At 37.2% G+C, this 126699-nt stretch overlaps 6 protein-coding genes and 1 long non-coding RNA gene across 11 annotated transcripts in view; 3 read left to right on the top strand and 4 right to left on the bottom strand.

The window, feature by feature from the left end:
• LOC129755710 (E3 ubiquitin-protein ligase MYLIP) overlaps positions 1-4159 on the bottom strand; it is a 16369-nt gene extending 12210 nt beyond the window's left edge. Inside the window, exon 1 of the mRNA XM_055752327.1 lies at positions 3468-4159. Coding sequence (XP_055608302.1) covers positions 3468-3554 — 87 coding nt within the window. The 5' untranslated portion in view covers positions 3555-4159. The remainder of the gene's footprint in view (positions 1-3467) is intronic.
• Positions 4160-20003: 15844 nt separating this feature from the next.
• LOC129754991 (uncharacterized) lies at positions 20004-25207 on the bottom strand. The gene is made up of 3 exons (XM_055751276.1): positions 24977-25207; positions 21347-21670; positions 20004-21253 (listed from the first exon to the last, which is right to left on the bottom strand). The coding sequence occupies exons 1-3, from the start codon at positions 24986-24988 to the stop codon at positions 21119-21121; spliced, it is 471 nt and encodes a 156-aa protein (XP_055607251.1). The 5' UTR covers positions 24989-25207; the 3' UTR covers positions 20004-21118.
• On the top strand, positions 20905-33119 carry LOC129754992 (uncharacterized). 2 transcript variants are annotated; one of them, XR_008739139.1, is made up of 5 exons: positions 20905-21720; positions 21791-23200; positions 31390-31527; positions 31580-32603; positions 32699-33119. It is a non-coding gene; the product is annotated as an uncharacterized LOC129754992 (long non-coding RNA). The 2 variants fall into 2 exon arrangements; XR_008739138.1 differs by having other exon boundaries at positions 31390-32603.
• Positions 33120-44995: 11876 nt separating this feature from the next.
• Positions 44996-64432, top strand: LOC129751616 (uncharacterized). Of its 4 annotated transcripts, none has more exons than XM_055747217.1 (5): positions 44996-45357; positions 45411-47151; positions 47217-47521; positions 47580-47750; positions 64417-64432. In XM_055747217.1, exons 1-4 carry the CDS (start codon positions 45039-45041, stop codon positions 47723-47725), a joined length of 2511 nt encoding a protein of 836 aa, XP_055603192.1. In that variant the 5' UTR covers positions 44996-45038; the 3' UTR covers positions 47726-47750; positions 64417-64432. The 4 variants fall into 4 exon arrangements, with proteins under 4 accessions (XP_055603192.1, XP_055603191.1, XP_055603194.1 ...); XM_055747216.1 differs by lacking the exon at positions 64417-64432 and adding an exon at positions 55746-55804; XM_055747219.1 differs by lacking the exon at positions 64417-64432 and having other exon boundaries at positions 44996-45351; positions 47580-47795.
• LOC129751615 (zinc finger protein 99-like) lies at positions 48190-51371 on the bottom strand. Its single transcript, XM_055747214.1, has 2 exons — positions 51163-51371; positions 48190-51100 (listed from the first exon to the last, which is right to left on the bottom strand). Exons 1-2 carry the CDS (start codon positions 51259-51261, stop codon positions 48251-48253), a joined length of 2949 nt encoding a protein of 982 aa, XP_055603189.1. The 5' UTR covers positions 51262-51371; the 3' UTR covers positions 48190-48250.
• LOC129751617 (thioredoxin-related transmembrane protein 1-like) lies at positions 52002-58304 on the bottom strand. The gene is made up of 3 exons (XM_055747220.1): positions 57803-58304; positions 57368-57704; positions 52002-53541 (listed from the first exon to the last, which is right to left on the bottom strand). Exons 1-3 carry the CDS (start codon positions 57967-57969, stop codon positions 53062-53064), a joined length of 984 nt encoding a protein of 327 aa, XP_055603195.1. The 5' UTR covers positions 57970-58304; the 3' UTR covers positions 52002-53061.
• Positions 64433-68758: 4326 nt separating the features above from the next.
• On the top strand, positions 68759-125546 carry LOC129754055 (long-chain fatty acid transport protein 4-like). Its single transcript, XM_055749915.1, has 7 exons — positions 68759-69428; positions 115961-116346; positions 122968-123118; positions 123186-123854; positions 123914-124106; positions 124172-124338; positions 125415-125546. The coding sequence occupies exons 1-7, from the start codon at positions 69405-69407 to the stop codon at positions 125544-125546; spliced, it is 1722 nt and encodes a 573-aa protein (XP_055605890.1). The 5' UTR covers positions 68759-69404.
• The last annotated feature ends 1153 nt before the right edge of the window (positions 125547-126699 follow it).

Below are 126699 nucleotides of genomic sequence, written 5' to 3'. Positions count from 1 at the left end.
ACCTGATAAAATTTATCAATTCAAAACTTGGTGCAATTCTTTCCTAACACCTATTCCCAGATAAAAAATAGAGTTTCGACGTGTTCTGTTGAAATATTAAAAAGATGCGTTGAAAATTTTATATCATGAAAATGCATACAGTATGCAGCATACTACAAGAGGTAAATAAATATAAAAAAATCTAAACGAGGGTTTGTCACTATTTTTTTTTCTTCAAATTCTACAAATAAGCCTAAATTTTTATTGGTTTTGAATATCCGTTAAAAGCCATTGAGGTTCATTTGCTTGTTATGCGCATAAAACTATCATTTCAAATAGATAAATATTTACCGGGCCTTCGAATAAATAATCCAAAAAATTTTAATTCAGAAGTGCTCATTTAATGGATTGAAAAAATAAGTCAAAATTTGACAAAATTTAACGATCGGTCACGAGATGTGGTGTTATAATACGGTTATAAAATTTCTTCAAATTTTTTTACAAGCATTCCAATTCAGTTTTATAGTTCTCATTTTTATTTCTGGTAAAATAAAAAAAAAGAATCAAAAATAAAAATTTTCGATAACGAAAATTTAAGTTTGAATTCTCAATACTGTTCAAAATCGTAACCTTTCCAAGTTGTTTCTTCTCCAGACTAATCAAATTTAAAAAATAATGTCTAAACCTCTGAGTCTCAAATAAATCATGTTCTGTGAATTTTGATTACAAATGTACATTTTAAATTTTTATACAATTGGTGATTTGGAATTTACTCTATTTGATTTTTTCGAACAAATATGTAAATTTGTTGAATAAATTTTCAGTTTTCGCTTGCAAACTTGTAATGTCAATGATTATAGTAGTTTGTTGGCGGATTCCTGGCCGAAAATGTTAACCGATTTTAATGATATAAGAGTCGTTGTGTGAATAATTTATTTAACTTTTTCAATATTCAAAACAAAACAATTTCAAATATTTCAACAGTCAAAAAAAATATTTTTAAAATACTTTCAATTCTTGACAGATTTGATGTATTTCAGTGTATCTTGGATTTTTGGAATCGTCAAGAATAGATTCATCCGATGCTGCAGAAATATGCTGGGGTCCAATGAAAGTTTTGATAACTATCTCGGATCTTGCGGTACAATAATAAATCTTACATAATAATAGACATCTAACTTTGGCTTTGCTTCGCTGTATTTCATTTTTTCAATGAACCAAATTTTTAAACTCAAATTCTAGTTTTTTGACGTTATTTTGATCATCACTTCATAGAATAAACCAAAACCAAAATACTTATAAAGACTCAGAAATCAAAATCAAATTTTAAAACAGACATAACGTTTTGAAAATAATTTCAGAAACACGATTTAAGTTTAGCATAAATAAAGGATGTAAAAGTTGTTTAAGATATATTAAAGTTTATGGAAGAAAATGCTTCTTTACCAAATAAAGTAGCTCCTTCGAATAAATATCTAAAAATATTCTTATAATATATGAGGTTCTTGGAGCCAAAGGGGTATAAGTGCATAAAAGTTTATTTCGAGAAAACACGCTTTTAAATTTTTGTGTTTGGTCATTTTCCATATTTTTTTGGTAAATTGGTATTTTTCTTTCGGACGTTAAAGTATGTAAATAAAATTCTAAAAACATGAAAAAAACATCAAATATAGTTTGAATTATGAAGAATCGTTTGGCATCATTAACTCAAAATCGACCATTTTGTCACTTATACCCTTTTGGTTTTAAGGCCTCATGTATGAAATTCTAAAATTAGATCCAGCACTCAGCTCTCGGTTTACAAAAATATTTTTTAACAAACTTGAAAATTTTCTGCTCTTGAACTCATGTTCAAAGTAAAAACAAAGAACTTGAATTTGCAAAAATTTATGAAATGCTTTCATTGATTTGAAATGCAACATTGAGAGATGGAATTCAATATTCGAAAAATTTATAAACAAAAAGTTTTAAGAATGAAATTTTAATGCGCATTACAATTTTTATCAGTATTTAAAGCATTATGAAATCATCATCTGATGTTCATATTTGAACTTAACGATGGTAAAGCAGATTTATTTTTAGAATATTCAATTCAAGAAAAACAAATTCAATTTCATGATCTTAACAGTGGAGGACTTTATTTGAAGATTAAAAAATGCTCGGTTTTTATCCGATTAAATCAGAACAACAAAGAAAACAAATTCAACGGAAAACTTCTCGTACCACCGAAAAAAAAATTCTCCAGGCTTCCAAATGTTATTCAGACTTTTATGAAGAACGTTAACTGATTTCTAAATCTCAACTTGGTTGCAAATAGTCAAGATGCTGTTAATTTGTAATATAGTTGTTTTTTTGGTTTCTTTTTTAATCCTGGGAAATATTATCTGAACTGAAGGAAAACTTATGTTGCGTCCGTTTACTCTAGAAAATTTTGAGGATTTTCAAAATTGCCACACATTGAGCTTAAGAGCCGCAGTTATACATCCAAAGAGCCGCATGCGGCTCGCGAGCCGCAGGTTGCCGACCTATGGCCTAGAGCGATAATTTCGAGTGTGTATGATATGGCTGTTTGAATTGATCGGTCTTTGGACTCTCTAATGAGGTAATTAGCTCTAGTGGTCGTCGTCGTGACGGATTGCGCAAGGCCTTATTCAAGAACCGTACAATTGGCGATCCGTGACCATTTTGTGCCTGCAGCTGATTCCTCAGTTTCTAAGAAGAACAATTTGAGAATGCGATGTGAATGATGCAAACAAACTAAAGCTAGGTCTCTTCGAAGACAATGTGCGATCGGTCACATCGAGAGTTTCACCAAGGATAAAAATATCCACGATCGTGTTGGTCGTCGAGTGGCACCAATATTCTGGGTTACAGTTTGTTTTTTTTTCGGTAACAGCACGCCCTTAGCTCGTGAAAGTTGTTTTTATTTTGGTTAAAGATGTCAGCGTACTCTATTGAGATCCGCATCCATTCATCACTCAGTTAGGTCAGTATCCGGCGGCCACAAAACGAATCGAGGAGCTAGAAAAAGTAAACCTCGAAAGTGACAGGTCGTGATACCAATCTCGGTTACCGTCCATCTATTAAAAGATTCCTCGAATCGATCGAAGTGCCACCGTAAACAAATATGATACAACCCTACGCCTTGTCGTGGATATAGAAAGCAGCAATTGTTGCACATAGAAATAAAAGCAAAAAATACACGACATAGCCAGCCTCAATTTGTTTACATCATATCGACATCTGCCTTTGCTTTCGGTGTGCGCTTCACCTCTGACTGACTAGGTAGCAGCAAAAGCAGTAGGCGACTGCAATTTTCTATTGGCACAGACTGACAGGCGCCAGACTATAAATTGCATCGCTGCGTCTTGTTTTGATTGCCATGGATTGAAAAATCTCTCCTCCGAAACTTTTCAACGCTTACTAGGACATTTGTTTCCCACCCCCCCATTCATTGGGTATTGATTTTTCGTTTCGAAGAAGCTTACCTTTTCCAGACATTCCTGGCTGTTACGCTTGGGGTCACACTGAACCCCGGAGGTCGTCCCGTTGGGTAGATTTACGAGGCACCACATCTTTCCAGGGCTGAATAAATGTACCCTTCTTATCTACACAATATGTATGTATGTAGCTCGTTATCAAATCACACTAAATTGACTCCAAATAGCGCTCTCGTTCCGACACAAAGAGCTTGTCGAGTGAAATGCGCCTAATATGGTCTCTATCACTTATCAGCTCGGTACACAGCAATTTAGACTGTGTACATACCACATCAAGACGACGACGTCTGTAGAATCTGTTTAAACTCCTTATCTGGATCCTCGAAGACCCCCTTCTTCTTTATTCTCGAGATCGAAAAGTAAATATTTTTTACTTTTCACGGGGTAGAAAACTTTTTCTGCCTCGTTCCCCTTTGTCACAGAAATAAAATTACCGTCTGCGGGACGCACTTTTGTTTGGTTTGGTATTTTTAACTTCACTTATTATTGTTTCAATTCACTTTGCACTCTTTAAAGTTCACAAACTTTTCACGCTGTCCTCAGCAAATGACTGCCGATATAATTCTGCTTCTGATATCGTTGAACAACAAGATACAAGCTGGTGCTGCTTTTGACATGGTTTGTCGTGTGTCGCGACGCCGATACCGATACGTCCATACTCGACCGTGTCTAGTTGGGCATTGAACGTTCAGCTGTGCCGAACAGCGGTTGAAATCCTCCCCCATGCGAGAGACGTCGTGACGCTGCCGCCGTCGCTGTCGGAGAGCTGAGCAAGGCAAGGGAGAGCGATAAGCCCCCTGTTAATGGGGTTTATGGCTGCTAGGTGGATGGGTGTTTGTGAAGTTAATTTTAGAGAGCAGTGACATCTGGTGGTCAGTAGGCGAAATCATCCTAGCGGACGATAGGTAAATCTCAAACTGATTTTTTTTATCGGATCTTGATTCAACATAGATTATTAATCTTATTTCTGATTTAAAATATGTTCATAGGATTTCAAAAAGGACTAGAAAGTGTCGTTTTTTTGTTTGGTTTTATTCGGCTCTCGATACTATAAAAGGACACTTGGAAACCATGATGGAGATTCAATTTAAGAAGATCGAAACGTTGGAGAAGTGAAAATTTCTAAATTTGAATTTTGAATTTGAAATCTAAACAATCTGAAATCTGAATCTGAAATCTGAATCTGAAATCCGAATCTGAAATCAGAATCTGGAATCTGAATCTGGAATCTGAATCTGAAATCTGAATCTAAAATCTGAATCTGAAATCTGAATCTGAAATCTGAATCTGAAATCTGAATCTGAAATCTGAATCTGAAATCTGAATCTTAAATATGAAATCTGAATCCGTGTTTGGTAATACATACTATGAGCGTCCTACTTTGGAAATTCCCTCATGCAAATTTGTTCGAACTTAAGAAAGGATTGTTAGAATGGAAATGGAAATACAGAAAACGAACACAAGAAATTTTCGGAAAATATTTGAATCTGATATTGTAGCTCTACATAACAGTGTGAACATGTATTTTTTAGTTTTTTAGCTCAATAAAAAAAAAATTTTTTCTGCTTATTTTTTTTTTCATCTTGAGTGTTAAATATTCCAATATTGAATCTGTCATTTGAAATCTTTATCTTTTTGCACGAAAAAACTTGATGATCAAGATTGTTATAAAATAGTCAGACGCAAAGCCAAGTGCGTGATATCCTCTTTATTGGCACTCAATGTGTTAAAAGAACTGGAACATAAAAAAAATATTAGTTACTTTCTATTCGGGTTTACTTCCAACAGACCCTCTGAATGCGCCTTTGGTTAGACTAATCAACATCAACAAGCAGGTCACTTTTAAACAGACAAATAAAAACACGTGGTCGTCAGCAAGCTGTGTGAATAAAATAATCGAATGTGGACAGGCTTCCGAAAAGTACTGGCGAACGACAGCATTGTTGCGAACGTCGCAAATGCACCTCGATGAACGCTTCCCGAATATTTCTTCCCCGACAGTTTTAAAAGGAGCGGTCGTGCGATGTACAGCGATGCCTTGTTTTACCTCATGCGAGTTTTTTTTTTTATTGGCTTAACTTCTATACTACATAATCAGCCAAGTGATTCTCCTAACATTTCACATTTTACATATCAATTCCACTTTCTATTATAAAATTTACAATATTGAGGTAAACGTCAAAATCTTTCTTTTTCAGAATAATTTGAATATCCGGTACGATTCCTTTTTGAATTAATATCCGCCAAACAGGTTCTCGAAGATGATTGAATCTGTTACATGAAAAAATAATATGATCTGGATCAGCTGTTGCCTCACCACAACTACTTATAGCAGTTGGGATGATGGAATTTCTATGAAGATGAGCCGGAAGTCTGGAGTGATTGCTTATAAGCTTGGAGAGGATAACAATTTGTCTACGGCTGAACTCCAGGTTGTAAAACCAAGGTTGCAGAGAAACATTTGAAATAATGCTGTGACAGAAACGACCTTTTGATCCCGAATTCCATATCACCTGCCAATTTAGTAATGCTGTTTTTCGTACAGAATATTTAACATCAAATGATGTCAAAGCGTATTCCTCTGGTGAAACTTCAACGCATGCACGCTTTGCCTCCTGGTCCGCGAGCTCGTTTATAGGAATTCCTCTATGAGATGGAACCCAAATTATAGTAATTTCGTATCCAAGATTGTGGGCTTCATTGACATACTTTTTTATCTCATACCAGGCGAATGGATTTTTTTGATTGAAACTCAATTTTTGGAGACTTGTGAGGCTGCTGAAACTATCTGTTACTATGATGTATTGACCAACAGGGAGTTGAAGAATACTTTTCGCAGCATGTCTGATCGCCAAAAGTTCAGCCATATACACTGATACGAAATTATCAAGCTTAATCAGCTATTAACCACTGAATATCCTGTTCCATCTACATATATCCTTGGAGCCATCTGTTGCCATAACGTATGCATTCTCGTATTTTTCTGCTAGATATGTCGAAACCACCTCAGCTGTCGAAGATTCCTGGATTTGATCACAGAGTTGTTTCACTGATAAATCTATACGTATTTCTGGTTACTGCAGTGGGGAACATATAGCACGGGAAATTACTTAAGGATTGTCTGAATGGATCGAATTCATTAAGTTTTTTAATAGCTCGGTGTATTGCAGTTTCTTCCACACCTTCATTCAAAACGGGACTTGCAAACTGTTGACGCAAATAAGATCGAGATATCCTCCTATTAACGAAACGCATGACGGTCATATTTCTCCTTTGGTCCAAAGGCATAAGACCAGCCATAACTTCCAGTGAGCCAGTATGTGTGGTTCTGGTGGAGCCCAGACAGATCCTGATGCAGGCCCATTGGATCCTGTCTAGTACTATGGAATCCTTCTGCGGTAGGTCTATCAAGAATATGGATCCATAATCGATTATTGATCGTACACATGACTTGTAAATACCCAGCATGGCTACCAGATGTGCTCCCCAGGATTGACCTGAAATACTACGCAGGAAATTGAGGAATGGAGTAGTTCGTTTTTTTATATAGTTGATATGATTCAACCACGATAAATTGCGGGTGAGATGCAAACCTAATAATTTCAAGGATTGCACGTATTCTAGTTCGTATCCATTTATTGCCAATCTAAGGAGTGTATCGTGTTGTTTTTTAGAGATCAAGAGACATTTACATTTGACCGGGGACAGCTCCAACCCAAGATCAGAGATTTTGCGAGCTACAATGTCTAGTGCATTTTGAAGACTTTCGTGACTGCGTTGAATAATTTTCCCTCTAACTACATATAGCAGTTGTATCATCAGCGTAGTTAATCGTGATAACATCTTGCGGGATACTATTAATCAATCCAGCAATCGCTATGTTGAAACATAAAGGGCTAAGTGGAGATCCTTGAGGGAGCCCTCTCCAGGTGGTTCGTTCTGTAATTCGTTGGCCGTTTGAAAAACACAGAATTCTCTCTTCGAACAAATGAAATATGGTTTTTATAAGACACTCAGGAACAACCAAGGATCGGAGTTCACGAACCAGAATGTTAATTTCAACATCGTCGTATGCTGCTTTAATGTCCAGAGACTACACAGCATAACGTGTTCATTTCGTTTAACTGCGCAAGAAGCTTCATTTATTATTGGGAATAAGGCGTCCATCGTCCCACGACGACCTTTCCTGAAACCATTGATGGCCTCCGGAAAAATGTTATTGCTTTCGATGTAATGTTCCAATCGATCCTTAATTAACATTTCGTACACTTTGCGGAAGCAGGATGCAAATGCTATCGGGCGAATAGAATCGACAGAGTTCGGTGCCTGACCCGCTTTTGGGATAGGAACCATTTTAAATGTTTTCCAGCTCCGTGGTATTTTATCCGATTTAAATATTTTACCAAAATTCCCTGTAGATGTCTCAAAGCGCTCATATTGGAAGATGGCTGATGACCGAATATGGAACGGCGTCGATGCCCGGGGCTGAATCTTTTCCTGTTTTTAGAACTGCGAGAATATCGACAATTGAAAATGTATTCTCAACTTGTTCACAACAAGCACAGTTTCCAAATTCCGGTGATGGATTTTTAACTGATTTCGGAGCCAATTTGTCCAGGAGTTGATGAGCTACAGTATCCGGAATCATTCGAGCAGCAGATGGTTCACCTCGGCCTTTGAATCTTCTGGCCATTTTCCATAAAGTTCCGAGCGAAGTGGAGTTGTCACAACTGTCACAGAAATTTGTCCAGCTTTTCTTTTTCTTTTCCCGTACTAGTGTTCTGAATCGACGTTCAGTAGCAGCATAAGATTGGTAGGCTTTAGCACATAGTTCCCGTTTCCATATGCGGAAAGCTCGTCTTGTAGCGTTTTTTGCCTCGGTGAATTCTTCATCCCAGTACGGTTGAGGGATTCGGTTGTCGTTTACCACCGTATTTTGGATGGTGTCGAGTTTTGCAAAGCCTGCCAGATGGTCTCGAAGAAAGCCTCAAAATTGTCCGTTTGTTCCCTTCCGGCGAAGTAATCCTCGAGGTGTTCCGAAAAAAGTTTCCAATCGGTTTTACGAACATTTATTCCAGGATAGAGTTTCATCGTGCGGGTAAGACTCGAATGAAAAACTATTGGGAAATGATCGCTTCCGTTGGGGGAGTCCAATACTTGCCAGTCGAAACACAAACTGAGATTCGAAGAAACCAGCGTGATATAAAGTGCGCCCCACGTCCGGTTTGCATCGAATCTAGTTGGTTGACCGTCGTTGAGAACTACAAGATGTGATTCTTCCATCGCCTGATGAAGACGTTGTCCACGGGCATTTTCAGATTCGTTGTACCACAAACAGTGCTTCATGCGAGAGTTTGTTCGTGGGTATGAAAGTTTTTTAAGCTTCGTGACAGTTTTGGGAATATCTTCGTGACAGTTTTCAGTGCGTTGAATTTCGCATGACAGTACTACTTACTCCGTCCGACTGTAGCCGAGATTCGCTCGGGCCGAGTTAATTTCGAACGAATGTATGAATTTTCCTTTTGCTTGAAGCTGCGCGGGCGGTGATCACCCCAATCAACCTCCCCTTCCCTTTTCGACTAACCTGCACCGGCACCACACATCGCGTTACGCGCCGATCGTATGCTGCTGCTCGGTGTGAATAGGTAGGGGAAAGGTTTCCTAAATGGGCCTATCGGGTTAAATGACCTTACGGCTGTTTGATGAAATGGCTGACTAGACAACTTATCTGACCGATGCATTTTGAAGGTGATACGCTTAGAACATAAGGCAAGAAAGAATTTTATGAATTTACAAACTCAAAAAAATTTAAAAAATCATACAAGGTTTTGATACATTTTGATGTAATATTTCGACTTTTAAAAATTATACGCAAAGAAGCTTAAAACAAAAACTAGGATGGTTTTTGTTTCTTACTCAAATGAACTTAAGAAATTAAACATATTTCAGCTTTTGTGGAGGTTTAATTATGATTATATAGTGGAATAATTGAGTGTTTTTGTATGCCCCCATCATGTTTGTAAAATGCCTCCATCGTAAAATAACAGGTTAAATAGAATAAATAAATGATTTTTATCATTGAACCTTCAAATGTAAGCTCTGAATAACATCTTAAGGGAGAATTGAAGATCTAAAAACAGATTTGATAAAGTTTTTCCCATGGATGAACTGCCTCCATAGTATGGCAACCCTAACTTTTGTTTTATTCCATAAAATTATAATAAACATAGCTTTTTACAAAACTTCAGCTTTGTCGCACGAAAATTATTACTTTCTAGCAGTTTCAATGAAATTATACGGAAATATTGCTCAAAAAACAGAAATTTTGTTCAAAACATAATTAGGCGCATTTAGCCCGCACGGTTTGAGGTTCGGCATTTTAGACAACATTTATAATAAAATCATTTTCTTGGAAACAGAAGAAAATTTTAACATAAAAATTACTCCAATGTATAGAAAACAGATGCCTGCACACGTGTATATAGTTTTTGTACACATATTCGATGTGATATTTGATTAAATCAGTGTTCTGCTTAATAGGCGCATATAGCCCGCTCCTCCCCTATATGACTCGTTCGATCTATTCGAACCGAGCAGCAGCGCATACGATCGGGCATGGGAACGGTATGGGCAGGACAGTCATCCGTGACAGTCCTGCCCAAAACTGTCACGCCCTGCCTGAATATGGAACTGTGAATGTGAAAAATAAAGATGGAATGGATAAGGGCAAAAGTAGAAAATTCTTGAAGATTTTGGCAATTAAATAGGAATTCAACTGTTTACTGTTTTCCTGTCTAGAGTCATGATTACTCGTTGTTCGTAGAAAGTTTATTTCATTTTTCTTAAAAAGATACTTCTTGAAATAAAGCACTTCGTTGAAGAATGATTTGATACAGAATTCAAGTTTGGTCGACGTTCAACAGTGATAAAACATTTAAGCATTCTGGCTCGAATCTTGTGACGGAGTTTGGAATCTTACCAACTTTTTTTTTTAATGGAAGCTCAAACATTTCACGTTTTACGGGTTTTACGGGTACATATCTGTAGAAAAACTGACAAGTAAAGCTTGAAACACTTTCTTCTTAATTTTTTTAAAATATAGTAAAAATTTGGAACCAAAAAATTAAATAGTGTTCAGGAAAGGTTAAATCCCAATTAATTTATTTTGTAGTTTTTAATGTTCTGTATGGTATTCGGAAGTCTGTGATATCTTTTCAAATTACTGATCTTTTTGTGAAATTGTGAAAAAAAATTTATTTTTCAAATCATAACATTATTTGTAAGGTCCCATTTTTATTGGTACTAATGTGTCTGGGGCTTCCTGCGATAGGGGAAATAAAACACACGAGTTATAGTTACTGTTCAGCTCGATAGTCCAGCTTCGACTGACTTGTTTATTCTTTGTATATGACATTCGAAGTCGGGTCACTCGCGAACGATCTTAGATCGACTCTCTCGTTAACGGAAAAGCTCAGACACGACAATCCTTTATTCTTCAAGTATGTTTACTAATCATTATTCATACAAATTCTTGTAATTCGAAAACTATTCATTTAATTCAAACATAATTCATGCAGCTGTAGAACCTATGGCCTGTTGACGCCTCCGCTTTATTCGGTCGGACCTTCTAACGCCTGTAATTAGAGAATCGAAATGCGGTCCTGAATCAGTAGGATTTGATGGACTTTCCGGAAATCCTGCAAAGTCTGGTTCGTAGTCATCTTCTACAAATTTTCGTTTTCGATTAACAATTTTGATCATCGAATTTCCAGGAGGTATTCTGTTCAAGCACAACCTTAACTGATCGCGATGCGCAGATCTAATGTGACCCTTAATAGAAATTTGAAAAGTATTTAGTGAACATCTTTTCACATACTGGGCTTCTAACCATCGCTCAGCACCTTTTTGATGATTGCGATACCATATTTTATCACCTGGGACTAAATGATTGAAATGATCAATTCTATCTCTTGCATCAGGTTGTATTTTCTGTCCTGAATAATCAGCTCTGTCGCTGACATCAGGTTTTAGTATTCTTTTCGATTTCTGGCAGCTAGTATCCAGATTATTCGAGTAGTGATTCTTAGGGTTCATGAGATCAAGCAGCATTTTAGGCTTATAATTAAAGACATTTTCAGAAGGGAAAGAACCCGTTCTTGTTAGACAGCCATTTCGATAGTTAATCAGGAAGTAATTTATTTGCTGTTCAATGTCGAATTTGTTAATTTGTGGATCAAGAAGAAATTTCTTTAAAACCTCTTTAATTGTTCTCACGGACCTTTCTGCTTGCCCATTAGATTCAGGGTGATAAGGAGGACTTTTTAATACCAATATTCCCTGATTCTTCATGAAATTAACAAATTCTGCTGAATTAAATGGTGGTCCTCCATCTGTGACTAGTACGTCAGGTAATCCGAAACGAGCAAAAATATTCATGAATTTCCTTATAACTTTCTTAGCATCTGTTCCAAATCGCATATAATCAATTTCCACCCACTTAGAGAAGCTATCAACGAATAAAAGGAATACTTTCTCACCGAAATAAAAAAAATCAGCGTGTACACGACTGAATGGACGAGTCGTAGGTATCCATGAGGTTTCGAGTTTTTTCTTGGGAGTTATTAAAGTTCGATTACATATTGTACAATTTTTTACAAATTTCTCTATATCCTCATTTATACCAAACCAAAATACAGTTTTACGCGCTAATTGTTTAATCTTAACTATTCCGGCATGATTTGCATGAAGTAGTTTTAAAGTATTTTCCTGTAAGGTTTTTGGCACAACTACTCTGTTTCTGTACAAAAGGCAATCAGAATGCAGTTCAAAGTCATGCGCTTGAGATTTTGCATCTTTAAACTCTTTCTCTACTTTCTCTGGCCAACCTTGTCTAAGATATTTCATAATTTTTGTCAAGATATAATCTTTTTTTGTTTCATCAGCAATATTTAAAAAATTGATTGGTAGTTCGTCAGTGAAGTTCAGACTATTTACATAGTCCTTGTCAATACTTTTTGGAACAGCAGAGGGAAGAGGAAACCGGGAGCAGAAATCTGCATTACCCATTCTGCTGGATGGCCTATAACGAATTTCAAAATCGTAGATGGAGAGTTCCATAACATAGCGTTGCAGACGTGTTACAAAGATGGAATTTTTTCCTTCTTTACCAAATACACCTAGAAGTGGTTTGTGGTCTGTATACACGACAAATTTTTGACCGTATAGATAGCGGTGAAATTTTTTTATACAACTCACTACCGCAAGAGCTTCTAGGTGTAGTATAGGATATTTCTTTTGTGCTTCATTGAGACTAAATGACGTGAAGCAAATAGGTTTTTCTTGATCATTAACCACATGTGCTAGTACTCCTCCTAGACCGTAATTACACGCATCTGTAACAACTATCAGTGGCTTCTTAGGATCAAAATATTCTAAGACATTAGATGCAACCACATAATGTTTGCATTTTTCAAAAGCTTCACTACAATGCTGATCCCAAACATATTTTGAGTCCTTTTTCAACAGATTATAAAAACAGTTTAATTTAACAGAAAGGTTTGGAATGAACTTCCCATAAAAATTTATTAGACCTAGAAATGCTTTTAGTTCAGTAGTGTTTTTAGGTGCAGTTGCTTTCACAATTGTCTCAATTTTGTCTGGACATGGTTTCAGTCCATCAGCACTAATAATGTGTCCAAGAAATGTGAGCTCTTTTACGAAAAATTGGCATCTATTAAGTTTAACTTTAATGTTTGCTGTCTGTAAACGCTTCATAACCATAAATAATCGTACTTTACATTCTTCCTTGTCTTTTCCAGAAATAAGAACGTCATCCAGGTAACATGAAACGCCTTGAATACCGTGTAGCACCTGTTCAATAATTTGTTGGAAAATTGCAGTACTAGATGCTACACCTTGGGGCAGACGATTGTAGGTGTAAAGTCCTTTAATTGTGTTTATCGTCATAATTTCTTTAGACTGTTCAGACAGCTCGAGCTGGGTATATGCTCCTGCAAGGTCGAGCGAGCAAAATATTTTTGACCCTGACAAGGTGGAAAAAATGTCTTGAGCTAAGGGTAGAGGATATGTATTAGGTACAATTACTTTATTGATTGAGACTTTGCAGTCGATAACGAGCCTAATATCGTTATCTTTTTTTACAATTGCTACTACGGGCGAAGCCCATTCGCTTGCTTTTATTGGTGTAATTATTCCATTTTTTTCTAAATAATCCAGATGCTCGACCACCTTGTCTTTGAGTCTTAGAGGAACTGAATAGGCCTTTTTGAAAATGGGTCTTTGATCTTTAATGACTAGATCACCTTTGAAACCCTGAATCGGAACCGTGAAATCTTTATCAAAAACAGACTTGAATTTATTTTTCAAATCATCAATTAATTTTTGGTTGATATCTACAGTTTTAACATTTCTTACCGCCACAGTCTCAACAAAACTAGATCTCCAACCATTGAAAAATAAATCCAGCCAGTCACGGCCAATTAACGGTACGAAATTACCTGCAACTTCGATCACTATAAGCATGACTGTTTTACAAAAACCATTCAATGATACGTCAATGTCAAAAAACCCAAGTATCGAAAGTTTGTTACCATCCACAACGGATAAATTTCTTTTGCATGGTTTCAATTTATAATGTTTAAAATTTTCTCTATAAATTTGTTCGCTTACAACCGAAACAGCAGATCCGCTGTCTACTTCCATTCTAAAAACTTTCCCAGCCATTTTCACAAAAAGAAAAACGGGTTTATTTACCTGTATTCCAGCAGTTATCGTCATACACTCCAGATCGTCATCTGAGTCACTATCCTGCAGCCTCTCGGTACGCTTGAAGTTTGAATTCTCTGAAGTTATTTCCGTGGATTCGTTGACAAATCTTATGGATTGATGTTGTCTTTGCCTTTCAAAACAGTTCCGACGAACATGTCCTCTTTGACGACAAAAGCTACAGACAGGAACACCTTCGTTCCTTCTATCCTGACGGCTATACGAACGGCTCCTGCTTCTGTATTGGTACCTGTCCGAACTGTGTCTCATTCGGTTTGGGTACATTTCTCTTCGACCGTTTCGATTTCCAGAAGGCCTACCAGAATCATACTTCGGACCCAAGCGATCTATAGCACTCACTCTGTTGTCGTAGCTGCCCAAAAGTTCCGAATTCTTCATCATTTGTTCTCTAGCTATCAACACCTTTTCAGTCTCATCAAGACTTGGATCTTCCAATTCATATAAACGCTCTTGGGCCTTGCTGTCATGTGCCCCTAAAACAAGCCTATCTCTGATCAAGGTGTTTTTTTCTTGTTCAGCAAAATTACAATTTTCCGCGAGCAGTTTGACATCCAAGATAAAATCTTCAGCAGACTCTTGCGCTCCCTGCTGACGTTCATAAAACTTTTTTCTTTGATCCATTTTTCCGCTGGTTTTATCAAAACGCGTTTTTAGCTTCATTATTATGTCTTCATAATTAAGGGTATTTAATTCAACACCGGGATAAAGTTTTTTAATTTCAGCAAAAACTACAGCTCCCCCAACCGTAATGAATAACGATTTTCGGTTTGCTTCGGGAACATTATTGTAATCAAATACATATTGTAGGCGTTCTGCGTAATTTGAAAACGATGTACCAGGTACAAACGGCTCAACCGAACCGATGAACGTAGACATCTCGCTTCAAAGCTTGCCGTAAACAGATGCTGAACAGCAATCTTCACTTCACACTACCTGCGTAGAAAAACAAGCAATGATTGCTTTACACGCTAACTTTTGGCTACCCCTTAACGAATACTTTTGACCCGTTATTCGATGAGACTGGGAGAACTCCTTTTAAAGGATACAGCCGCTGTACCCTTTAAGGGGTACTCAGCTTGATAACGCTTGCACCGGATAAAATTTACCCCTTATTTCAAACGCAGCGGATGAAAATTACCCCTTATTCCAAAAGCTTCCGTATGGTGGAAATTAAAGGTTCTATTTATAGAGAATGTGTCCCCTGGAAAATAAATAAAAACAACATGTTTTATTTCATTTAGTTTATTGAGATGCCAATTTTTTTCAAATTTGGATTCACTTAAATAAAATTATAATTATCTTACGATGCATCCTGAAAGAAAAGAAAAGATTAGATTTTAAGCTAAGAAAACATTAACCATCAATCTTACCTTCAATTTTAGATCGCCTCGGTGCGTGTCTTCATGTTAAATTCTATTTGTGTCTGCCTGGCTCGTCCGGAACTTTGCTGTGCTGCTGAAATAAAATGAATGAATATAAATTCGGAAAGAATACAATTCAAATTGTTACAATTAAAACTTACCACAACATCTCTCATCATGCCGAATTCAACGCTTTTAATGTAACGCATCTAAAACTGCCCTTTTTGAAGGGAATCGAGCCTTTTAAAATAAGGGGTAATATTGATCCGATATAATGACCCGTTATTTGACAGATCATGGGGGTTCTCAATAACGGGTCAATTTTACGCCTTTAAGGGGTAGCCAAAAGTTAGCGTGTAGTAAACAATGAGTGAATCTCTCATTAACAGTGTTGCGTGGCACTCAATAATTTTGTCACACCCTTTTGTTGCACACGGCAGCACACGATTTATAGCAACGATATCACAAGAGAGAATAATATTAAACAACTTACTAAGTCTAGTAACTCACCTCTCACTATATACTCTCCCAACTCCGAGGAACCCAACACCAGTTAAACAACTGTTGACTTGGTGCTTGACGACCGCTGATGATGGCGATGGATGACGATGAAGATGACTGATTCTGACGGTGGCGAGTGACGATTACGATGACGATGACGGACGGCGATAAATAGCGATGGCGGATGCTGATGGCAAACGACGCTGATGATGTTACAACAATGCCACAGTGAATAATAGCACTGAAACAATGCTTAGCGAAACCCAAGCGTTTCTTACTGTTTAATACACACTGCACACCGCTGGTAGCTACTTTTGATTGTTCACAAATCCAAAATGCAATGCTAAATCCCGCGTCCGAAACGGTAGCCGATCAGAAACCCACGTTATAAAACAACGTTTTATGGCCTCAAACTTTCTGACGCACTTTACATCAGCTTACCAAATCAGCTTAAACTTCCTGACGCACTTTAAATCAGCTTGCCAATTACACGAACGAATAAATAAGATTTTTAATTTTTTCCACTCGTCGCCACTAATGTGTCTGGGGCTTCCTGCGATAGGGGAAATAAAACACACGAGTTATAGTTACTGTTCAGCTCGATAGTCCAGCTTCGACTGACTTGTTTATTCTTTGTATATGACATTCGAAGTCGGGTCACTCGCGAACAGTGATGCCACATTTCTATCGGTATTTTGAAGCCCAAAAAAATCTTTTATCGGTATGTAAATCCTAAAAATCGGTATGAAAATCGGTATTTGAGGTGGATATTAACTTCCTAGCGTATTTTTCTTTAAATAGAAGCTTGCAATTAACAGCAAGTCTAAGAACTCTTATGTATGTTCATTTTTAGTTCAAAATTAGCTGACTAAATGTGTTTTAGCATATATTATTACATTTTCTCCGTAACTTGTTTCTAGGTAAAACTAGTTTACACAAAATTGCGGTTTTGAAATTTTAACAGAACTTTATGTTTGTTATGACTTGTACATTTTTTTTTTAAATTTTAAAACTATCAGCTTTTGCTGACGAAAGTTAAAATCACAAATGAAAATTAAGAAGAAAATCCGAAATAAGTGTTTCTTTCCAGTACTCATAACTGAATGGAAATTTATTTTAATAGTTACCGTTTGTTAAGGAAAATAGGGGCATGGCGAGCACCTTTAGGTTACACGTTGGTTAGGCATATAAATTAATTAAAAACTTCAGACTTTGATGTTTGGCTAAAGTGGGATGTAAATTTGATAAGGCAATAATATTTAGAACCAGGTCAACCCAAAGGAAATTTTTATTTAGTAAACACTTACAAATCCAATGGCTTTTTGACGTTCGAGGTAAATATGGGCCCAAGTTGATGGTCTTCGTTTTATTTATGGATTTTGAACAATCTGGCCAGTTCAGCTTTTAGTATTAGATATGAGTTCTAGCGATTAGAAAAAGAAATGATTGCAGAAAGTTGAGAGAGTTGTTGCTTTTATTTTTTTATAGCCAATAAAAAATTAGTTTTATTTTATGAAAAACCACGCATAAGTCATATGAAAATCCAAGAATTTTATGCGAAAATAAATGAGAGATGTGCTCTAAAAGAAAGTGTTTTTATTTTATTTACTAGCTGACCCGGTGTGCTTTGCTACACCTTTCAGAATCAAATGATATTTTCAGAAATCATTCAAATTTTTATTGTTTTTGGTATTATTTTAAATCGAATTATGACGAAATTAATATGCAACCACTATTAAATGAAGGCTTCTGCTGGAGTTTCAAATTGCAACACAAACCATAACTTATATTCTCAATCTTGATCTGTAAATTTGTTTTAAAGATCTGATAATTTTCATCTGTTTCCTTAAGTTTCGCCCTAAAAAGAAGGGTCCCAAATTAATCGTTCGCAAATTATCTAACTTATAAAGTATGGTTGTTTTTGCTTGATATGTTCTGGATTTATGCTAAAAAACTGATTAAAGAGCCCTTCCCTGTCCTTACCTTCACACCCAGCTGAATGGAGATTGTAATCTTTAATAAACATTTTTTTCGTTCCCAAAAATCCTCTTATATCAAATATAGTTCCATTTGTTGATAAGTATTAAGTTTAACAACAAAAATTGTATGGAGCCCCTTTCTTTCTTTCCCTCTCTACACTGTAAAGCATAAGAGTCTATATCAATCGTAGAAACATATCTCGTAACCCAGTACCTTTCCATGCCATATTTGTTTCCATTTGTTGGCTTCGTAAGCATAAATTGAGAACATATGCTAACAAAATTGTATTGGGCTCACCTCCCTCCTCCCATGTACCTTCTCACTGAAAGGAGGATGATGTGTCAAATAATCATAGAGTCATACCAAAATGATTTCCCTGTTAAGTTTTATCCATTTCTCGGATTTTGTAAAATAAAAGTTAAATGAAAGCTTCCCTCTTCCCTTCCTATATTCCATGCCATGCCAAATTTGGTTTTATTTAAGTAGTAAATTTTTTTAGTTATGTATAAACTTGAAAGGGAGTACCGTCCCCTTTTCCGTTGTCTTCTTTCAATAGAGGGGTGATAACTTAATATTCATAAACGTATTTTTCGTACTCAAATACTTTTTGATGATTATGATGAAATTTGGTTTCATTTGCTCGATTAATTCTCGAGTTATGCAAAAAAAAAATGGAAACCCCCCCTTCTTCCTTTATATCTTACCGCTTAAAAGGTATGGCTTCAATTTATAATAGAAACATTTCTCGTATCCAAATACACTCACATGTCAAATATGGTTCAATTTGCTTGATCAGCTCTCCAGTTATACTGAAAGTTGTGAGGGAGACCTCGCCTCCCCCTTTTCATCCACCTCTTCGAAAGAGTGAGGGATACCAAATACTCATAGAAGCATTCCTCGTACCCAAATATCGTTCCATGCCAAATTTGGTTCCATTTGCTGTTGTAGTTCTTAAGTTATGCAGTAAAAATTGTATGAAACTCCCCTCCCTCTTTCCTTCCTCCCCGCTTTAAGAAGGAAGGGGTCTCAAACAATCATTAGAACATGTCACGTTCCCAAATACCCGCCCATGCCAAGTTTGGTTCCATTTGCTTAATTACTTTCTTAGTTATGTTGAAAACTATAAAAGAGGCCCCTCTCCCCTTTATATCTCGATACTGGAAAGAGGGAGGGGTCTCAAATAATCATAGAAATATTTTTCGTATCCAAATACCCTCCCATGCCTAATTTGGTCCATTTGCTTTATTAGTTTTTGAACTATATAAAAAAATATGAAAGAGGCCCCTCCTCCTTTCAACTGGAAAGAGGGAGGGGTCTCAAATAATCATTGAAATATTTTGCGTATCCAAATACCTTTCCATGCCAAATTTGGATCCAATATCTTGATTAGTTCTCGAGTTATATGAAAAATTGTAAGGTAGCCCCCCTCTTCCCTTCCTGTCACGCCACTGAAAGGGGGAGGGGTACCAAATATTCATAGAAATATTCCTCGTTCCCAAATACCACCCCATGCCAAATATGATACCATTTGCTTGATGGGTTCTCGAGTTATGCAAAAAATTATCTTTTGTTTGGGAGGCCCCTCCCCCCCTTCATGAGAGAGGGAGGGGTCTCAAACCATAATAGGAACCTTCCCCTGCCTCTAATACCCCCACCTGCCAAGTTTCACGCAAATCGGTTCAGTAGTTTCCGAGTGTATAGGGAACAGACAGACAGACAGACAGACAGACAGACAGACAGACAGACAGAAATTCATTTTTATATATATAGATTTCAATCTTTGCAGATGCTCTAAAAACTAAGTACAAGAAAAATATCTAAACTATCTTATTCTAGAATTCTAGTGTTCTTCCGAAAAAGATTAAAAAACACATAGTTTTACTATAACTGAAACCCATTTTGTCTGGCATGGTTTTTAATTCTGCGATCTCTGCAGTTTAGGTACTTATATGATATAATTTATTTGGCTAATAAGATGCAGAAGGATTGAAGATTATATCGATGATCTGATTGCACTTCAAATCTCGACATACCTCATCCAGCGACGAGTTGAACAAGGATTTTGATTATATTCAATCGGTGTATGTATTTCCTTGAAAAGTTAGCATCTCACGAGACAAGAGCTTCAATGCGATCGTCAATTGAGATTGACCTTAAGAAACAGTCGCAGAAAGTCAAATATCAGCCTTGATCTTAGCCCATTGGCTTTGAGGTTGAGTACCATAATAGTGCATCATTTGACAGAATAAAGGAACAAAACAGCGCGAACAACTGAACGAATTACGAGAGTGAGCGGTGGAGATCTTTGCAGAATACTTTAAAAGTTGTACAGATCAAAGTTACGCCACGCCAGCTACCAAACTTTTTCTTCTTTCTACGGGACCTTTACGAGGATAGCTTGAATGAAGTGAAAATGTTGAAGTGGAATGAATTTTGAGTTAAAATCTTAAAAATCGGTATGAAATCGGTATGTTTTACCAAAAATCGGTAATCGGTATATACCGATTCTTGGTCAAAATGTTGCTCAAAAATCGGTATAAATACCGGAAAATCGGTATGTGTGGCATCGCTGCTCGCGAACGATCTTAGATCGACTCTCTCGTTAACGGAAAAGCTCAGACACGACAGGTACATACCTGGACTGGAAGACTTACTTTGTAATATTTATTTTGATTTCATTAGCTCATTTATGTTCTTCTCTTCTTTTGTCAATTTAAGTTATCGCTATCAATAAATTATGTTTTTAAAGTTTTATGCTACTCATGGCAAATGTTCAATACAGTCTTTTTAATCTCCTACCTAGCTTTTTTTTAAGTAACAATGCACAGTAGTAATAAATACAATGACATGGAGGACACATGCTGTTTGCCTTATCTTATGAATATTTTCCACGCGACTTTTAGTCAGAATGATCGTGTAATACCGAATTAAAACTATGAGATGAAGTAGGCCTCGAGATTCTACATTCTCAGCAAGCTGGAATCAACGATGTCAGTTTTGTATCCCATAGTAAACGTACGCCCTGCACCAGTCCTCGGTTTTGTCGGTATTACTGCAGCACATCGGATACACAATGCCGGACTTGGCCACCTTCGAACAGCGCTGACACAACTCGTTTAGATCTTCCTGCGAGGGGAAGTGGAGGAAAGTATTTTCAAATTAATAATTTTGAACATTTGCTTTTTTAATTCTATGGTTTTTTCGGCAATTGGAACTTACATCCGCGTGACAGCGCTTGACGTTTGTGTAGTCCTCGTCGTAGTACTCTTCATCTTCTTGCTTGGCTGCGACCAGGGCGGCACGCTTCTGCGGCTGGTGATGTTGGACAGAGCCATCTACTTCGAGACCGTCGCCAACCGGATGACTAATCCGGGCGTCTGAAGGTCTAGCGATGACGGGACTGGCCACCAGGATGAGAAGCAAACAGACCACCGACAGTATCGCGAAAGTCCGGCATCGGCGTTGGTGTGCTGATGATAAGTAGTGTCGGCTGGACGGTGCCGCGGCGGCCTGATGCCGACGACCATGGGCGCTTATCATCTTCTGCGAATGGTAAACCAAAAACGAGAGAGATGAGCATGCGGTATTGTGTGGTGGGTCAATGAAGCTATTGAGTGTCGATTGTGATTAATTGCTGATTTGTTTGGTTTTGTTCTTTCACAGGGTGTGAAAATAACGGATTTGATCGGGACTTTTGGCCTTAGGAACGGATGTTCCGGTTGGTTGGATCATTGCGTCACGGTCATGCGCTCGGGCAAAGTTCTAGTACTATCAGATTTTTAGCCATAAACGCTTTCAGGTGTCTATGACTAAACTAAACAGGTGGAATGACTAAACAGTGAGGTTTTCAAACGGAAACAAAGGCGAATATCAGTTATCTTCAGTAATTGGCCATTTGACACCAAAGGAAAAAAAAACGTCCCAGATGATGTGTTGATGGCTGTCATAAAAATCAATCTTGAAAATGATAACCGCCCGTTTTCGGTCTTTACTGCTCCGATGATTTATTCGAAATCACATGACTGGCCCAAGTGAGTTTGAACCGGTAAAAGGCAAATTTTTCACGACCCCAAAGCGTGCCACTGGCAAATTGAGATCACTTTCGAGAGACCATTACGCTCAGAGATTTTGCATTCAAATAGAGAATTATCTTCATATCTGATGGAAAAAACGAGGTCTGCGGAAAGAGTTCATTAGTACAAAACTATGGTGACAATTAGTGCTCGCTGTTCACGCTAAGCGATCATGACCTAGCGCCACGTTGTAACCAATTTATTGTCGGAATAACCGTTTATTCTACAAGATAAGCGGAAAAAACTGAATCCATCTGCTTACGCATGAAGTTAAACTCTCTGGAATAAGAAATCAGCTGTTGCCTACCGACCGATCGGCAGGGGGCGAGGTTACTCGATCATTCAATTACATTTTCTTTATTGCATCACTGATTCTTACTCTGACATCAGCGGTGCCCGGCAATCCCGGAACGATTTGGGATGCTCTGAATGGAAACTTCCACCAAGTTCCATCGACGACCGGCTGATGTGTTGCCATCCTCATCCCATCTGACACAGTAACTTTTCAAGGCTGAAGAATTAAGTGAACGATCGTAAAACAGCGATCGTTTAACGACACCCCTTTTGAGCTGACAACATTAGAGGGAACCGATGCCAATGACCCGGGTCCATGTGTAGTAAATCTTCTGATTTGGATTCGCCCTTATCAGCGAACGATGATCGCCTGCCTGACGCAATTTAGAGCGGAAGTGGAGCGAATGCATTTTCCCGTCACGTCTAAGCGCCGGCCGCCGTGACCTGGAATGTTCGCCTCCTAGGTCACGTGACCACGGTCTGATTATGGGCCATTTAAAGAAGATAGACAAACTGCAACTCACCACCGATCTTGCTCGCTGATAAAAAATCACGGGAATCACAACGTCTGCGCTTCAACGTCACAGTTTATTTTGGATTTCGGTGTGGCGCTTATCAGCAATTGCGTGCCTCTTTTGGTGGAACTTTTGGAAGGCTGGTGATGACAGAATAATCGAACGCATGGCTTGTCACCGATTATCTTAAGGTAAGTTATCTCGTTTATTTTTTTGTTGTGGCTTGGCTAAGGTACAGTTTTGCTACGTTAAAGATACCTGAGGGCGATCGAACCTGGTTCCTTGTTTGGAAAATGCCACCCGATAGCTTACTTCACAAATTTAGCTACAACTTCATTGTTGCTAAAGCATGTCTAATGCTACATCTAGAATAGAATTATTAAAAGGCAGCTTTCATCATTTCAAGGGAACGATTAGATAAGAAACGATCATGGGTTATTCCCATCACATATACTCAAACACCAGCCTAGACCTAGATAGTTATTGTTGAATGAAATAGTTTCGATCGGGTGTAAGAAATCCCCTTTTTTTGTGCTTATAAATCACCCTTATAACAATGATAATTCATAACTGTTTACTATGCCATGTTTTCAGCATCAACCTTCCTCTATTCATAAATAGTAGTTTGTTTTGACTAAGGAAAGTATATACTGATGTCGAAGGCTTCCTTTTCAAAATCTATTAATAAACTTGTACCAGTTTACTCTAAATATTATGGTTTGGAATGAGGAAACATTGTTGGAATTTACTACGATTCTGATGGAACTGCTCTTATCAGCTTGGAAGTTACTTAGAATTATCAAAAGAAGATTAGTTTCAATGCTTTTCATTGTCCTCTGGAGATTACTACGTAGCAAAGAATTTAATTAAAAATGCGCATTTTGCTGATGTGACGAAAAAAAAATCTGTTGTTTCATTGTTAAAAGTTATCGATTTTCGAGAGAATTTTTACCGAAAAATGTTGGTAAAAAATAACAAACTCTATAAAAAACATTTATGAACAGAATTAACTTTATTGAATTGAAATAGAATAGAATAAAATTCTGAATACAGGTAGAAACTTAAGCCTTATTGAGCTAATTTGGTTGAAAAACTGAGCAAAACAATAAACAAAACGATAAAATTTGATGACTAAATTTTATCGAGTTACAAAAATATTAAGGTTTCTAAGCTCAATTTTTTTGTTTTTTCTCAAATTCAAAGGAACACAGAATTGTCAAAAATATCAAAAACTCTGGCAACACTGTAAATGAATTAAATATTTTTATTTTTGAGAGACGTAGAAAAACGTGTAATTCTTGGCCAAAAATTGATTTGCTGGGATTTGGAATATTTCAGAATTACTTAAATTACAAATTACAAAAAAATTAATTCAATAATTAAAAAGTAAACAAACACGACCAAAAATTTTAAAAACTTCCAATTTTTTTTTCTAATATGATCAAAGAGAGAAAATCAACAAAAATGGCAAGATGTCCTCTAAACATGTTAATAAAGCTTATAAATTCTTAAACCTTTAAAACAAATCCTCGGTTACCCAAAAAAAATAAGTAGTTGCGGAAGATTTTCGGCCAAAAAAATTTTGCTTTTACATTTGATTCTGGCATTTTATGCATTTTGTCCAAATGTGACAATAAAAAACAATTTTTGGCCCATGAAAAAAATGTGTATGTTCCGTTTTTTTTAAATTCAGCGGCTGTTCGTCAATTTGCTTGAGAAGAAAATTGCTGATTTAAAAAAAAGTTAAACCGAAAACATGAAACAATTTCATTTCTAACAATCGCATTATCATATGTAAGAAACTCAACGATTGCATCATATCGATTAGTCCTTAAAAATCCCTTTGAATCTTTTAATAATTTTCATTCGCGAATTATGATGTTTTTTTAAATTTTATATATCACATGTGTGCCACTCAACAGTCTTTTCACAAACAAAACTCATTGACAATAAACCATGATATTTACCTCGAATTCCATTGTTTTTTTCAAATAGTTTATAACACTGATAATTCTCACGAAAATACAGTTCAACAATTTTTTTTCTTATAGTCCTTTAAAAAAACCAATCACTTCACTTTAAATTCTCGTCAATCAATCACTTTGGGCACTTTTGGTTAAAAATCTTTTTACTTCCGCACCACAATTATGCTGCACTTGCTTGCTTACTGCTGCTGCTGATCGGTTTCACTTCGCGATTGCTAATGCTGTCTTCGGACCGGCACTCGACTTATTTTATATTTAAACACCCCAATCGCAGGTGGCCCTCCGGCTTCACATGACTTTCTCAAATCGTGTTGCGTCGTGTTCCGGGAAGCGCGGCATGTTTCGTTTACCTACAATATTCCAAAGCAGCCTCCGCGTGTTGTATTCCTCTATCGTAAAAGGTGTTCATTCATTCACTGGAGCTGGGCAAAGCCCCCCGAACGCGATAAGCGGCTGCGCTGCCATTGGTCGAACGCTTCGGCCCCAAATCGTGTACGATCGTGAATCTCTAAGAAGGAGCGTCTGTCTGGGGGGAATCTAGAGGGAGCAACCAAACGATTGCAATTTCTGATACTCGATCATTCATGGTGCTGATCTCGATTTCAACCAATCGCACGTTCTGTGAAAGTGTATTGAAATTGAATTACTCTTCATTGAATTGACGGACCCTTTGACCCTTCCCATACATTTCTTGGGGCTTGAGGCTTAAAGTCAGGGAAATCCTTTTCGTTTTTCCCCAGTTTTGCAAACATTGGACATGAATCATTGGGCTGGCTTAATAGCTTGTACGAAAGAATGGTCATTCCAATTACGATAAGATACTCGTTGTCTAGATAATGTAGATATACTAAGTTGGTCACATATCGTAAAACAGCTGCGCTTATCAACGCCAATGAATCAAAACACAGCGTCAAAGGCTGGTTCTGGTGGGTGTCCCCGAATCGAAATTCTCCCAGCCGATTACATCATGTTACACATATGCTGTACAACCAAATTCCGAAGAAAACGTTCGAATGATTTGTCATCGAACGACAATTGAGATCATGTATTGATAGGTTGTTTCCCGCGGCTGCCCAATTAAACGATTAACTATGAAATATTGTCCTAAGTGACGACGGGAAGTACCTCAGACAGATAAAACCCACCCCTAAGTGTTTGGTCATTTGCTTAATCAATATAGTAAATGAGTTCCGTAGAATTTACTATAAGCAAGGGTGCTAATTGTTGCAAAAACTGCGTTGCGGAAAACGTTTCTTCTCAGAAGAATTGCTAAACAAAGTTGCATCGCAGTATCGATCTCTATTGAATACATGAAATTTTATTTCTTGATTTTCCAATTTTTATTTTCACCGAGTGCCTAATTTGAAAGTGGCTCCATAGAGTAAGACTCAAATAATTTTTCTAAATGTCTTCAACAAATCACAAAAATGACAAAAATGACAAAAATGACAAAAATGACAAAAATGACAAAAATGACAAAAATGACAAAAATGACAAAAATGACAAAAATGACAAAAATGACAAAAATGACAAAAGTGACAAAAGTGACAAAAGTGACAAAAGTGACAAAAATGACAAAAATGACAAAAATGACAAAAATGACAAAAATGACAAAAATGACAAAAATGACAAAAATGACAAAAATGACAAAAATTAAAAAATTAAAACAAGATGACAAAAATGACAAAAATGACAAAAATGACAAAAATGACAAAAATGACAAAAATGACAAAAATGACAAAAATGACAAAAATGACAAAAATGACAAAAATGACAAAAATGACAAAAATGACAAAAATGACAAAAATGACAAAAATGACAAAAATGACAAAAATGACAAAAATGACAAAAATGACAAAAATGACAAAAATGACAAAAATGACAAAAATGACAAAAATGACAAAAATGACAAAAATGACAAAAATGACAAAAATGACAAAAATGACAAAAATGACAAAAATGACAAAAATGACAAAAATGACAAAAATGACAAAAATGACAAAAATGACAAAAATTAAAAAATTAAAACAAGATGACAAAAATTACAAAAATGACATAAAATGACAGAAATGACAAAAATGACAAGAATGACAAAAATTACAAAAATGACAAAAATGACAAAAATGACGAAAATGACAAAAATGACAAAAATGACAAAAATGACAAAAAATGACAAAAATGACAAAAATGACAAAAATGACAAAAATGACAAAAATGACAAAAATGACAAAAGTGACAAAAATGACAAAAATGACAAAAATGACAAAAATGACAAAAATGACAAAAATGACAAAAATGACAAAAATGACAAAAATGACAAAAATGACAAAAATGACAAAAATGACAAAAATGACAAAAATGACAAAAATGACAAAAATGACAAAAATGACAAAAATGACAAAAATGACAAAAATGACAAAAATGACAAAAATGACAAAAATGATAAAAATGATAAAAATGACAAAAATGACAAAAATGACAAAAATGACAAAAATGACAAAAATGACAAAAATGACAAAAATGACAAAAATGACAAAAATGACAAAAATGACAAAAATGACAAAAATGACAAAAATGACAAAAATGACAAAAATGACAAAAATGACAAAAATGACAAAAATGACAAAAATGACAAAAATGACAAAAATGACAAAAATGACAAAAATGACAAAAATGACAAAAATGACAAAAATGACAAAAATGACAAAAATGACAAAAATGACAAAAATGACAAAAATGACAAAAATGACAAAAATGACAAAAATGACAAAAATGACAAAAATGACAAAAATGACAAAAATGACAAAAATGACAAAAATGACAAAAATGACAAAAATGACAAAAATGACAAAAATGACAAAAATGACAAAAATGACAAAAATGACAAAAATGACAAAAATGACAAAAATGACAAAAATGACAAAAATGACAAAAATGACAAAAATGACAAAAATGACAAAAATGACAAAAATGACAAAAATGACAAAAATGACAAAAATGACAAAAATGACAAAAATGACAAAAATGACAAAAATGACAAAAATGACAAAAATGACAAAAATGACAAAAATGACAAAAATGACAAAAATGACAAAAATGACAAAAATGACAAAAATGACAAAAATGACAAAAATGACAAAAATGACAAAAATGACAAAAATGACAAAAATGACAAAAATGACAAAAATGACAAAAATGACAAAAATGACAAAAATGACAAAAATGACAAAAATGACAAAAATGACAAAAATGACAAAAATGACAAAAATGACAAAAATGACAAAAATGACAAAAATGACAAAAATGACAAAAATGACAAAAATGACAAAAATGACAAAAATGACAAAAATGACAAAAATGACAAAAATGACAAAAATGACAAAAATGACAAAAAATGACAAAAATGACAAAAATGACAAAAATGACAAAAATGACAAAAATGACAAAAATGACAAAAATGACAAAAATGACAAAAATGACAAAAATGACAAAAATGACAAAAATGACAAAAATGACAAAAATGACAAAAATGACAAAAATGACAAAAATGACAAAAATGACAAAAATGACAAAAATGACAAAAATGACAAAAATGACAAAAATGACAAAAATGACAAAAATGACAAAAATGACAAAAATGACAAAAATGACAAAAATGACAAAAATGACAAAAATGACAAAAATGACAAAAATGACAAAAATGACAAAAATGACAAAAATGACAAAAATGACAAAAATGACAAAAATGACAAAAATGACAAAAATGACAAAAATGACAAAAATGACAAAAATGACAAAAATGACAAAAATGACAAAAATGACAAAAATGACAAAAATGACAAAAATGACAAAAATGACAAAAATGACAAAAATGACAAAAATGACAAAAATGACAAAAATGACAAAAATGACAAAAATGACAAAAATGACAAAAATGACAAAAATGACAAAAATGACAAAAATGACAAAAATGACAAAAATGACAAAAATGACAAAAATGACAAAAATGACAAAAATGACAAAAATGACAAAAATGACAAAAATGACAAAAATGACAAAAATGACAAAAATGACAAAAATGACAATGACTCCTCTGCGGTGAAGAACAACAGGCCCGGCAGCTGACGAAAGTCCGTTTTGACGTAGGTTTCGTCGTCCATTACCAGGCAATGCGGATTCGTCAGCATTTCGATGTACAGCTTCCGGCACGCGTCTTCCCCACCATGTTTTGCCTTTCGTCGCGGTTAGGAGCCTTCTGAACCTTGTTTGCACGCAGGCCCTCCCGCTGCTTGGTCCGTTGGACGAATGAACTTGACAAATTCAGCACGTCTAAACTGTTTAACTACGCGCTTGTGATCTTTTTCACTGACGGAGCATCCATTTTTGCCGTTCTTCACCTTCCAGTCGATGGTTAGGTTCTCGAAGTATCGATTTAGTACTCTGCTGTCCGTGGATTGGACGATTCCCAGCATCTTACCGATGTCCCGATGTGACAACTCCGGATTCTCGAAATGAGTGCGCAGGATTCATTGACAAAGCTCTTTTTCGTTCGACGACATTTTTCCAAATTTACGAAAAATGGACAGTTAAGCATGGCCAACGTGATCTATACACTCTTATCTGATTGTAAGCGAAAGCTGAAGATATAATAAAGTATTTCCCGACTTGTCAACAGAACAGCTGATTTCTCATGTTTACAATCTTCGGCAGCTGGTGGTAGGGTAAAAATAACAACAACACTACGCATGTTCAATGGTCGGATAGTAACGAAACCAAATTGGCGATGCAAAAGTAATGGTTATTGTTGAAGAAGAAATTATATTTAAGTAAAATCAATCACTCAAAATATTGTAGACACCCTAGCATATAGCGACGGTGTAAGTTTTTACGCTCACTAACTCTCGATATCTACTATCAGTTCGGATAACGATCGGCTTATCATTTGATAACAATAGAGTACACTGTGTACTGAAATCGAATGCCGGCTAGCTAGGTAGATTGCTAGGTAGTGATCATCGATCAGTAGTCAGTAGTCTGAATACAACAATCCATACTGAATACACGCGTTTATTTCACTCCGCACAGTTCGCGTTTTTTATTGTCGGTCGTTGACCTTTATGGTCAAAGTTTCAACGGAACAGAAAACGTGTCCGAAATTCGGGAACCCGGAAAGTGATATTTTGAACAGTTATGCAAAATTCTTATTTTTTTAAACTAAATTATTGTAGACATGAAATACTTTGAAGGTAATGTTGATGTTATGTAATGTTAATTTGAAAAAAATAATTTCTTTTGAAGAAATAATTGAACAGTGATAATCTTCCAAGTTCAAAATGGCGACCAGTAGGTGTTTACCTTTTTCAAAACAAAAACAAACAGCCACCCTACCACCATCTGTCTCGGGAAATGCTCTATTCCTAAAAATTAAATTTCTACAGCGTTTTTTTCCGTGATGCAATTTGATGTAACACATCCTTCTAGCATTCCCAAACTATTTGAATCAATTATAAATGAAAAAAATTATCAACAATTGAAAAAATATTGTAACGAGCGAACAACATGGTTTTTTCAAAGGACGCTCTACAGCATCTTATCTTCTCGAATTCGATACATACGTTATCAATTCCACGAGATAAGGCTTTCATGTTGAGGCTATTTATACCGAATTCAGCAAAGTCTTTGATCACATACTACTTTTAATCTTCAAATTTAAAAAAAGGGTTTCATTCAAATCTTCTCTCATGGTTACTATCATATTTAACCGATCGAACACAAATCGTTCGCTTCCAAAACGAGTTATCAAAACCCATAGTTGTAACCTCTGGTGTGCCTCGAGGGTCTCATTTAGGACCACTTCTTTTCATACTGTTCGTAAATGGCATTTTTCTTTATCCTGAAGCCTTATGTATCATACGATATCATACTATTTCTGAAAAATTCAATCATCCGAGAGTGTTGAAACATTTCAAAATGAAGTCAATGTTTTTTTTTATAAATGGTGCAACAAAAGTCTACTCCAATTGAATGTTTAAAAAAAATGCAACTCTATATCATTTAGTAGAAAACAAATCTACCCAATCATTGAAACAAAACTAGGCAGTGAACCAATTTATAGGTACCAATATATATAACAGGAAGTGTTTGGAAATTTTAAAAGGCATTGCTAATTGTTCATAACTAAAACGATAAGTAACACCTACATGTTTTGTTTGATTTCTACAAATAAGTTTGCGCATTTTCAACGAATTACCATATGTATATATGCAACCTCCAACGGATATTGCACTTCCCATTCACAACTTTTTAAAACGGACCCGATCATGATGACTACGCAAAACAGCTGAAGATTTCGCGGCCATCATCTGTTAACCTATTCACACTTTTTTTTCTTTTAGTGTCCTATCATTCATCCAACAACTTGACCCCGGTTCGGTTCCACACCAGATCAGTCGCGTTGGACCAAAATTCGCCGAAATTCCTTGCGTCTACGTCATGAAGCCCGAATGCACATAATGTGTATGTATAGAATGTAGGTAGGTAGGTAGGTAAATAAGTGCCGACCGCCTTGCTCAAAGTCTGTTTCAGCATGATCGTTCACGTTGGTTCAGATTGTGAAATTGGCGCCCCCAAAAAAAGTTCGGTCTGGAAGCACGTGCTTTTTCGTATCATGCGAATGCGGTCCCCCCATTTGATGTAGTATGGTATGATGCCATAGATGGAAGTAAAATTCTCTTCATCGAAGACTGACGATAAGATTGAAAAAGTCGTATCTGCAACTGGGTGTAGATAAGCTAATTTAGATGAAGCAGTTGCTATGTTGGCCTGAAATCATGGCTGAAGGTTATGATAAGCGTTTTAGGTGATGTTAGTTCCTTCTGAATTCGAATGCTAGAATGGAAAATTCACGAAAAAAAAAATCGCCAAACATTCATTAACTTATGCTTTTTGGACTCTGTCCGATCACGTTGTTGCCAGGTGATGGATGCGAGCGAGCTGAGAAATTCATGACGCAAGAGAACGCCGGCAGTGAATCATATTCTCAAAAAAATTGCTTTCTGCTTCTGCTCGAAAAACCGCACATGGTTCCAGGATGCTCAAACACTTCGAAGGCACGCACTGGAAGAACTGTTGACTGTTTTGAAGAATAACGACGCTGATCACTTGTTCGCATTCGAGTCTGATATGTGGAGTCCCCATTTGTTTTTGACTGTTCTGACTGATTAGAACAGCTGAGATAACAGTTACGAAACGTGACGGAGATTAGAGGACACGACGCCGATATGATAATGATGTCATTTGAATTGGGCAAGCAAAAGTGACTCGGACTTTCGATGGCGCCGGCTCAAAACGTCATTCGTTATGCTAACTTCCGGTTATCAAATCGTATCGATGGTACTGCCCGCCGAGAGACTAGAAATGAACAATTGATTCTTCTAAGATATTTTGTTTCACAACATCGAAGAGTTCATTGCATGTAGGCTATTTTTGAACATGCTCAAATCGTCCTTATCGCCAAATGTACAAAGAACATGCGAGAAGTGCTTAGTGTGTTTGTTTGTGAAACACCTGATGGTAGCATGCAAAAAGGCAAACCAATAGCAGCAAACAGGTGGGTCAGTCAGTTGATGAGGTGATTTCACAATCACCTTACCGATTATCACCGATATGTTAAATGCGATTAATTTTGTTTTTCTCCCCGAACAGATCGATGCATGTTGCTATCTGCCGAAGATAGCAGCCGGTCAGCAAGCGTGGGTGACAATGGGTGTTGTGGGAAAAATATTTTCAAAATTTTCCGTTGAATTCGACCAGAAAAAAAACTCTTTATCTATTGCCCGATTTCTCAATTGATTTTATCTACACGTATGAGTGATTATTAAACTACCAAATCGAAAGACTTCAACGATTCCGTTATAAATCGCAGCTTAGAATTTTTTTTTATATTCACAAATCGATTCCAACGGGCTACGTTGATAAGTTTAATCTGAAGAATTAATTGATGGTCACCTATTTAGACGCAAATTTGACGGAAGGCATCTTCGATCATTTGGGTAATTTATTGGTAATCCTTGAATTCAATCATAATACGAGCTTTGAAAAATCCGGTATAGTTAGTTTTTTTCTTTGAAGTCACTGGCATCTTTTTCATCGGAATTTGGGTCTAAACCTCTAATCCGATCATTAAGAGATAGGTTGAGGTGCTTGGGATCAGAGGAATCAAAACAAGAATATTTTATCTAAGCCTATTAGGCTGTATTCGGCTGTTACTAGTAAGTGATTGGCCTCAGCCTCGAAACTGGTCAAGCTTTGGATAATTAGAATTTTCTTTGCATTGCATAACTTGAAAATTTTCAGAAACATTGGGAAGCATATCTTCTGGATTGTTGAGCATTTGAGTTTATTTTACTCTATCTCTACTCTACTATCTTTACTCTATTGCAAATTGTACACAGTAAACGAAAATTACCGAGTTCGGTAATTATTTTACCGAAATCCTAACATGTGGAGTTCGTTAAACTGTTCGGTAATTTTTTCATGGCCGAGGAGTGACAGCTGTCAAATATTACGGACCTTTTTCGGTAAAAAATAACCAAAACTCGGCAGATCATCTGTCAAAATATTGACAGTTGTTAACATGACAGCTCGTTATATTACCGAAAACCGGTATGGTTGAACCGAAATGTCTTTAATTATTACCGAAAGGTCGGTCATTTTTAACCAAAAAACTATAAAAGCTCGGTTATATGAACCGAGCAACCGGTACAGTTCACCGAAACACCTGTAATTATTACCGAAATACCTAAAATTCTAACCGAAATCCCTAAAAATTTTACCGAAATCCCTAAAATTTTTACCGAAATACCGTAATTATAATCGAAATATGGATCATTTTTACCGAAAAAACTGTAAAATTTCGGTAATATTTACCGAAAAATCTGTAGAGTTTACCGAAATATCTGTAATTACTACCGAATTACCGGTAAATTTTACCAGACAACTTCAAAAAGTTCGGTAATATTTACCAAAAATCCGGTGATTTTTACCGATATGTCTGTAATTACTACCAAAAATCCGGTAACTTTTACCGAAAAATGGGTATTTTTTATTTTTACCTAAATGACGAACTTCGATGTGAGATAACACGAGTCGATTCCAGAAAGTGCTCCATGCAAAAAACGTCGTTTTGACTGAGCTTCTCATGCTCATCAGAATGGATATGTTTCACTTGTAGTGTCGTCTGAAAATGCCAGTTATTTTTACCGAAAACTGCAAACTTCAGGAGTTTTAACCAAACACCGTAAAATATTCGGTAATTTCAGTTTACACAGTAAACGAAAATTACCGAGTTCGGTAATTTTTTACCGAAATCCTGACATGTGTAAATCGTTAAACTGTTCGGTAATTTTTTCGGTAAAAAATAAACGAACATCGGTAAATGAAGAGTCGCTTTACCGATGTTCGTTTATTTTTTACCGAAAAAATTACAGAACAGTTTAACGATTTACACATGTTAGGATTTCGGTAGAAAAATTACCGAATTCGGTAATTTTCGTTTACTGTGTATGATGCACAAACTGAAATTACCGAATGTTTTACGATGTTCGGTGAAAATTTCCGAACATTTCACAGTTTTCAGTAAATTACTGGCATTTTCAGGCGACACTACAAGCGAAACAGATCTGATGAGCATTAGAGGCTCAGTCAAAACGAAGTTTTTTTTGGCATGGAGCACTTTCTGGAATCGACTCGTGTTATCTCACATCGAAGTTTGTGCTGTGCGAAATAAACCACATCATCAATTCAGGATTCCATGCCTTATTTTAAGTAATGCAACCAATAAATTAAAATTGACTGTAGCAAGTTGATATCAAGTTCAAAAAATATAAAATAGGAATTAAATTAAAACGCATATATTGTTAATGTCTCACAACATTTCTTAACAGACATGTTGTTTACTATGAAATTGTTTTGAATTTAAAAAAACATCTGATTTCCAAAATATCTCTCGAGGACTTAAGCATCAGTGCAACTGGGTCGCAGAATCCTAAAAAAGTTATAAAAAAAAATAAAAATCACCAGGAGCAATTAGCATATTTCAAGTTTTACGGTTATTACCTTTTTCGGATTGACTGAATGCTTGAGTCAAAAAATGTTCGGACGGTTTTTGCAAAAATGTTCATCAGTCTGACACTTTACGCCAAGCCCCTTCCATAGCAGCCATCGTCCTTCTGTTGTTGCGTTTTGCAGGAAAAAAAAACATATGTCCTCATATGTGACCATTGTTTTCAAACTGCTTACTTATTTTGCTGTTCTACCTAAAAAACATCCAAAATAAAAGACAAAGTCAAATTCATCTGACACATTTCAAACGAAATAAGAACATAACTCAAATAACCAAATTGCGGTTCCTGTTGGGGAGTTGTCTTCACAGCAACAAGGATTCATCGGAAGGTCTAATCCAGAATCATGCTCTAATGCAGCCAGCTTTCTTAAAAAAAACTTAACAAGAAGAAAACTACTAACCTTTTCCGCTCCCGATTATTACGATTACTCCGGCGTATGCTTGGCGTATGTTTCTGCCCAAAACTCACAGCATCAGCTGCTTCTGCCTTTCTATCGGAGGTATTGCCGATCTGTTCCGGAAACCTGGAATAGGCAGAGATGCTTTTGGGTCAGGGTAACATTGCTTCGAACATCGCTTCCATCTGGGGACCAGTGCTGGGGGCATACAGCGGTGCAATTTTCAGCCGGAAGTTTGCTTTAGCTGCAAGAGCGTTGGATTGTTGATATTGATTTCGTTGATGGTGATGTCGAATCATCTGGTACCTATTTATTTACCAACAATTTAATCTACACGAGCCTAAAATCACACATCTAACCGGCAACTTTCGAAAAAATTACGCTTGCTTAGCATTTTACTCTTGCACATGCACGATTAAAATAGAGCAAGCCGATTTACGGTTACAAGAGTGAAAGAAGAAAAGTCTGAAGAGAAAAAAAGGTAAACGAATTTTGACGATTGTCTTGATAGTGGCTCTATTTGCAGTTCACTTTACAGTTTTCGGTGTTATTTACCGAAAATTTACGGCAAACAGATTTGTTTACGTAAAAATAAACGAACCTCGGTACGATTTACAGAACTCGGTGAAAACAAGACGTCAGATTCATCAATCACCGAAAATTTTCGAATTACAGAACACGTTCTGTAAAATTAATTACCGAACTCGGTGATTTCAGTTTACTGTGTAGAAACAATTTGATTCATACAAATACAAAACCGAATACTTTTCTCTTAGTTTGACAGATTTTCAATCATTAAAAATGTTATCCAAATTGTTAGTAGAAATTCAGAAATATTTTTAAATATTCGAGTACTAAATTCTCTTCTAAATTCATGTTAAATCACGCGATTCATAAACCTCTATCACCCTGTCCTTCATTCAAGAATTATATTCAAATTATTGTAGGAATTCATTTTTAAAGGGACGCATTTCTCAATATCAGTATCAGTATCATCGCATTTCAATCTTTTGAGACCTATAAGCCACAAATTTCCTCTGAAGAGAAAAGTTGGTACTCACAACTGATTTAAAAAGTTAAAAAAAAATGCATATGATATCATAAAAATGACAAAAATGACATAAATGATAAAAATGAAAAAAATTTTTATTTTCCGAGTGCCCAGTGAGTTGAATTTTGACCGAAAAAAAATGACAAAACGACAAAAATGACAAAAATGACAAAAATGACAAAAATGACAAAAATGACAAAAATGACAAAAATGACAAAAATGACAAAAATGACAAAAATGACAAAAATGACAAAAATGACAAAAATGACAAAAATGACAAAAATGACAAAAATGACAAAAACGACAAAAATGACAAAAATGACAAAAATGACAAAAATGACAAAAATGACAAAAATGACAAAAATGACAAAAATGACAAAAATGACAAAAATGACAAAAATGACAAAAATGACAAAAATGACAAAAATGACAAAAATGACAAAAATGACAAAAATGACAAAAATGACAAAAATGACAAAAATGACAAAAATGACAAAAATGACAAAAATGACAAAAATGACAAAAATGACAAAAATGACAAAAATGACAAAAATGACAAAAATGACAAAAATGACAAAAATGACAAAAATGACAAAAATGACAAAAATGACAAAAATGACAAAAATGACAAAAATGACAAAAATGACAAAAATGACAAAAATGACAAAAATGACAAAAATGACAAAAATGACAAAAATGACAAAAATGACAAAAATGACAAAAATGACAGAAATGACAAAAATGACAAAAATGACAAAAATGACAAAAATGACAAAAATGACAAAAATGACAAAAATGACAAAAATGACAAAAATGACAAAAATGACAAAAATGACAAAAATGACAAAAATGACAAAAATGACAAAAATGACAAAAATGACAAAAATGACAAAAATGACAAAAATGACAAAAATGACAAAAATGATAAAAATGACAAAAATGACAAAAATGACAAAAATGACAAAAATGACAAAAATGACAAAAATGACAAAAATGACAAAAAATGACAAAAATGACAAAAATGACAAAAATGACAAAAATGACAAAAATGACAAAAATGACAAAAATGACAAAAATGACAAAAATGACAAAAATGACAAAAATGACAAAAATGACAAAAATGACAAAAATGACAAAAATGACAAAAATGACAAAAATGACAAAAATGACAAAAATGACAAAAATGACAAAAATGACAAAAATGACAAAAATGACAAAAATGACAAAAATGACAAAAATGACAAAAATGACAAAAATGACAAAAATGACAAAAATGACAAAAATGACAAAAATGACAAAAATGACAAAAATGACAAAAATGACAAAAATGACAAAAATGACAAAAATGACAAAAATGACAAAAATGACAAAAATGACAAAAATGACAAAAATGACAAAAATGACAAAAATGACAAAAATGACAAAAATGACAAAAATGACAAAAATGACAAAAATGACAAAAATGACAAAAATGACAAAAATGACAAAAATGACAAAAATGACAAAAATGACAAAAATGACAAAAATGACAAAAATGACAAAAATGACAAAAATGACAAAAATGACAAAAATGACAAAAATGACAAAAATGACAAAAATGACAAAAATGACAAAAATGACAAAAATGACAAAAATGACAAAAATGACAAAAATGACAAAAATGACAAAAATGACAAAAATGACAAAAATGACAAAAATGACAAAAATGACAAAAATGACAAAAATGACAAAAATGACAAAAATGACAAAAATGACAAAAATGACAAAAATGACAAAAATGACAAAAATGACAAAAATGACAAAAATGACAAAAATGACAAAAATGACAAAAATGACAAAAATGACAAAAATGACAAAAATGACAAAAATGACAAAAATGACAAAAATGACAAAAATGACAAAAAATGACAAAAATGACAAAAATGACAAAAATGACAAAAATGACAAAAATGACAAAAATGACAAAAATGACAAAAATGACAAAAATGACAAAAATGACAAAAATGACAAAAATGACAAAAATGACAAAAATGACAAAAATGACAAAAATGACAAAAATGACAAAAATGACAAAAATGACAAAAATGACAAAAATGACAAAAATGACAAAAATGACAAAAATGACAAAAATGACAAAAATGACAAAAATGACAAAAATGACAAAAATGACAAAAATGACAAAAATGACAAAAATGACAAAAATGACAAAAATGACAAAAATGACAAAAATGACAAAAATGACAAAAATGACAAAAATGACAAAAATGACAAAAATGACAAAAATGACAAAAATGACAAAAATGACAAAAATGACAAAAATGACAAAAATGACAAAAATGACAAAAATGACAAAAATGACAAAAATGACAAAATTGACAAAAATGACAAAAATGACAAAAATGACATAAATAGCACAATTTGCCGATATGCCGATATGCCATAAACTTAGATAAGGATAAATTAGAAAGATGACAAAAATAACAATAATAGCAAACATGATAAAAATGGCACATATATTACAAAGATGACAATTACAAAAAATATAAAATTTACATAAATTAAGAATATTTTAGAAATACATGAATTACAAAGGTTACAAAAATCACAAAATTTTGAAAAACTACAACAAATGAAATGAGAAACACTACGAAATATACATAATAAAATTAATAAAAAATTCAAAAATGTCTACAATTTGTAATTTTCCAAAGACCCAGTAAGTTAAAAAAAATAGCTTTTGAGATGGTTCCGATTGCTCTGAAATTTTGCACAGGTCAATTTGTTGGGCCAATTTACTTAATTTTTATGGTCGATTTTCAAAATTCCATCATGAAATTTTTCTCATACATCTATTTTGCTTTCGATTGATTTCAGCGAATATCCTTCAAATCCTTAAATTCTTCCTGAAACTTTCCATCGGAGTTGCGAATCCTTAAATTTCAAGTTGCGATTTACTCGATGCTCAAATTTGCGTTTTTCATTCTCACAGCATCACGAATAGTTGAGTTTCTTGCGTTAAGCGTGAACCAAGCAGCTGTTTTTGTTTTGAATCGTTATCAGCAAGCGCGGTATATTTCCGTTTATGGAATTTTTCATGAAGATTCGTGTATGAAAAGTCGTTGAGGTGACACGTTATTTTTTCAAATCGCGAGTTACAAGTTAAAAGTTATTCAAAAAAGCGTTTTTGAGGATTATCCGAATTCTTTTTTGGGAAAACTAACTAAGGAGTTAAACGAGACAGGACATCAAGTATCGACACCGGATTTAACGTGAAATGAAAACCATCAGAGGTGACGCCGAAACATAACCTCAAAGATGGCGAACAAAGGAGATCCTCCGGATAAAACTGGAGGGAACTCAACCGATGGAGCAATAGGTGGAATTTCTTCAAAAAAAACATTTATCACGTACGAATATGGACCAACGGATGCAGGACCCTACAGAGTGATAGTGCAACCTATCAAGGAAACGGATCAAATAAATAAGCTGACGCTAGGAAGATGGCTATCCAAAATGAAGGAATACAAGGACGAGACCGAAAATCTAAGAATGCTCGGGAGGAACAAAGTTCTAGTGTTTTTGCGTAATTCCAAAACTGCAAACATGCTGCAAAAAGACAAAAATCTAACATCTAATGGCTATAAGGCGTATATAACAAGAGGGTTTATATCGGTCACTGGAGTGATCAATGGCGTACCGACAGATTTCAGCATAGAGGAAATTGCGGACAGTATCCAATGCGACGTACCTATCATGGAGATTAGAAGGCTCCACCGCTACGAAAGCCCAAAAAACAAAATTCCAGTTCATCGCGTCAGTATCACCTTCAGGGCCAATAAGCTACCAACAGAAGTGTATTTCTTTTGTTGTATCAACAAAGTGAGACCGTTTTACAACAAACCCGTACTCTGTATGAGGTGCTTGAGGTACAATCACAAAACGGAAAACTGCCGATCCAAACCCAGGTGTGCAAATTGCACGCAATTCCACGAAGAAAATGAGGAGTGCACACAGGGACAAAGATGCTTGTACTGCCGCAACACCACCGACCACAAAACCACCGACATCGATTGCCCCGAGAGAACCCGACAAAAAAATATCAAGACAATCATGGCCAAAACCACGCTCACATATATTGAAGCGCAGGAACAAAACCCCATACTTACACAAAATAAATACGAGCTGTTGGACAGCTTAGAGGAATTCCCCAAACTCCCTCAGACTTTCGCCAAAATGGTCTCCGGAAACTACACAAAGAGAGCGGAATACAAAACCAAAGAAAAGCCAAAGCGACCATTGGAGGAAGTCATCATCGCGGAACAAGTGGAGGTCTATGCGGACAAAAAAAAACGAACGGAGCAGGATGAAGCAGAAAAAAACGGCGTTGCCCTATTCAACAGATTCAAAACATCCGACTTTGAAAGGTGGGCTCAACACTTGGAAGCTCAACAACGTGAAGCGATCAACAAACAACTGTGTGGATACGAAAAAAATAGCGAAGCAGAAAACAATCAAAAAGGCGACATGCTAGCACCCAGCCCTGGGTTGGCACATAGTCAGGACAGAAGAAGCCGGAGTAGATCCAGATACAGGCAAATAACAAAACCTAATTCGATGAACTCGAATTAGACTGAAGGTAACCAAGAGAACGTAAACAGTAAGTACACTTTATAACATTCAAATGAGTTTGAAGATACTACAGTTAAACATACAGAGCATAGAGAAACATAAAGATGAACTAGCAAGAATATCAATTAAAGAAGACTATGAGGTTGTTCTAGTTTCTGAAACATGGACGAAGCTAGAATATGAGCGGTTGAAGTACAAGATACCAGGGTATAATTCTTATTACAAGTCTAGAAACGACGGTTATGGCGGTGCCGGAATCATGATTAATAAAAAACTTAAATCCAGAGAAATAAATGTACCATCCTCCCTTAAACTTCAAGCTATCGGTAGGCACATCCTACCTCTAGACCTTCTAGTAATCTCAATCTATGCAGCTCCTAGTATTGAGGAAAGGGAATTCAAACAAACAATTGAGCAAATCTTTCAACTGTTGACAACATTTAGGAAAACCGTTATCGGTGGAGATCTGAACGCTCACCATGAGTCGTGGGATCCACTACATTCCGATAGAAAAGGAGAACTACTTTTCGATATGATAAACGATGCGAATTTAATCCTGCTGAATAATGGAGACGCCACCTATATTCCGACAGAGCTAAATAAAACCCCTTCGGTAATAGATTTGGTAATAGTAACCCCGTTGATCATGTTAGAGACCCAAATGACAATTCTTGATTATGGAATAGGCAGCCGACACCTTGCAATTGAAACTAAAGTAGATATCGGATACAAAAAAACAGACGATCACTTCATAAATAGGAGACTAGTTATGGAAGGTATGAAAAAGCTCGATAATGAAATCATACTATCAACCAAAGATCTTCAAACTGAAACTCGGAAAATTCTAAGATCCTCGAAACAAAAGTCTAAGCATAATCCGAAATATTGGTGGTCTGAAGAAATAGAGCAGGCTTGGGAGGAGAAAAGATGCGCAAGAGCAGCCTTCAATAGGACGGGTAGCATAAACGAGCTGATATCTTTTAAAAAGAAGGAAGCCATTTTCAATAAAAAGAAAAAAGAATCAGCACAGCAAAAATTCAAAGACTTTGTTTCTAGTTTCGATCCCCAAACACCCAGTACTGTTATCTGGGAAAAACTTAGAAAGTTGACAGGAAAAAAACGTCAAACGAATAATGTATTGATTCACGTTGAACAGACTCTCGCAATCGAATTCCTAGACAAACATTTTCCCAGAGAAAGGCTTGCAACAGAATCTGTAGACTACACAAACAACTATGACTTGATAGACAGCGATTTTTGGCATAGGTTTTTATCAAAAAAATGCAAAGGGAATGCGAAGAAATCAGCCCCAGGACCAGACGGTCTGACATACCCTATGTTATTACAACTTCAGCCAAAAGTTAGAGATAATGTGATAAGAGATCTAAATAGTATGTGGAAAACCAACCGAATAGACCACTCGTTAAAAACTATCAAAGTAATAGCTATCCCTAAAGCTAACAAAAATGCAGAGACAGTAGAGGGAACAAGACCAATATCCTTGCTAAATTGCCTTTTAAAACTGGCAAATGCGGCTCTCTTAGAAAAATTGCAAATGTATCTGGAAAAAAATTCGAAACTCTCGGATTTGTCCTTTGGATTCAGGAGAAAAAAATCTACCATCAGCTGTTTGGAATATGTTACTAATCGAGTAACAAAAACGAAACAGCAAAAAATGTACTCGGCGATAGTTTTTGTGGACCTCACAAATGCATTTAACGCTGTAAAGATTGACAAACTTGAAGAAACGATGCGGGAAATGAGCATACCTGCTGAATACACTCAGTGGTGTGTGTCAGTTCTGAAAAATAGGAAAATTATGCTCCAAGTAGGCGAGACTACCATGACCCGATATATCACCCAAGGCTTACCACAAGGCGATGTACTATCGCCAACCTTATTCAATGTTTACACCTCGTCCCTACATAAAGTTAAAGTAGATGGAGTCACTATGGTGCAATTCGCGGATGACTTCGCATTCATGATAGAAGCCAGGACTCTAGAGGAAATAAATCAAATAGGCAACATCTTTCTTCAAAGATTCAAGGAAAAGGCCGAACAATTAAACTTCGTTTTGAACCCTCATAAAACAAAAGCCATGCTATTCCTAAACAGCTCTAAAGACTTAGACATAAATATAGATAGAACCAGGATAGAAACAGTTAGAACCCATCGTTATCTGGGAGTAATACTCGATAGGTCTCTAGGCTATGGAGCTCACATTCGAGAGCTCGCAAAAAACTTAACACAAAGGCTTAATATCATTAAAGTAATTAGCGGAATAAAAAACGGTGCACACCCCCAAACTCTAGGAATGGCTTATAATGCATTGTTTAGAAGTAGCATTGAATATGCAAACACCATTTATGGCTCAGCATGCAAGACTAACCTACAAAAGATCAACGTTTTGAATAACCAATGCCTACGTAAAGTCACAGGATGCTCAAAGTCAACTCCCTTAAACACTCTTTATGCTATCGCAGGTCAGATTCCACCACAATTCAGAAGAATAAAGAGTACCGGAAAACAACTAGTCAAGCATTACTACAATAATTCACCAATCAGAAAACAACTAGAGGCCGAACCACAAAACTACGGGATGAAACCCACATTTCTGCAAATTTTCGTTCAGATTCATTCCGATTATCTCAAAAAAATAGCACCAGTAGTAAAACACTTTCAAACGTTCCAAGTAAAAATAGAGACAGAATTAGGAGAAGGTTCGTGGAGGAAAAAAGTAACCTCCCCAAAAGTACTCAAACAAATTACATTGGGACTTATCCACGGAAAGTACAAAAATGATCACATCATATACACTGACGCTTCTATCGCAGACGATACAAGCGGAATAGGGGTATATCACGAAAAATCAAATTTTCGTTTAAGCCTGAAACTGGAGAACCATGTTTGTAGTATGTCAGCGGAATTAGAAGCTATTTCAGTAGCCTTACAATATATTATGCGCGAAGGAATAACAGATGCGGTGATCATGACAGATTCCAAATCCGGATGCCAGTACTTGGCTCTACGCGCGGAAGAAAACGAATGCGACGGAATAACTCACAATATTCTCCGAATGCTCACCGAATCAAATACAACCGTACAATGGATCCCAGGCCATGTAGACATCAGCGGAAACGAAATTGCCGATTCGCTCGCAAAAAGAGCTATACACCAGGACAGAATACATTCAAATAGAATATTCGCACACGATGGTTACAACTTCTTCGAGAATCTTTGTGTAGAAGGAGCACAGAATTGGTACCTCGAATACTCTGCAATAAAAGGAAAGGGCAGTAAATTTTTCCAATTACAAAATACGATTCCTAGCAAACCCTGGTATCACAACCTCAACATCAGCAATTTTGAAACCCGCACACTTAACCGCGTCTTCTCCGGTCATGATTATTCTAGATACTGGCTCTGGAAGATGAAAATAGAAAGTGATTGTCTATGCGACACCTGCGAAGTAATTGAAACCACTGAACATCTCCTTTTCTCCTGCTCAAAACACAACCAAACAAGACTAAAATATGAATTAGACAAATACAGCAATATCGAACAGATATATGCCACAAAAAACTCGGATTTGTTTAAAAATGTAGTAAGCTTTCTGAAAGATTCCAAACTCAACATTTGATGTTATAATTAAATCGTTCTCCGTCCCTGTATGACAAGAAAATTCGACATACGACTATAAACAAAAAAGTTGGCAATATAGCTAAAACAGCTGTGCCATAAAAACGCTGTCAGCCCGTAAAAGGTGTCAGCAAGAACAAGAAGAAGAAGAAGAAGGAATTTTTCATTCATTTTTACAAATTATTACATCAAAGTGTGTGAAAAATGTTGAATGACCGCGAAAAATTGATCCGCACGTTGCTGCACTGTTGTCGGTTACGATTTCGCCGTTTTCCTGGGTTCTATTTCCCGGTGTTTGTGTTTCTTCGGGGACTACAGAAGCTCAACTATGAAATAAAATTACGCACGGCCAGCTTCCGAGTGGTTCCGATACCGAATCTGCTCTTCGAGCAACACCAAAGGCAACAGCTGGTCCACTCGGAACACACGCTGTTCGTGAGCCGGACCGTTTTCAATCAGTATGTGGTCGAGCGGGAAATTAACTGGATCAATTTGATTATTCGAGGATGCGGTGAAGGTGAAGGTTTGAAACAGGTCATCAACCCTTTTCCAACTAATCAATTTTGTTATTAATAGGTGCTCGGAACAAAACGGTCAACGATGGTCCTGGATTGGTTTCGGTGATTCTGAACAAACAGAACGTTTCGGTTCTGTTCCAAATATGCCCACTGGATGGTGTTCCTCCGAATGTGATTTTCGTTAAAGAAAATCTTTTCCATGGACTGGTTGATCGATACAAACTTTCCGAGGGTGGCTTCAGTGGAAAGCTGCAACGGATTCCCGAGCAACAGCATCTTCCTCAGGTGGCCACAAAGGCGAACATTTTCCTCTACAATACCCCCTACGATTTGAGTTCGGATATGGTGGATTTTATTATGGGAAAGTTCTTTGAAAATCCTCAGCTCCTGTATCGGAATCACACTTACCATGTCCCGCTAAACGAACGTTTTTTGGGAAACACGTTTTATACGAAAAATTTCGCCACCTTCGCCCATTTGAGATCGCTATATTTCAAATGTTTAAATTTGGAATCCAGCGAAAACAGTTTTGAGCTGTTTGCTATCGTTTGTAAAAATTTGACCAACCTGCACCAGACGACGACGTACAATAGTTTTGTACCGCCTCAAAAAATTGATGATCTGACGTTCGTTCCGATGTGTCCATTCGGATTGCGAAAATATCATGACGAGTTGGGAAGTTCTTTAACGGCTTATTTGAAACAAGAAAACAATTCGTTGATTGAGAACCAAATTCATCCTATTTTTATGTTGCAAGGCGAGAGAGGAATAGGAAAGTCTTCGGTGTTGAAGGCCGTTGCTAGTCGGCTGGGCATTCAAGTTTTTTGGGGCGATTGCACGGATATAATGACATCGATATCGTCTCAAACGGAAACCAAACTGATATCGGCATTGAACAAGTCGAAAATTTGCGAACCCATCGTTATCGCACTGCAGAACTTCGAAATCTTTGGCATTGATAATGAAGGCCATGAAGAGTTGAGGATACTAACAGCATTTCAAGCCGAACTACATACGCTTTTCAGTAGAAAGTACACTTACCCCGTGATTCTCATCGCTCTGAGCAACGAGAAAGATTCTTCGAAACCACGTCTGACCAGCTTATTTTTGGATATCATTAAGTTTCAATCTCCGAAAGCCAAAGAAAGAGCTCAACTCCTTCGTTGGATAGCTCGCAAAGAGTCCATTCGATTACCGCTGAACTCGATCAACAAACTGTCGGAACAGACTCAAGGGTTTATATTCGGTGATCTGAAACTTTTGTGCGCCAAAGCTAGTCAAAAAATTGCACACCCTCAAAAATTGTCCCACGACCTGTTCGAGCAAGCGCTCGAAGAAATGCAGGCCAGCTTTTCCGACAGTTTGGGAGCTCCCAAGGTACCCAAAGTGTTGTGGTCCGAAATCGGTGGGCTAGCCAAGCTGAAAACCGAAATCCAAAACAGTATTGGCCTTCCTCTGCGGCACAAAAAACTCTTGGGTAAAAATATGCGCCGTTCAGGAATCCTTCTATATGGTCCACCCGGAACCGGTAAGACGTTGATCGCCAAAGCCGTAGCCACCGAGTGCAACCTCAGCTTCCTGTCCGTTCAGGGCCCGGAACTGTTGAACATGTACGTTGGCCAGAGTGAACACAACGTGAGGGAGGTGTTTTCGAGGGCCCGTTCTGCCGCACCCTGTGTATTGTTCCTGGACGAGCTGGACTCGCTGGCCCCCAATCGAGGCGTTTCGGGCGATTCTGGTGGAGTGATGGACCGCGTCGTTTCGCAGATGCTCAGCGAAATGGATGGCATTTCCAAAAGGTGAGCGTAGCTCGATCTTTTCTGTTTATAAAATAAAAAATCATTAAACTTTTCAAAATTTGTAGCTCGGATGCGAGTCAGCAAATATTCATTCTGGCTGCCACCAATCGACCGGATCTTATTGATCCGGCACTGCTGCGGCCTGGTCGATTCGACAAGCTTCTGTACGTGGGACCCAGTACAACCGTCGATGATAAGGAAAGTGTACTGCGAGCTATCACCAGTCGGTTCCATCTGACGGCGGACCTAACGCTGCGAAAGATCGCCGAATGCCTCAAGCAGGATATGACCGGGGCCGATATGTACTCGATCTGCTCAAATGCTTGGTTGAGTGCCGTTAGGAGGGCCATCCGCAGTGCCACCACAAAGGGTAATCGAGGCCCAATTTCCTCTTAAAAAGAGGTTTGACTTTCTCTTTCCATTTTTAGAAGAAAATGTAGACGACACCTTGGGACCGGAGAGTGTCGTTGTTAACGAGTCGGACTTCAAAGCGGCAATGAAGAAGTTTATCCCCTCGATCAGTCCCAGTGATATGGAGTACTTTAATCGGCTGAGGAGCAACTTCAGTGTTTGAATAGAGTTTCATTATGTTTTCAAAGGTAAGGAGTTTTTAAAAAGCTTTATTTTGGGGAAAATTGTTAACTGTTTGAGTATAATCTATTTTTGAAAAACTGCACATCTATCTGCGAACCTAGATGAAGAATCCTGTTGTTACACATATTTTTTTTTGCTTTTTTTAACGTGTTCTGGGTATTTTGTTTGAAGTTTAAATTGTTAAAGAGAAAAAAACTTCCTTGGGCTTGAAGTTTAAATTTAGTTCCAAACACCAAGTTTTACTTGTTCAATTTAGAAATTTGACCAAAATCGAAGGGTTATTACAGGTTCACTGGAGATATTATTTCGATTCAAATCCCTTTACTGGGTGTTAAATGTTGATCTTAAGTTATCCAAATTCAGTCTGTAAAGCGAAGCCGACTTTTTTTTATAATTTAAAACTGACACACGCGCAAGCTTCGATATAAGATTATTTATTTGACCTTATAGTATACATTTACTCTTCATTAATGTGACATATGATTGCACACAGGTATCCGGTTATTTACTGTGAGGGTTCCGATTTCACCTCCTGGCGAATGGCACAATTTGAGCTCCACGTGCTCATTGTATAGTTTTGAAATGCGTGCGGATGAGGTTGCGGTGGTGCTTGTTGATAGGATGCAACATCACTTCCGAAGTGTGATGATTGAAACTGGGATTGGGGGAAAGCTGTTGCAGTTGTACTACTGTAGGGTGATTCCTGACTAGTGGGGTAGTTATTGTTCGGTAGAGGGTATAAGGATGCATAACTGTCGTACGGTTCTTGCTTTATTGGATGTATGGCAGAATGATTACTTGTTGCTTCGGGTTGTGGCATTTGACTAGTAGTAGCGTAATTGTCGCATGGCTCAGGATGCTGATAGTTTGAATAGTTATCGTAGGGTTCGAGCTTTATTTTTGGAACCGTTACAAGAGGAATGGCTGGCTCCGGTTCCGTGACTGGTTCACATGTGACAGAATTTTGCTGTTGTATTTGTGGTTCAGGCTCCTGATTCGTAGGTTCGTTTTGATGTACACTCAACATGTGTGCGCGTAGCTTAAAACGATGAACGGAAATTCCACACAGGTCACAGTGCGTTGTCTGGTGCCAGTAGGAATGATGCCGCAGCAGCAGCTCGGTTGCAAATTTTTTACCACAAATAACGCAACCGAAGCGTTTCTGGTCCTCGCTGGCATGCTTTCGGTTTACGTGTAGCTCCAGGATTTGAGCCGAAGCGAAAGGTGTATGGCAGACGGGGCACACATGCTGTGGTACGGAAGAATGTTTGGAATTCAAATGGTAGATGATGGTATTCTTCTCGTTGAAGGAACGTCCGCAACATTCAAACCGGAAAGGATCTTTCGGGTGTTTGAGTTTGAAATGTTTCCTTAAACCGGCGTAAGTTTTTTCGGGATGATTGCACAGCACGCATTTCAAATCTATTTCGATGTTCTTCACGTCATTAGCGAAGCTTTTCAGTGAAAGTTTGTGCTTCAGGAGATGATTGACGATACGGAAAGGTTGAAGATGCATCTTGCCACAGCATTTAATAAACGGTTCCAGATCCGTATGGTTTTCCGATAGATGAGTGTAGCGTTCGGCCCAGTTTGAGAGTGGAGTTCGACACACTTCACAATCGAAGGACGAACAGTGTTTGTTGATGATGAATGCCTGCATTTTGCGAACATCTTCAATTTGCTGCAAAGTTTGGCTGTTTGGAATGACAGTCGGGAGAACAAAACCTGCTTCCTCTAGATCGCTACGGAAGTCTTCCATCAGCGGCTGATAGACTAGCTGCATTGGAGTTTTACGTTTCCTACGAGATAGCAACATTTCTTGTGAACTCTCCGGTATGTTGGCCATCAAAGGTTTCCAGTGTTGATAGAGGTGTTCCACTTCGCTGGCTGAAGTATGGAATCGTTTACTGCAACAGGATGTAAAATATTTTTCAACAGGATGAATGCGGGAAAAATGCATCTTTCTGTAGGCAATGGTTTCAGTTTTTTGACCACAGAGCTGACAGTCCATTTGAAATAAACGCTGCACTAGAAAGTCCTGTAGGTTGTTTAGTTTGTTTTTCTCAGAAGTGTCTCCGCTTAGTGCTAGATGCATATTTGGCAATGCGTTAGGTTCGTAGTTTGTAAGCATGCTTTTAAAATCCGCCAAGATATTATTACAGTTAACACTAGATCCAGAGATAATCTTGGACGAATGGTGTACGGCATGATTATAAATCTCTTTATCCGTTGTTAGGTTCTGTCCACAGCACAGGATGTAGTACGGAATACTGTGGATCATAACATAGTGGTACTTCAATAGATCAAAACTTGTTTGCTCTTCTTGGCATACATTGCATGTCATTTTTAGATACCTTTCTATCAATCGTTTGTTCGACTCTTGGATATGTTCTGTCTCTGATTCCATGGCACTATCGTCTGGTTCCGCCTTTATAGGCATATTCACCAAAACTGGTTTGATGTCCATTTCTTGGCTTGAGTTAGTCTTGGATGTTCCTTCACCGGCTTCATCATCCATCGTATTCGATTGACAAAAGTTTACCGATGGCATTTCTTCCATATTTCCAAAGGCTTCGTCCGGAACAGAATTATTCGGTGTCATATACTCTGGTTTGGGGACTCCTCCATTGAGAAGTGGAACCCAGTGTACGTTCATGTGCCGCATGATCGCTATCCGAAAAGTGAAATTTGCCCCACAACAAGATACGTAATATTTTACCATCGGATGCGCTTCTTCGAAGTGTTTTCGTCGATCAGCCTGATTGGTCAGATGTGTTCGACAAAGTTCGCAATCCAGCACAAACAGCTTATCGATCAAAAAGTCATGAACAACGTTAAACTTCTTGCGCTCCATTTGATTCCCCCGAAGAGCTGCTCCCACATCCGGCAGAGAACCCGTGTATTCTCCCAAAACTTTTTCAAAATCCGTCAACAACCCTCCGTATACTTCGACCCAGAGGTCCCGTTTGGTCAGATGCTTCTGTAGATGCCGCATAATCGCTGCTTTATTATTCAACCGCGCCTTGCAACAGAAAACGAACCCTTCCCTTCCATGCATGACCTGGTAGTGATGCATCAACTGATCGTAACCACCTAGTTTCATCTGACAAAACCGGCAACGCATATCCAGATGCTTGGAAACAAGGTCCGGACTAAACGCCACATCCGCTTCCGGTTCGTACAGCGCTGGGTCCGGAACTTCTTCCGTCATACTAGGGGGTGGCAAATTTCCATCCAAAACATCGAACAACTTGTTCTGATTTTCTTTAACCCTGATGATGAACTGATAGCACGCGGTCACGGTGCTGGTACAGGCCGAGCATACTCCCTCCGGCAGTCCTGGATGTGATCGAACCTTAAATCAAAGACGTAGGTTTCAAATTCATTTTATGAATATTAATTAGACACAACACTTACCTCATAGAGGAAAAGTGAGTTAAGAAGCGGCCGCATGAGCCGAATGTTACTTTCCACTCGGCCCAGGAAGGGATTCAGACACAACCGACATCGATCCATTTCCGTTTGGTTGTCGGTAGAGACCGGAATCGATGGACACTGGAAAATCTGCGGAATCGCATCCGCATAGAGCGTGATTTTTTTTCTTTCGTTTCGCACGCACGTCAGGCCAAAAGTGATGTTTACAAATAAACACGCTAAACGGGGAAAGCTCAACTTTTGGGTTCACGGTTATTTTGGTGATTTTGGAAAACCAGTGGCGGTCTTTTTAAAAATATAAGGGAGTTTCGATAGTTAAAAAATGTATGTTTCCAATTTAAATTTTGAAATCTCCAACAGGAATAATGATAATTTATTAGGCAGCGGGGGGAATTCCTAAAACTTAATCAAGTTTACACATAATTTTCGGTATAAACGGAAAAATCGAGAAAGATGAACTGAAAAACAATCAGCATTCTTAAAGCTTCATAAAAGGTTTAAAATTCCAACATACGATTTTCTTAAAATTCTGACAATTAGAATATTCGAACGACTAACAAGAGAATTTTCTTTTCAAATCATATCGATTTCCGTGCTCGTGTGTCTCACATCTCTGGTTCAAGGTCTCAAATCTCGGGTCTCAGGTTTTAGATCTCAGATTAAAGGCTTCAGGTTTTATGCCCTTAGTGTCTGAGTTGACCCCAGTCCTAATTTCAAAACTATTTACAGATTTGGGAATTCACACGCATAAAACATCAGTGATTCTCAATAATGCTTATCCAGACTAATCATTTCTTTCACTTCCGATAAAAACCAAAAAGGACGTTTGAAAATCACTTTATTATTTCGATTTCTTTTGCTTTGACACCGTCACTTGAATTACTGCTATTTATTTGCTCTCACACGTGAATGCACAATTCTTCTACATCCGGTTGCGTTTAGTATTCCTTTTGCTGCTCAAATGCATGTGCAGAGACACCGTGTTTTGCGACCGGGCGGGAAGAATCGGTACTTTAGATAACTGGCCACTATTCGGCCGAAATATCATTGTTTAAAGTCCTCGTTAGTTTGGTGCCTCAGGTATATAAGTAAGTCAGTATACAATAAACGATTTCGATCAACCTTATAAAATAAAAGCAAACTATCATACGCGATTTAGATTTGGAATTAGTATTGTTTTTTTGTTACGATAATGGAAAGATTGGAAAATAAAGTTAAATAGTAAAATATTATAGACATCGATTGGAAAGAATTATTTGAGTCGTCGTAAAAGCTTAATGGTTAAAAAAACATAAAATGTACTTCGAAGAGGAAGGAATCGGTTGGTTTGCCTCTCTTTTCGCAATTCTAAAACCGTTTGCGTGCTTGTTTTGCTGTTTTATTTATTTTTCTTTTTGCATTAATGCAATAATTATTACAAGGATGAGTTCCGTTACACGTTAGCTTGAATTAAATGCGATTGTTTAAAAATGTGACTTTTTGTTTAATCCTTTCTGTTTTACTCTCTAATAACTAGCTGTGAAACGTTTCAATTCAACCTCGATCTGCGACGAGGCTTCTCGAGACCTTCAGACATCCCTCGACTCAACTTGACCCTAAATGCTATTGGTTTTTCATCTCTTCCTTGTGTGTTTGTGTGCAATAAAACTTGGTTCACGTCTCAAACTAACCATTATTAATGCGTAAGTGGTTTTGTTGCTCCCTTTCTCTTTTTTAAAGTCTTATTTTAGAGTTTCTCAAACAAGAAACATCAAATTTTTGGGCGTTTTGATTTTATCACTTTTCAGCTTCTAAATCCTTACTCAGAAAATACAATTCTTTGCTTTACAGATCAACATACAATCATTACACACAAAAACAAACGACTTTACCTCAGATGATTTAATCCGCCTTGCGGGACTTACGTTTCCTCACGTCCGGGCTTCCGGCGGATTCCTTCTTCTTGTCGCCTTCTTCTTCCTTGGGGCTTTCCGGAGCTGAATCGGCAGCAGCAGCTTCTTCTTTGCGATCGCTCTCCGGTGTCTCCTCAGATTCCGATCCGGAGTATTTCTCGCCATCAGAGGTTTCGCCTTCGCCCTCTTCATCGCCTTCCTCATCCTCGACGGCTTCGCGGGCCTGCAGTTCATCTTCGTCCTCCAATTCGTCTCCCTTGAGTTCCTCCTGACCCTTTTCGTTCTTTAGGCTTCTCTTGTGCTCCGAGAAACTCTTGCGTTGGGCCAGTTTTGGAGGGAAAATGAAATCGATCACGCAAACCAGAACCAGTCCGAGGATGGCGCCCAGCAAGATAGTTCCGATAGCGAAGATGGCATAGGATCCCCAGGACGGTAGACCGTACTCCTTGGCCATCATGACGTTGACTTCCTGGAAAATTTGAATAATTTATTTGTCAATGGTTGACAATTTGTTAATGTTTAACATCAGTAGGAAAAGGGATATTAGTTTAAAGAGACACAGTCGTACCTACTACTGCAACATTGTTTGAAAAATGCTAACTTAGAGAAGAAGCAGGATTAATTATTTAAATTCGGTTCCAGATCCAGATTCGAGAACTCAGACTCCAGATTCAAGATTTAAATTCAAATTTCAGATAACAAATTCAGATTTCAGCTTCGAATCCTAATTTAAGAATTCGATTTTACAATTCAGATTCAGTTTTCGAATAAAAATTCTAGATTTAACATTTAAAATTTATGGCGTATTTTTTTTTGATTCCGGATTTGGCTCTGGAACCGTCAGAATAAAAAAGCAAGTTTCGGGTTTCGAGTTATTCCATACGTAGGTGATCGTGAGAACGAGCGCAATGTTTACATGCAGCTGTCATTTTTTTCTCCCTTCTGGATTTCTTCATTCGGTTCTTCACATCCGGATTGCCGTTTTTCGTGTCCGGATTGCACTGGACTGCAGATAGTACGATTTTGCTTGGCTGAGAGGTTCAAAATCGCGGCAATAATCATTTGCCCGTTCATTATTTCAACTGTTTTGTTTTCAGCCAAAAACAGCTGTTTAATGTTTTGACAACAACGTTGAGAGTATTGGTGAACTTCTCGCAAAACTGACTTTTTTCTCAGGGCGACTCCGTCCCTTTTTCGAGCGAACCTAGGTTGCCTCTCGAGCAATAAATGAGCACGATGACAGCAGTTAGAGCGAACCTAGGTTGCCTCTAGTTTGCCTCCAGGTGAAAAAAAATACGGTATTAGATTCAGATTCAGATTTAAAAACGAATTCAGATTTCAGATTCAGATTCCAGCTTAAGATTTGATACTTTCAATTTCTTAATTAAGATTTAGATTTCAGATCCAGTTTTTAGATTCAGACTTTTTAATTCAGAATGAGATTTTTAAATTAAGATTCACATTTTGATTTCCACATTTCCAGACAAATTTGAAATGATCGCTAACGAATAACAGTGAGAAAAAATTCATGATTCAAAGCTTGAATTTTAAATGCACAAATTTTGTTAAAATTTTGAATTCAGACTCATTTTTACGCTGATTCATAAGTGACCTTAAAAATTATTAGTTACCGGAGCAGCTTTTAATGAATAAGTTGATACTTTATTTTGCCATCACGCCTTGTTTGTCATATTTATCATTTTGCCCGAAATAAGGGGAAACAATACCATAATTCAGCTTTGAATTTTCATATGCTAATAGCGCATAATTATGCCAATTTTTGGACTCAATGAAAGCTCCATGAAGACCTTGTTAAGCCAGCCTTTTTGCAAAAAATGGCATCGAGGTACTTAATAAAGGCATTGACTTTGACAAATGGAGGCACGATTCTTTCAGTGAAAACTACATTCGGTAAACTCTATCAATATATGCAAATTTTAACCCAAATTTTGGTAGTGGCATGTTTCTCCGGGCAACACGTTATCATGGCAGAAATATGGCTCAGATGGAAATTGGGGATGGATTTAGCTTCTAGGGTTCTTCAAATTGAATAGGTTCCTAGTGTAAAATGGCAGATGAGTGTTAAGGAATCAGATCACGAATCTGGGGGATGATTAGTAAGTTTTCCGAAATTATGCGAAATGTAGATTTGATCAGACATCAGTCTTCACGAAAACGTGCACCAAGTTCAACTTGTGTGCAAAATTTTAGGCGCAAGTTCACCTTGGATTTCTATAAATCCAATACATAGGTTTTTCAAAAACAGCAACCCGAGCATTTAAGTTGTACCCGAGTGTGTGCACCGATGTTCGTACTCAGGTTCGAACATTAATGTTTGTACACATAGAGACGTCACACCAGGCAAAAGATACGATATTTTAAGTGCTTCGACCGCTTAACGAATTTTGTTGTACTTACGTGAAACTTCAGGCTGTCTCAAAGTCTCACGAAAAATAAAAAAAATGAAACAGTGTGACTAGGCATTAGTAGACAAACTACAAAGAAGCATCCTTACTCAGTCTCCGCGCACTGGGCGTAAACTTTCACTGAGGAAATAGGTTCGTTTAATTTGTTGACACTATACACTTGGGGATCCTGGAAAGTTGTCTTGAGTAATCGTACTGAGTATGTGAAACATTGCCACGTGTAGCCGATAATAGTTCTTCCAAACAGGACCTGCTACATCAAGTATCTTGTTACCAGTGCAGCGGTACAAAATACCGGAAACAAGAATGCACGCGGGGGATGAATTGAAATGAAGAAGAAAGCATATTAAGAGGAAGCTGAATGCAACTATCCGCTGATGTTCCGTATCGATCTTCGCGAGATTAGACATATCATAAAGTTTTAAAATCTTAATTGGACATGAAACCATTATGACGAATTATTTTAAAAAATACCGAAGAAAAACAGTAAAGAACTCGTATTAATTTCAATTTATTTCGAAAGGCGCAGTTTAATAAAGGTAATGGCAAATACAAGTTATTGACTTAATTTTATTGACGATTTTTTTTTTTATTATCAATACATTTTTGTCCTAGAAGAAAAATCATTTCAAATTGAGAAAGATTTCTAAATAGCACAACGGAAATTATGTACAAATTCCGTATAAACGTTGCGATAGTCATCGGCCTGTGCAATCTGATCCGGTGCGAGTAGGTTATACACAGATTGACATTGCTTGCAGTCAGCTGAATCAAAACTCTGTGCGTCTAGGATCACAGCAGTACCAAAATGTCCACAGTTGATCACTCCTCGTGTCTAGAATATCCGTTACGTACTATTCAGAGAAAACATGGCCACTTGACAATTGAAGCAGGCATTTGGCTTACTGGCAACTGCGTAAGAAACAGAATTAGTTTGACCTGGAAGCCAGCGGCTTCGGCGTAGTGGTTAGAGTTCAAGTCATCTACGCCAAAGTTCATGAGATCGAATCCCGGTCATGGCATACATAGTACACTTTCTGTGGTCTGGTGGTTTTAGCATTTGTGAGATGCTAGCCATCATTACTTCGAAAGATGTGCGCTTAGAAAGAGACGAACCAGCCCAAGGCTGAAAGTCTCTATAAGAAAAAAAAAAAAAAAAAAAAAAAAAAAAAAAGTTTGACCTGGAAGAGGGTTGGCCAGGCGCAAGTTGTCAGCTTTTTTTCGACAATGAATCGTTCAGAATCGAAAATTCTGCAACAGAAATTCGACATGGCATTAAACTGAATACACCATACACCACTAACACTGATGATTAATATACCTCTGAGTTCTCCAGGACATCAGATGTATCTGACGTATTTTTTCAGGATCAGTTTCAGGACATCACTTTCGTTTACATTGATCTTTTGCCCCGAGAAACAGCAGCAGTCATGAACGATGGCCATTGATGTTTTCAGAAGTAAAGTCTCCTCACGGTAACCGAACCCAAAAATTTTGGCAAAATAAAAGTTAAACACAACACAACATAGTTGACTGCTGTGATTGTTTCCAGAACATTTTAAACATGGAAGCGCACCCAAGTTTAAACTTGAACTTAACACTTGAGTTCGAGTATGTTGACATCAAAGTAAGTTCAACACGCACCTCACTAGTAAGGTACAAGTGTGTTTACTGTTTACAAACTTTTATGCACATCGCACATGGGTTGCTCCGTGAAGGCTGTCAGACATTCAAAGTTGGATATGAGATAGAACAAAAACAGACATGGGTGCTACACAATTTAGGTTGCTGGAAATTTGTCACACGCATTCCGGTTAGTTGGCTCGTGGAGTACTGTGTCCAACTTACCTTCACGTACTCTTTACTTACTTTCAAAAAGTGGGACAACTTGAAGAACAGCGATACGACCGACATCTGGATCGAGTCCGGTTTGCTCCAGGCCGAAACCGGTTCCACCGATTGCCACTTTTTCTCCTCGATGAAGGTCATCAGCGAGTTCAGATCCCGGGGTCCCTTGTACTGGCGGAATTCTCCATTCAGAACGTGGTAGATGGTGGGCAGTGCCGTTACGAAGAATCGTCCACTCAGGCCGGGTGATGTCGTAACATCTACCTTGGCCGTCTTGATATTCAGATCATCGGACCAGGTCGAAAGGTCGTCCCAGATGGGAGCGAGATTCTTGCAAGCTGGACACCAGGGAGCGTAGCTACGACAAAACAGAAAGTGTATTATATTTACCATTCCCAATTTGTAAGGTTAATTTATTCCGGTTCAGTTGCGTCACATCTGCGTGCAGATACTTACAATTCCACAAACCATTCGTCGGTCAGCATTCGGTCCCAGTTGGCCTCGTCCAGTTCGATCACCTGAGACTTGGCCGCCTGGCAGGGGACGATCGATCCGAGTGCGATCAGCAGCAGACCGGTCAACAGCACCGGAACCACCGTTATCCGTCGCGTTTTGTAGAGCATTGTTTTCCTTTCACTCGCTGCTTCGTTCCGCCCAAAAACCCGTTATCAAAAACGTGGAATGCACCTGGACTTTTTCCAACCCCTCTCCAGAGGGCAACGGTTTTTCGACGACGGAGAGACGCAATTTATTCTCGACGCAAGAAACTACAAAATACCTATTTTTACCACAAATTTGCTGGAAAATGTGTTCTCGTTGCTTTTTGATGTTACTCTTGTTGGATTACTATTTCTGATGATGATACGTCAGTCAGTCAGTACACAGAATGAGAAAAAACAAGAAAAATCCATCCGAGCGACTCATCCGCGAGCAAAAAATTATTGCGTCGGATTCTTGTTGGTTCTGTTTGTGCTGTTCTTATTTTTCCCGCACAAAAAACGGTCATCATCATCGACAGACAGCAGGCCATAATCATCGACTGATGACCGTGGCGTCGTTTTCTTCTGTTTGCAAAGATGGTAGAGCGCAGAGATGAGCAGGACGCTATCTTCTAAAACTAATGCATTGCATAAACAAAGGCGTTTGAAATGATCCTTTGTCAATTTTTTTTTATGGATAGTATGACTTCAGGCGTTTATAGTAGTAGCACAGTGTTTGAAATAAAATAAATTTCTTACTGAATGATGAAGCCAACGCATTGCATCGGTTTAAACTTAGAATGAAAGTGACAAAATGCAAAATAGCGCAAATGTAAAAAATCAATCACCGTAACAGCTTAAAATAAAAAAATAACAAAATAGAAGGAAATTTACAAGCCAAGTAACAAAACAAAATTATGAGAGATACAAAAATTTCCAAATTTGTTTTCGTTTATGTAATTTTTGACTCTTTATCATTTTTGTCATCTTTGCCATTTTAGTAATTTTCAGGATCTTAATGTTGAGTTTTCGACTGTATGTTTTGACAAATATACGCTTTTTAATATTTTCGTCATTTTGGGAATTTTTATCATTTTGAGAATTCCCCAATTTCTGTCATTTTTGTCGTATGTATTTCTACAATTTTTGTTTTTTCTTTTTTTTTTTTATAGATTTTTATCATATTTTTGTAATTTTTGCCATATTTGTCATTTTTGCTTTTTTTTTGTATTTTTTTTACATTTTTGTGCTCTTTGTCATTTTTGTAATTTTTATGATTTTGCGTTTTGTGTCAATTTTTTGCTTCATGTAATTTTTTTTTTATTTTCGTAGTTTTTGCTACTTTTCAATATTTCTAGAGTTTTTTTTGATTAAGTCGTATGAGCCACCTGACGTGTTTCGAGAAAATCACTGTTGAAGTTTTGTAACCTCTTTATAAATCTACTATTTAAAATATTGCTCGGAATTGTCTTTAGAAATCGGTATGCGATAAGAAAATAGATGAGAATTAGACTAATGTATTTGAAACAGGCATACATTTAGTTGTTCGAGTGAACATGTACTTACGACTTTTGGCATTGCATGATTGGCTCTAACGTCGTTTTGCATGCTGTTAAATTTTATCTCTAAACTGTATAACATGTGTCTTAAACATCTCTATCACTTACTATTTAGCTTCAAGCACTCAAGTTCTAACATTATGTATGGCTCATCTGAATAATGGTAATTACCGGAATGGGTTTTAAAGGAATTCGTCATGTGCCAATCAGCAAAGTATAGAACAAGAAAAAATGACTTACGTTTGAATCCCTGGAGTTTTGTCTAGGTCCTCGCGGGTGATATGCTCTCTGCGGAATCTCCGGTTTCTACGAAACGCTTTTAATTTTGTTGGAAGCCACTGGAAAAATGATGAAACTGAAAATCAGTCCAGTCATAAAAGATACGCATTGAACTTACCTCACAATAAAAAGAAGAAGTTTGTTTAATCATACTGACTTGAACAACTCTCACAAACAATTTCTTTTTAAATTTTTAAGTTTACATCACTCACAAATTTTGTTTTTTGTAATTTTCGCCAGTTTTGTGCTTTTTATCTTTTCAGCATTTTGATTATTTCTATGCTGTATGTGATTCTTGTTATTTTTAATTTATTTTATGCTCCATGTCATTTTAGTCATTTTTTCATGTTTCTTTTTCATTTTTGTTATATTTGTACTTTTGGGTTATTTTTAATCATTTTTGATATTTAAGTCATTGTTGTAGTTTTTATCAATTTTGTCATTTTTGTTATTTAATTCAGTTAAATTACTTCGATAATTTTGTGATTTTGTATTCATATCTGCTTTCAAATTTGTGTTGCCTAGTTTTTAAATTTTATAATTTTTTTATTGTTGCAAATTTGGTCATTTCAGGTAGTTTTAATTATTTTTTCGATAAATTTAGTGTTTTTTTTTTAAATTTTGTCATTTTTTGTAGTTTTCTGTCATTTCTGGTAACTTTGTGTTTCTTTTAATTTTTATCTTTTGTGATTTTTAGCATTTCGTCAAATTTAGTAATCTTTGTGATTTTGATCGTTTGTATACTTTCTTTTGGATAACCAATTAACGTACATATTTTTGATAACTTCAGTGTTTTTGTACCATTTTTGTATTTCTTGTGTTGCTTGATTTTTTTCCATTCCTGTAATTTTTTCCTTTTTTAAATTTTGGATGATTTTATTATACGATGATTTATGTACAGTCAACTAAACAGCGTGGTTGAGAGAATTCCGAAGGGTGACATTCAAATCCATTTGGGCGATTTCAACGCAAAGATTGGCTCCGACAATCAGGACCTTGAGCGCATCATGGGGCGCCATGGCCTAGGACAGATGAGCGAAAACGGAGAGCTGTTTGTAGAATTTTGTGGCAACAAGAACATGGTGATCGGTGGATCGCTCTTCCCCCATCGACCAGCACATAAGGTCACTTGGGTATCCCGAGATGGCCGAACAGAAAATCAAATTGACCACATCTGCATCAGCCGAAAATGGAGAAGGAGCCTTCTTGATGTCCGCAACAAACGAAGCGCAGACATTGCATCTGACCATCACCTCGTCCTTGGCGAGATACGACTGAGAGTTGCACGTGTCCAACGGCGCGAGGAGAAAGTCGGGTGTCGATACGACGTCCGCCGGTTGGAGAATCCAGAGGTGAAAAGGGCATACGTTGAACAGCTAGAATCCCGAGCCTCGGAGCTGCCGACAGACGGAACAGTCGAAGAACAGTGGTGTGGAATCAAGAATGCCTTTATCACGACGAGCCATGGTACTCTCGGTAAAGTTTGTGGAAGAAGGAGTGAATGGATGTCGGATGAAACTTGGAGGATGGTCGATGATCGGAGAAAGGCGAAAGTCGGAATTGAGCAGGCATGTACCGGGTCAGCCAAAGCAGCCGCCCGCTTACGATATGCGGAGCTGGAAAAGGCAGTTAAACGAGCTTGTAGACGAGACAAGAGAGCCTGGACAAACTCCCTAGCCGAAGAGGGGGAAAGAGCCGCCGCCAATGGAGATATCCGATTACTTTATGACATTTCTCGCCGCATGAGTGGTGCAAGGACTAATGCAAGAATGCCGCTAAAAGACCGAGCAGGTCAGTTATTGACCGATCGAACAGATCAGCTCAAACGATGGACTGAGCACTTCGAACAACTCTTCCGAGTCACGAATAGCGATGGCCAACAGAATCTGCAGCTCGAAGCGCCAACAGTAAGTCGCATAAATGGCGTCAACTCGGAAGCGCCTTCGCTGGCAGAAATAGAAGCGGCAATCAAAAACATGAAATCCAACAAAGCACCTGGGATCGATTGTATCCCTGCTGAAATGCTGAAAGCCGACCCTGCCCTATCAGCACAAATGTTGCACCGTCTTTTCGCTGACATCTGGGATACTGCAACATTCCCGGCCGACTGGATGCAGGGTATCCTCGTAAAGGTCCCGAAGAAAGGAGACCTGACAGAGTGCGGTAACTGGCGAGGCATAACGTTGATCTGTACAACCCTCAAAGTACTCTGCAAAGTGATTCTGAACAGGATCAAGGAGAAAATAGACTCTACACTCCGACGGCAACAAGCTGGATTCCGATCCGGACGATCATGTGTGGACCACATCACAACGCTACGGATCATACTGGAACAAATCAACGAATTCCAGGACTCTCTTCTGCTGGTGTTCGTTGATTTCGAAAAAGCATTCGACCGACTTAACCATGAAAACATCTGGGCGGCTCTAAGGCGACGAGGGGTCCCAGAGAAACTAGTCCATCTCATCGAAGCACAGTATGAGGCATTTTCGTGCAAGGTCTTGCACGACGGTGTCTTGTCCGAACCAATCCCGGTAACTGCTGGAGTGAGACAAGGATGTATTCTATCACCGCTACTTTTTCTAATCGTAATGGATGAGATTCTGATTGGATCGATTGACTGTGCACCGAACCGAGGATTGCCGTGGAATCCTTCAACAATGGAGCAACTGAACGACCTTGACCTCGCTGACGATATTGTTTTGCTCGCCCAAACACAACCAGATATGCAGAGCAAACTCGACGACCTCACCGAAAGTTCCAAGGCAGCAGGTCTCAAAGTCAATGTCGGAAAGACCAAGTCGATGGAGATCAACACAGGAAATCCCTCCAGTTTCATGGTAGCTGGGCAACAAGTTGAGAAAGTGGAGTGCTTCCAGTATCTTGGTAGCCAGATTACGCCTGATGGTGGTACCAGAAAAGACATCGAAACACGGATCAGAAAGGCCCGATTTGCGTTTGCGAGTCTCCGAAACATCTGGCGGTCACGCCAGATCTCTCTACGAACAAAAATCCGAATCTTCAACTCAAACGTCAAATCCGTATTGCTGTACGGGTGCGAAACTTGGTGCACATATGCGGTGACGACGCGAAAACTGCAAGTATTTGTAAACCGCTGCCTGCGGAATATCATCCGCGCTTGGTGGCCTGGCAACTGGATCTCGAATGAGGAACTACATCGCCGGTGTCATCAAAAGGCGCTAGAAATCGAGATTCGGGAACGTAAGTGGAGATGGATTGGGCACACGCTGCGAAGAGATGAAAACGAGATTTGCAGAGAGGCGCTAGATTGGAATCCAGAAGGTCATCGAAGAAGAGGCAGACCCAGAAATTCGTGGCGGCGAAGCCTAGCCGCTGAAATCCGAACTGTCGACGAGAATCTTGACTGGGACCAGGTGAAGACGCTGGCTCCGGATCGTCAACAGTGGAGGTCTTTTACCACGGCCCTATGCACCGGAGGATCGGCGCGGGATCATTAAGTAAGTAAGTATGATTTATGTATTTTTTATCGTAGTTAATTCATTTGTTATGTTCTGTAATTTATTTTTATGATTTTGGTTGAAGTCATTTTTTACACTTTCGCCCTAACCATTTTGGACATCAAGAATAGTTTTAATTTTCGAAACAGTTCTTCAAAATTTAAAATAAAGCAGCTTAAGTGGTTCCGTAATCGTTATTCTCATCTTTGCCTTCGCACCATCTCTGTAGTTTTGATGATGATTTACACGCTTAGTTGAAAGTATACTGTATCAGGTTTAGAACACAATAATGAGTAAAATCGATCCTTCATCATCCCCTATAAGAAAAAGGCCAACTTTCGACCTAAAATTATCTGGCATTTGCTGGAAATGATTCGGATCAACAACGTTGGATTTAAACAATTCTATGTGAACCCATTGATTTTGGTCGATTAGTGAACAATTTTTACAAATGGTATTTAATAATAAGTTTCTTAAAACATTTAGGACATCTTGGGTTACTTGGGTTAGAAATATGTGAGTTTCTAAGCTTGACGTAAGGTAACATTGGAAATTCTACGTTATTAAAGTAAACAGTTTGAGCTGTCTAAGCCTTGTGAACATTGTATAACCTATCCTCAGTCCAGACACTCCTTACACTTTATCAGCTGATCAGGGATTGTCGATTGGGCGACGCGTAAAAATAACCTATAAGAAAGGATTAGTTCTGGATTCGAATTTGTTGATAAACAAAATAACACCAACCTCCAATAAACTTGACTTTGGCTTTGGCTCTCCTGCGTTGTTCGATAAGATTTTCTTTTTGGTAGATAAGAGATATCAACTTCATAACCACGCTATTGCATTGATAGAAAAATATTTCTATGGAGATGCTTAGAATTTTTTATACTTTTTTCTCACTTTTGATTACCCAAACGTTTTAAATTAAGGTTTTAGGTTCGTTTTTGACTTTTACTCGAAGGTGTCTTAAAAGCACATTGGTTTTCTTCGAGTAAAGTCTAGGTCTCATAAACATATATTTTCAATAATTTGGTAGGTATGCACATAAACAATTGAACTCATAGTTTTAAATTTTTCAATAACGATTTCAGCGAATCTTGATTAATTTTTGTTCAGGGATTTAAATTAACGAGGCTCAGCACTAATTAATTGCAATTATCTAAGGCTGAAAACATCCGCCATCGGCTCAGTACGACAATGTTAGACGATTGCAACCATTTTACTTTCGCTTTTACCACCAGCAGAAACTTTTGTTTAGTTTTTTCCTCTTTCAGATTCCCATCACCCTGTCGATTGTTGACGAAAACTTCCGATTTTTTCCCTGGATTGTTTGAAAGATAGTAGGTAGCTAGCAAGTAATAGATGCACATCACATAACGAAGTCATACTTTCTGGTAAGGTCTTAAAAAGAGATGGAAAAAAGAAACGTAACAATGTTAATGAAGAAGGTGCCCTTTAACGCTTTTTCTAACCTTCCTCGAATAATATGCGATGGTAAAAAGCAAACAACATAAGTTGATGATCCTCACGCGCTGCTTCCAGTCTCTTGCTAGTTAGGTTGTTGGACGAATGTAACAATGGCTTAGTGCAATTAACGTCTTTGGCTGAATGAGACTACGATGCTGATTATGAGAGTTTGTCCAGATTATTGGTCCTACCTCTAGCCTAGCTATCTATCTATAGACTTGCTGAGCAGGTTATTGGACTCGGTTGCCGGTTATTATTAGTTAAGGTTGAGAAGTGATCCGCGGAGCAAGAGTTACATAAAAGGGCTCGGAGAGATTGATTAATAATTTTAACTGACACTATCAAACTACTATTCCAAATATCACTGTTAAATGTATCAAGATGTAAGATGCCTTCCGAGAACTTCGAGATATTATTCTGATTTTTTTGAAACATTCTTTTTTTCCATTTTCCAAGTTCTCAAGATTTTCGGATATTCTAAAAACTAAAAAAAAAAGAAAATTAAAATATGACCAAAACGACCAAAATGAAAAAATTTCCAAATTGACATAAATGAAACAAATTGCCAAAAATGACAAAAATGACAAAAATTGAAAAAAACTGACAAAATTACCAAAAATAGTGACAAAAATAACAAAAAAGACAGAAGTAACAAAAATTGAAAAAAATTGATAAAAATGACAAAAATGACCAAAAATGACCAAAAATGACAAAATGACGAAAATGACGAAAATGACAAAAATGACAAAAATGACAAAAATGACAAAAATGTACAAAAATGTACAAAAATGACAAAAATGACAAAAATGACAAAAATGACAAAAATGACAAAAATGACAAAAATGACAAAAATGACAAAAATGACAAAAATGACAAAAATGACAAAAATGACAAAAATGACAAAAATGACAAAAATGACAAAAATGACAAAAATGACAAAAATGACAAAAATGACAAAAATGACAAAAATGACAAAAATGACAAAAATGACAAAAATGACAAAAATGACAAAAATGACAAAAATGACAAAAATGACAAAAATGACAAAAATGACAAAAATGACAAAAATGACAAAAATGACAAAAATGACAAAAATGACAAAAATGACAAAAATGACAAAAATGACAAAAATGACAAAAATGACAAAAATGACAAAAATGACAAAAATGACAAAAATTGACAAAAATGACAAAAATGACAAAAATGACAAAAATGACAAAAATGACAAAAATGACAAAAATGACAAAAATGACAAAAATGACAAAAATGACAAAAATGACAAAAATGACAAAAATGACAAAAATGACAAAAATGACAAAAATGACAAAAATGACAAAAATGACAAAAATGACAAAAATGACAAAAATGACAAAAATGACAAAAATGACAAAAATGACAAAAATGACAAAAATGACAAAAATGACAAAAATGACAAAAATGTCAAAAATGTCAAAAATGTCAAAAATGACAAAAATGACAAAAATGACAAAAATGACAAAAATGACAAAAATGACAAAAATGACAAAATTGACAAAATTGACAAAATTGACAAAATTGACAAAAATGACAAAAATGACAAAAATGACAAAAATGACGAAAGTGACAAAAATGACAAAAATGACAAAAATGACAAAAATGACAAAAATGACAAAAATGACAAAAATGACAAAAAAGACAAAAATGACAAAAATGACAAAAATGACAAAAATGACAAAAATGACAAAAATGACAAAAATGACAAAAATGACAAAAATGACAAAAATGACAAAAATGACAAAAATGACAAAAATGACAAAAATGACAAAAATGACAAAAATGACAAAAATGACAAAAATGACAAAAATGACAAAAATGACAAAAATGACAAAAATGACAAAAATGACAAAAATGACAAAAATGACAAAAATGACAAAAATGACAAAAATGACAAAAATGACAAAAATGACAAAAATGACAAAAATGACAAAAATGACAAAAATGACAAAATTGACAAAAATGACAAAAATGACAAAAATGACAAAAATGACAAAAATGACGAAAGTGACAAAAATGACAAAAATGACAAAAATGACAAAAATGACAAAAATGCAAAAATGACAAAATTGTCGAAAATGCCAAAAATGACCAAAATAACATAAAAATGACAAAAATGACAAAAATGACAAAAATGACATTTTTGTCATTTTTGTCGTTTTTGTCATTTTTGTCATGTTTGTCATGTTTGTCATGTTTGTCATTTTTGTCATTTTTGTCATTTTTATGTTATTTTGGTCATTTTTGGCATTTTCGACAATTTTGTCATTTTTGCATTTTTGTCATTTTTGTCATTTTTGTCATTTCTGCCATTTTTGTCAAATTTGTCATTTCTGTCTTTTTGTCATTTGTGTCATTTTTGTCATTTCTGTCATTTTTGCCATTCTTGTCATTTTTGTCATTTTTTGTTTATTCTGTCATTTTTATCAATTTAGTATTTTTGCAATTTTTGTCATTTTTGTCTTTTAAGCAATTTTTATCATTCTCATTCATTAATTATCGTCGTTTATGTCATTTTTGTCATTTTTATCGGTTTTGTCATTTTTGTTATTTTTTTTTCATTTTTGTAACTTTTTGCCATTTTTGTCATTTTTGTCATTTTTATCATTTTTGTCATTTTTATCATTTTTGTCATTTTCGTCATTTTTGTCATTTTTATCATTTTTTGCCATTTTTGTCATTTCTGCCATATTTTGTCAATTTCGTCATTTTTGTTATTTTTGTCTTTTTGTCATTTTTTTCATTTACTTCATTTTTTCCATTTGCAATTTTGCATTTATGTTATTTTTTTATTTCGGTTATTTTGTCAGTTTTTTCATGTTTGTCATTTTTGTCATTTATGTAATTTATGTAATTTTTGTCATTTTTTTCATTTTTGTTGTTTTTTTTTCATTTTTGTCATGTTTGTCATTTTTGTCATTTTTATAATTTTTTGTCATTTTTGTCATGTTTGTCATTTTTGTCATTTTTGTCATTTTTTGTTAAATTTGTCATTTCTGTCTTTTTGTCATTTTTGTCATTTACGTCATTTTTGCCAGTCTTGTCATTTTTGTCATTTTTTGTTTATTCTGTCATTTTTATCAATTTAGCATTTTTGCAATTTTTGTCATTTTTGTCTTTTTAGCAATTTTTGTCATTGTCGTCATTATCGTCGTTTATGTCATTTTTGTCATTTTTATCGGTTTTGTCATTTTTGTAATTGTTTTTCATTTTTGTAACTTTTTGCCATTTTTTTCATTTTTATCATTTTTGTCATTTTTGTCATTTTTATCATTTTTGTCATTTTTGTTATTTTCGTCATTTTTGTCATTTTTGCCTTTTTTTCATTTTCGTCATTTTTGTCATTTTTGGCATAGTAAATTTTGTGTGTTAATAATTTATCGAATCATAAAAAAATGGAAAATGTAATTCAAATTCTGTTCTTAATATTCGACAATCAGCTCCCTCGTTTGAATATTGGTGATGCATTTTTCTCGGGGTAGTTTTTTCGTTAATATTACTCAACCTTTCAGCAAAGGTCAAAGAAACTTTCCGAGAACCGTACCACCAATGTCTTCGAATCGAAGTCTTCGATCAACGAATTCGGCCCCAATAAACCTCATTTCCAGATGGGAAGGAAGACACTGATCAATGTTGTTAGGCACTTCGCCCAGGCACGGCACGTTATAAATATGAAAGTCGGCCTCCAACAAACGGCAACAGTTTGGTCTAATGAAATGAGTAAACAGAGGTCGCCTGCCATATGATCAGAAAAGGTGAATAGGACAGAAAAAGTTACGCCGATCTTCGATGCCAAATTTTGGTAACAGGTCCAAGTAGGCGATTCACCGGTCGTTTGTAGTTTAGCTCGACTTCTATTTACTTTTTTTTTTCCTAAAGCATACTTCGATTCAAATCTAGAGTGTTTCCGACTGAACTATTCCAAATGCGCTGAGCATAGGGGGGCTCGAAAAGATTTGTTTGTTGTTGCATGTTTTCTGCCGATGGAGCTCAGCTTGGCGGCGTGGCGCTGCGCTTTGTTTGGTGGAAGCAAAATGAGAAGCAAACTTATATTTTTTCCGTTGAGATAACTCGCGGCATCGAGAGGATTGCGCGGGCTTCCACAGTTTTGGTCGAACCGTCGACCTGTTCGGATTAAGCGAAGTCGCGAGCGATTCAGGCAGCACGTGGCAGCAGACTTTGCTTCTCCAGCCCGTATGAACTCGTTCCTTTTCGTTCCTTTGCGCAAAATCTTCAATCTGACTTGACAACCGCGGCTGGGATCACCGGGAATTTCAGCAAATGCTAACTCATTCAAAACAATTGCCCTGAAAACAGATTTTTTTTTAAAAAAAAAGTTGTTCTGCCGTTAATCGAAGTAGCCCGGATCCAGTCGTTTTATCGTCGTGGTTGGGGAAGATGAGTCGAGATTTTTAACCTGCCGGAGGGTTCAATTTAGCTAACTTTGTGAGATTCACGCATTCCACCATTCGAAATACTGGGATTAGTTGCATCTTGAGTGTGTTTTTTATTGGTTTGTTAAATTGTGTCGTCGTCAGTGTTTGGTTGATTCAGATTTGAAAGTCAACCTTCGAAAGCAAAATAGAGAGAAAAAAGTGTGTCGATCAACCATTATTGTGACGTGATAATCGGGGTGAAGAAATCGAAGCCAATAGGCAAGAAACCGCAACAGCGATCCTCCTGGCTCCTAGTAAGCTAGTTAGCTGACCGAAAACAGTTCCAGCGGGAACCTTTATATGGATACATTTAATCGTTATTCACGATGAATAACAATGAACCCAACAAGGTAAGGTGCAACAAACAATCAATCAAGGCGAATTCGTCTCGGTTCTCGAAATTCAATCGCTCGTTTTTTTTTGTTAAATTATTTCATTGTTGCAATACAGTTATATTGTAATTTTTCAATAGATTTTTTTTATCAATGAAATACAGTTTTTGGTGGAATGGAATTTTTAAATCATAGAAACTAGGAATCATTTCTGAAAAAAGAAATTTTCAAATTGTTTTCCATGATCGTGAAATTCAATAAAAAGTTTTAAGCATCGCATTTCGACATCCTTAAGTTGACTTTTCGAAGTCACAATTAAATAAAGCATCAAAATGCAAATTACTTATTCTAAAGCTTTAGATTTAGGTCTGAAAAATTACTTATTTCTTTTGTTTCTGCGATAAGTTTTATATTTTTAAAATACATACACATATATGTTACATAGTTTTTTTTTTCTATTTTCAAATTGTAAAATATTTTCTGGGACGATAAAGAAAATTTCTTTTAGTTCTTACGTTTGCATCACTTTGTTTCCCGATCAGGAGAAAAACACAAAATTATATCAAAGTGAGATACTTTAATATTCATTTTCTCCTATCTGCATAGATGAGTTATAAATTATCAACTATATCTATATATTAAGTCGGGACGGTTTTTGTTCTTAATAATAGGCCGATTTTTTTTTTATTAATTCGTTTATTTGAAACGGCTCGTACCGTTGGTTTTAAGGAGCCAAACTCTTGTTATTGTATTTACAATTCATAACCTTAAACTAACATAGTTAAGGAAAGAAAAAAGGAAAGGGAATAGAAAATTATACACGAAGATCGATAGCTTTAAGGAAAGAGTATAACTCGACATGTAGTCTAGGTCCACTGCAGCCAACACATCCCTGACTGGAACGTTAGGTGGTTTCCCTCGGGCCCGAAGGGAGTCAATTAAGTCTGTTCTAGCGATAAGATGGTCCTCACAAGACCAAACAATATGCTGTAACCTTGGCCGCAACGACAAGGCCGATTGTTGCATCGCCACTTGTGGGAGTTTATGCTGGGCATCAACCGATTAATCAGCCGACTTCGTACTTTGCTATAAGATTCCGCGACTTTTAATAAGTCTCAGAACCTTGCAGCAAATAGAAAGAAAAAACAAAAAAAAATCATAATGCCCTGACCCAAGGCCATGCGAAAGGGGGGGGGGGGAGGGGGTGGGGGGGTGTTGAGGGTTTTAACCCTTCCCCCCATGAATATTTTTTTCCAAGTAGAATTTTCACCGTAGTAACGGAATATTACTTGATCTTAAATATATTTGATAATATGTGTTAGCAGCGATATGTACTTTAAAATCACCCTTCGCTTGAGACATTTCGATTTACGACACTATTCGACGTTTTCGAATTGAAACTAACTTAGATTCTTAATTGCAAATAATCTTTTGTATAGGAACTCAAAACTTGACATACAAAAACCCTACCTCTTCAAAATTAGTTTTTATTAAGAAGTGTAACTAAATAAGAACAGGGTTTGAGACGAACCCATTTTTTTTTTATTTTATTCCATTACAAATGTTATGCTGATATAAAATATTCTTCAAGAAACCAATTTAAACACATAATTTACATAATTTACACATGGCTTCAAAATTTACATTTTTCTGAGGTGCAATAAATTCAAAAGGTAATTTCGACTAAGTTGGGTACCCTGAATCTAAATATGCAATATTTCTATCAGTTTTTGTTATTGAAAGGACTTTTGAAAATAGGTAAAAAGTATTTCAAAAATTTCTGCACTTTTTTAACAAAAACATATCATTCCAAAATTAACCCATTCGAGACGGCAACTTTTTTCGAACGCGTCCCCCAGGAGCGAAAAATTTTTATTCTTTGATTCGATCAATTTTTATCTGAAAATCATGAATTCAATGAAATTTCCAAAATTTAATCGTTAATTCACAAAAAATGTCCATTGCACACCGTGTGTGCAGTCCGCTCCTCGAAATAAAATTATTTCGAGGAGCCGCATTGCACACACGGTGTGCAACGGGTAGACAAATGAAAATACACCATTTTTGACATGTTCATCATTCGTTTAATTTTTGTTTGGTTATAAAAGAAACAATATAAAGCAAAAAATATTATGTAGTGTGGTTTAAACCAACAATAAGTTTTTTTTTAAAGCTGTATCCTGTATCCAAAATGTGTTTACTTTTGTGATTCTTGACCATGATTTAAACTTTGTCGGTTTTCACCCATTTTTTTTTTGTGTCTTCCTATTGATTTTTTCTATCTGATAACTATTTAAGTTGTTCAACTATTCAAATCCGGCTAACTAACTCTCATAATAATTTAGATAAATATTTCATAAAAAAATATACATTGAAAAATCTTACGATCGTCACATAATCTTGCGTATATTCTACTGAATAGAACCTTGAAATAGGGGTGATTTGCCAAACATTTCATGGAGGCACATCGAACGGAACGTTAAAATTTCAAAAATTTCAACACAATATAAAACAAGAAGTTACTAGAAAATCATGTTATTATTGTTTGAATACATTCCATGAAAAAAAAATCCATGATGATGATATTATTAGCAATTACCATAGAGCTGAAGTTTATTTCATTTGTTTTTTTTTTTTAGATAAATTGTTTAAAAGTTACCAATAGTTTATTTTATTCAATCATCAGTTAGTTGAAAAGCTATCGTAAATACCCAGCTAACATGAAATCGTAATAGAAATGATAATCCAAATCGAATATTAAGACATTTTCAATAACCATCGTAAACAAGCTGGTATTGAGTGATTTTCTATCATTCATTTACGACAAGCTTTGCCCAAAAAAAGTTGAATCGGATAGCAGTTTAGTCAATTCGTAAATATGTCTCCAAATAGTTGAGAATACGCTAATTCGACATTTACGATTTGAGTAAACTGATTTACGATAAATAGACGATCCTTCCTTCTTTCTTTCTTTGACCGGTTCGTGAACAGAAAATCTCACATATAGAGCTATAGTGCGAATCATTTCAACTGATGAGTTGGCATCGTGGTAAGATACCGGACAGACAACTCGGAGGCTGGAGTTCAAATCTCGGTCGGGGAATTTTTTTTTTTTCGTTTTACTCAAATTACTTCAAATCGTATATTTTGCATTTTGTGGGGAAATCGAATCGTTAAAATCTTGTCATTGTAGATATATCGCCTCCACTTTTATAGCTATATGCTATTTTGGTAAGTTTAATACAATCTTTTCATCTGGTATATTCGTTTGATTATTTCTGTTGTTCCTGCGATATACCCTCTTAAATGTTTGCTGGGTAATGTTTTCAACTATAAGATACAGATTTCGCCTGGGTGAAAGCGAAATTTACTAAAATTACTCCGTCAAGGGCCTGGAGAATCCAACAGCACGCTCTAAAGCTTGATTATTTGAAAATAAGACTTAACAATACGAAGTTCACACAAACGCTATACACAAGGTCCTAGATGCATATCAATTTCAGTTATTCTCCCCTCACCATAACCTTAACAATCACCGACGCACACTTCCACAAAAACAGCACAAATAGCCTGCAAATGACCTACTTTTTGTATCGACGAAACGAAACTCTGTCTGCGCTGCCTTATTTTATAGGTCATTTTCAACCTCAGATATTTTGAAGACATTTTCATACACAGTGAAACCAATGCCAAATTACGATTATCTATGCTTTTAAGATTATATTGGTTCAAGAACCATGAAAATTGGTCCACTGGTTTATTCAAAATCATGAAAAAGTTAAAACTACTTCCATTGCACACACGGTGTGCAATCGGTCTTATAGCCTCGGAAAGTCATTGCACACACGGTGTGCAATCCGTCTCGAATGGGTTAAGCGATAAGAATTATACAAATTGGACGATAATCAACACCTTATTCGTACCAGTGCTGCAAATTTTCAGTGTCAGTGAGAAATTATCAGCTGACTTTATTGCAGTGTATCGGTCAGTTCAATTCCAACTAGATTCATACGAGAATGAACTGAAAGCTCAGTCCTGAAAGCTCTCTGCACACTCATTCACCAATCGGCAACATCGGTGCTTAGTATACATTCAGGCTCTTTGCGGGTTCATGAGGTTATCCAATCTTCATTTTCAGTTTCAAGCGAACATTGCTGAAAGTGAAAAAAGCTTCCTTCTATTATCATTAAGTTTAATAGAATGGTGACAAAGATTGTTCGACTCGCTAGACATTCGCAAATTTCAGAATTACTGCTGAGATCGCTATTTTTGAAGGATTCTGATAAAAAATACGTCTGTTTCAAATGGTGTGAAGAGGTGGGAAGGTTTAGAAATGAGTGTTCGGGTTGGCGAGACGAACACTGGCGAGGGAGCGTGTAGACGAATGTGGGGGACAAAATTATGACAAAAAGTTGGCAATAAAATGACAAAACATGACAAATGTGGTAAAAGTATGACAAAATTATGACAAAAAAAATCTGACAAATAGGAATGAAATTAACAACACAATGGAAAAATATTTACTAACACAACTCTGTCGAAAATATGACAAATCTGATTAAAATGTGACAATATTTTAACAAAAATATGACAAAAAAGACAAAATCATGGCAAAAAAAAAGACAAATGTCGTAAACAATTGACAAAAATATGACAAATATAACAAAATTATGACAAGCGTGGTAAAAATATGTCAATAAATTGACAAAATCATGACATGAATTTGTGAAGTCAGACAAATTTATATATTTGAAAATTTGATATCAAAAGAAAAAAAATACGACTATGTCGTCAAACTATGTAAAAATTTGCAAAATGATTAAATATTAAAAATCTTCCAGATTGTTGTCATTTTTTAACCACATAAATAATTTTATTGTCAATTTTTTGTGATAATTTTGTTTTAATAATAAGATTTATGTCATAGTGTTGTCTTATTTTCATCACATAACACATATTTTTGACAAAGTTTTCTCGAAGTTAAATCATTTTATTGTTAAATTTATGTCGTTTTTGTCAGACTTTGTCATAATTTTATAATTTTGTTGTCATGTTTTGTCATTGTATTGTAAATAATTTGCTTCATTTTTGTGTTATTTTTCATATTTTTATCAAATTTGTCACATTTTTGTCTCATTTGTCGGATTTTTGTCTTATTTTTGTTATGTTTTGTCATTTTATTGTCAATTTTTTATCATATTTATGACATCATTGTTTGACTGATGTCATTTTATTGTCAAATTTTAGTCATATTTGTCAGATTTTTCTCATACTTTTGTCAAAATTTTATCATGTTTTCAACATATTTATCACATTGTGTAATAATTTTGTCATTTTTTGACCTCATATTTTTGTCATTATTAATTACCATAAATTCAATTTTTTTTATATACATCCATCCTCTTGTCCCCCTTCAAGTAAACGTATAGTCTCAGCGATTTTCAATTCGCGTTTTCTTTTTGAACCCCAATTCATAATTTGCAAAAATGACAAAAACAAATGCTTACTGAAATTATCAGCAACTTTCGCTGACACTGATTGAATGCTTAAGCTGCAGTGACTGATCAAAAACAGTAAGTGACAGAAATGCCCAAGCGAAAGACGCTTTCGTAGCTTTCGAGTGAAACAAGTTAGTTCGGGTTTACGAGTGAGCTTTCTACTGACTGATAGACACACTCACACAGCTTTCTGTAGGCACGAGGATGACCGAGCCGGTCAGAAGCTTTTATATTTGTTGACTTTTCTATTCCGTTCATTTCAGATGAAGCTTTTTACACTGATAGAAAATCACAGTCAGTATCATTCGTGCTTGAAGATAATTTGCAGCACTGATTCGTACATCCTGAAGGGATACGAGAGAGCGTAAGTTTCGCTCTCAGTGGATACAAACCGTTGCCGGCGACAATATTTGCTGCTTCTCTCATTGGACAATTTTTCCAATTGAATCATCTTATTTTTCGTAATCTGGTTAAACTTTCTTGTTTTTTTTTTTGTTGTTTTGATTATAACATCTTTATGTCATTTGCAACTCAGTTCAACGATGCAGTTGTCGGACAGTCATTGTAAAACCTATCTCGTTGCACTGCTTATTGCAGAGAGAACAACAAGGTTGTTTTCTCACTCAAATCACGCGCGGGAGAACGAATTTGAAAACATGACGGACTTTTTATCATATCCGATTCATACCGACTTGAAGTAACCATTTTTACGATCGTTAATTAGTTGGTAGGAATTGTGATTCGCATTAACATTGTTAACGATTTGAGCTATGATTTCTTATGCGATTTTATGTTTGCTGGGATGTATGTGTGTATGTATGAATGCATTTGTATAAGTTTGTGTATGTGTGTGTGTATGTTTGCATGTTATGTACTAGAGTGTGCTCAAAATACGTCAAAAATTTCATGATCGAATTTCGAAAACCGATCATATAAATTTTTTAGATTTGCCAAAAAAAAAACTGACCTATACAAAATTTCAGCTAAATGGGACTTAATTTAGGGGTGCCTTAAAGCGCTCTAAGTTTCGGTTTCTTGACCCTGGAAAATCACAAAAGAGGGTTCCAGTGGAAAACGGAAAAATCAAAATTTTAATGTTGATTCCAAATGACTTAAAAATGCATAAAAACTTTCTGAGACTTCCGGTAAGCCGGCCATTTGTCGGAAAATCGAGTCCCAGAAAGTAGTTTTCAAAGCAAACATTTATTTTTTAAATTACACCATATCTTGACGTTTTATGCAGTTCTAAGTCATTTGGCATTAAAATTAAAATAAGGTACGATTTTCAAAATTGTCTTTGATCCTTTGATAATTTTTGAAGTTTTAAAGAAGATTTTAGATGAAAAGATGAAATTTCTTTTTCCGAGATAACACCTGATTTTGAAGTTAAACTAAAATTTAGTTGTAGAGAAATGAATCCAACTGTGTTAGATGAAATTTAAGGGACTAGATAAGGGAAAATCGATGTTGAAAAACATGCGAAAAAAAATTCGCCTTGTCTCCCGGTAGGACTTGAACCCACATCTTGCGCCTCTCCGGAGCCCATGTATTAACATTCTACTACAGGAGACCAACCTGGCGTATGAATATTATACTGGTTGAGTGTCGATGTCTATCGGAATGAAGGGAATAGTTCTCCCATGTGATCATAATCATTTTTCTTGGTCTATTTCTATTCCCATAATTTTCATCTTACGGTAGTTGAAATCAAGTTTGGACATTTTTAAGCACGGCAAGATTTGCATTGCCTTCTCATATCCTGCACGGGTTGTCAGTTATGATGAGAAATGATGCGTTTGCCGTATTTGGATATCCAGCCAATTTCGGTGTATGGCACCGCCTTATTTCTATTTTCTCTCATCTATTTTCTCTTCATCTCTGGGTCGCAGTTTAAAAATTAAAATTTAGATTTTTCCGTTTTCCTTTGGTCTCCCCCTCTCCTTTTGCGATTTTCGGTGATCAAAGAACTGAAACTTTGAGTGTTTGAGCTATTATGGTACTCATAAAAAAATATTTATAAATATTTATAACAAAATTTCTACTTGAGGTTTCCGGTAGTTTTGATGTCATTATTTTTACAGCCAACCGTTAGATCTCAAACGGTTAAGTTGATACATCCCCGGATTCGAAACCCCAAATTCCATTGAATCTAGACTTAAATAATTCGCTTCATGAACAAAGGTTTTGGTCCCAGTCAGGTTTCTAGAATTAAGTCTTCAAATTTACTAATCGGAATCCGGAATTTACTCATCGGAACTGAAACCTTAGAATTTGGATCAAGACGACATTCAAATCTAGATTTCAAATGAATTCTTCAAACTTAGAGATTTTTTTGTTTTAATTTATAAATGATTAATTTCCCAAGGAAAAATAACTAAGATATTTACGAATTGCTTCAATTTTCATTTAGATTAGACTTCGTATCTGAGAAGTAAACAATTATCTTTCACACTTAACTTTGCTCTAAAATGCCTCATGAAACTATTCTATTTAAATTATTTAGCCTGTTTCTCACTGTAGATATAGTTCAGCTGGGGAAAAATTGGTTCGACCGAAATATTGCGAACGTTACTCAATACTTGATCATTGCCTGATATTCATGTAGTTACCAGATTGCGAGATAAGTTCGAAATACTTGAGCGATTATCGTTCATGGTCATGGTTGTTGTTCGAGCTAATTTAGGTTTACTTTTATTAGGGTGGCTTAAATATTTCGATAAAATATTGTCCTCTCTGCAATGTAACATTTACTGAATAGTTTTTGTCACACTGTAATACAAATAAAGTAATTAGGTAAATAAAAATGTAGACATTTGTTGTCATCCTAACCTATTTGCATACATTAGTTGATTGCATTTGAACTTGAAATTTCATTGATATTGTTCCGTTTCCTATGTACGTACTACAGATCCGGGCAAGACCAGGCTATAATTGCAGGTATTGGTAACCGGCTTTTTCCAATCAAAATCATGTTGCACTACTGGCCTGAGCGAGCTGCAAAGTACGGCAGTTGGCTTAAGCTTCTGAACCAGTTCCAAATCTCCAAGTTGATTAGAGCTTAACAATCGGTTTCCTATATTAGGTAGTAAGAAGGAGTGAAAGTTGTTTGACAGATCCTCAAAAACCATTGGAAATATTCTGTCAAAAATAAGCATTCTGTTTTTAAATTAGAATCCAAAACCTTAAAAAAATTGGATTAATTAACATTGAAATTCTTCCAACAGGTTCATTACGGTATGCAATCTTGATTTCAAAACCTTATTTTCATTGTTGGTTTTTTGTTTTTAAATACGTTCTCGCATTCGCATTCCGGCCGGCTGTGGCCCTCAATGAATAACTAAACTGCAAAGTCTGGCAGAAGTGCAATATCCGCATCTCATTTAGGTACCTACACCTAGTCAAACTCATCATTGTCAGCCGCCAGGTGATTGAGACCGGCTGACAGATTGATGAAGTGCAACCCATGCCGGGGATTTCAACGACTTGGATATAATGCATAGTCTATAACGAGCATGTCTTCTTCCCAATACGATTAATTTTGAGCCTTTAATATCACAGTGAGACATTTGTGTTTTGAATAGAGTATTAAAATAAATATTTGTTAAAGATATTTGTACAGTTTAATATAGGTTAGCCACAAGGTCGGTCTTTATGACCGTTTGTTTACATTTTGTACGTGTAATAGGAAAATACCGCTTGATTCTAACACAGTGGTCGGCAACCTTTTGAGTCAGAAGAGCCAAAAATATAAAATTTTCAAAATTTCAGAGTTTGAAAGAGCCACATTGAAGATTTTTTGTTGTTGTTTTTAATAAGAAAAAAATCAAAATTTATGAAAATTTATGCTCAGTGAACTTAAGTTTTACGAAAATTACTTAAAAATCATATCTCGCGTGAGCTTTCATTACGTCGTATGAAATATCGTAAGAATTCACCGAAAACTGCTGCGAAAGTTATCAAAACAGTTTTGATTGTCCAGGTTACAAATATTCTAAATAGAAAGAAAATTTAACTAGTTTATGTCAGTTTTTGTAAGTTTTCGTAATAAAACTGTATGTTTTCATTTTGTTTCATTCGACGTAATGAAAGCTCACGTGAGATATAGAGTTTTTTTCTTATTTTTGCTTGCATACTTTTTTAAAAACTGTTTCTGATTACCATAAAGTATAAGGATTCTCTTCTGGATCGTCATATCTTCTAAAATGGCGTTGTTTTATATTAATTTTAATGAGTTGGCAAATATCTGGTCGATAAAATTTAACAAAGATACATATATATTAAGCTTAAATAAATACTTTGCATGAGGTTGAAGTGAAAGAGTTGAACATAATAACATGACTTATAATTTCTTCGGCAAAGAAAAGCTTTTTAAATAACAAAATAATGGGAAATAAATTTTAATTTTCTTAAAATTTTCAAGCTTTCTCATGTCAATTCTCCAGAATTAGCAAATACTTTTAAAAATCCAGAAGTATGGGGGTAAATTCAACTGAAATTTATGTAGTCAACAATTTAAATCTTCAAAATCATACTCCTGATAACAGGTTACATTTGTCATTCCAACGAGTGTTCAGAATTTTAGGCATCTTTAAAATTAAAAAATCTTATTTAATATCACATGTAATATTTTCAGAATTCTGCGTCCAATTAATGAAGAATGAAATCGAATACATTTTAGATAATTCATAAATTCTTACTAAAGCTTAGATTTTAGGAAAAAATTGGAGGTTCATCAGTATAAATTTGTAATAATGTGATTCATTCCGATTCATTGAAAATTCGTGGCAAATAATAAAAAGACAGTAAATTGAAACTGGCAAGTATAGTTCAAGGACACTTTTGACGTTTTGATACATAAAATAAATCAACGGTAATTACCTAACTCTTAATCAACAATAAATAAAATTTGTCCGCTATTGAAAGTTTAAAACTTGTGAGCTCTTGGTACATCTTGGCTTCGGACATCATATTTGAAAGTTTATTTTTTCAAAAATACATACAATTGAATAAATAAAAAAAACTGCTTCGGGGTGTAGAGGTTAGTTTATTTTTTTTTATTAAAAGTATTTTACCTGTAATTGAGTTTTCAAATGTATTTTAAGAATTGAAATTCTCAGTCATTCTCACTGCTGATTCGAATTTGAAAAGCTGACCAATTTTAATTTGTAATTCCCAATTCTCAGTTTTGGAATTTGTTATTTGAATATTATGCATCTTTTCACTTTCCAAACCGTTATTTATTGAATAAGCTTTCCAGATTTTATTCTGTGCGTTTTCAGGCTTGAAAAATCCGGGCATTAGGTTGAATAAAAATCGAGCCTTTTTCCGCGTTATCCGGCGACTGGACCGGACCTGGCATTCCCATTTTTTTTTAATCTGGGCAAGCCAGGTTAAAACCGAGCAATCTGGAATGCTTTTGGGATATTAATATTTTTTTAATAATTATTTTATTTGAGCTCATACGTGTTATCTGTATTCAAATTGAAACATTAAAACTTTTTTTTACATTATAATTATCGTTTTCAGTTAAAATGAATAAGATAGGATTGAGGTGGTGTTTCCCAAAAAATGTATGTTTCTACTCGTCAAAGTTGTAAATATTTTTCAGAATTTGATGAGGATTACATTGTTTGATTTCAAAACAAAGGCTGTCTGAGGAGTACTTTTTTCGTTAATGATAAACTTTGATTTTCCTTTTAGCTACAGCTAAACTATTGTGTTTGATTCACTCAAAAACATACACACGCTTTAGAAATAAATAAACTGATTTAAGTATTTGTTGTTTTAAAACAATAGTTATTCTTTGCATTTACGGTTCATTATAAATTAAATCTTGGAAAAATTGTAAAATAAGGTTTCAAAAAATGCTATTTTGCAGTTTGGTCTTTCCGCTTGTTCCTACTAACAGTGGATGAAATTTTTGAATTCTCTTCTGGACCTAAATAAATCTGTGTGCAAGGTCACAAGACGCAATTATCGCTTTAACAAGAATTTATAAATATTTTATTAAAAAATATATGCAATATTATAGTGCAGTGAGCTGAAGGGCCGCAGCTTTACATCGAAAGAGCCGCATGCGGCTCGCGAGCCGCAGGTTGCCGACCTATGTTCTAACATAACTAAAATGATACATCGAAACGAATCAAAAAACCTGCTTTCTGACTGTTTTCTCAACGATGATCTACATAATTCTGCAGAGATTCTTTTGACGTCAAGGTTTCAAGTGGGGCTTGTATTCGTTTTTTTCAACCCCATTCCAAACCGTGAACGTTAGGCCACTTCATTTGCAATTCCAGCTTTCGTCTGGCTTAGCGCGATCGATTTCCTCAGACCAGGTTAACTATTCTCACTTTTGTGATGATTATAAATTCTGTCTACCAAACTCGAAAATGCGAATGACATTTGGATCTGAAGCTGTTTTTTGAATCAGAAAAATAATAAACTAATACAACAACGAATGATTACTGCTATCCTATCGCCAGTAAGTAATAATTAAATCGTCGATCGTAACTTGTGAATTGTTCGTCCATTAGTAGGCACTTTTAAGAGCTCCAGCAAGTACAGACTGAGTTGCCCTTTTGTAACTCTAAGAACCCGCGGGTTGACCCCGAGTTGCATAAATTAATCTGGCCAGCCGGTATGTTCTCGCCCGTCCTTCAGTCGGTCGTACGTAGGCACATATTTCATATTGGCACAAGTACGGCCCATCATTAGCACTTTTTTCACTCCATCTTTCAACGATTGTCATGTGCGCCGGCACCTTACTTAGGTCTATTCAAATATGACACAATCCGGTCGTCTTTTAGCTTTAAGAGTCTGTCTGTCTGTCACCTTTTTTCAGCTAACTCAGTTAGTTGAGTTCTCTCGCGTGTCACACGTACATGCTGAACTACCCTATTGCCTACTTGTTAAACTGTTCGTGTGTACTTAAATCTTTTACCACCCAATCATGCGGTTGAGTAAACGTTTTAACTTATTTGACCAGAGAGGAAGAAATCTCCACTAAGCAAAGTAGGCGGCGGCGTTGAACTGTTTGTTTGTAGTAACCCTAAATATTAACCTAACGGCAATCAGCTAGCTACCCGGGCTACTAAGATGAATTGTGTCATCTATTGGCCGGCCGTCAATATTAACACTGCGGTGACGAAATGCGGTTTTGAGGAAAGGAAAACTTTTTTCTGCCCTCTAAATGGAATATTAATAACAACAGTGACACCGACAAAGTGACATTAATCAATGGGGATTCCCCTGTAAAGTGGAAGATTCCAATCAAATCAAATAAACAAATACCTCTTCGATTGCTATCGTAGATCAATTGTAGGCAGTTCAATTTCTGGTAAACTGGTTCGAACGGTAAAGATTCGTTTAGTGTTAAATTAAAAAATCTTAAATGAGTCGGAATTTACGAACAAGAATTACATATTTTAACTAACAGGAGCACACACATTCAGCCATAGCCAGAGGTCATCAGGTCATCATTATCTGTTAAATAGGACACTATGCAGTATGGTTGTTAAGCTTTTGGCCCTTTAGACCAGTCCTCCATTCACTTGTTTAAAAAAAAAGGGAGTTAGCTATTACTCCGGGAATATTGAATTTTGGATCGTATTGGGAGTTCATCTCATTCTCCAATGATTGGAATGAATATTTTAAAAATATTTTCTTTTATGTTGGAAACGTTTTGAAACAATGGACGTTTTGCCAACTGCTCTATTTGAGTGAGCTTGATGTAGATTTTTTATAATGATTTAGCTTGGGCAAATCTAGGATTGAATCATATCTCCGACAAAAATGACAAAAATGGGAAAAATTACACCTTTGCTCGAACGGCGGAAGTCGAAGTGGTTCGTTCCAAGGAAGTCGCCAGAGAGCGTACCTAACGAAGCTTCGCTGGACACGTTCAAGTCGGTAGCAGTGTGTACTCTGAGCCCATACCTGAGCTGCGTATTCCATAATGCTACGAACCAAAGAGCAGTACACTGCTTTCAGTGCATAGACGTCATCGAAGTCTTTCGTGCTACGACGGAAGGATCCTAATGCAGCAAAACCCTTCGCAGACGTGAGCGCGATGTGTTCAGCGGATGTTAGTTTGTTGTCAATTTTCACTCCCAGGTCGAGAATGGATTTGACATTCTCCAATGTTGAACCCGAGAGTTGATATTCGAAGTTGACTGTGTTACGTGCACGAGTGAAGTTGACTATCTTGTATTTTTTGGCGTTGGCCGTCATTCCATTTAAGCGGCACCAGTCTTCTAATCTGCCGATGTCGTTTTGTAAGGCAAGACAGTCAACGGAACTGCTAATTCTTCTGAACAGCTTCAAGTCATCAGCATAAAGCAGAGTGTCGGATTGAAAAGAATTACATAGGTCATTCACGTTGCTATGAACCGAGTGAATTTTAGGAATTATGTTCGTCAAGTTATGTCGTGAGACGGAATACTATGTAAATAAATAAATAGGTCATTCACGAAAACTATGAACAGAAGGGGTCCAAGGTGACTTCCCTGCGGTACTCCAGATGGGGTGTCGAAAGTTCGTGATCGTAAATTCCTAATTTTTGTGAAAGCCTGTCGGTGCAACAGAAAAGAGGCAATCCAATCAAGTGACCAAGCTGGAAAACCTAGGCGATCCATCTTTGCAAGGAGAATTCTGTGCGGGACACGGTCAAACGCTTTTTCAAAGTCAATATAGACTGAATCCACTTGACAACCTTTCTCCAGACTATTACTCAGGAAACTAACGTAACACATCAGATTCGTCACCGTAGACCTTTTCTTTACGAATCCATGCTGAGACTCTGAGATAAGAGGTTTTATGGCAGCATACAATCGCTCGTGCATTACATCTTCGAAAATTTTTGAAATTGAATTCAAGATTGAGATTGGGCGTTAGTTTTCGACGTGATGAGCATTGCCTGATTTACAATAAATCGGAGAAATTGCTGCAACCTCCCAAGCACTGGGAAACGTCCTTTCGTTGAGCGATCGATTTAAAATACTGCAATCGGGGCAGCTACAGATGCGGCGCAATGTTTCAGAACCACAGGAGGAATGCCGTCAGGACCAGATCCTTTCGTTGGGTCAACTGCGGTCAGCTTCTTGTAGATATCCTGAACGGAAAAGCACGGCAAGGGCAAGTTTATGTCGTAAGACTCGAGCGATGCGAGGTAGCTGTTGTATGTACCATTATCTACTAGGTGGAGAGTAAACGCTTTGGAAGAATTCAGCAACCATATTTACCGATTCGGTCAAGCTGGAGGAGGTGACACCGCGGAAGCTTACATCAACGGGGACTGCGGCTTTTTTTTTTGTTTTTTTTTTTATTTTTGAGATGTGTCCAAAATGATGAGGGGTCATTTTTCATGTTTTCTTGAAGACGCGAAACATGTTGACGGTGAAGCAGCTCGTTTAAACTTTTAAATTCGTTTTCTAAGCGTCCAAGATGATGTTTACTGTCTTCAGAGCGAATTCGATTGTAACATTTGCGAGCTTTTCAAAGCTGATTGCGTAGACGACGAAGATCAGAATTCCACCATTCGTGTTTCCTAGATATGAATGTATGGCGGCGCTTTAAAGGGACATTTTGTTTCAAAACTGATTATAGTTTCAAGTAGAACAATTCGACAGCAGATTCCACGTTTGAAGCCACATCAAGACATTCCCAATTGGTTGAGTCGAGAGCAGCTGCAATTAGCTCAAAATTACAGTTTCTGAAATGAAAATCGAGTTCACCAACAGGCTCTTCAGAAGGTCCAACGTCAAAGTCAACGTCGATGCAAAATATATACGGCTTGTGATGGCGGTCCACCGGAACTATCGGGGTGGGCGATTCAATCATGTTTACTTTGACGGTATCGTTTGAGAAGGCAAGGTCTAAAAACCGTAGATTGTTGTTCGGTACGCCGCAAAACTGATGAAACCCAGTGGAGAGTAGCGTTTCCGATAGAGCGATTTAAATTTCGGTTGAGGGGTTTGTCGGTAGGTAGCTATGAATGTCGAGATCATATGTCCAGTGGAGGTGTGGCAGATTATTATCACCCACAACAATGACGAAATCTCTGACAGATGCTTTACTGATAATCTCTTGAACGGCAGTAAAATGTGACTCATAGTTTCGGAGGCAGCTATTTGGCCGTAGATAAATGCAACACAAATAAAGGGTAGTTCGGCCGATGTTGACTTTCACAGCGGTTTGTTCATGATGTTCGCAGTTTTCAAAGACCAGAGGGATTGCACTGAGTCCATTTTTCACGGCAATCAACACACCTCCACCTCGTCGAGCCGTGCTCGTGGCTGAACTGCGGTCACAACGATAAATGGAGTAGTTTGAGGCTAGTTCGCTATTCAGAATAATATTATTCAACCAGGTTTCAGTGATCAATATGCAGTCGTAGTCACTTGCTGAGAGCGCGTTGGAAAAAGCTGTAACCTTGGTACGCATACCGCTAGCGTTTTGGTAGAACAGAGAAATCGAACGGCGAGAAATTTGGTTCAGTGATTAAGTATTTGTCAATCTTTCATCAGAAGCGGGGTTAAGGGGCGTACATTCAACTAACACTGGGGCTATTGAGTTGGGGTTATGTACGGTGTTGTTTGAGCTGTTGTATTCAGGGTCAACAATTGAGGGCAGTTGGGTGGGTTGATGTTCTTTTCTACAAAATCCACCCCGTTGTCCCGATACCACTGTAGTACCTCTTTACTGTAGTGGCAGCTTGCCAAATCTGGCAAAAACTTTATTTATCTTTTGTGATATAATGTACGGAAGACCACGTTTTCCCAGGCACTCCTCCTTGTGCATCTTGGAGTCCATGGTCTTGTTTTCCACAAAAACCGGGGTTTTTGGCCAGGAAGTTCCCCAAAATCTATCTTCACGTACGTTTCGTCATCCATGGGGATGCATCCGTCGTACTTCGTTAGAACCATGTGGTATAACTCCCGGGCACTTCCTTTGGCTTCTACATTCATCTTCAATGTCCGGTTTGATTGCTTACTAGCCCGAAAAGATCCTTTGCGCAGACGAATCCTTCTGACGGTGCACCGGTCGGCGTTGAATTTCTTAGCGATGTCGTAGTCCGACTACCCTGTGTTTTCCTTGATCGTTCTCAACACCTTAAATGCAGTTTCCTATCCTTAGGTCCACTATAATGCTTGGTATGAACCTGCTGATCGATAGTATGCTTCTCACGGAAGTGTTTGAAAACGCTGCACACCGTCGATTTGACCATTTTTAACGATTTCGTGATTTTTGAACCCGATCACGTCGGGTTTTTGACGTGGGTGTCCAAAAATAATTTTCGTCTCGCGGCTTCCATCACGTGTAACTTTTTTGAAACAAACCGAATCGTAATGAAATATTATCCAGAACTTATAAAAGAAACATTTCGAAACAAAAAACTGTCCATTCCAGATCCGACAATGGTATAATGAACTGTGCGTCCAGATTTATGATGATCCATGCTTTAGCACTCAGTGCTTGATTATTAAACCGCCATAAAACTTAGTGGCAGTTCTCGATCAAGATGTCAAAACAGGACACGCTCAGGTTCGATAGCACATATTTGAATTGGAATGCCCATTTTTACAAGTTTTTTAAAAGGTTATGTGTGTTGGTTTAGAGCAGGGGTTTTCAGATCATTTGCTCGGCGGAGCACTTTTTAAAACCAAAAATTTTGGCGGAGCACCTACATTTTTGAAAGAATGAAAAATCCGAATTTCGAAAACTTGATAGTATTTATCGTTTTTTATAAGATGCGTCTTGTCATCGTAGTCAATAAAATCAGTAATGAATGGCTCCTTTTTGAATAGTCTTGTTCTTATTACCAAAATATGTGGCATCTAAAATTAGAGATTTCAATAGAACAAATACGCTTTCTTCGATTTTTAAAACTGTAACAAGTTTGGTTAAATTTGTGTTGTAAATGACTTAAAATCGTATGAAACCCCAACAATATTGGTATTGGGTGAAAGGGTAGAAGTCGAATTTCACTATTTGACGCCATATTGAAATCCAAGATGGCGGCTTTCGCTTAACTTAAAATGCTGTAAATGACAAAAAATCGCATTAAACCGCCACTATATGGGTATTGGGTGAAAGGGCTGAACAAGAAGAAGTCGTATTTTTTCCTTTGCATCGCCATCTTCGAATCCAAGATGGTGGCTTATGCTGAACTTTGAATCACTGGAAATCAAGTGAAACCCCACAATATGAGTATTGAAAGAAATAGCTAACTAGTGGAAGTCAAGCTTCTCTATCAGACGCCATCTCGAAATACAAGATGGCGGCTTCCACCAAACTTCAAAATACTGTTAATCACTAATAATCGCATGGAACTCCCGCAATATGGGTATTGAGTAAAAGGACCAAACGAATAGAAGTCGAATTTCGCTATCAGACGCCAACTTGAAATCCAAGATGGCGGTTTCCGCTGAACTCGAGACTGGCAGTAGAAAAGATGCTCATAATATATGGTTAAAACATTGGTGTTTTGGCTATTTATTTTACCAGATCATATCGCAATAATACAATTATCATTAATCAACCATCATGCTTGCTGGAAAAAAATAAAAAAAAACTTCGAGAACTCACAGAATCGAAAAAAAATTGCTAACATGTTTTTGATATTCCACTTAGTTCAATTTTTGTAATATTGGTACTTTAACGGCTTTTCAGTCAATTTTTTAATCAAAACGATTGTTATTTGTTTTATCCAGACGTTTCGGCAATTTGTTGTAGCCTTCTTCAGTGGAAAATAATTGTCAGGTTCGTTTCTTGTCTAGGTTCTATTGTAGCTGAAGACCAGTGGTTGAATTTTCTGTATAAAAACGCTGCATCAGTAAGACTGCAACGCTTCACCATTTGACAGAGACTACCACAAAAATTGACTGAAAAGCTGTTAAAACTATCAATATTACAAAAATTGCTAACATGTTTAAGAAAAGTTTTATAAAAGCTTTGGTGTCCAAAATTTTCAAGCATGATGATTTTATCGAGGTTTAAAAAATGGTTTTTTATGACGTTTACAAAATTGGCCCGAGGTTTAAAAATTGGTTATGACTTATTAGCTTTATTAGAGTTCTAGTGATGTTGTCGAATGCGCTTAAGCTTCTTATGAACTTACTTTACTTACTTAATGATCCCGCGCCGATCCTCCGGTGCATAGGGCCGTGGTAAAAGACCTCCACTGTTGACGATCCGGAGCCAGCGTCTTCACCTGGTCCCACTCAAGATTCTCGTCGACAGTTCGGATTTCAGCGGCTAGGCTTCGCCGCCACGAGTTTTTGGGCCTGCCTCTTCTTCGATGACCTTCTGGATTCCTATTTAGCGCCTCTCTGCAAATCTCGTTTTCATCTTTTCGCAGCGTGTGCCCAATCCATCTCCACTTACATTCCCGAATCTCGATTTCTAGCGCCCCAGCGGTTTACAAATACTTGCAGTTTTCGCGTCGTCACCGCATATGTGCACCAAGTTTCGCACCCGTACAGCAATACGGATTTGACGTTTGAGTTGAAGATTCGGATTTTTGTTCGTAGAGAGATCTGGCGTGACCGCCAGATGTTTCGGAGACTCGCAAATGCGAAACGGGCCTTTCTGATCCGGGTTTCGATGTCTTTCATGGTACCACCATCAGGCGTAATCTGGCTACCAAGATACTGGAAGCACTCCACTTTCTCAACTTGTTGCCCAGCTACCATGAAACTGGAGGGATTTCCTGTGTTGATCTCCATCGACTTGGTCTTTCCGACATTGACTTTGAGACCTGCTACCTTGGAACTTTCGGTGAGGTCGTCGAGTTTGCTCTGCATATCCGGTTGCGTTTGGGCGAGCAAAACAATATCGTCAGCCAAGTCAAGGTCGTTCAGATGCTCCATTGTTGGATTCCACGGCAATCCTCGGTTCGGTGCACAGTCGATCGATCCAGTCAGAATCTCATCCATTACGATTAGAAAAAGTAGCGGTGATAAAATACATCCTTGTCTCACTCCAGCAGTTACCGGGATTGGTTCGGACAAGACACCGTCGTGCAAGACCTTGCACGAAAATGCCTCGTATTGTGCTTCGATGAGATGGACTAGTTTCTCTGGGACCCCTCGTCGCCTTAGAGCCGCCCAGATGTTTTCATGGTTAAGTCGGTCGAATGCTTTTTCGAAATCAACGAACACGAGCAGAAGAGAGTCCTGGAATTCGTTGCTTTGTTCCAGTATGATTCGTAGCGTTGTGATGTGGTCCACACATGATCGTCCGGATAGGAATCCAGCGTCGGAGTGTAGCGTCGATTTTCTCCTGGAACCTGTTCAGGATCACTTTGCAGAGTACTTTGAGGGTTGTACAGATTAACGTTATGCCTCGCCAGTTACCGCACTCTGTCAGTTCTGCTTTCTTCGGGACCTTTACGAGGATACCCTGCATCCAGTCGGCCGGGAATGTTGCAGTATCCCAGATGTCAGCGAAAAGACGGTGCAACATTTGTGCTGACAGGGCAGGGCCGGCTTTCAGCATTTCAGCAGGGATGCAATCGATCCCAGGTGCTTTGTTGGATTTCATGTTTTTGATTGCCGCTTCTATTTCAGCCAGCGAGGGCGCTTCCGAGTTGACGCCATTTATGCGACTTACTGTTGGCGCATCAAGCTGCGGGTTCTGTTGGCCATCGCTATTTGTGACTCGGAAGAGTTGTTCGAAGTGCTAAGTCCATCGTTTGAGCTGATCTGTTCGATCGGTCAACAACTGACCTGCTCGGTCTTTCAGCGGCATTCTTGCATTAGTTCTTGCACCACTGAGGCGGCGAGAAATGTCATAAAGAATCGGATATCTCCATTGGCGGCGGCTCTTTCCCCCTCCTCGGCTAGGGAGTTTGTCCAGGCTCTCTTGTCTCGTCTACAAGCTCGTTTAACTGCCTTTTCCAGCTCCGCATATCGTAAGCGGGCGGCTGCTTTGGCTGACCCGGTACATGCCTGCTCAATTCCGACTTTCGCCTTTCTCCGATCATCGACCATCCTCCAAGTTTCATCCGACATCCATTCACTTCTTCTTCCACAAACTTTACCGAGAGTACCATGGCTCGTCGTGATAAAGGCATTCTTGATTCCACACCACTGTTCTTCGACTGTTCCGTCTGTCGGCAGCTCCGAGGCTCGGGATTCTAGCTGTTCAACGTATGCCCTTTTCACCTCTGGATTCTCCAACCGGCGGACGTCGTATCGACACCCGACTTTCTCCTCGCGCCGTTGGACACGCGCAACTCTCAGTCGTATCTCGCCAAGGACGAGGTGATGGTCAGATGCAATGTCTGCGCTTCGCTTGTTGCGGACATCAAGAAGGCTCCTTCTCCATTTTCGGCTGATGCAGATGTGGTCAATTTGATTTTCTGTTCGGCCATCTCGGGATACCCAAGTGACCTTATGTGCTGGTCGATGGGGGAAGAGCGATCCACCGATCACCATGTTCTTGTTGCCATAAAATTCTACAAACAGCTCTCCGTTTTCGCTCATTTGTCCTAGACCATGGCGCCCATGATGCGCTCAAGGTCCTGATTGTCGGAGCCAATCTTTGCGTTGAAGTCGCCCAAATGGATTTGAATGTCACCCTTCGGAATTTTCTCTACCACGCTGTTCAGTTGACTGTAAAACTGCTCTTTCTCCTGCAGGTCGGCAACGTCAGTTGGCGCATAACACTGGACCATTGTAAGGTTTCTAACCCGTGTTCTAAATCTGGCTACGATTATTCTTTCGTTTATCGGTTCCCATCTAATGAGGGCCGCGTAGGCCTGCGGGCTTAACAGGAAACCAATTCCTCGTTCCCGAGTAGCATGTTCTCCTCGTATGCCAGAGTAAAGCAGTACTTGCCCGGACTGTGTCTTGTGTTCTCCAGTGTTAGGCCAACGGACTTCGCTCAGTCCCAGAATTTCAAGCTTGAGGCGGCTAGCTTCTCTAGCAAGTTGAGCCAGCTTGCCTTGTTGAGCAAGGGTTAAAACATTCCAAGTTCCAATTCGTGTCCGTGTTTTCATGCTAAAAGTCGTCGCCAAAGTTCCAGATCGGTCATTTCTTTCGGATTCCGTAACAAGTTTATGAATCGGGAGCAGTAGGTTGTTAGCCTAAAGTCCCTATCCCGCGATGGGGCTGCCATCTTGGACTTAGCTGGCGGGAGCCGCATTTCATAAATTCAGCCGCTTGCTGCAAGACAGACGCTGTTTGAGCCGCCCCTGACCTGGGGAACAGACGCGTGCGGCCACCTTCTCATTCTGCATGCGACCAAAGCATCCACCGGGGTTGGGTACCCGATCTCCGCTTAGGTTACTCGCACCCCAGCCGGCACCGCGGGGAGGTAGAGATAGGAGTTGTGAATAAGAGGTGATATGACCACTATGGGGTCTCGTGTTGCACATTATCCACCGTTTACCAGCCGCTTCTTATGAAGATTAATGCTATAGTCCTAACGAAATTTTGATGACCATAATAAATCTAAAATTGTTACTTGGGTAGGGATACAATGGATTTCAAAAACCGACCCTGTTAACTTTTAAAGATTGATCCAATTAAACTGACATGTGCAAAACTTCAGCTAAATCAGACGTAGTTTAGGGGTGCCTTGTAGCGCACAAATTTTCGGTTTTTTGACCCTCAAAAATCACCAAAGGGGGAACGACCAAAGGAAATCGGAAATATTAAAATTTTAATTTTGAAGTCAAATAACTTGAAAATGTATAAAACGTCGAGATCTGGTGTTTTCTCGAAAAATCACGTAAGGGGGGGCAAAGGAAATTCGGAAATCGAAATTTTAATTTTATTGCCAAATGACTTAAAATCGCATTGAACGTCGAGGTATGTTGTTATCTCGAAAAAAAACTTTTTTTTTTGCCAAAAATCGAATTTTGGGACTTGAAGCAAAGCTTGGTCAACTAACATCAAAATAAACGAATATTTTGTAGTGGAAGGATACGGTAAGTGACTAAACTAACTATTGGGGGGAGGGACTGTATAACTCATTGAAAAAAATATTCAAATCCGATTTTGGTAAACCCCAATTTACAATGCCAATTACTTTCGCCAAAAAAAATGCTAGAATTTTTTTAAACAGGAGCGTGCAATGTAAGCTATAACTTTGGCTAAGTTGAACTTTGGCCGAAGCATAGATATTGACTCAATGAGAAATTCTTAAAATAACTCCGATTCTTAATCAAATCATTGAATTTTCATGCTTCATGTATTCTCGTTAACTTCTTCGTACAGGCATAATTTATTGACCGTCATACCTGACTATATCCCAGTATCATACAACATTTGGCTTGGAAGTTAATCTAGCGGAACTAAGTTGATAGCGCTATGAAGCAATAAGTTTAAAGACTTTCAGCATTTTTTAAATAGTATGATGGTTTAAAGATCTTTTAAGAAGTTAACTTTAGTGAAGTATCAAGCTGATTCATGTTCATTGAGGGTATATTAGACTATCTCGGTTTTTGCATGAACTGTTTTCACAAAAAACGCCTTTTTCTTATGTAATTTAAGTATGTACCATATTCTCCGAAATATTGAACAATGTGTCTGATAATTGTGTTCCATTATGTTTCTTTTCTGGAACGAACATAAAAAGATTCTCACCTCCTCAAACCGGCTAGCGAGCGAATTCCTTGAACTTGCGAACAAGTTTATTTCGCGAGCAAGAACCTTACGTCAAACTTTTTTTTTTTAATACAACATCCAAATGCTTTGAGTTGTTACATAAATGACTTATCAAGAAGGCTTAAATTTAAATTCAACATTTCATCCTTTGAAATTTGCAAACAATTTTAAAAATCAGTTGAAACTCAAGTTAAATAGTTGTTAAAACCTGTTTATTTCATAAATGTTTTCCCAAAATAAATCATGACTTAGGACGTTGTTGCTGCAAGGCACCTGTGTATCGCGGGCATTAAACTCACTCAACGGCAAGAAGATAGTTAATAAATTGAAGCTGCCTTTTCAGTTCAGCTACTTTATACACAACCATTGAACATGCGGTGATGCTCAAAACTGGTTCGCACTTTGCCTTTGCTACTCTCGACTCGAGTTCGTAGAGCCAGATCGATAACAACAAGTAGGTAACAAGCAAACTTCGCATCAGGAAAATCGCGAGTTCCTACTCTACTCAGCCTGGTAGGCTTTGATTTTCTCATGGCGTAAATCTTTGTACGATCGCGCCGCGCCGCTGCCGGTGCGTGGAGAATTTTAAACTCTAGCTACAACATAGGTATTAGTAGGCCATTAGTAACACCGCCTCCTGCGCTTACTCGTGAGGTTGGTTTGATACTTCCGATTTAAGGAAATGCGGTGGAAAACCGCTTTTCTGCCGGACCTCGATGGTGCCCTGACCTTGACATTGGCAACGCGTGCTACGATTTTTTTTCGCTTTTAGATGTAATACATCAATTTGAGATCAGGTCAACAATGTTTAGGGTGTAAACAATAAAAATGAGATCGTTAGTTTTTCAATTGAAAATTTGAAATTGATTTTCAAATAAACCAAAAATATCTTAATAGTATTTTTAATTTTTTTTGTGAAACTTTTTGAAGGAGGTAAACGTTATCAGATTTTTTCAATTACAGGTACTTAATTGTCTAAGACAACAGAGAGTGAAATCAATTTTCGTTCCTATCATAAACGCTATCAAACCACATCAAATTTATATATCGTGTTTCGGATGAATAGCACTGATTGAAATGAGTAACTACACCTTTAGTCGGCGATCGTACAAAGATTCATAAACGCTATCTGTAATGACCTGAAATTATAGTCTTTGATGTGAAAGGGAGCTATTGTCGGTAAATTTTTGATATGCAACCGGTCTGTTATTATTTTTCGTGTAGGTATATACAATTTTACGTTGAAGAAGACAGACTGATTTCAAAAGATATTTTGAGAAAGGTTTAATACGTTTCAATTTTTTTTAAATTTAAAGTAGTCTATTCCTAAGGAACTACTTATCTCTCATTAACCACGACCCGGCGACCTCAAATGATGGACTTCCAGTTCGGAAGACCATTGGCATTCTCAACAGAGTTCACTCTGCAGCTTCTCAGTTGACCTTAACCGGGCACATACCTACTTAACTTCTTCTGAGCCTCGTTGTAGGTAGGGTTGAAGCGATCATTAAAAAGGTGAATTTCCGAGCCGAAGAAAAGTGCTTCTGATGCAAATAGCGCTCTCGCCTGTAATTGCAGCAAGCAGACAAGTTTTAAGCTCCATTTTTGCTTTGGCTTGCTTCTTCACCAACCTGAGCTGAGGTCGTTCAAAGGCCGACAACTCTAGAATGGCTACTGGCTATTGAGGTAGGGCATGGGGTTTTTGTTGTTTGGATCGCTGGAATTTCGCGAGGTATTGTGGAAAGATGCTGAGCGTAAACTGGAAATCGAAATCGAAGGAAAAAGTTATTATATGTTTCATTTGAACCTGTTAAATTTTAGTTATTTTTTCTTAAACTTATTCAATGTATTCATTGACTCAAAAACTCAGTTAGTGAGTATTCTTCATGTAATTCTGAGCTGAAAAGTTAACTTCATGACACTGAAAACAGTATCGAAACGTGTTCTTCGATTCTGTTTTTTTTTTTTGTAAAAGTACATTCCAAGGCCTACTTGATCTGAAATTTTAAGTCTTCTACAAGGTCGTCCAAATGCACTTTTTAGTTGAGATGCGCTTCTTGTACTTGATTGATGGATTTTTAGGGAATTTTACGAATTTGCATAAAATTTAGCATGCAATTCGTTCCAAAACTCGATTTTTTCGATTTCGATAAATCCACGAGCCGTGCTAAAAATTCACATTTTACAATTTGTTGAAATGAAATGATAGATGGATAGACCATAGGAAGAAAACTACTAAGGTGTTGAAAAGAGCGAGGAGCAAGCTTGACCACATACTGAATTACAAAAAAAAACAATTACAGAAATTTCCAATTTTGGATTTCTGATTTGAAAATTTTACGATTTAACGAATTATATGATTTTACAACTTTGTAAATTTACGTTTTTCAAGTTTACGAGTAAGTCTCAGGAACTCCTGCGTTCGAGTTGTTCTTACGGGGGCGTTTAACGGGGCCGTTGTATATATTACAATGCGCCTTGATGCCAATAATGTCGGTAAATTCAACAACATGCAACGCTGATGAGTCACAGCCTACTATGGTAAAAATAAAAACACTGACTTTGAAGTCTAAGAAGGTTTATAGAGACAAAATTTGTTCCACAAAGTTGTAGATATTGTCAAAATAAAAAATTTTGCTGAAATTACAAGTGTTCTATCTCGATTCAGTGCACAGTTATATAGCTTTTAGTTTAAAACATACTTGAAAAATGTTTTGTATGCTTAACTTTTGTTAGTTTTGAATCAACATGAATATAATGTTCATAACATTTGTTGAGACACGCCTACTTTGCATAAGATGGTAGGTCTCTCTCTACGACCTTTTGTTTTGAAGTTATGGACAATTTCAAGTTTTATTTCTCTTTAACTTTGCGAACTTCTAGGGTAAAATGGGTTAAGTGGCTCCATAAACAGAATACTATATCTTGAAGCTTGATTTTAAGTTGCGAATGACATAAAGATGTTAAAACGACGATAATCGAAACAGCCCGTTTTTTGTGTACGGTTGGCATATGTTTGTATGTAATTTTCTAATTTGGTGTCAGCCCAACGGTATGGTTCCCACTGCTTACAAATGTAGTGTCATTCCGTTCATTCGTATACGTTGACCCTTGAACTTCGAATACAAAATATTATCGAATGTCTTATCCGACGTCAAGAACCTCGCAGCATATCTTCACTACAACAGTCTAGGGCTTAGCGGTCCTGGGCTTCATACGACGAAACACGTATTTTTTACGGGCTTCTGTAGTTTTTTTTATTAGTTGATAATCCAGGCAGTAAAACCTTTTTTACGGATTTCATTCCAAGGCACGGCGAATCTACCCCTACGCCATAAAGTTCACCTAGGGCCTCTGGCCATAACTCCTATTCGGACCTGCAACGAATGCTATAACCATGAGAGGATACCAAGTCCGCACTTCTGCACTCATCAGCTTCAAGACAAAACTTCACCATATGTACCCTGTCTTTTGTTACGATTTAAGACTAAGGACTTCTCTGTTCGAGACCACTGCTAGAGACCTCTCCTCCAATGACATGAGCTCTTGGCTCTGCTTGGTTTGGATCGAGGCCCTCTCCTTTTTTCCCGTCCATGTTTCGTTCGAGAGCAGCTTATCCTAGACTCGCGCCTGTCATAGCACACGTCCGGGGCTTTACGAAACTACTCGGATGATTCCCGGCGAAGACGTCATCCTACACCGACCGCTAGGATCGGACGCACTCTACTCCACCGCTGAAAGGGCATTCTACTCCGACCGTGGTCCGACCTTCCTCTTTCCTTTGGCTGACAACTGTGAGGCTGGCAACCCTAGGCTTTTAGCCCGTCGTGTGCCGATCGATAGCAGCTTATCCTAGACTCGCGGCTGTCACAGCACACTTACGGGCCTTTTACGCTTACGACTCAGATGAATCCCGACGGTGATGTAATCCTACCTGACTCGTGTGGCTCATCCGACGGCGATGTGAGACCACTCTACATGAGAGTATTTCGCGACGTGAATACTCTTCCCCCTAAGAGTTTGACTGCCGAGAAGGTCTTGTCAATTTAACACTACGTGCTCTGGTGTCTTAACTGTGTTCCCGCAGGTTGGGCAGAATGGCGAGGCCACGTTTCCAAAGAACTGCGTCATGCAGTTCATCCTCCTCTTCATGTTTCCGATCCATCCAAAATCCGACGTTAGGGATCAAGCGATGAGTCTACCGGTCGCGTTCCAAGCTGTCCCATTGGTGCTGCCAATTGGACATCAAGACCTTTCTGGCATGTTTCCGTACATCGGGCATATGCTCGTGCTCGTAGCAGAAGATATTTTCCCTTTACGAGACCGAGATGGGCATGACCCCCGCCACAACATCAACTGCTACCGAGGACACTGTTCGCTATGCGCTGATAACCCGCAGGTTTATCAGTTGCTGCCCGCTGCAGAGCTTCTGCAAATTACACTGCCTGCTCAAGGCTGCCGCTTCGTACCGCAAAATGGACGAGGTCATGCTCACCAGGACTTCCTTCTGCTGCAGCGTATCGCTGAGTTGTTCGACATGGCCCGCGAGAGTGCTGCAGTCGCCATTGCCGCTCTGGCAAGCGTAGTCGACGTGGGCCGTGAAATTCAGCCAAACGTCAATAACCGCCCCAAGTACTTGATCGCACGCTTTAATTTGATTGCGCACGGTCCAGATGCAGTCGTCCTATGTTTGTGCTGATGTCAGGTTTGTGATCAGCGCCATCTCGGTCTTTTGGTGAGCCAGACACAAGCTCTTCAACTTTACACTTGCTCAATCGCTACCGTGGCGAGTAGCTGTACCTTCTCTGTTGATGGGCCCGATGCTAGGAAAACCCTTCGTTAGTGAATCCCACAAGTCTCACTCCCGTGAAGAGACGCAATCTCAGCAGTTCGTCGATGACGATATTCCACAATACCGGGCCAAGTAGCGATCCTTATGGAACCCCTGTCGAGAAACTTACTTTTTCCAATCCCTCGCTGATCATATACTGTAGTTGGCGGTTACGGAACCATCCTACATATATATGCCGGAACTTCATACGAATGAGCGACGACGCAATCGCTGCCCAACTGATGCTGTTGAAGGCGTTCCTCACGTCAAGAGTGACCGACCACTGCACAAAGCCGGTCTCCTCTCCTCTTTTTTAGCCAGGCTCCGTCTGCTCTTTCGATGACTGGTCGAATGGCATCCACCGTGCTGCGGTCTTTTCGAACATTAAACTGTTTACCGGAAAGGCCGTTATCGTTGTAGAGCTGCAACCTTCTCTGGGCCACCTTCTCCAGCATCTTTCCAGCTATGTCCAGGAGACATATCGGGCGATATGCTGATGGGTCACCTGGTGTTTTTCCCAATCGCTGTTGCTTCCACACATCTGGGAAGATCCTTTCATCCACGTACTGCTGCAGTGACGACCGGAACATTTCAGGGTATTCCATGAGCGTGAACTTCACTGCTACGTTAGGGAAGCCATCCGGACCCGGAGCTTTGCTCAACTGGAGGGACTTAGCAATGTCCCACAGTTCCTCCAGCGCGGTATTCATGGAATTCATTCTCAAAAGTGTTCAGAAAAAGCTTTTTTTTATTTTAATGTTTGAATTTTCCCATCTTTTTTCCAAATTCCTAGAATTATTTCAAATAAATTTGTTTTTTTTACGGTCGCCATCGAAGCAAAAATAAACTCGATATGGTTCAATATTTAACAAAAATCGCCCGTCTACGAGGCGATACTTGGATTTGATTAGCCAAATTTTTCCACTCTGGAAAAGACATTACTCATCAATCTACCACAAGACTGCTGAAACTAAATACTACTTCTATTTCCGATTCAACCAACTAATTGGCTGATCGCCACGTTTAGATGAACTTGTGTGTTTCTTCCGCTGTCCAGTTTGACTCGAGTTTGTCCCACATTTATTTGAAACTATTATGTGCATTGTCAATTTCAGTACTGACACTTTTCATTCTGCGTCTCATAAGATCATGATTCCTCATCATCCAACGCCCAAATCTTACAAATGTGCACAATTCTTCGAAGTAATTTACCCGATCAAGAAAAAAAGACTTTAACAACAACAACAGCATCGCCACATCACACATTAATGGGTTTATAACCTCGGGAGGAAGATAAAAAAGCAACCGGTTAATGATGACTTTTTACCGGCTTACAGTCGTTAGAGATGGAGCTTTTCATGTGCTGCGCTGCTGCGTGTGTGTTTGGTGTTTGGGCTGAGCAATTTACCTGTCAGCGCTTTCGAGTCAAAGAAAGAAAAAAACGGCAACAACAACAACAACAATTAGAACCATGAAAGCCAGTCTCGGTCAACCAGACATTATTCGTACGAACGACTTTGAGTTTGATGAGAAAATGCCGGTCTCCAGCACTATTGTCAATCTTTGCTAGGCAGAAATCTTAGATTGATGCCCATTAAAATGTAGGTTTTATTCTTTCCCAGTATTGCTACTCGCGAAGTGTAACGAAGAACTTTTCCACATATTTGTATGGCTGGTTAGCGAATTCAATTCGCACAAAGGTTCTAATGGTACCAAATTTTCAAATGTACATATTTGTGATGGGCAAAGAGAAGGAACTTCAGCTCCCAACACGTGCCTTTCAAGTGAGCTGGGAGTACCTCTCCAAAAGGTAATTGAAGTTAACCGCTGAAGCGCTTGAAAGACCTCATGATGAAGAATTGTTGTTTGCATTTTTTTGCTTCGCGGATTCGTAATTTTATGACAACCTAATCGGGAATCGCCGCTGCTGCCGGACGCATGCGTGTGTTCTTCATACTTGGCTGAAGTTAGTTCCGTTCACTTCACCAGAATTAGGCTAATAGATTGCTCACACAATTTGCAGGTGGAAGCTAAGGTGAATTCAAGGTTTTTGCAGCACAAAAAAGTACCCATAAGGTAATTTGGTTTGAAAACAAATCACAGCCCAAATCTTTGCATTATGCTGCCCGAATGAGCTGAGCTGTGTTACGACAGCCTTTGCCGTTGAGTGGCCAATAAAAACCTTATCAGACTGGTCATTAAGTTTTGAGAGGATCGAAATTCAACACTTTAATTATTTAGACGATTTTTGCGCCACAAATTTTCAATAGTTTTAGGAATGATTAATGGGATAGTATCTGATTTTTTTGTGCAAAAAAAACTCGCTCACCATTAGTTGAATAGTAGTTCGATGTCCAAGATAGGTTTTGAGTTGCAAAAAAATCGAACTGTTTTATAGCCGTTGAACTACTTAGCTGCCATGTAAAACTAATCTATCATTAAAGTCGTTATTTTTGTCGAAAAACAAGCATCATTGATTTATTGCAACTTTAACCTTTTAAGCTCACGTTAGAGGATGTATTTTTTGGCAAAGTCATTCTAGCTCAATTTTTTCTCAAGTCTAACGATTTGATTTTGAATGTATGTATTTTTTTAAATACATACATACATACCTGTTCCTAATTGCACATGGTTTTCCTTTTAATTTTTTCTGTAGCTGCCCCTTTCGATCATTCGTTTTTCTTTTCTCTTTCCTACCGGTGCTCCAAGCCAAGCTTGCGTTCCTATTCCGAGGTCGTCATCAAGCGCCTTAATTATTCCGTCACGGATTATCTTTCAATCTTTTTTTTTGTTTCGGTAACACTTTAAAACAAATTTTCACTGATTATCACAACAAGACAAATTCCGAAAATGTAAAACGAATGACGTTGAAAACTCTTACGGACAGTATGCTCGTCAATGCCTACTCGTTTTGGAAATGTTAGCTCAGTTCAACCAAAAATGAAAATCTTCGAAAATCTGGATAATGTTGCTGTTCGTTGATTCTTTGATCGACACGATGTTCTACTAACTAATCTATGTTCTACTGATGCTATTATCTAACTGTTTTCTGGAACTCAATTTACTCCGCCATTTTTCGGGTCATACATTTTTTTGCTAGGATTCTCATGTAAGTAGATAGCTACACGCGAATGTCATAATTATTGTCCCGTCAAATGTAGAGCCAGAAATTCCTGTCATAACCGTTTGCTTTATTTTTTTCTCTATTAAGCTGCCACTGGTTTTCGTTACTCAGCGAAAACTAGGATATCATAGAACGTTTAGGAACAACGTGCATTTTTACATAGTGACGCTATAAAGCTGTTATTTTGATGATTTGACAGTTCCGTTTGATCATTCGAGACGTACACTTAAGTCGTAAATGACATACTGTTACAAATTCCTAACCATCCAATGTAATTTCAACAGAAGTCTTTATAAAACCACGATTTTCCACGCTATTAATCGAAATTATTGCGGAGCCTTTTTTCCGAGATAGTCGTGGGTTGTATTAAAAATGCTGTCTACAGGCAATGAAAGTTTGTTTTTTTGAATCCTTTTAGATATGCATACATCAAAGGTTCATGATTTATGAATTGTATCGTGAAGGCCCTCTTAATCTCGCATATGAATGGCATGTGATTTGGATGTTTGAGAAATTCCGATGACGCTAGGCTCGATTTGGTCGACCCTTGCTGGCCATAAAGTTTATGTCATTTTGTGTTTGTTTCGTTTATTTGATGGCAGTCATCGACTTTTTATGTTCAAAGTTGATACAACTGGGACTTTTCACCGAGTTACTTAACGATTGATGGCCATCCCTTGTGATCGAAATTGCTAGGGCAATGGATTTCCTGTTTTTCCCATTCGATTGGTGCCATCATAAAGATCAGGCCAATTTTTTACGCAAAGATCGAGATTGGTAAACAACACGAAAAGGTGTAGAAATATCTGGCTTGCTGATGGCACGGATTTTCCGTTTGACTAATTTTGATGTGTTATTTGCTTGTTATATGTGTAGATCAACAAAGGGGCGACAGTCGGATTTGGTCCACCGAAACTAGACTGTATGCATGTGCGCCACCAGAAAATTAACACCCTTTGTTCCTAAGAAATTCGTGGTGCATCTGTTATGCGTGAGCCTTTCACAGATTATTATTGAAATACTATTGTTATCGATTCCTACGAAACTATTATGAAATTTATGTTATAATAGTTATACAACACACGTCACAAGTACAGAAATATACTCAAGCTTATTGTAGTTGTTGAAACAGGAACAGAAAGTTCAAATTTTCCGAATCATTCAATACTTGGCGGCGTGTTTGGAGGAAACAGCTCACTAATCACTAATCACTAATCGTACTTCCACAGCCAGAACTTATGTCTGAGTCCCAAAGAATAATAAGAGCACGTTATTATTCTTCTTGTCTTTGTTTATGCCTTTCATCATTTTAACATAACAACATTAGAATGATCAAAAACACGGGCCTACCATGGAGCAGAGAACGCAGAGACATCTGGAACACAGAAACAGAAGAAACGTGGACCACCAGTACCATACGTTTCAAATGGGCAGTATCGTTGGAAGCATGCTAAGAAAAATGCTTCTCGATGAAAAATCCATGCATAATGTGAAGCAACTTCACCAATAACTAGAACCTTTCTCCTGCGGCTGGAAATGATTTATTTTATACACAGAAATCACAAAACTTACGAATAAATTCATTTAAAAAATATTAAGTAATCAATGAAAAGATTTAGAAATTCTAAGAATTATTTTTCTTGGTTGTTTTGGATTTCAGTGTAAAATCATTTCTGATCATCGACCAAGGATAAAGCGCCTTTACTCGCTCTTGAAAATAAAAAGAGAAACGAAAAACGTTAATCGAACATAAAATCTTTCGAGGTTTATTTACAGCTCGAAAGGTTTTATTTCAAAAATTAAATCCTTATAATAGTGATATATAAATTATATTACCTTCAAAGAGCCCCATTAATCTGCTTTTACTTCAAGTGCCAATGAGCCCGAATCGATCTCAAACTACTATTGAAATATTACCACTGTAACAAATCAGAATCAGGATATTCCAACACAAACATTCCTGTACTTTGAAATTTGAATGTTTGTGTTGGAATATTTGATTATTTGTGTTGAAGTATTTTAACGAAGAATTTTAACTTATTTTAGGACTGTAAATTGCATTCATATAAAAAACAGTTTTAAAAATTTTAGAGTGAGATGTCACACTAACGCCACTTTGTAAATGACAGTATGTGGTAACAATTGGAAGCTTCTTGGGCTTTGAGTAGTGGGGAAACACACCTTTTGACATGCAACCTGACTTGTGTAGAAGTTTCGTCATTTTTCGATCCTTGCTCCGAATATTCAAAACATTAGAATTTTCAAAATTGGCACGGCAACTACTTGTCATTAAAAGAATTGTCTAATTAGTTAATTAAATGTATAAATAAACAAAAATGACTTATCTTGAACATCTCTCCGATCAAACCACTTGTTTTGGCTCATCACTGCTTTCGTTGGATGGTTCTGGAGGGCATAGTATTAGCCCCTTTCTCCGCAGACATAGTTGAATTTAAGGGAATTCCATGCTTGATAAAGAATTTCCCCAATATTTTCACTTCTCATTCCTTTTTAAACATATTTTTTAACATATTTGATATCAATATGATCAATAAGTATCACTTAATCACATCACTTATCAAACCACCCAATAATTTGGAAAAAACAACCCGCCTTCCCGTAACATCAAATGGATCAGGATGTATGCATGCTCACCACTCTCCCGTACCAGGTTCAGCGTTCTAAACAAACCAAAAACCACTTCGGGAACTTCCACCGGTCACTTATCCCAACATTTATCACTAATTCGTTCTAAAATTTCTACTTTTATTAAATTTTATTAAAATTTTTGCGGGACAAAAACAAAAACGCATGCGTTGCCCAAAAGTCATGGCTTACTCCTCCTCGCGGCGTGTTTGGAGGAAACAGCTCGTTTAAAATGTAGGGTGTCAAGTCTTTCTTCAATGTATAAATTCTTTAAAGTACCGTAATCCGTTGATCACTTTTTTTTTCAATAACTTCCGATTATTTTTTTTGCTAAGGGGAATGAGGCATGTTTCATATTTTTAAAACCTGTACTGGACTCCTATGAACGTAAAACATGGTTGAAGAAATTTATTAAAACACTTTAAATTTGATTTAAAAATCGACTTCGCTTCTGTTTAGAATTTGATGCTTTGGGGTAACATTCAACAGTTTTAACGAATTTTATTGATCATAAAGCATAAAAATCACCTCACCATCAGCCATTTATCCTAGACTGGCTTACTCTTGGTAAATGTCCCTTATTTTTAAATATCATAAAATTACCTCAATCGGCAACAAAAACTACACCAAAACTATACATTTACTAAGGAAAAAAGTCAACCTACTGCTTCTAAACGCTTTGATTTCATCAGGAAAGGCGTTTATTTGCGAGCCTTCGAAAAAATAGATAAAGGGTGATACGGTCAAAATTTGGTCAGGGGAAAACGCGTGTAAATCGGTGAAATCGTTTATTTAAAAAATCAAATTAAATTTCTTTTTCAAGTTTAATTAGTATAAAATTCAGGAAAAATATTCAGTTAGGCTTCCGCTTGTCCAAATCCGAATTGCCGGGCATTACGCTTAACCCCTGCCATCAGATTTTGTACAACCATCTTTTCCACCTTCTTCGCCGCAGAAAGTCAGTTTGCCTTGAACTGCTGCTCGTCCTTAGCAGTTTTTTTTTATCTTCTTAACATTCCGCTTGACAATAGCCAAGCGCCGTTGTGGTCTAGCGGATAGGCTGGCGCGAGTCTGGTTTTGGTATGCCAGGCGTACTGGCTTCGATTCCCGGTATCGGCAAGAAAACTTTTGGGTTCGAATCCCATAAGTGGCCGACAGGTAAGATGTGTTTTTTCATATTACTGACTATATAATAAGAATGTTCAACCAGTTGCCAGCTGGCCAGGTATATACACGGATGCCGGAATACCTGTAAGTAAACTAGCCCACCTGATTGACTCGTTCTTCCAAAAATAAACCTACATCAACACAATACATTCACTCCATAACAGTTCATACGAAGCCATGGGGTCCGGGTATGGTACACGTTGCATTGGAGATTTGTTGAACTTAATAATCTAAGAATGCATGTGAGCACATACTTAGGCAGAAACTGCGGTGAATCCGTGCACCCATGGTGGATAACCAACATAGATACATACATTAACATTCCGCTTGACAATAGCCCAGTATTTCTCAATTGGGCGGATCCCTGGCGTGTTGGGAGGGTTCTTGTCCTTGGGAACCACCTGCACGTTGTTGGCGGCGTACCACTCCATGGCCTTTTTACCGTAATGGCAAGATGCCAAATCAGGCCAAAACAGTACGGAACAACCGCGTTTCTTCAGGAAAGGCAGCAGACGTTTATTCAAACACTCTTTCACGAAAATTTCTTGGTTGACAGTCCCGGAAGCTATGAAAATTCTGCTTTTCAAACCACAGGTACAGATAGCTTGCCAAACCATGTGCTTGAAAATATCTGCTACCTTCCCCCTTGCTTTTGCCGTGTAAAACTCCTGTCCCGGAAGCTGCTTGTAGTCGGCTTTGACGTAGGTTTCGTCGTCCATTACCACGCAGTCAAACTTCGTCAACATCGTCGTGTACAGCCTCCGCGATCGCGCTTTGGCCGTCGTATTTTGTATATCATCGCGATTTGGAATCATTAGCTTCTTGTAAGTCGATAGTCCGGCTCCGGTCCGGTCCGGTCCGGATAGTTGTAGACGATACACCCAGCTTATTTGCGGCATCTCAGAGAGAGAGGTTAGGGTTTCGCTTGAAACAACCGGCAACTTTCTTTGTCGTCTTAGCGGCTTCCGGTTTTCGATTTCCCCCCCGATCCAGACTACCTGGCTGTCGACAAACGTTCCCAAACATTTTAATTGCATTTGTAACGGTTGATTTGGCAACTTTTAACGATTTTGCCAGCTTTGCGTGCGAGTAGCTCGGATTTTCGCGATGCGCGAAAAAAATTTTTGATACGCTGCTCTTCTTCCTTGGACGGCATTTAGACAACTGAAGAGTGAATTCCAAAATCAAAATAGGAGCAACATTCTACACACACACACACCTTCAAAATGAGGGGTGTTCAGGTTTTTTAAATGCAAAATTGAAAGAAAAACGTCAAGTTGATATTGACCAAATTTTGACCGTATCACCTTTAATAAGGATCAAAGGGGCTCAAGGTGTGGGCTACTGTTTCATCCAAATACTTTCTCGACCTTCAAAGCAGGAACCTAGATACTTAAGAGTTCTACACCGTTTAATTCCAATTATTTAACCAAAAAAAAAATAGCTACAAGAAGTATGAAAAAGAATTTGAAAAAGAATCATAACTTCAAAAATTGTTCGATAACAGATCAATCTGAGAAGATAGCTATCTTACATATGGAATCAAGCAATAAAATAGATAACGGGCAGAGACCGATCCGGCAATAAATTCCGCGAGACTGATGAGGAACCAGATTTTATTATAAGTTTACCATCCGAAACTTAAGCTGCTCTATACAGGCCTAAGAACAAGCGGAAAACTAGTTTTTTTGTAACTATTTTTTTCGGTTCCAAGCCGACGAATGACAAAAGATTAGTTATGTCGTCAGTCGGTTTTCTTGTATTGTATAATTTTCCCTCCATTTCGCAGAAGCTGAAGTGGTACCTAGTCTAGTAATATGCATTTTAAACTGAAGTCAACCCTGGTCTGAACGGAGGAGAGCTGTTGCTTGCATTGCAATTTGAACATGCGCATTCCAGTGGAAAATTGAGGGACAAAATTATGCTGCTCGTCAACGCATATTTTTTTTTTCGAAATCAGCTGCTTTTGAGAGCGATGATTAACCCGGTGATGTAATACCTACCGATGTTTTGACTATGCTCCCTCGTCCGGCCGGAGTGATTGTTTTTGTTGTTGTTTGAGAGTTTGAACATCACCAGTCTCGGCGATTTGACAGTTTGGTATTTGTTAACATGAAAATTTTCCCAGTCAGTGTACCCTTTTCGGTTTCAGTCTACTGTAACTTGTGTGTTGTGTGTGAAAACATCAAATGAGTCGCTCGAACGATAGTGAAAGTCGTTTATTACCATTTCCAGAGCTTTAATTATTGATTTTGCTCCGCTTTTGCCTTTGTACAAATTGTTTTGGCATACATATATGGTGCTTGTGATGGCTGGCTCCAGTAAATCCAAATCCACAACAGAAATGTCGATTGAGGCGGATTAATGCTAGAAAGGAAGGAAAGAAACAATTTTCCTCCTCCGACAACCCTCACAGGCACAAGTGGAATTGCCTATTTTCGACCATTTTCTGCCAAAAGTAAGGAAGAAAATGATTTGCAGCTGCTTTGGATTAAATGCTCTGGAGTGAAACGTGAATGTGAAACTTTGAGTTGGCTCCAACCAATCCAAACAATGTCCATATTTAATCGAAGTTGGCGTGGAGCACATTGAGTGAACAGAACATGCAAAACTTGCAACGAAAGACAATGCAATATAATATGCAATAGCGTTATTTATTTGCAGCAATCGAAGAGCGCAATTAATAGAACGTAGCACCCTTTGAAATAGAAATCTAACTTTTGCGGCGTTGCCGGGTTACTACGATTGCGATCTAGCAACCGGTAAATGGTTATATGTACTGTGCAAAGACGAAACCAAAAGCATAATTGATCTGAGTGTTGACAGTTGGCTGAATAAGGGGCTGCCAAGAGGCCACCCGAAATCCAATCACTTCGCGTCACATGAACGAAGAAAGACACGCACATTTTATTAAGGTATCTCATTATCTCGCGAACGTCTCATTAGAAGACAGTCAAGATTTCTGCCAACGGCAGGGTAGAGAAATCGCAATTTTGGGACACGCAAGCTGCAGCCTCGGCGTTGCCTCTAGGTCTGGGAAATTACCTGACGGTGGCGCGCCGCCAGCTTTGGAGGAATGATTTTTCGAAATTTGTTTCTCCTAACCCGGCAGCTGAACCCAGTCAAGGGACGTTGGTTCCTGTCATGACGAACGATTCGAACAGTGAAAAGTTTCACCAGAGTCCGGTGGCGGCGGTGCGAGCGATATGCTAAGGTGAATGAACATTTTTATTTACACAATCAATTGGATCGTGGTTGATCAAAATCAACTTTAAATGGTAAACAAAAAATAATCAAAATCAAAACCATAAGAAAAAATGAAACGACATTCAATTGTTGAATTAAGATAAAAGTTCGTAATCCAGAATCTAGAATACACGTTCGCAATAACATTCAAGACAAACATGACGGGAATGACAAAAATGACAAAAAATACAAAAATGACGAAAATGCTGACAGTAACAAAAACGACAAAAAATATAAAAAAAGAGGGCAAATTATTAAAAGTGAAAAAAACTTCAAAATTGGCCACAATCATCAACAAAATGACAAAAATTCAAAAAAAAAAACGAAAATGAAAAAAATTTAAAAAAAATTACAAAAGTGACATGAATGTTAAAAATGCAAAAAATGATCAAAAATACAAAAATGACAAAAATCATAAAACTAACCAACAATGACAAAATTTAAGAAACTGCCGAAAAAGACAAAGATGGCAAAAATAACGAAAAGTACAAAAAATACAAAAAGTACAAAAAATACAAAAATCATAAAATACAAAAATTGGAAAAATTACAGAAATTATAAATATAAAAGATATTTCAAAAATAACAAAAATAACGAAAATGACAAAAATGACAAAAATGACAAAAATGACAAAAATGACAAAAATTACAAAAATGACAAAAATGACAAAAATGACAAAAATGACAAAAATGACAAAAATGACAAAAATGACAAAAATGACAAAAATGACAAAAATGACAAAAATGACAAAAATGACAAAAATGACAAAAATGACAAAAATGACAAAAATGACAAAAATGACAAAAATGACAAAAATGACAAAAATGACAAAAATGACAAAAATGACAAAAATGACAAAAATGACAAAAATGACAAAAATGACGAAAATGACAAAAATGACAAAAATGACAAAAATGACAAAAATGACTAAAATGACTAAAATGACAAAAATGACAAAAATGACAAAAATGACAAAAATGACAAAAATGACAAAAATGACAAAAATGACAAAAATGACAAAAATGACAAAAATGACAAAAATGACAAAAATGACAAAAATGACAAAAATGACAAAAATGACAAAAATGACAAAAATGACAAAAATGACAAAAATGACAAAAATGACAAAAATGACAAAAATGACAAAAATGACAAAAATGACAAAAATGACAAAAATGACAAAAATGACAAAAATGACAAAAATGACAAAAATGACAAAAATGACAAAAATGACAAAAATGACAAAAATGACAAAAATGACAAAAATGACAAAAATGACAAAAATGACAAAAATGACAAAAATGACAAAAATGACAAAAATGACAAAAATGACAAAAATGACAAAAATGACAAAAATGACAAAAATGACAAAAATGACAAAAATGACAAAAATGACAAAAATGACAAAAATGACAAAAATGACAAGAATGACAAGAATGACAAAAATGACAAAAATGACAAAAATGACAAAAATGACAAAAATGACAAAAATGACAAAAATGACAAAAATGACAAAAATTACAAAAATTACAAAAATGACAAAAATGACAAAAATGACAAAAATGACAAAAATGACAAAAATGACAAAAATGACAAAAATGACAAAAATGACAAAAATGACAAAAATGACAAAAATGACAAAAATGACAAAAATGACAAAAATGACAAAAATGACAAAAATGACAAAAATGACAAAAATGACAAAAATGACAAAAATGACAAAAATGACAAAAATGACAAAAATGACAAAAATGACAAAAATGACAAAAATGACAAAAATGACAAAAATGACAAAAATGACAAAAATGACAAAAATGACAAAAATGCAAAAATGACAAAAAATGACAAAAATTAAAAAAAAGATCATTTTCGTCATGTTTGTCATTTTTGTAATTTTTAATTTTTGTCATTTTTGTAATTTTTCCAATTTTTGTCATTTTTGTCATTTTCGTCGTTTTTGTCATTTTTATCATTTTTGTCATTTCCGTCATTTTTGACATTTTCGTCATTTTCGTCATTTTCGTCATTTTTGTCATTTTTGTCAATTTTTTAATTTTTGTCATTTTTGTCATTTTTGTCATTTTTGTCATTTTTGTCATTTTTGTCATTTTTGTCATTTTTGTCATTTTTGTCATTTTTGTCATTTTTGTCATTTTTGTCATTTTTGTCATTTTTGTCATTTTTGTCAGTTTTGTCATTTTTGTAATTTTTGTCATTTTTGTCATTTTTGTCATGTTTGTCATTTTTGTCATTTTTGTCATTTTTATCATTTTTGTCATTTTTGTCATTTTTGTCATTTTGGTAATTTTGATAATTTTGGTAATTTTGGTAATTTTTGTCATTTTTGTAATTTTTGTGATTTTTGTGATTTTTGTGATTTTTGTGATTGTTGTGATTTTTGTGATTTTTGTGATTTTTGTCATTTTTGCCATTTTTGTCATTTTTGTCATTTTTGTCATTTTTGTCATGTTTGTCATTTTTGTCATTTTTGTCATTTTTGTCATTTTTGTCATTTTTGTCATTTTTGTCATTTTTGTCATTTTTGTCATTTTTTTCATTTTTGTCATTTTTGCCATTTTTGTCATTTTTGTCATTTATGTCATTTTTGTCATTTTTGTCATTTTTGTCATTTTTGTCATTTTTGTCATTTTGTCATTTTTGTCATTTTTGTCATTTTTGTCATTTTTGTCATTTTTGTAATTTTTGTCATTTTTGTCTTTTTTGTCATTTTCGTCGTTTTTTCCTTTTTTGTCATTTTTGTCATTTTTAACATTTTTGTCATTTTTGTCAATTTTGCCAATTATGTAATTTTTGTCATTGTTGTCAATTTTGTCGATATTGTGAGTTTTTTCATTTTTTAAAATTTGTCATTTTCGTCATTTTTGTCATTTTTGTCATTTTTTTAAATTTGTCATTTTCGTCATTTTCGTCATTTGGTAATTTTTGTCATTTTTGTCACTTTTGTCATTTTTTTAAAATTTGTCATGTTCGTCATTTTTGTCATTTTTGTCATTTTTATCATTATTATCATTTTTGTCAATTTTGTCATTTTTTTCATTTTTGTCACTTTTGTCATTTTTGTAAAAGTTTTCAATTTTGCAATTTCTATCACCTCTGTCAGTTCATTCTTTTTTGTCATTTATCATATTTGTCATTTTTTCCATTGTTGCCATTTTTGTAATTTTTGCCATTTCTATATATTTTTTTTAATTTTTTTTTCATTTTTGTCATGTTTGTCATATTTGTCATTTTTATAATTTTTGTCATTTTAATTTTTGTATGATTTTTGTCATTTTTGGAATTTTTTTTTGATACTTTTGTTATTTTTGTCATTTTGTCATTTTTTTTCATTTTTGTAATTTTTGTAAATTTTGTTTCTTCTGTCATTTTTGCATTTTTGTATTTTTTTGTTATTTTGGCCATTTTTGTTATTTTTATCTCTTTTGTCAGTTTTTTCATTTTTGTCATTTCCGTCATGTTAGTCACTTCTCTTTAGTTTCGTCATTTTTTTTTAAAATTTTTATTACTTTTTCTCTTTTTTCCCTTTACTTCGTCATTTGGCCATTTTTGTCATTTTTGACGTTTTTTTTTATGTTTACAATTTTTTCCATTTTTGTCTTCATGGTCATTTTTGTTATTTTGGCTATTTTTATGATTTTTATCACTTTTGCCAGTTTGTTCATTATTGTCATTCGTGTAATTTTTATCATTTTTGTCATTTTTGTAATTTTTATCATTTTTGTCACTTTTCTTATTTTCATCACTTTTGTCATTTTTGTAACTTTTTTGTTATTTTTGTTCATTTTGATCATTTTTATCATTGTTGTCTATTTCTCATATTTGTCATTTGATTAATTTTTATTAATTTTTAATTTTTTTTTCATTTTTATCATTTTTGTAACTCTGGTCACGTTTGTCATTTTGGTTATTGTTGTCTTTTCGGAATTTTCTGTTTTTTTTTATCTTTTTTTTTAGTTCTGTAGTTTTTTTTCATTTTTGTTTGTTTTTTTCTGTCATTTTTATGATTTCTGTGATATTTGTTTTTCTTTCTGATTTTATTTAGTTTTTGCAATTTTTGTTTTATTTTTGAAATTTTTGTTATTTTTTCGTCTTTTCCTTTTTTTTTGTCAATTGTTATTCCTTACTTTTTTGTCAGCTTCATTTGTTTACTTGTTTTAGTTGGTTTTTGATTATTTTTGTGTTTTATGACAGTTTCTTTTTGCTATCTTATTCAACATTTTTGTCATTCCTTTCATTTTTGTAATTTTTATTTATTTTTTGTAATTTCGTGATTTTTCATAATTTTTGTAACTTTTGTCTTTTTTTTAATTTCGTAATTTTTGACTTTTCTTGCAGTTTGATAATTTTTATTCCTTTTTTCATTATTGTCACTTTTTTGTTATTTTCTTACTACATATTTAAGATTACCATTTTTTTTATTTTATTTTTTCAAGTTTGCATTTTTTTTTTAATTTTTAGCTTTGATAGTGTAGGGGAGAATGAACCCAGCAAACATAACATCGCATTAGAAATTTCAGCTCAGCTCGTTAACAATGTTAATGCGAATCGTAATTCCTATCAAACCAAGTAAATGATCGTAAAAATGGTTAGTTAAAGTCTACCGACTCGTATATGACAAAAGTCCGCCATGTTTGCAAATTTGTCTCCCGCGTGCGGGATTCAAATGAGAAAACAAACTTGTTGTTCTCTTTGCGATAAGCAGTGCAACCCGATTTCTAAAAATCAGAGGGTCCACTTGGATAAACTGGCCAATGAGAGAAGCAGCAAATATTGTCGCTGGCAACGGTTTGCATGCATTGAGAGTAAAACATTCGCTCTCTCGCATACTGTCAGGATGCACGGTAAAAGGTGTTGTATATCGTTCAATTTTTACAACACTTATCGCCTAAGAGCAAGTTCACTGGTGTTGGGAAAAAGTGGTAGAAATTTTGACATTTTGAAAATTTTACCATGCAAAAATGTTTTCAAGATCTTGGGGTGTTGTATTTTTTTACAACACTGTTTCCATTTCAGCCGTATGTGATAGAAATATTGCTATTTTTGCATCACAGCATGCGAAAATACAACACGTGTTGTAAAAAAACTAGAAGGCCACAGATCTTGAAAATGTTTTTGCATGGCAAAGTTTTCAAAATGTGCAGTAAGTGTCGAAATTTCTACCACTTTTTCCCAACACCAGTGAACTTGCTCTAAGCCAGAAGTTAAAAATATGTATGTATATTGCAACCCCCTGGCAACTTGACAGTTCGGTCGAGTTTCGTGTGTCTGTTTCAAAATCGCAGATGTCGCATGTGTGCCGCTTGTTTACATACTTTTGGAGTCATACATATGGAAAGGGCACACTATTAAATGTAGTGCGAATCAGGCAAATTCATAACTTTCGAATGAATAAACAAAAGTTTTAACCGAAATTGTTAATCTTATTCAAAATTCTATTAATTTATATATTGTGTAGGACAGTTTTTCTATAAAATGGGAAAAGTTCTGCTATAATGTGATTGATTTTTCATTTTAAAATTTTCATATGCATCGCAGCTTATGGCAATCACTTAATGATGGATGCGGTAATGTTGTATTTTACATTTATTGTGCTTGAGTGTCTTAAACAGTTTTGGTGGAAGGTAAACTTGTCCCAAAAAACTGCCGGATATCAGTAAATTATTTTAAGCAGTCCAGAACTTTTATACCCTATAAGTAGGACACACAAATTAACGCTCTACTCGTTTTCTTGGACTAAACTTTGGAAAACAGATTCACTTCACATAAAACATAGCAAAAAGTTCCAAATTCAAAACTTTTTTTAGTTATTGGATCAGTTACAGAAAACATATTTCAATATGGGTCCTTCCGACATGTTAAGAAGCTCGATTTTCAAGTTGACAGAACCAGAGAACCAGAAAAAACTGGCACACACGATTTGTATGGGAAACGTCAAGTTGCCAGGGGGTTGGTATATTGCCTCCTTTTTAGTACGTAAATGCTGTTTTTTCGAGTTATATAAGATGATTTTATAATGTATATGAAACGTATAGCAAAGTTTGTTGAGAAATATACCTACAAAAATGTTTGCTGGGAGGATACTTGATCCCTGGGGATACTTGATTCCTTAGCTATATCTCCAAACTGGAATGTCGTACAAAGATCAAATGTTCTATAAAAATGTGCCAAATGGAACAAAACAGCAATGGTTGAAGCTCAAAAATTTTTAACAAAATAAGTTTTTGGGTTATTGAACTTTGTTTGAAAAATTTCACAAAATGTGACTTGAAGATCTTTTTTCATCATTTTTAAATGTTCCTAACATGGAAATATTATACAAAAATATTTATTCCAATACATCAATCTTTCGAGTGTAAAATGATCTTCAAAATACCATATTTTCAAAACAATGGAAAACTCCCAACTTTTTTCAGAAAAAGTTTTCTAAAATGTTGATTTTGGGTACAATTGATCCCAATATATGGGTACAAATGATCCCGGTATATTCTTCTTCTCAATGGATCGTGGTCATTGCTGATTACGAGATTACTAATATTTATCCAATAGCTAATATTCATCCATCAATTATCTGAAGAAAAGAGCTAAAATAATTGATTTTCTCTTTTTTTTTTAAATTGCGCCCGTAAGTATGCAATGTCATAAGGGTTAAGAATAAGCTATAGAATTTTTTTTCTGACAATTATAGATTGTGAAATGAGAACAAACATGACCAAAATAGTCAGTTAACATTCTATCTTGGGGTTTTGTTTGATTTTTTTCCATGAATAAGGGCTTCCTGAATAAAGGATCAAGTCTCCCTTAACTTCAAAAATATCACAATTTTTTTTACTCCCACGGAAATGCTTCTAGTTCATCTACGGGTTCAAGTATCGTTCTAATTTTAGGAGCATAGAAATTTGAAGTTACACGCTGTCAGAAAATGTAAAAGAGTGCGAGTTGCTAATTTTTTCCAAAAAGATATGGTGAAAATAAGAAAAGAGGATAAAGTATCCCCACTCTCCCCTATATATTTCAACTTGAAACTCTTTTTTCCGATTATGATATTCTTTGAGACAATAAACTTATGGCTTTACATACTTATAATTTTACATACATTATTTTCGACTCTCAACTTCACGTAAGCATATTGATTGGAATGAAGGTTATTAATTTTAAAACTATTCTTTCCATTACTTTTTGTCAAGTGAATGATCCACTTTAACATATATTGATGAAAGTTAAATAATAATAGTTAAATTATTGACTTAATGGTTGTTTTGTAAACTTTTATGAGACACAATCTGGATCTGGTAACTTATTCGTTTGTTAATACTCCAACAAAAAAAAACCGTATTTTATAATTTTTTCGAGTACTACCTATCTAAATATGTAAGAGTAGTGATTAAAACTGACAAAGACATAAAGTAAAAAAAAAAATCAATTGCTTTGAAAGGCAAAATAAAATAAAATACAAAAGATACTAACTTACTACTTAATGGTCCCGCTTTTCCTCTCCTTCGATGTCCTTCTGAATTCCACTCGAAAGCCTTTCTCCAAATCTCGTTCACATCTCCATCTCCACTAAAATGCAAACGATAGTTCGTTTATAAAATTTTGGTGCAAATCTTAGACCCAGAAAAAAACCGTCTGATGAAAGATCCCAACCCATGCGATTTCGAATTAAAAAATTATGAAAACTCCATGAGTTTGATTACCTAATCAGAACTGTAGAAGTAAATAGACCTAATGATATGTACTAAAGTAAATGCTGCAGGTGTACAGGTGTACAGTGGAGTACTTATTTTGACACCCTTAAGGTCAAAACCTCAATAAACATTTATTTGGCCCAACCTTTCTTATATTGATCATAAATTGGAGTCCCTTGGATAGTATGTGATTTTGCAGATAGTTAAGTACCCTACTAAATCATTTGACATCTGCAAGGTGAAGTCCACTATAAATATAGATTCAACCACATTTGTAGGGTATCCTGTGTTGATTTTAAACTCGAATCCCTTTGTTAATGTATGATTTCCCATCAAAAAATTCCTATTTGTGGTAGCTCTTTACGTACCAAACCATCAAAAAAATTCCATTTAAAGCCTAAGAAAACGAGACCTTCTAGATAGGTACCATACCGGTTTCCGTTGACAATAATCTCAATGAGCGTCGTCTTCAAGTTCAATATCACCGCATGCGTACCACACACAGATACCCGTGATGCTCAATGATCCTCAGATTGCACCAGAACCGGTGCCCAGAAGTTGCCCCACGCGTAAAGGTCGACTCGAACCGGTTGTTGATCGATTTTTTTAAATTTTGTTTCCACACCATACTTCTTCGATTTGTTCGACGAACAAATGCGCCTTTCGTTAGGCAATGATCGTAGTTCTCATCGACTTTTTGTTCTTTCTTTTAACTTCCAGCCGGCCAACATCGACATAGAGAAGGGACTGGTGGTGGAGAATGAGCTATCGAACTTCAGCAACAACGGCAGTCCAACAGCGACGTCACCATCGAACGGCGGCGACGCGTCGTTAACAGCAGCAGCAGCAGCACCTGGCGACGGAGATCAAGGTGGCAGCACAAGCAGTCCGCAAACGTCCGGGGACCGAGTCAGGCTAGTGTTTTTGTACGTGATCCAGTTCGTCGGTTTCGGTGCTTCGGTCGCGGGAATCGTTCTAGTGTGGTACTACATGGGTTGGGAGTTCGGATTGCCGGCGGTCCTGATCGCCCTGTTGGCGGTGCTGATTGCCAGCGGAAAGTGGCGCTGGTTCTACATCGCCGCGCTGACCATTCCTCGAGACGTAACGTGAGTTTGATTAAGGGTGACACGTGTAATGATGTTGCCCGATGTGATATGGAAAGCGATATACAATTTCCCTCAAAATCAGCTGATCTTTAAACTGTCAAAAAAAAAAGGAGGACTGAGACTTATTCCAGTCTCTACGCCTAAAGTGTCTAAGCACGCGCAACCAACATCTAAGAGTGCCTTGAATGTCGTGTTTGTTTTGTGGCGAAGAACAAGGTTGAGAAATGAAAGACGACGGTTTTCTCTTTCTGCGAAGAGTTCGTTGCACGAAACAACCAAAACCAAACCACTAGTCAACCGCTGCCTACTATACCACGGCTTGGTAGTGGAATGCATTTCAAGGCCTTCTTCTAGTGAAGAAATGGAAACCGGTTTTTCATCGCGACTGCAGCTCGAATTAGGCGTACTATTAAATTGGTTTGAATAGCTCCAAAGCCTACTAGGTATCTACAATGCTAGAGGGGCTTGGGCAAAAGGCAATAAAAAGACGCTCTAGCAGTGTGAACATCTGATGACGTATCTATTGGTAAAAAAACGGTTTTGCATGACCCTGTCAGCTATAAAGTGCAATTGATTCGGCACACATCGCTCGTTTACCACACGAAACCTCGAACAATTAGAGTGACTTGGCGGTACAAAGTGGAAGTTAGCGAAAAAATTTTTGAATAAGCTTGGCAAAGTCCGATTCACACACTTGGGCATACTCAGCCCTAACTGACTGACATCGAGTTTTTAATGATATACAGGATGATTTGATAAAATCGATTAGCCCGAGTCAGAGGATTTGATATTCATTACATTTTTTTTAACTTTTATACCACCTCACATCTACGTCATCCAATTTACTGGGAAGAAGCAACCAGAAATAATAAAAGAAAAAACAAACGTGCGTGATAATCAGTTATTTGAGCGCTTCTGCTTACGTTGAAGTTTGGGTTATTGCCATTCAATAATGATCGGACTGACGACGGACTGCCTGCGAAGTTACAACGTCGCATACTAATTTCACCTGTTGAGTTTTTTTTTGTCTTTGTTGTTGGTTTGTTTGTTAGTTCAAGTGCGCTCAAGTTTTCTGGTTCTGCTACCGGTTCCTGGCAAGCCGATAATGCTATCTTGACCGAAAACGGCTACAGGGTTACCAGGTTATCATTGAAATGATAACTAATGATTTTTCAACAATAATTTGTGCCAATAAATCAGCTGGGTGTGTACTTTCAGTTTTCGATCCGTACAGTAAAAAACCGTTTATTGCTTTACAATCCAACCTTAGGAAAGCGACGGTTTATAGTCACCCGAAACAAAACCCCAGATAAGAAAACCGCAGCAAAACATCCAAGCGTTACCGCTTGATTAATCAGTGTCGTAACGCGATTAAGGCTTTCACTTTTGGTGGACTGTCGTAAAACAATTACCCACCTAGGAGGTAGCTTTAATCACAGCTTGCTTTGACTCGGTTCGCGCGAGCTGTTATAAACGTGCTGAACGAAACCCGCTGTAAGATGGCGTTTGGATTGATTCGTAGGAAAACACAGCAACAAAGGGATGACTGCAAACCATGCCAATGGACAACTGTTGAGCGTAAGATTATATCTATCTAAGTACATATTTGCCTTAGCGATTGGCGACTTCTATGAGGCGTTGAATTGATGGCGTTCAGTATTCTATAGACGAAGCCACAGCCAGCCAGAACAACGGTCAACAACAGCAATTATTGTCCGGGCAAGGTCATCAACTTGTATGTACAGTACACATCCGTTGCGTTCATCTTTGAAACGGCTAAGAAATTGTTGATTGGAAAAATCATGCGTAAATATAAGAAGGTTGTGATTTTCTGAATGTGATCGGTGACACAAAACTGACAATGAATATTTTTAAAGCATATTAGAGACTTACAGTCGATCGATTTGTTCATAAAATCTTCAGCTACACGACATAGCTTTAAGAATGGGTTTCAATATAATGGTAGAGCCAGTTAAAACTCGAACCGTTTTTATAAGGAACCCAAACCTGTTGATCCTTTTTTGGTCCAATTAAGACCAGTCTTATGACCATTTTAGCCATCCATTAGTTTATGGAAGCACATGGTTTTCTGTTTCACGACATATCCTGATGATCAAAATTCCTCCAATTCACTCGATCCATGGAAACCGTTCTCCAATTTTTCGGGCATCCCACATACGTCAGATCACGCTCCGTTGGTCTAACCACCTCGCTCGTTGAGCTCCTGCTCGTCTCGTTCCTACCGGATTCGTAGCGAACACCAATTTTACAGGACAGCCCTTACCACCTTGAAGGATACTAGGTTCGCCGTAGAGTCGCGCAAGCTCGTTGTCGCACGAATCTCCCGATCGTGCGCAGGTCCTCCTCGAGCAACATCCACGTTTCGTTCCCTTAGAGGACAACCGGTCTAATGAGCGTCGTGTACAGGTTACACTTTTGTGCGAGGGCTAAGTCTTCTCGACCGCAGTTGCTTGTGGAGTCCATAGTAGGCACGACTTCCGCTGGTAACTCGCCGCCGGATCTCACAGTTGGTGTCATTGTCTGTGGTCACCAGTGAGCCAAGATGAGCAAAATCTTCGACTATCCGCAGCCCGTCGCCGTCAATCGTGACCTTGTTATTACTGGACAAGCAGGCTTGGTCGGTCTCGGATCCTCAGGCCAGCAGCTCGTCGATAACACCTTCTAGCGCCACGTTGAACATCATGCAGGTTAGACCATCGCCGCCTGCGAGATTCGAATGAACTCGACAATTCACCCGAAATCCGCACACAGCACTGCGGTCAATCCATCGTCAGCTTCCCGGAAAAGCCGTTCTCGTCCATGATTTTCCGTAGCTCGTTACGGTCGATCGTGTCGAATGCGACTTTGAAGTCGATGAATAGATGGTGCGTAGGAAATTGGTGTTCACGACATTTTTGGAGAATTTGCCGTAATATGAAGATCTGATTCGTCGTTGACCGTCCCTCAATGAAACCGGCCTGGCGACTTTCCACGAATCTGTTTGCTTGTGCCGTTAGGCTGCGGAGTATGATTCGGGAAAACACTTTGTAGGCGGCATTGAGGACAGTGATCGCTCGGTAGTTTTCACAGTCCAATGTTTAGCCCTTCTTGTAGATATGGCATATTACCCCCTCCTTCCTCCGGTATCTGTTTTGTGTCCCAATACACCGTCAACCGGTGTAGGCAATCGGCCAACTTGTACGGACCCATTTTTATGAGTTAAGCTGCGATGCCATCCTTCCCAGTCAACTTGTTTCTAATCAGCTGGCAAATGGCTTCTTTATTAACTTCATTCATCGTTGGGAGTGTGCTATACGTCGCGTCGTTGGCTACACCGGCGATCTACCTTCCCCCACCGGTTTGATCTCTTGAATGTGCGCCGTTCAGGTGTTCATCGAAGTGCTGCTTCCACCTTTTGATCACCTCACGATTGTCCGTCAGGATGACCTCGCCCTTATCTCGGTACATTTCGGCATGCGGCACGAAGCCTTTGCGGGATGCGTTGATTTTCTGATAGAACTTTCGTGTTTCTTGGGAACGATGCAGCTGCTCCAGCTCCTTGAGCTTCTCTTCCTCTAGGCGGCGCTTTTTCTCCTGGAAAATTCGGACTCGCTGCCTCTTCCACTGTCGGTGATTTTCCACATTTCCACGGGTGCCTCTTTACACTACAGCCGCCCGCGCTGCATACACTCCTCATTGTTCCGTCGAGTTCTCCGCAGCACCGTTGATGGCTGTCTTGATGGTATCCCAACAGTCCTCGAGAGGGGCTTCGTCAAGCTCGCCCTCTGCCGGCAGCACTAATTCTAGCGGTTGCGCGTAGTCTGCCGCGACCTCAGGTTGCTTCAGTCGTACGATGTTTAACCAAACTCGATGTTAGCGCCTCGACAGGATCTGACGTCGATGATGTCCGAGAAGTTCCGGCTGTCTATCAAAACGTGGTCGATCTGTGACTGCGTTTGATACGGTGATCTCCAGGTGTACTTGTGTGGGAAGCGGTGCTGGAAAAAGGTACTACGTACGGCCATTCGTTTGGAGGCGGCGGAATCTATAATATAAAACTGTACAAAGGTTGAATCTCACCAAATAAGTTGTGATCAAGGGGATGCATTTTTAACTGATTCGGATCTGTTCGTCTTTGTCTTTAGTTGGCAGTAGCAGGGCTGATGATGTTTTGATACTGGAACCTGTTGCAACCGAAACTTCTGATGCCGTTTTGCCGCATCTCACGTCTTTTCGATGCATGAAATATCCACGGAATTTTCCCATTTTAAACAGCGCACAGTTAGTTCACAATATTCACATTCGCAGTTATAATCAGCTGGATTCCACTTTCGATTAATTGTATTTCTCGCGTGAGCTTTCATTACGTCGTATAAAACTAAATGTAAACAAACAGTTTTATTACAAAAAAAATACAAAAACTGACATAAACTAGTCGTCACTTTTTTCCGTTTTGAATATTGTAGCCTGAACAACATATTCTATAGGCTAAATACAAATTTAAAAGTTGTTTTGATAGCCTTTGCAGCAGTTTTCTGTGAATTCTTAAGATGATTCATACGACGTAATGATAAAGCTCACGCGAGATTTATACTATTTTTGACTTCTGGAAAAACATTTATTTTACGCATCGAAAATTTAGACGTTCTTGCAAGACATCGCCTACTTGCGCGCAAATGAAAAACTACTTACCTGAATTTCTGGACATAATTTCAAATGCCGCAAGAGCTTACGAATGGAGATATAATGTCTTTTCAACCCCTAATTCCCCTATATTTTGTAAAAAAAATCAACCAAAAAGCTTATTTGGACTAACTTAATAGGCCTATCTTTTGTGATTTTTCCCGAAAAATCGAATGTTGGCTGTTTCAGCCACCTCACGCTTCGAAAAATGGAGTTATCGCAGATTTTACTATCAATTCTCATAAATTTTTATTAATTAATTCAGAAAAAAAAAACATGTCCGGACTTTTTGGAACCAAATGCAACCTACCTTGTGCATTTTTTTTTTCTAAGGAATAAAATAAAGTCAGCTTGAGCTCCCGCACGCTTTGGAAAATGAAGTTATAAGTTATAAGCAATTTTACCCTCAATTTCCCCACATTTTTCAAATAATTCGAATTGAGGGTAAAACAGCCATAATACTCAATTTTACGAAAGTAACTTAAACAGACTTCATTCGATTCCTCGGAAAAAAAATCACTTGATGGGTCTAATTTGGTTCAAAATTTTAAGGTCCGAACACTCTTTTTCTGAATGAGTTGAAAAATGTAGGAGAATCGAGGGTAAAAAAAAGCTTAAACTTCATTTTCCGAGACGTGCGGTTCCACTCAACTCAACTCAATAGACTTCATTGGATTCCTGAGAAAAAATCACACAAGATGGGTCTCATTTGATTCAAAATTTTCTAGTATGAATATTGTGCAGCGTACGGCCGTTGTTGAACCTTTGATAGAATAAATATTAGCCGTCTCTCAAAGTAATGGTCTGTCAAAAAATTTTCGACGAATTTTCCGCCCCGGTAAAATTTTTAAGTGTCGAAATCTTGCATAACACATCTAAGGAGTGCACAAACTTCAGTTTACTAGTTTTCACTAAGTATTTAGTTTCTTGAAACAAACTTAATTTTTATATCTCATGTTCCAGTTACAAACTTGAAGAAAATTTGAAAAAAAAATCCTTTAATTTTAATTGATTAATTTTTGATATTTGTGATGAAATAAATCCACTCACAAAGTACGTATTTCAGGTACCTTGATTGAATGATAACCTGTTTATAGATCGATGTCTTCCCACAAGAAATTTCCAAGATTCTTTAGACTTAGTTTATAGATTTGTTGAGTATAGAAATGAAAATGATGACATGATCTTATGTTATAAATTTCCCTATAGATATCATCCAAGTATGCTTTGTCGAACGAAATTTGTGTGAATCAACTTTGCTGTGAAAGTAGCCTACCTAGACAGACCCACATTCGCTTTTGATTGTGTACCAAAAAATTAAGAGTTTACAACAAACTTCCCAAACTCCGCAGAACCAGTTTAGAACTTTTTTTTCGTTCCCTCATTCAGCAAGCAACAAGTAGGAGGCAGATACCGACGTTGATGGCAATCATTCGTAGAGGAATAAACAATTGGGGCTGCCTATTCGCCTATGACTTTGAACTTTAGCGTTTCGCGAAAACATTTGCGGGTATGATGTGTACCTTCTCGAATGTACCTTCTAGGTGTACCTAAGATGTTAATTTTTTTCACTAGCGGTGTTTGAACTAATGTTAGCACACTCTGTAATCGACTAATTGGTTGACTTGAGTGTTTGCATTCTGTATACTTAACGTTTAATTTGACTCGAGTGCATCCACCGATAGGTGTTAGAATTTGAATAAAGATGAGTCGGAAAATTGATATTGGTTAACATTGTAAAATTGTAAATAAGTAGGTAAGTATAAAATTTAGAATTCAAGTTTACGTAATCGGAATTGAACTTATAGAATTCCAGAATTTCCATAAGATTGTGCAGCTAAAAAAAAAAAAGATTTTTATGACACTTTAAAGATCAGCTCATTAAATTCCCATTAGTTAAACGATAAAGCTAATTTTAACTTTTTTTTTATCTTTTAGAGCACTTATCCGATACGTCAAATTGCTGATACTGGTGAAAAAACATGCAAGGCTTAACTCGACCATTGCTGATATCTTTGCCGAATATGTAGCGAAACAGCCCGACAAACCCTGTTTCATCTTCGAAGGCAGGGAGTGGACTTTTAAAGAGGTTTGTTGAGAATAGGTAACATTTTGTGTTGATGTTTTTTTTAAACAATTTTCAAATGTTTGTCTAGGTTAATGACTACTCAAATCGCATAGCGAATGTGTTCCATTCGCATGGATACAAACAGGGTGATGTGGTCGGTCTGCTGCTGGAGAACCGACCCGAGTTTGTGGCCACCTGGCTGGGTTTGTCCAAGTTGGGTGCAATTATTCCGCTGATCAATCATAATCTACGAAAGAACGCACTGGTGCATAGTGTAACGGTCGCCAAATGTAACGCCCTAATCTACGGCGAGGCTCTCAGGGATGCTGTATCCGAAATCACCGAATCGCTTCCATCGTCGACGGCTATGTATCAGTTCAATGATTCGGTTCAACAACCGGTGTTATCAAACTCAAAAGATTTGACCACACTGCTACAGGCAGCCTCCAAGGAACAACCGAACGCCCAGAAGCCAGGTCACCACGACAAGCTGCTCTACATCTACACTTCCGGTACAACGGGACTTCCAAAGGCAGCCGTTATCACCCATTCGCGGTTCCTGTTCATCACGGGAGCCATCCACATAGTGGCCGGATTCCGAAACGATGACATCTTCTACACGCCACTTCCGTTGTACCACACAGCCGGCGGAATGATGAGCGTCGGCCAGGCACTGCTGTTCGGTGCCACCGTGGTCATCCGGAAGAAGTTTTCCGCCTCACAGTTTTTCGCCGATTGTCAGAAGTACAACTGCACGGTAAGCTCCATAAATGCGTAAATAGTTACGTGAAATTCAAGTTTTTTCTGTCTTTCAAGGTCGCACAATACATTGGCGAGATGTGCCGGTACATTCTGGCTACTCCGTCTTCGGCCACCGACAAGGGCCACAAGGTGAGACTGATTTTTGGTAATGGACTGCGGCCTCAGATTTGGCCACAATTCGTTGAACGGTTTAATATTCCCCGAGTCGCTGAGTTCTATGGTGCTACCGAAGGCAACGCCAATATTGGTAAGCTACTCTTCGATCATTTTCAAATAAATTTAGAGATTAATGTAATTTAATCCACCTTGTAGTCAACATCGACAACACCGTCGGAGCGATCGGATTCGTGTCGAGAATCATTCCTGCCGTGTACCCGATTTCGATTATCCGAGCCGACCCGGCCACCGGTGAACCGATTCGTGGAAAGGATGGCTTATGTCAGGTATGTGAATTGAATGAATTCCATAATGTGGATTTCGTTAGTTTTAAGTGACCTTCATGGATCTGAACATGCTTATCAGCACCGCAGTGGATAAAGAGTGATTCAATCTTCATGACGCGTTACGTCGTGACTCGAGATGAAGTCCTTGTGGCATTTTATACAGAAAATTCGGATCAATGGCTCTTATTCTGCGCCGCGCGTGATGTGACTGTGGCATTCAAGATATGCCTCTGGCAAAGTATAAGCAGCGATAGTAATCGTTAACATAACTGAGCTCTCAAATATCTAGAGCTCGATTATGTCAGATAAAAATTAATTAGGAGATGAATAAACTAATTGGTTTAAAATCCCAAAAAAAAGAATTAAGGTTAAGCCAAATAGATGTGGGAAATTTAAAAAAAAAAAAGAATTAATATCGAGATAAACCCTGTAAATGGGCACCTTACTTCGAAAGTCGATGTCTTGTAATTTGTGTGTGGTTCGTAAAGAAAGGACGCAGTTAATTAAACTAGAGCTTTTTATTTGGGGTCTTTACAGTTTGTAGTTTGGAATTGAACTGACTAACAAAGTGAAAAAAATTAAGCTATAGATTGCCGATTGCTTAGATCTCAACACCCCCTCTCAAGCGGTCAATCCTAAGGAACTTCGGAGTTGAGAGAACCGGACGGAATCCAGGGCCTTGGTGAAGATATCTGCATGTTGATCTTGCGTTTCGAACATGGTCCCGGATGAAGTGGTGCTTCACGTCGATGTGCTTCGTTCTTCGGGTCTCACAATTCTTTGCCATGAACATGCACCCCTGGTTGTCCTCGAAAATTGTTACAGGACCGCCAGGTTCTCGCAAATCTTCCAGTAAATATGCCTCGGAGCCAAAAAGCCTCGGCTATCGCATTACTCAAGGCAACGTATTCTGCTTCACTGCTTGTAACCTATGGTTGAGTCACTACCCAGCACTGTTAAGACTCCCCCAATTCTTGCCTCAGGGTAGGCTTTTCGAATTTAAGAACTTTAAGGAAACACTAAATGATTAAGCTTCGAGCTTTGCTCGCCCACTTTATTCCCCCTTAATTGGTGATATTCGCACTTGTCGACAAATCAATACTTCTCCCCAGATAGCAGTAAATATCTCCTACCTCAGTCGTCTGTTTCCGGATCCCTTCGCTCTGCGCGCACCTCCTCCTTGCGATGTACCGGCGATACAGCAACTCGTCGTGCTGCGTATTGAGTCTACTATGCGGGTTTAATGGGTTCGAACGCCTCCGTAGCTCGCAGCGCGTTGTAGTTGCCTCACGACTCTGAAGTACAGGATGCCGTCTGCCGTGTCGGACGGTCTCGTTGGATGGTAAGTGGCCCTCACACTTCCGCTGTTAATAACGGTAGTTGGGCGATCACGGTTCCGGACACGTCGCGGGTGGAAGGCAGGATTGACGCTCAGGAAAGCTGCTTCGGGTACTCCTACCGGACTTTAAAAGGGTAAAATACGGGGTCCTGGTGATAGAGGGAACAAAATGGCGGTATGGCGTTAGGTCGGGCACTTTACTGGCTTTTGTGTTACCTGGGAGTCCTCTACACACACACACACAATTTGGTTTCTCGCTATCTCGACCTCTAAGGTCACCGTAACTTCAACGGGTTATTTAAAAAGGAACTTGGCCTTTGGAGCAAAATATACTTTGGCGCTTTACTTGCCGTAGTATTCGCTCAGAGATGCGATGAAGAATGACCCTATTGTTAAAGGTCCATGGCTCCCGTACCCGACCGTTAACCTCTCATGTCCCTCTATCCCTTCATCCGGTTTCCCCTCAGCAGCTCAGCATCCATTTTCTGCTGCAATATCCAGCCCTGGACTCAGAAGCCTATCATGTGCTGCCATCTGCTGAAGCGTACCAACATCTCCAGACGTCTATGTTGGTTGGCTGCGTCCGAGGTTTTCTTACGGGGTTCAAAAGCAGGTCCGCTCCACTCTACACTTAATCACCAGCACTTCCTTGACATTTAAATTTACGCGATAAATCTTGACAATTTTGGTTAAAAACTTTCCCATGGTTACATGCTTGAAGTGGACCCCGTTGTTTGCTTCTTGCTGTACCATGCTACGACGTATCCGAAAACTTTGAAAAAGTAACCGCTGATCATGCGCGGTCCTATGAGGGGGGGGGGTGATCGGGGTGATCACCCCCCCCCAAGCGGCAAAAAACCGTTACAAAATACTCGCAAACGCTGGAATTTCTATGAAAAGTTCGAACATTTCCTAGTGAGTCTTCTTTGGAATTTTCAAAATTTTCCACTCCGTGGGGGTGATTGTTAAGTAAAAGTTTTTATAAATTTCGTAAATTCTTCAAATTGTAATACGTACGTCAAACTAACTAGCTGCACTTTGCAATTCTCTAGACTTAT

This window comes from Uranotaenia lowii, chromosome 3, assembly GCF_029784155.1.
Source record: "Uranotaenia lowii strain MFRU-FL chromosome 3, ASM2978415v1, whole genome shotgun sequence".
NCBI lineage: Eukaryota > Metazoa > Arthropoda > Insecta > Diptera > Culicidae > Uranotaenia > Uranotaenia lowii.
Note: the sequence above shows the minus strand (reverse complement) of the source record. Positions and strands in the feature narration are given on the sequence as shown.

Bases quoted from the DNA above. Each gene is read 5' to 3' on its own strand.
- LOC129754991 (XM_055751276.1), bottom strand. The intron at 21,254-21,346 runs GTAAGTTCCAAT...TTCCCCTCGCAG, and splicing joins TCAAGCGCTGTCACGCGGAT to GAAGATCTAAACGAGTTGTG.
- LOC129751615 (XM_055747214.1), bottom strand. From the start codon at position 51,261: ATGGATCGATGTCGGTTGTGTCTGAATCCCTTCCTGGGCCGAGTGGAA. The intron at 51,101-51,162 runs GTAAGTGTTGTG...CTTTGATTTAAG, and splicing joins ACTCACTTTTCCTCTATGAG to GTTCGATCACATCCAGGACT.
- LOC129751616 (XM_055747217.1), top strand. From the start codon at position 45,039: ATGTTGAATGACCGCGAAAAATTGATCCGCACGTTGCTGCACTGTTGT. The intron at 45,358-45,410 runs GTTTGAAACAGG...TGTTATTAATAG, and splicing joins AGGATGCGGTGAAGGTGAAG to GTGCTCGGAACAAAACGGTC. The intron at 47,152-47,216 runs GTGAGCGTAGCT...CAAAATTTGTAG, and splicing joins ATGGATGGCATTTCCAAAAG to CTCGGATGCGAGTCAGCAAA.
- LOC129754055 (XM_055749915.1), top strand. From the start codon at position 69,405: ATGAATAACAATGAACCCAACAAG. The intron at 116,347-122,967 runs GTGAGTTTGATT...TTTATCTTTTAG, and splicing joins ACCATTCCTCGAGACGTAAC to AGCACTTATCCGATACGTCA. The intron at 123,855-123,913 runs GTAAGCTCCATA...CTGTCTTTCAAG, and splicing joins GTCAGAAGTACAACTGCACG to GTCGCACAATACATTGGCGA.
- LOC129751617 (XM_055747220.1), bottom strand. From the start codon at position 57,969: ATGCTCTACAAAACGCGACGGATAACGGTGGTTCCGGTGCTGTTGACC. The intron at 57,705-57,802 runs GTAAGTATCTGC...GTTTTGTCGTAG, and splicing joins GACGAATGGTTTGTGGAATT to CTACGCTCCCTGGTGTCCAG. The intron at 53,542-57,367 runs GTAAGTAAAGAG...CAAATTTTCCAG, and splicing joins AGTTGTCCCACTTTTTGAAA to GAAGTCAACGTCATGATGGC.